Source organism: Amphiura filiformis, chromosome 17 (genome assembly GCF_039555335.1).
Source record: "Amphiura filiformis chromosome 17, Afil_fr2py, whole genome shotgun sequence".
Taxonomy (NCBI): Eukaryota; Metazoa; Echinodermata; class Ophiuroidea; order Amphilepidida; family Amphiuridae; genus Amphiura; species Amphiura filiformis.
The window spans coordinates 60,607,173-60,721,822 of NC_092644.1; the positions used below are offsets into that span (position 1 = coordinate 60,607,173).

The following is a 114,650-nucleotide window of genomic DNA, read 5'->3' on the forward strand; positions in this document are numbered from 1 at the left end:
CAGTATTTCTGAGTCTCTTGTTGGATTCCTTGTTCAATTTCCTTTCAGAAAATGTATACTTTTATCATGCTGGGGGGTATGGTTTGAAAAATATGGGCATTTGAAGGTGAAAGAGTGTCGCGAATTTCAAAAATCAGTGTGTGACGAAAAGTCGGCGAGGTTAAAACACATGGCCTAATAGCATCTAGTCTAAATCCAATAATAACCAACTATCACTGATGTGTAAACAAATGGTGCACACCAATATTAAGTGTAAAAAGTTCAGTCAGTTGCTACATGTAAGTACATGTATTCATGTGTGTAACAAGGTTCAGTTAGTTTTTTCTTCATTCACCAATACACTACATGACTCAAGTTTGTGTGCATATATAGTGAATGGTATTATGTTATGTAATCATTTAGACGGACCGGTGGCCTTGTATCACGTCTTGGATTACGTCTAGGGTTATTGTTGTTATTTTGTACTTGTACCGTACCGGTATCTCCTGTGTGTCTTCTTCATCACTTGTGTATGCCACTTCCTCACACTTCTCTTCCTGTCAGCTCTCCTGTATGCATCCTTACTTCTTTCTATTTTCTTGAAGTGTGACACATCTCTTGTGATTGTTTTAGTGTTGTTTGTGGCTGTTATTTGTGATCCTTTTCTATTCATCACAGTAAAGGGCATGGGGTCATAGAATGGTATCAATTTCCCTTGTTGTTGGCTTTTGACAAGTACCCTGTCTCCTACTTTGATGTCAGATTCTTTGGTGTGTCTGTGCTTGTCTGCATACTCCTTCATCCCTCTTTTTTTTTGCTTATCATTCTGTGTGATCACTTTGTGTGTGCTTGAATGGTTGACTGGTTGAAGTTTAGCTGAGACTTGTGGAAGAGCGGTTCTCATAGGTCTTCCATTAAGTGCTGTTGCTGGGGCAATACCAGTGGTTGCATGTGGTGTGGCACGGTACTGTCTAAGAAAGGTCCAGATATTTCTGTGCCAAGGTTGACCATCAGTCTCTGAGGTCTGTGCTGCTTTTTTAGTGTTCGCATGAACCTTTCAGCTTCGGCATTGGCTTCAGGCCAAAGTGGGGTGATGCGTTTATGTTTAAAGTTCAGATGTTCTGCAAAGTTGTGGAACTCATCTGATTGAAATGGGGGTCCATTGTCACTTTTGACAACCTCGGGGCCTCCATGCTCAGCGAAGATCTTATCTAGTTTTGGTATTGTCGCTTTCGCTGATGTCGATGTCAGAATTTCTACCGCTGGGTAGCGCGAATATTCGATCTACAACCACTAGAATGTAGTGACCTGATTGAAACGGCCCGCAGAAATCGATGCTTACTTTCTGCCATGGGTAGTCTGGTAGAGGACTCATTTGCAGTGGGGATCTTTGCACCTTTGGTGTCGTGGCTTGACATGGAATGCATTCTTTAATTTTCTGTTCGACTCTGGTAGCCATGTTGGGAAACCACACTTTGGTACGAAGAAGGGCTTTCGTCTTAGTTATTCCCTGGTGTCCTCGATGTGCGAGTTGGATAACACGATCTGTCAGGGACTCGGGGACAATGATGTTGTCTTGTTTGAGGACAGTCCCATCTTCTGTCACTGAGATTTCATCTCTTATATTCCAATAACACCTGTGTGTGTCCTTGACTTTGTGCATTGTGTTTGTACGATGGTGCTTTATGACAATCTGGAGTCCGATGTCATTTTTTGTTGCTTCTTGTATTTCAGCTTGTGTTATTGCCTGTGGTTTGGAGTTGGTCTTGACAAAGTTTACATATTCTTCAGCTCTTTCTGACGATCTACCTGGCTTGCCTGCTGGATCAGGATGGCGAGACATATAGTCTGCAGGATTGTCTTTGCGGCGCTGTACCGAACTTGCATGTCATAACCTTGAACCTTCAGTAGCCAGGACTTGATTCTAGCTGATGGGTCGATCTTTGGTTTGCTGAAGATCGGCACAAGGGGCTTATGATCTGTAATTACAGTGAATGGTTTCCCAAACACATAGAGATGAAGACGCTGTACAGCCCACACTATGGCAAGGGCTTCCCTCTCTATCTGACTGTATCTGGTCTCTGTTGGTTTCAAGGATCTACTCACATAACAAACATTTCTCCTCTCACCATGCTCGTCGATCTGAACCAGTATAGCGCCGAGTCCTACTGGGCTGGCATCCACCCAAATTTCTGTGTGTCTGTTTGTGTCATAATAGGACATGACTGTCTCACTAGAGAGGGCGTTCTTGAGCTGTTGCAGAGCTTCATCTTGTTCTCCTGTCCAGGTGAAGGGTGTGTCCTTGTTGATTAGTCTGCGTAACGGTTCAGTAATTGTTGCCATGTCAGGTATAAACCTTGCACTGAAGGTTGCCATGCCCAGTAGGCTACTGATTTCAGCAGCAGACTGCGGAGGTGGGGCATGTTTGAGTGCTTCGACTTTCTTGGGGTCTGGGGATACACCATGTTCCCCAAAGGTCAGACCAAAAATTCAAGATGTGTTTTACTGAATTCACATTTCTCCCTGTTGAGTGTGAGTCCTTTATCTGCTAGTCTTTGTAGCAGTTGTGTGAGTCTGGTGTCATGTTCTGATTGTGTGGGTGCATGTAATAGTATGTCATCAGATATGTTCAACACTCCCGGTATGCCTTCTAAACTCTGTCTGATGGTGTCTTGGAATACTTCGCTGGCTGAAGATATCCCAAAGTTTAAGCGCTTGTAACGTTTGAGGCCAACATGAGTTGCGAATGTAGTGATATATCTACTCTCAGGACTTAGTTCGAGTTGATGGTAGCCCGATCGTAAGTCAAGTTTTGAAAAGTACTTTGAACCATTCAACTCAGCCACAATTTCATCCAAGGTTGGTGTATCATGTCTCTCGCGGATGACCGCTTTATTCGCAGAAAGCACGCATATCAACACAGAGCCTGATGTCGCCCCTGTGATTTGGGTTTGGGTACCGCGATTAATGGGGATACCCATGGTGTTGGACCAGTGGCATCTTCAATTATGTCCTGGTCTTGAAGTTCTTGCAGTTTTTTCTCTATCTTGTCACGGAGTTGGAAGGGAATTTTGCGATGTGTCTGAGCAACAGGTTGTACTTGCTCATTTATATGGAGTTTAACAGTTACATCCTTCAACTTTCCTACTCCGTTAAAGACCTCTGGATATTGTTTAGCAATATCATTATTGATGTTGTGTACTGTGTTGATGTGAAGAAGGTTGAGATCTCTTGATGTGTATTGTCCAAGAAGATTGTTAGCTTTACCTTTCTAGCGTATATGTCTGCATCAAGTTCTCGTTCACGGTATGAATACTTGCTTGAAATACACCTATGATAGGAATGGGGTCAGTGCTGCGATATGGTGTCAACTCTATGTCTGTGTCTTGAAGCTGTATATTATGTGCTGTCTTATGTTTAATGTTGCTGTATGTTACTTCATCAATTATGTTCCATTTGCTGCCTGAATCTATACACATGCGTACTGGTGTTTTGTTGATGTTGACTGTTGTCATTGATATGTCATCATGGTCATTGTGCATGTTGTTCACAGTATGTATGCTGCTGAGAGAAAACACATGAAAGTTGTCGTCATCTGATTCTGAACTGTATTGTTTTATGTTGTGGATATCATCATACTCATCAACCCGTTTACCTGTATTATCATTCAGAGCTTTGACTCGGTCTCTCCGTGTTTGTGTTCTGTTACTACTGGTCTCTCCTGTTTGTGGTTCTTTAGATTTCAAGTTACTTGATCTTGTATCTGTCCGTTTACTACTTTGACAGGCACGGGCAAAGTGGTTAAGTTTACCGCACGATGTGCATTCTTTGCCGTGCGCTGGACATTGACCTTTATGTGGGTAATCGTATCCACAAAAGTAGCAGAGTTTGTTGGATGAGTTCATAGGTTTGCGGGGTTGAGCATATCTTGCTGCAGTGGCGGATTGAATTACCTTAGCCACTGTGCTAGGTGTAGGCGATGTGAGATTTAGGGCCCTGGTTGTGGAGAGTTCAAGGGTCCTGGCCAATTCAAGGAGTTTCTCCAGAGAAACGTCCTTCTCTAGTGCTGTTTTACGGAGGGTATCCGAGGTGCAATGGGCAATGATTTGTGTTTTTAGTTCTCTTTCAGTACTATCACCAAAGTCACAGTGGATGGCCAACTTGCGCAGACGAGTGCAGAATTGATCGACGCTCTCATCGGCGTCTTGAGTCGTTCTCGAAACATGATTGTCTCAGTATATTATGTTTTTTTGGGATTGAAATATTTCGTAAGCGCATCGATTGCTGGCTTGAGCTCAGTTGCTTGGTGCCAGTGTCTGGTAGTGTGTCGAAGATATCGTAGAGCTTCGCCGCCATAATGGAGCATGAGAGAACGCTGTCTAGCTTCTGAGTTAATATCGAAACCTACCATCGCTGTCTTGAACCGGCTGACCCACTTATCCCAGCGTATGGATAGGCTGGCAGGATCAGAGTGTGGATCAAATTCTGGTAGGGTGGGCATTGACGATGACATGATTTATTGTTTATATTTATCCAGCTCAAGTGTCAATTAACTCCAGTTTTGTGCTTAAAATATACGTGTTAAGCAGTCTTATGGCAATATTCAGATAAGAAGATAAATAGTCTAACAGATTTCTGGCGATATTCATGTACAGGGTCGTAGTTATATTAGCTGACACTCCATTTGACGATCGTCACTGCACTCTTGACTCTGTCTTGACTGTAGTCACTGTTGGACTTTGCATGGTATAGGTAAGCTTAAAGATCGTACCTGTTCATTGTGTTGTAGCGTAGGTTACAGTTTCCGCATTCGTCGCCAATGTAAAATAGTATTGCAAACTACAGGAAATGGACTAAACCAATAGATATAACATTTCATACATGTATTTATTCACCTGGCTTCACTCGAGATATATTCATGGCAGCGGCCATTGATTGTAGTGTTGTGTGGTCTTTCATTTAGGCATGGGCGTAACGATATTACATTTATGTCTCTTGTAGTTGTACATGTATTTTTATTATGTAAAGCGCATTGGACTTTGTGGAAATGCGCTCAATAAAATCCTTGCAATAATAATAATAATAATGTTGTTGTAGGATAATTTAAAAAAGAAAATCCAATGGAAAATTGCTGAAAACGGCTGCCCACAATCAACCCCCCCCCCACCCCATCAACCCATATGGTCCTATCATGGTCGCCCCCTCCCTATCCCTGCAACATATAGGATGACTCACGAGCCGCGCCGGTTTGTCCGTGGCCCTAGTTCAGATTGATACACTATTGTACGCGTGAGTTCATTCTTTTCTGCACGGCCGTTTCCATTATTAACTTAGGGAGCGATCGTTATTTATGGCAGGGGGGGAATGGGTAAATTTAGGGGGAACACGAAATTTTTTGTGATCTTGAGGGGGAACCTGAAATTTTTAGTTGAACCAGGAGGGGGATTGTTAAATTTTAAATGGAGAAAATTGGGAAAACAAGGGGAACGCGAAAATTTTGAGCGGACGCGAGGGGGAACGCTAAATTTTTTGTCGATATTTTGCCAAAACACCCATTCCCCCCCCCCCCTGCCGTAAATAACGATCGGTCCCTTATGCCCCTCTGGAATCAAGCCTTGAAAATCAATTGTATTAAACCTTTTAAAGTATCTTCAGTAGATAGTAAAAACACGCAAGAGAATGTCGGAAGACATGCCGTAATTTGCTCGATTTTGGTACTCTATGTCTATTAAGCTCCTGCATTGATTTATATGGTAATGTTAAAATTGAAATAACAGTAGATAAGAAAAATTCAACATTATAGGCAATTACCAAAATAGACCTTTAGTATAGGCCTACTATATAGCACCACTATCTTACTATAATTTGCCTTATGTTGTTTGCGTGTATGTATGTGTGTTAAAGGCTCCGCCAGTTTTGATCCGAGCCTCGCCAAATTCGCACGGGGATGCAGAAAAATACGGGAGTGTCGTAAGCTACCTTCGGTCGAAATCGGAGGTCGAAGGTCAAAGGTCAAATTTTAAACTTGGTCCGATTGGGCTGTAATTCATACAGGAGATCAAGGAAAATACGGGAGTGTCCTAAGCTACCTTCGGTCGAAATCGGAGGTCGAAGGTCAAAGGTCAAATTTTAAACTTGGTCCGATTGGGCTGTAATTCACACTGGAGATCAAGGAAAATACGGGGAGTGACCTAAGCTACCTTCGGTCGAAATCGGAGGTCGAAGGTCAAAGGTCAAATTTTAAACTTGGTCCGATTGGGCTGTAATTCATACGGGAGATCAAGGAAGGATTTCTTTTAGAATACCCTACCACTGTAGATTTTCAATGGGGTCTTTTATGAACGACACATACACATACACTGTGAATGTAAAAAATGGTAGGGTATTCTAAAAGATACGGGGAGTGACCTAAGCTACCTTCGGTCGAAATCGGAGGTCGAAGGTCAAATTTTAAACTTGGTCCGATTGGGCTGTAATTCTTACGGGAGATCAAGGAAAATACGGGGAGTGTCCTAAGCTACCTTCGGTCGAAATCGGAGGTCGAAGGTCAAAGGTCAAATTTTAAACTTGGTCCGATTGGGCTGTAATTCATACGGAAGATCAAGGAAAATATGGGGAGAGTACCATGAGATATGCGCGCATCCGTTTTCGCGTATGGACCACAACTCTGCAGGCAGAACTACTTAATCGTTTAACTTGATCTTCAGTAGATAGCACTACTGGAGACTAATACAAGTCAAATTATTTTGTTGTTTTATTATATACATAAAACTATATTCTATAGTTCTAGTCATAATCACATATTCTTTGATGTAGCACCAGCTAAAAATTTTAAACATACATTTTTGTGTTAGCAGTGTGGAGGGGACAGTGACAGACCCTCTCTGACATTATAAAATGCCTTGTCCTAACACAAGTGCGCGGAGGGGACAGTGACAGGCCGTCTCTGATATTACAAAATCCCAACTTTATTTAGTATTTTGTAGATGAAGATGAAGATGTAGACAGGCTGTCTCTGACATTACAAAATCTCCCGTCCTAACTTGTTCAGTGCGGAGAGGACATCGGACAGTGACAGCTGACAGGCCGTCTCTGACATTACAAAATCCCCTGCCCTAACTTTGATCAGTGTGTAAGGGACAGTGATCGACCGTCTCTGACATTACCAAATCCACCTGTGCTCCCTCCTGGGTGCTAGGAACTGGAACCAGTTCAATCTATTTGTTTCATATAGGGTGCATAAACACATTTCATTTTTGTGAGCAATATTGAACTCATTTCTTTTCTTCTTTTTTTCATGTAAGAAATATGACCCAGAAAAAAGAACTAAGCAATATGAAATTAATTAAACATTTTGGATTTTAGTTTGACAAAACCAAGTGAATATTTGGTACTCACTACAATATTTCGTCCTACTTATCGGAGGACTTCATCAGGTATGACTGATATGGTCATCTGATCTGCTTTCCAAGTCTGCAAAAGAGACTAAGCAACTCCGAAACCACTCAAACTTGTTTCCGGGAAAGTGGATCAAATGACTATATCAGTCATACCTGATGAAGTCCTCCGATGAGAAGGGCGATATACCCCGGGCGATATATTGTAGTGAGTACCAAATATTCACTTGGTTTTATCAAGCTAAAATCCAAAATGTTTATTTACTGAACAAACCTGACAGGGAGGTAAATAAGGATAATTTACTGGGTGGGCAATTAAATTTATTTTTGCCCTCAAATTAGGGAAAATAAGTAGAATTTGGTGTTGATGTAAAGTGGATTTTACCCTTCCTCTAGATGCATGCATCTCATGCTGGTATTACTTATTAGCATATTCATATTGCAACTCAAATTTTCAGGATTTTACTTTCTCATTAATATCTACCACCACACAGAAAAAGAAAAAAATTGAAGAGGTGCTGCGGTGCACATCCCTGGAGTTGACATGGAATGGCTCATGTATTCTTTCAAGTTTCAACATTTAAAGTTTAGATTGATTGCAGGAAATTGTCGTCATAATTTTAATACAGTTACCTATTTGTGCATGCTAAAAGAAATGAGCAATAGCCTGGATTAATCTTCAAATAATGTTTCAAGTCTATGAAAAAACACGCCTCATATGTGGCTGGATCGCCAAGCGAATGAGCCGTAAACTCGCAAACTTCATTTCGAGCTACAGGTGAAAATATATGCAAATCTCAGTATTTTGGCGAAGTTGAGATTTTTGCAGATTTTAAATGTTTAAGCTTTCTTCTAAACACTTACAAAGTTTTATTTTAAAGAAATAAGTGGAAATATGAAATAATCTACATTTTCTGAGGCCCGTCTGATGAATGGTCATTATGCTTCCCTAACTTTGAACACGTTTTGCTCAGTTTCGCGTTTTGATTCATGACAACCTATAACAAGCCATAACTTCGCTTCTGATTGTCATATGAAGTTCATTGAGGTGTCATTTTAATCCCTGAAACATGCTCTTTGCAACTATGCAAAAATGTAAAAATGACCAGAGGGAGACTTTACGGCTTATTCGAGGTGTCCAGGCACATATAAGAATCCAAATTTATGGGCTCAATGAATTCTTTCAGGTTTTGTGTGGATATTGCTAAAATAATATTAATATTTGGCTTCCAATATACCATTTTGTACTGTGTGATATTTATTCCTACTCAAAGTTGCAAACATGGCAAATGAATAAATTGACAGATGTTCGTGTCACTTTCATTATTCAACATCACTTTCAAAATGCAAGTTGAGTTCAAGAGGTGCACCATGATACTAGTTTTATGATAATTATTATATGGTGCCCAATTTTTTGTGGGCAAAATAATTAACTGGGTGGGCACTTTTGGGCAATGGGGAAGTTGAATTTACTGGGTGGGCAAAATAATTTACTGGGTGGGCAAATGCCCACCCATTTAACATGTTATTTACCTCCCTGAAACCTGATGAATCTATTCAATGAAATTAATTACATTTAGCCTGCTTCAATCAGTGGCGCGCAATTTTTTTTCAGGGGGGCATTGAGTGGGCAAAGTGAATTTCAGGGCAAAATCAACATTTTGCACAAAATTGCCATAAATTGGACATTTTTAAGTAATTTTGGGTTTTTTACTGGGGGCAACAGGGGGAAAGAGTTCTGACTGGGGGGATTTGCCCCCTCATGCCCGCCATGGTGCCGCCACTGGCTTCAATTGGTCTTTCTAATTTTTGCATTTAACCACTTCGCAACTGATTTGAGTCATTTGACTATAAATATATATGCGGTTTGAAGTATGCTTTACTTATATATCCACGACATAAATATTGAAAACTACAATCAAATTATGTTTTTGTTTGGCCAATACATATCCCCGTGGGGTTCACTCCCATTGTGGCCTGTACACCATCCGCGATAATAAAAACGTGTAAAAAGGGTAGCTTTTCGTGGGTAGGCACGATACCAGCGTTTCGTGTTTAGGGTGTCAAAAACATGAAAAATTGGAAAATAGGGTAGCAAAATTACAATTGCTAATACGCGGAAATGAAATTTAGGGTATGAAATTTGATACAAGGAATAAAATCCCTGTTTAGGGTGTGAAAACAGGCGAGGGTTACCTGTTTAGGGTATTGTTTTAGCCAAGGGTTAAATCCTTGTTTAGGGTGCTTTTCAAAAGTTGATTATCGCGTGCGGATGGTGTACAGGCCACAATGGGAGTAACCCCCCCTGTACATATCACACACACTCTAGATTGCAGCAAGTTGTCATACAAAATTTATAATTATTGCAATAAAACTTCTAATATAATTACACGATTTCATTGACATCTCCATTGGCAAAAACACACACCAGTAATAGTTAAATTGAAGAAATAACAGATGGAGGCTTCACAAGTTCAAAGTGCTAAGATTTTTAAAAATAAATCAAAAGTGTTATACAAAATTGAAAATGATTCAAGTCATTGCCTATTTTGTTTATTGCGCCAGTTTTCTGGTCAAATCTGCAATGTCTCACATCATTGTATTTGGTAAGAAAGATGGAGTTTTGAAAGTTGCACTTTGGTCCACATCTATTCAACTCTCACAAAGCATGCACAATGTAACAGAATGTTACTTAAATTTTAAAAGTCTTAGTGGGGACTTAGAACTTGTGTACTCTTTATCTGATGGCTTCTGTGAGATTTTGGCCCTAAATTATGCTCCAGGTGCACATACTCCTGGAGCATGAATAATCTGGAGTAATATTCTAAGTCCAACATAATCCAGGAGCATGTTTTGAATGCACAGTGCTCCAGGAGCATGTTCTGAATGCACAATGCTCCAGAAGCATATACCAAATATGCTCCTGGAGCAGTGTACATTCAAAACATGTTCCTGGAGTATTAGACTTAGAATATTACTCCAGATTATTCATGCTCCTGGAGCAGCTGTTCAGTCCTGGAGCATCTACTCCTGGAGCATAATTTCGGGCCAAAATCTCACAAAAGCTATCTAATGGTGAGGCATCATATTAAAGATGGGTGATCAGATTTTTTGATATTGTGTTTTGTCCTCACATTGACACCTGTACCAAAATAATCTGATTTCCTAGTTTTGGGCCCAGTTTTGAGTTTAATTGCACGAGCAGTTTTGATATTAGAAGCAATTTTTAAGTCAAATTATCTCTATCTTTTGACAACTATTACATTACAAAATGTAAAAAAAAACTACTTGGAAGAAGCATTAATTAATAAGGATGCTGAAGTGGAAACATATTTGTCTTGCTGATTTTGGTATCAGGTGATGCTGGGACTGTTTGTGGTTAATCTGTATCTTTTTAGTCTATGGCTTAAGTGCCCAGCTTATTTCCAACACTGCCTCAGTGTCAAATCATTCTTACATATAAAGTGGCACTTTTATTCTGTAGATGTCAACAGCATTTTTACCAAATATACCTTCCCTCTCCTCTGCAGTGGTACAGTCCATTAGGCACTCCTTAAGTAGCTGGTAGACATCTGTATATGTGGCCCCTTCTATTTTGAAAAGAGGGTAATCACTACCAAACATGCACCTCTTGGCACCAAAGTTTTTAACACAATGCTGTAAAATGAAAGTGTGAATTGTTGGTTGTAGTTTTCCTTAAAATAACAGAAAGATTTTATCCGATACAAGTGATAATTTGATAGTTTGTAAGTAAGCTTCCATTCAGGGGTGTAGCAAGAGCACCAGGGGCCATGGACATGGAGTAGTACGGGCCCTGTTAACCAGGGCGGGATGTACCTTATGGGGGTCCTGGCCCAACGGTAAATCCGGCCCTGTTCTCCATTTTCAGCTCTTATTTAATTTTGTGCTCGGGCCCCTGAACCCTCGGGGTCCATGGACTTCGTCCACCCTGTCCCCCCGCTTGCTACGCGGCCTGCTTCCATTTATTGTATAGAACTAAATAGCTTACCTCAACATATGGCTTGATATCAGATGCTTTCCAATTTGGGCCAGCCGCAGTCACTAACTCAGATCTACAATGGAAAATATTGGAGATGATGCGACTCGTTAAGGGGACTCGATCTTTTGTGCGTAATTATAGAGGGCCGGGGGATTCACTCTATCATTAAAAAAATTATCTGAAGAAGTCAAAGAGCCCTAGGAATAAAAACTGTGGTGTAATTCATGCCAGATACAATTATTTCTTTATACGACAAAAATTAATTTTTGTAATCGATCAAAAAACAAACGTTTAATATCAATTTTAAATTTAGCCTGAATCCGTAAATATGGTACCTCTCGCCCTTTTTTAGGTCAAGGCTATTTTTACCATTATGCAGCGAACCATTGTTGAAGCTATTTCACATACATGTACAAAACATTCTAGAGAAAAGAATGGGGACATATAGTGTTGAAATATCTTTTGTTGATTTCGAATGATAATGTCATGAAGTCGTAAAGTTTAAGGTCAAATTCCTAAAACCAAAACAAAACATTGCGACGCAGATATTTCCCGACTTACGAAATTTCATCATCACATCAGTGTCTTTATTATTTGTTTGAAACCTTTCCCAAACGTTTGTGCTATTTATGCATAAAACGGCTAATCTATCTTTACAATACGCGTCTTTTTTTAGTAAACAAAAGGCTAAAGATGGCATTATGGGTCGCATGTCATAAGTTGGGTACAATTTCCATTACATGGTCAAAAATGACAAAAAAATTATTTTTTGGTATGTTGTATATATTGACAACCTCTAATAATTAACACAATTTTTAACCTTAACACATACTTAATTTTTGAGATAATGCTTAATTACTAATTAATTAATACACATGTGTCTATGTAAATCTCAATTTTCAAATGCATTTTTCTCAAATCGGACCTCAATTACAAAAATGACTCTAAAATTTTTATTTTATACAAGAATATCATCAGATTTGGAGGATATGTTCTCAATACATCAATGCTTCAAATGAACTATTTGAAATAATTGTACGTATGTTAATTACATTGTGAAGGTCAATGACCTTTTTACGAGTAAATAGCGAGACGGTTATTCTATTATTGAGGAAATGAATATCAAGAAGAGAAACGTACATTATCATGTTGCTAAAATACTGAAATTCAACTAGGATTTCATTAAAAATGAAAATAAAAATGAAAAAAATGGAACATATTAATACCCTTCAAGGTGGTACTACACCCCTTGATAAATTTGTGTCTATTTTTGCATTTTCTCAAAAATAATAACACACTGGTAACAAAAGTTATGTATATTATAGGGCAAGGAATCCAGTTACTACACTGGAATTTCAGTGACTCAATACAAGCAGTACGTTATTTATGATAAGAAAAGAGGTACCGATAGAATGTACCTCATTTCTTAACATATTTAGATGAATCACTTGTCTTGAATCACTGAAATTGCAGTGAGGTAATTGGATTCCTGGCCCCTATAATATAAATAACTTTTTTTACCAGTGTGTAGTTATTTTTTGTTAAAATGCAAAATTAGTCTTAAAATATATCATGGGGTGTAGTGCCACCTTAAGTAGTCGGTAATTGTTTTAGTTGTATAAATTCAACATTCAAAACTGTCAATACATCATTCCCTCACTAGATTTGAAAAAGTAACCAGTAGTTTTGACATGCTGACATGTGAATTTTCACATAGGCCCTATGCACACACTCCCGCATCCGCCTGCTCCACATCCGCCTGCTCCTCCACCCCTGGCATTTTTCATTTCAACTGATGTGATTTTTTTACTGAATGATGTATAATTATATGCTTCAGTAGACTGAAAGAGTATAAAATTAGGCTTAAAATGAGGTATCAACCACTGCTGTAGGATATGGGGTTACGGAAAGCCAATCAATTTTGTATCGCAATTTTCAGAAAAGTGTAATCCCTCCACCCTTTTTGCATACCCAACTTATGACATGCGACCTATGAGATTTATCTTTTATCATTACACTCATCCGCTCAACTGCCACGGTGGCCAAGCGGTAAAGCGCTAGAAGCGTAATCGAAGGAAGTTTAGAATCGCTGGTTCGAGTCCCAACAAAGCCTGTGGAAACTTTTTTTTCTTCAAAATTCATGATCGCATTCCGAAATGAGTCACTTGTCGGTAAATCATGTATCGTATCCTTAAACCTACCTCATAAAATCAGATCATCAAACATGAAAATGCAATTGTCTTTGAAAATTGATGAGATCAATCCTGTCCCTTATGTCCAAGTTACCTGTATACCATTTCACATACAAAAGCACTGCACTGCTATCACAGATCACTTGCTTAAAGGGACATTTTGTGATCCACAGCCTCATCCCTCCATTTTTCTCAATCTCCAAGCTCATGTATTTAGAACACGGCATGGATCCAGCATTGTTTGTGATAGGGGGCAATCGAGTGAGTCAGGTATGTGTAATTTTTACAGAAAATGTCTGTTTTTCATATGTTTACCCCGATAATTTATAGAAATATTATTATCTGCCGAAGTACTGTGCTTTTGCTGAATTCCTTCGATAGCCGTATTAATGACAGATGGGCCCGGTGGGTTCAGTCTTCACTGACAATGTGTACGCATGATGGTTCCAATTAGGGGTACTTTTCAAGAAATGTCCGCATGAATTTTCGAGGACAAAATTGTTCATGATTGTCCAAATTAGGGGTGTTTTGGAGCAAAATTGTCCTTGAAATGAAAAATAGGGTGTATTTCTAGGACTTTTGTCCGCGTTTTACCGCTACAGTTTTAGTTATTGTCCTCATTTCCCCATGAAATAGGGGGGGAAATTCAAAAGTGTCCTTGAAATGGTAAAAATAGGGGTATTTATTTTGGTAAAATGTCCTTGATTCCTCGTGATAAGGGGGTGAAATGAAAATGTGTCCTTAAAATGATAAAAATAGGGGAGGTATTTGGGGTATTTGGGGGCAAATTTTCCTTGATTTCGCAAGCAGAATAGGGGGTAAAATTGCTGCGAATGTCCTCGATTCCCCGTGAAATAGGGGTCATTTTCAAATCCTGGAACGGTCATACGTCCTACCTTTAAATACAAACTGAACCCACCGGGCAGATGGGCTTAAGCCTGTTCTGCATGGTAACAAGGGCTAGCATACATTAGCGTACAAGGTAGTGATGCATGTCGGGAGAAATCTCATGTAGTCAGGGCAGGGATATGGGGTTGTCTCATATCCCTGGTCAGGGCAAAGTGGACCGGGGCAAAGTGGAACACAGGAAACAGACCCACTCAGAACTATACAATAGAAATTTATCCAGCCATAGTATACTGATACACCAGGAGGTAGGCCCTAAGTGGTGTTGACAATGAAGACACACCTGAAGGGGATGCATTTCTGTAATGCCCCCTCCACGTTTCACTCTACCCCGGCCCAGATGACCCTGGGGCAAAGCGGAACAACTCTTTTCAAGTTCACACCATTTAACAAAACTGTATGTTTGATAAACTTTGTTAATGTCATTTGTTAGCTGCAGTTCTAAGGTAAGATTATAAACCTTAATTTTTGCCTTGCCTTGCTTCGTAATCCTGTTTGGGCTGGACAAAAAAATTTTGGTCCACTTTGGCCCGGTCTCTATAGTTTTTCAAAATGACAAGAGTTTTAATTTGCAGCAATAGAACCATTAAAACATGAATTTTTTTTACTTTGCCCAAGGTGTTTAGTAAGCAACTTGACATTGCAGATTCGCACACTCCCTTCATGGGTGCCTAACCCGGGTGCCTAATAACCTTTAACGCTGGTGACTGTGAGCATACCCAGATGACATGGAAGAGTGGTTGATTTTTTCATGATTTTGGCATAAACCTAAGAGCTCTAGCCCCCAAACATGCAAAGTTAAAGCCCACTTTGTGATGTACCTACCTTCATCAATACCTGTTGATTCACAATAATTGTATGTAACAATGCTATAATGTTTGTATGAGATTGATGAAAAATAAAGATTGATTTGATTGATTGATTGATTGAGTTATTAAACTTTTAGACAAAAAACAACAACAAGAAACAAAACAAAACAAAACAGGGCTATCACAAATCAGCAGTTAAATTAAGTTTACTTACAGTTTACAGTAGACATTTGGATGTTTTGCAGCTTCAATAATTCCTTCTTTCCATCCTTCCATGATGTGATCTTTGATGTATGGTACAGACATGTGATCTACTATAAACCTTAGGTTGGGAAACTTTGCTGCAATATCAGCAGCCCAATGCAAGGAAGGTGGACTGAAAATGTAAGAAGAAATGTGTACCCTATTCAACATGTTCAACAAGATTATTATATAAAGAATCACATGACAGAATGCATTACATTGGTTTGCGTACAAAAAAATGCTTCAAAACATTGTTTTAAGGGAGTGTTCATAAATACTTTGGTGGGGGAATCGGGGGCAAGAGTTCTCATTTTCCCCTCATGCCCCTGTGGTGCTGCCACTGCCAAGATTCCAAATTTTCCACCACCCCCCCCCCCCCCACCAAAGTATTTATAGTAGGGGCAAGACTTTTCACAGGCGGGCAGCTTGGCTACACCACTGTCTTAAATTCACCTGGTTTACTCACGTAATCTGAAGGTCATAGGTCAAGTTGAGTTTTTCTAATGCCTTGAGTCCATTTTGCACATCGTCCCTTCCCAGCCATTCCCTATTTTCAAACTCCAAAAGATGACGAACGCCAAGGAACAGAGGATTCTCTGCAGCATTTTTAAGGATGCTCTCAACCTAAAAAGATAAAGAAAACAACACAGTCATACTAGTGTAGTGACTAGTGATGTTCCCTAGTGGTTTTTAATGGGGGAAGACATCTCCTCAGAAAAATGAGAACTCTCACAGCACTATGACAAGTGTCCACATTGATAAATCATGGAAAACACCATAAATTACGAACGTAACCTTATTTAATCTTATCACGAAAGGTGGATGAAATAAGGTGGGCCCTCAGGCCAAAGGCCTGTGAAACACAGTGATCCCACTGGTGTAACATTAACTCATATAAGCCGTGGCGTAGCTGGGATTTTTTTCCAGGGGGGGGGGGAAGTCTGTATGGGGCAGAGGCCCAAATCCACCAAACAAAAATGTTGCCGCCTTCCTCAAAAAAAAGGTTGACCCCTTTTTTTTTCTGGTGGTTTGAAAAAGTGAAGGACAAGGGATAGTGACTTCATTTTGATATAATATAGTTCAATTTTAAAATTGTTGGTCTATGGATTCTCTCTTTCTCTTCCCCCTTTTTCCATCTCTCTCACTCCTTTATTATTTTGTCCTTCGCTGGGGGGGGGGCAAGGGCCCAAATAGGATTACGATCAAGGATTGCTCATCCCTAGGACTCAAGGATTGCGATCCCTAAGGCAATCCCCAAGTGTGTGTCCACACGACTCCGCCGTGGCTTGTAATCCTCAAGTTTCGCAATGCCTGATGACGTCAGTTCGAGAATCACAACCGAAAGCTGAATGTGACCTCTGCAGTATCGCGCGAAATTGAACTCGGCAGAACGTAAACAAACCATACCACCATACATGGAATCCTCGAAAGCGTTCAGACAGCAGATTTCCCTGAGTCGAGTTTGTGCTCAAGGAAAACGGTGTTCGAGCAAATAGCCCTCCGTGTGGACAGGACTATGAAGATTTGAGTTTTGGCCTAAAGACATAGGGGCCCAAATTGCCTTTGAAACTGTTGGCTTATTTCCAATACTTTCCTAGTCCTTTATTCAGGACCCCACAAAAGTGTGTGTTTAGCATCAATCGACCATTTTGTATTTTTGATATTAACTTATTTGTCAGTAAACTGACTCTGCTACAATCTTTTGAATAACAATACTTATATGGTGCAGAGACATGACTTGCAGTCACTTTGTGCTGTAAGATTTTGTGAGATATGGAAAGGTTAAAATAATAATACATTTTCCTGACAATTCAATTATCAGGTGAGTATTCACATTATATTGTTTGTGTGTTTTATATGATATAATAGAAACTGAAAAAAAATCTGTGTTTTCATAAATTTACTTTTACTTACATTTGGATCTGTCAAGTCAACCCATCCAACTACACCTACAATCCATTTGTTAGTCTTGGCCAAGTCAAACACCCATTCTGTATTCAGAAAACAAGAAGAAATGAACAGTGAAGAAAAGGCCTACGGTTTAGCACTGCCTTTTTTTTTTCACGGTCAATGACACCTAATTTTTAGCGTTTCCATACATAATGACCCCTACTTTCTTGGAACTGCCACTGAATGACCCCTTTTTTTTAATATACTCCGGTAGGCACAGATATGTCACCTTTCATATTCAAGTGAAATTTTTTTAATTTTTATGTAACACTTTTTTCATTTAAACAATTTCTGAAAATGGGGTTAGTCCAATCAGATTTCAGAAAAAAATGGAATCTACCTGACTATCATGTCATTGGCCAAAATGTTTGCTTTTTCAAATGAAGTGAGTTCCCCAGACAGGCACATCAGTACAGTCTCGAAGGGCAATGAATCCCTTAGGTGTTACTGGAAGCATAATGGGCTTTTTTTAAGCCTTTCACACATCATTTACAATCATATTACCATTTTCAGGATGATTCTTGTTGAGAACCTGCACAAAGATGGCATTCTTCACAGGCGTATCATGAACATCCAGAGCATAGTCTGATGGAAATATATCTTGATACATGATCCCTGCTCCTTCATTTGGCCAAGTATATGGGAACCTCTTCAGCTCCCAAAAATCTGAAATCAAAAGCAGCACAAAATACATGCATGGATTGAATGGTTTGCAATTAACCTGTATTTTCATATCATAGAGGTTATCCACTTTACTCATGTGTGACTTCTAACAAAAGGCGCCGATTCCCGTAGTATTCCTTATTCAAAACAAATCAATTCATGACCTCAGAGTTACCTGCATGACTCTTGGCGGGCTATTTTGAAACAGTCATGGTTGCACATGCAGGTACTTCTTTTGAAAGTTGTAAACAAGGTATATCAGTCGTTGATAGGATATGCAGCATATAAAACACTGATAACCTCTATACCACCACCCCAGTTCTCCCACCCACACCACATTTAAAGTTGAAATTATGAAAATTTCAACGATTTGCAGTAATTTATTGATTTTGCCCCCCCAATTCACTTTGTGCCCCCATGCCCCCCCATTCCTGGCACCGCCACTGCCTCTAGTCTCACAGTGGCTTGCCAGGATTATCCATAAAGGGGAGGGGGAAGCCATTTTCAAGGGGTCAAGATTTGAAGAAAATGTGGCAATCCCTAAAAATATCAAATTCATGACCCAGTTTTTGGCCTGTTCTCATAAATAGCCAGGATTAGGAGTGAGGACATTTGAAATATGGACCATGCGTTAGATGCTACAGATCTAAGTCATTATCATCATCAGTCCACTACAAGCTATCTCCAACTGTTGCGATCTTCAGAAAGACATCCAATCCAAGTGGCTGTGAAAGATTCACACATTTCGATTCATAGCTAACAAATCATGCTATTCCATATTATTTACAATTATATGGTCCCTGCCTGAACATTACATGCTTGATATCCCAGCATACACAAAAATGTATTTAAAACGTTTTAAACATGTTATATTTTAGGTTTTGGTTTAGATAAAAAGATTTTAATAACATTAAAGGTCATTAAGGTCACGGAAACATTTTAAAACATTTTGTATGAAAACACACTTGAGACAACAATATTTTTTAAATGTTTTACAGGGGTTGTCCTGAAATATTTTTTGCAGACATTTTTTGCCAAATATTTTGTCAACATTAAAAGGGCATTTCATAATCCACAGCCTCATCCCCTTTTCTCCAAAAGTTGAGATTTTTATAACACTAGAAACCTCTGGCTACATAATGTTTATGTACCAAAATTTTCTTGCAGATTAATTCGTTTAGCCAAAATATTGTCAAATTTGAATTTCGTTCTGGTATACCAGAACAAAATTACAACAGTGGTCTATGGAGCAGTGTAATACACATAATCATGCAAGACATGCATAACTCGCAAACACAAAATCGGAATCAACTGAAATTTGGGGAATAAGTTTTTTCTTGTGGATATCTATTGAAAAATGTCATAAAATGAGGATGCTAGGATCATGATATCCTCCTTTAAATAACATTATGTTAGAATATTTGCAGTAGGTTATCAACAAATGTTTTTTGATATTATGAAACGTTTTATACCCTTTATATGTCCCACATTTAAACCTTTTTGGCAACCTTTTCTAACCTTTCGCAAATGATGTCAAAAATGTTTTGTGTTTGCTGGGATGGTAGTTACACATAAATAACTTCACAAACTTACGGACATGTGTGTCAATAACCACTGCTGGCACTGGTGATGCGGTGTTACTGTCAGCCATATTCAGTACCGGTATCCAGACTTGGTCAAATATGATGTTATGTTCACAATCACAGTCAGGCTTTTTAACCATAGAGCTCTAGCCTATATAATCCAGCTCATATCAGTACAACTAATGTTGCAGTGCACAATACCTGTAAATCTAGACCTTGACTCCACTCAGCTGTTTGTTTGTTCAAACATGATAACTAGTGACCTTACCAGGCCAGGGCACTGCATGCAGAACTCACTGTTTATGGATATGTTGCATGCAATGCACTATGATATTAAAGGAGGATTTTGTGATCCTAGCCATCCTCTTTTTGTTACATTTTTCAGTACTGTTAGATATCCACAAAAAAGCTTATTCCCAAAATTTCAGTTGATTCCGAAATTGCATTTGTGAGTTATGCATGATTATGTGTATTACACTCCATAGGCCACTATTGTAATTTTGTTCCGGTATACCAGAACAAAATTCAAATTTGACAATATTTTTGCTAAACGAATTAATCTGCAAGAAATTTTTGGTACATAAACATTATGAAACCAGAAGTTTCCAGTGGTATAAAATCTCAACTTTTTTGGAGAAATGTGGGGGGATGAGGCTGTGGATCACGAAATGCCCTTTTAACTGGAATAAAATTACCTTTTTTAAAGGGAATACTCCGGCCCTTGAAAGTAGCCAGTCGAGTTTGGACCGGCCCCGAGGTGCACACATGTAATCTATTGAATATAACACTATACCCACAGATGTTATCTACTGAATATAACACATGCTATCTACTGATGATAACACTATACACACACATGCTATCTACTGATGATAACACTATACACACACATGCTATCTACTGATGATAACACTATACACACACATGCTATCTACTGATGATAACACTATACACACACATGCTATCTACTGATGATAACACTATACACACACATGCTATCTACTGATGATAACACTATACACACACATGCTATCTACTGATGATAACACTATACCCACACATGCTATCTACTGATGATAACACTATACACACACATGCTATCTACTGATTATAGCACTATACACACACATGCTATCTACTGATGATAACACTATACACACACATGCTATCTACTGATGATAACACTATACACACACATGCTATCTACTGATGATAACACTATACCCATACATGCCTCTCTACTGATAATACTATACACACATGCTATCTACTGATGATAACACTATACCCACACATGCTATCTACTGATGATAACACTATACCCACACATGCGATCTACTGATGATAACACTATACCTACATATGCTATCTACTGATGATAGCACTATACACACACATGCTATCTACTGATGATGACACTATACCCACACATGCTATCTACTGATGATAGTACTATACCCACACGCTATCTACTGAAGATAACACTATACCCACACATGCGATCTACTGATGATAACACTATACCTACATATGCTATCTACTGATGATAGCACTATACACACACATGCTATCTACTGATGATAACACTATACCCACACATGCTATCTACTGATGATAACACTATACACACACATGCTATCTACTGATGATAACACTATACCCATACATGCCTCTCTACTGATAACACTATACCCACATGCTATCTACTGATGATAACACTATACCCACACATGCGATCTACTGATGATAACACTATACCTACATATGCTATCTACTGATGATAGCACTATACACACACATGCTATCTACTGATGATAGCACAATACCCACACATGCTATCTACTGATGATAGTACTATACCCACACGCTATCTACTGAAGATAACACTATACCCACACATGCGATCTACTGATGATAACACTATACCTACATATGCTATCTACTGATGATAGCACTATACCCACACATGATATCTACTGATATCACTCTACCTACATATATAGTGACATCACTATACTCACACATGATATCTACTGATGATAACACTCTACCTACATATGCTATCTACTGATGATGACACTATACCCACACATGCTATCTACTGATGATAGTACTATACCCACACGCTATCTACTGAAGATAACACTATACCCACACATGCGATCTACTGATGATAACACTATACCTACATATGCTATCTACTGATGATAGCACTATACACACACATGCTATCTACTGATGATGACACTATACCCATACATGATATCTACTGATGATAACACTGTGCCCACACATGCTATCTACTGATGATAGCACTATACCGACACATCTACTGATGATAAAACTGTGCCCACACAAAGAAGAAGAAAAAAGAGAAAGGTTTTATTTCAAACTCTAATGGTGACCCGCAGGTCAAATTGCTAGAATTGTACATTAAACACGCCAATAACAGACACAATGAAATTTGCAGGCAGCAGCTTAATCAGCACCAATATTGCAACATTGAAACAAACAACTATACAAACATCCAATCCAACCCAACCCCATCCCCCAGTAGGCAATGAGGATAAAGTGCCTTGCCCATCAAGGACACAACACGTTGGCACGAGCGGGCTCGAACTCGCAACCTATGGATTATGAGGCGGGCGCCTTATCCACTCGGCCACACGTGCTCCCAAACTATGATGATAAAACTATACCTACATATGCTATCTACTGATGATAACACAATACCCACACATGCTATCTACTGATGAAAGCACTACATTCATGCATGCTATCTACTGATGATAGCACTATACCACACATGCTATCTACTGATGATAGAACTATACACACACACATGCTATCTACTGATGATAGCACTATACCCACACGCTATCTACTGAAGATAACACTATACCCACACATGTTATCTACTGATGATAGCACTATACCCACACATGCATCAACTGATGATAACACTATACCCACACATGCTATCTACTGATGATAGCACTATACCACACATGCTATCTACTGATGATAGCACTATACCCACATGCTATCTACTGATGATAGCACTATACCCACACATGCATCAACTGATGATAACACTATACCACACATGCTATCTACTGATGATAGCACTATACCACACATGCTATCTACTTATGATAGCACTATACCCACACATGTTATCTACTGATGATAGCACTATACCCACATGCTATCTACTGATGATAGCACTATACCCACACATGCATCAACTGATGATAACACTATACCACACATGCTATCTACTGATGATAGCACTATACCACACATGCTATCTACTTATGATAGCACTATACCCACACATGTTATCTACTGATGATAGCACTATACCCACACATGCATCAACTGATGATAACACTATACCCACACATGCTATCTACTGATGATAAATTCCTGGGAATTCGAGTAGTCATTTGGATTTTAGTGTGTTGATTATATCATGCTTTTGTTCATATAATTATTTGCTCTGCAGTTACTGTTTTTCATATCAAGTGTAATTGATTTATATGTTTTTAAAAGTTTATTATACTTTGTACTGGGTGTACTTAATTTGCCAATTAGAATATATGTACTTTTTTGTAGTTTTAGAAAATGTATTTTGTAGGTTTTGTTTGTTTGTTTTATTTCTTCTTTAACCTGGAACAATCAATCAGTTGAAAACACAATTAATCATCTGTTTTTCCTTGAGGCCCAGGTTTAGTATTTTTCTTTGTTCAGGGCATTGAGGCCTGTCATAATTCACAATATAAATTGCTTTATTTATCTTTTTTTATTTAACACAATACACACACATGCTATTTCGCCACTTGCAGTTCGCCATTATGCACTATATGCGGGAGAGCCTCGAACTGGCAGCATACATGAAAGGAAGAATTACGTAACCTTACACAGAATGTTATATGACTGGTTCAATTCCCATTCATGTATGCTGCCAGTTCGAGGCTCTCCTCACACATAGTGCATAATGGCGGAACTGCAAGTGGCTTAATCTACTGATAACTCTATACACACATGTTGTTATCTTCTGATGATAACACTATATCCACACATGCTATCTACTGATGATAACATTATACACATGCATGCTATATTAATAGCACTATACTCACGCATGCACTCAAAAACCAATTTGATGAACTTACATTGTAACTTGTTGCTTGTTCAGTTTTATTTTGCCACATGTCAAATAAGTAATACAGTACAGTATTATTAGAGAGATACGTAACAAAAGTAATGTGACATTTACTGAGATAGACATTAGTATAATAATTTAGATAAGGTAATGATCAAAAATAATAAGAATGTTACAGTTAGACAGGGTTGTTGATTTTTAGATTTATTTTTAAATAAAACAAAATCTGTTTTTTTTTAAATTTAAATCGATATTTTTGAAGCCAAGAACTGCTATACCCCATGATTAAGTAAAAAAAAAAATACCAGTGGAATGCTAGTCATATGCATAATCCTACCAGGTATTTGAAAATTTTAAAGAAAAAAATTGGTAAAATCATGGGAAAAACCCTGTTGAATTCTGCACTTTGAAGATGAATTTTTAGCAATAGATAAAGTGACATCATAGAGGTATTTTAATTGTATCCAACAGTTTATCAAAAATTGTAAAAATGGAAAAAAGTTGATTTAAATCAGTGATTAAAAAAAATCAAGTGATTTAAATTGCGATTTAAAGGAGGATTTCATGATCCTAACATCCTCTTTTTATGACATTTTTCAGTAGATATCCAGAAAAAAAGCTTATTCCCAAAATTTCAGTTGATTTCAATTTTGCGTTTGCGAGTTATGCATGATTATGTGTATTACACTGCTGCATAGGCCACTGTTGTAATTTCGTTCTGGTATACCAGAACGAAATTCAAATTTTACGATATTTTTGCTAAACGAATTAATATGCAAGAAATATTTGGTACATAAACATTATGTAGCCAGAGGTTTCCAGTGGTATAAATATCTCAACTTTTTTTGAGAAAAGTGTGGGGATGATGCAGTGGATCACGAAATACCCTTTTAAATCAATGATTTAAATTGGCATGATTTAAATCAAACAACCCTGCAGTTAGATATCGAGAATGAATTTGCATTAAATTAAGCAGTGGTGTAGCCAGGGTGGACAGCCCCTGATATTTTTCAGGGATAAAATGGGAATGGCAAAGAGTAATAAATGGACAAATGGGGACAAAAATATGGTTTTGCCTCCTCACACCAAAATCCTGGCTACATCACTGGAATTAAATAATAATTACTTAATAAAATCAAGTGACCAGGACCTTGAGATACCAACAATGTATGCTTCATTGATTTGACCTAATATCATCTCTGGTCAATCATGAGGTTAGTTTCTCAATTAATTCTGTGTTGACTGACTTTTTAAACTTTACTTGTTGATGAATGAAATAGGAAAATAATGGTATATTTAAAATCAAATAAATAATATACATAAAACACTTTAAAATCCAACCTTTATATTGGAATGTGATCCAATTTCCACTTGCAACCACACATCAAAATTATGACACATGTCCTATACCCAAAAAATATGTTTGGTAAAATTGGGATAGAAAAAACTGTTAAATCCGCCCTTACAGAAATAAATATTATATGCATGTTGATAGTATATATATTTAATCAAACAAACAAATCATTGTTTTATCATAATACACTGTTTAAAATCATGCATTTACACATATATAATCACATATTCCTTGAGTTAGCACCAGTTAAAACTTTAAACAAAAACATTCTTAGACTAAAATAAGTTTTTCCCTATAGGGTGCACACATTGTTTTCTGCTTCTGCTTTGATACTCCTCAACACTACATTTGTAACCAGACGAGGAGAACTTTGGAACCTAGAGCTAATGAGTGTATTTTTGAAGTACAGTCAACAGTACCGGGATGATCCCCTGCTCTTTTCGAATAGCCTGTGAAGTTCTTTAACGTGTACATTACATTAATGTGAGAAAATATGCATGTACACGGGACAGACAGCTTACAGTCCCCTCCGAAGCACTAAGCAAGTACAGTCTTGCTCAAGGACACAAAGAGCCAGCCGAGCTCAGGCGGACCTGGGATTCGAACCCTTGACCCTTGGATTCACAGTCCAATGCCTTTACCGCTAGGCCATGCTCCCCTCCTTGAAGCTACTTTGGTGCATTTTCTTTAATGTAAAAAAATATGATCCAGAAAGAAACAAACCAAAGCAAGATGAAATTGATTACATTTACTTCAATTGGTCCATAGTTTTCCTTCAAGTTTGAATACTTCGTAACTGATTTGAAGTATGTTTTACTATATTTCTGGATACAAATATTATTTTAAAAACTACATCTCACATCTTGGATTTTGATACATATGTGGTGTGATCAAGCAAAATCAGGGTGAAGTCAATCATATTCCATTTTCAGTTTCTTAGAGGATAATAGATTTGCAGAAAATCCCATTGAAATTGAACAACCTGTTCAAAAGATATGAGCAATTAAAGAGTTTCTAAAACAAGAGAAAACAAACAAGAAATATGTACTTTGTTTGGCTATATCTCAAAATCAATATTTCTGACTTCCAACTGATTTTGCTTGATCCAATCACATAAAAGGAACAATGTTTAGCCTTATTAGTATCAAATGTCAAATTTTTGATAGATCAGGGTAAAAATTTCTTAACAAATTTATTTGAATATACCTTGATAATATATTATTGAAAAAACTTGTGTGGTGACTTGTTTCCCATTTATGGGAAGAACCAGACAAACAAAATGTATTTGTAACAAAGGTTGTCACGCCCAAAAACGTTTCAATGATGAGTTATATAAAGCATTTTAATAACATTTTAAAAAGCATGTTTTTAAAAAAAATGTTTGCAACAAAATATTTTATGACAACATTTAAATAAAATAATGTAAATTTCTCCATATTTTTGACAGAATGCCAATTTCAAAATGTCTGCTGTTGGCCTGTGTGATTGATATATCATAACTGTATTATTTATTAAGTGGCACTTTTATTTTGTAGATGTCAACAGCATTTTGACCAAATATACCTTCCCTCTCCTCTGCAGTGGTACAGTCCTTTAGGCACTCTATAAGTAGCTGGTAGACATCTGTATATGTGGCTCCTACCATTTTGAAAATGGGGTAATCACTACCATACATGCACCTCTTGGCACCAAAGTGTTTTACAACATGCTGCAAAAATGAAAAGTGTGAATTGTTATTTTAGCAGTTTTCTTTAAAATAACAGCAAAATAAATTGTTAATAAATACATCTCTCATAGCCAATATATTTTAAGATCCTTTAGCATGTTTAGGCACAATGTCTAATTTGGTCCTATAACACTATCAGTCCCCGATGTAGCAGCACTACTTTCGGGCTCTGTTGCTATTGGTATACTATCCAGAGAGGTTGCGTAAGCGCTCCATTGAACGCCTCGCGCTACACGCTCGCAAAGTCTATGAGGCCCACTAACTGCAGCTACCGATATAGGTACCACTGGCTTTTGCTTTCGTACCTGAACATTTGGTACTTGTTTTCACTTGAGTTGCATCATCAACCGGAAGTGGCACCGACCCATAGAATACCAATTTTTCACAAAACACACCCAAATTTGCCCAAATCAGGTACTTTTATGGGCATTTTTGCCCTTATGCACCAATTTGGGCACATTTTACTCCCATTGAAAACCCACCTATCGACATACCAAAATCGCTAAAAAGGTACCCCCAAACCGTGGCACATCCTTGTCTACCTTCAACAAGAAAGCCCACCCCCAGCAAAATCCTAAACCCATAAATTAGCTTTGGGATCCTGTAACCCTAAATTTATCACAACATCCAATACTATAGGCCAACACCTGATGGGTTCCCCTGAAATAATCTGGGCCAGGCACCACAGGGGCCCACCTCCAACCAAACCAAACCGGGAAGTTAGGTTTATATAGTGCCCCATATGGTCCAAAAGTGACCATCAGAAATTTAGCCAAAAATCACCATAGAATGCATTTTTAGAGGGTTTCTAGTGACAGGAGGTGCTGACAATTATGCGTTTGCGTTTGTCTAATAATTCCATCATAATAATAAAACGACGGTTCCTGCGTTTTATTCAAAATCTCGGATTTTGACAAAACTACAGCACCTAGGGCCTTGATTTTTGCAGGGTATGTTGGTTTAATAAAGTACAATATAATCGTGTAAAAAAACAGAATTTTGAAAAATACTGAGGGCGTCCTCCTCAGCAAATGATATAATATGGCTTTAAGTAAGCTTCCATTTATCGTATAGAATAATATGGCTTACCTCAACATATGGTTTAATGTCAGCTGCTGTCCAATCAGGACCGGCCGAAGTTACTAACTCAGATCTACAATGGAAAAGAATATGTTGCCACTCATTACATATGAAAACCAAATCCTGAAACATGAAAGTGCAATTGCCATTGAAAGTTGATGCTATCCATTTATTTTGGGTTATGCAGTTATATCACTAAGGATATATATTTTCGAGATGTTTCAAAAGTCCTCAAAATATTGCTGTCAAACACATCCGTATATCAAGAGATGGCGCTATTTTTTGGGTATGAAAATATCGCTGTGGGAGCATGTATCTGCTTTGGCATGCTTTATGCAGTTATATCACTAAGGATATTAGGCTATTAAACATTTCACCAAAAGAATATCACAAATCAGCTGTTAAATAGACTTGATTTTACTTATATACTTACAGCTTTATGAAGACATTTGGATGTTTTGCAGCTGCAACTATCCCTTCTTTCCATCCATCCGTGATGTGATCTTTGATGTATGGTTGTGCGATGTGATCTATTATAAACGTTAGGTTGGGAAACTTTGGTGGAAGCTCAGCGGCCCAATGCAGTAAAGGTGGTCTGAAAATGAGTATGAAAAAAATGTACCCTTCCCTCACAAAATTGAAAAAGCCCTGCCCCACCCTCTTAAATTTCACTTTTCTCATAAAATAATTCCTGGTGCTGCCACTAATTGCACCAGTGATTTGGATACTAGAAGCAAAAAATGGCATTACAGTAGCCTACAGAACACTGCAGACTTGTACCCGAGTCTAGCTTGTCCGAGTCCGAGCCGAGCCGAGTCCATTTGTATCCGAGTCCGAGCCAAGTCAAGTCCGAGTCCTTTTGTGTCCGAGTCCGAGCCGAGCCGAGTCTTTTTGTGTCCGAGTCCGAGCCAAGTCTGAGTCCAACAAAAAGTGGACTCGAGTCCGAGTCCGGACTCGAACGATACATCACTGCTAGAACAGTACAGGTGGTTACCTACAAACAATGTTTTTTCAAACTCATTATTCTGGAATAATTTACATGATTTACCGGCAGAATTGAGCCTCAAGTGTAGGGAGTTACATTTTTTGGAGAATGAAACTTAAAAATCATAAGATCATGCAGAAAATCACTTGCAATCTAGTCACTTTGTTTAACTCACAGAAGCGTAAGGTCATAGGTCAAGTTGAGTTTTTCTAATGCCTTCAGTCCATTTTGCACATCCTCCCTTCCGATCCATTCACTATTTTCAAAGGCTAAAAGATGACGAACGCCAAGGAACAGAGGATTCTGTGCAGCATTTTTGAGGATGCTCTCAACCTGTAAGATACAGAAAACAATACAGTCATGGTGTAATAATAATTCATGGTGGTTATTTGTTGTTGATGGGTTAGACTTTTAAGAGAATTAAAGTTAAATCAATTGGTTTTAGACCCTGTTGTCCTAACTGGGACAAAATTTTCAATAATGTGCTTTGAGTCCCTGGCCCTCTAAATGACCCGACTGGTTAATACACAAATAGCGTTTAATTAAGCGAAGTCGAATTAAAACCAAATTGTCAATGGGGAGAAAATTTTTGGCCAGGCGTATAAATGGTTTTTTTTTTTTTCCTTGTGTATAATATGGATTAAGCCGTTGATCCACTTGGAGGTATGCACATCAGTGATTTCAGATATGCGTTCACCTATGTTAAAACAGGTGCAGGGTTATTGAATGCATTCATAATGGTTTTGTTAAAGGGTTTTGTTGTTGCTATGATACAACCAATCACTTGGCATAATTGTAGCTGGCAAATGCAAATGGGTTTTTGACTCACATCATGTTTTATCACCGAGAGATCAACGTCTACTGAAAAAAAGGTTAAAGCATCTATGGTTAAATAGCTGCATGTCAATATAAAACAGTGACATGTTAATGCTTGCATTCGCTCTATGGCAATGTATAGCAATCTACCAACAGGATAAACAAAATGGCAACAGCAAAACAATCAGGGTGTGATTGTAACATAGATCGTGATTGTGCAGGACGAAAAGGTCATCATGGTGGAATCTTTGTGTTTCGGCGGTATGGAAGGGACAATGTACTTGAGTAGGCAAGTTATGATTAATATGTTAATTATACGATGAAATAATAATGATAATAATAAATAACAGAAATAGCACTAACGAGGATCAATATGAAGGACAGCGATTAATTAATTTAATACATGTAGCTTAAAAGATTACGCAACTATACGTATCCCTTATCTCTTGGAAATTTTATTAAATGTAAGCCTACATGCATAGGCCTACACATATAACATCTATAAGCCCCGCTATAAGCAGTGCCAAGAAATGAGTGCGTTAAAGGCATAAGATAAGGTGTGTTTTAAAACATTAAATAGTGCCAGCGTGGGCATTTCAGTGATCGAATAATTATGAACAATGCAGTTAAATAGATTAAGTTCAAACATGCGATGAATATGAGCACAGTCATGGTAATTAAAGCGGAGGGCAAGTAGTATGACCTATGGTACCTTTCGAAGTACAGTGGGATCAAAATTATTATACAAATGCACGATCAGATTCAGTTTCGAGTTAATGCGAGTTGATAGAGTACGTAAAACCAATATCCCACAAGTTCGAGTTTATAGCTATTAATGACGCTTCAGTTTGACATGGTTTCTTCAAAAAATCATAGGCCTAAACATGAATATTACAGGATCTAATAGTAGTAGGCTAGTAATTATGGTAGGCAATAAGTACAAGGATAACTAGCGGGAACAATATTAATCAAGCAACAAATGGTAGGGTCAAGGAGGTTACACTAAATTCATGGTTCTATTACTAATGAAAAACAGAATAAGAAGAAAGAAAAACTTTTGTTTATCAAGAGAGATAGACCAGCTCTATATAATGGCAGAGTCTGGATCTTATCAAGTAATGAAGGGAAAACAATCTGACAAATAGGGATGGTCACTTAAGTCACAAATAAGGAAAATGGAAGTATAAGTAATAGGTCTAATATAAATATAAAAAATAATAAGCAGATACAGTAATAGCAAAATGAAACCCCAATTGTAAGGGTAATGATAGATATAATATAGATATGCAGTAAAATATAAAACGGGAAGTAAAGAAGGCCAACAAGAAAAAATATCTTATTTTCTGGAGGTAAACAAATTGGGATGGTCACTTAGGTCACAAATAAGGAAAATGAAGTTTAAGTACTGTATAAATATAAAAAATAATAAGCATACCAGATACAGTAATAGCATCTAGTAGATTAAAATGAAACACATTTTGTAAGGGTAATGATAGATACAATATAGATATGCAGTAAAATATATAAATAGTCCTTCAAGAACATAAATTAGTAACAAGATAGAAATGACCGGTTAGTGGATCTGCATTATACAATTTAATATAACTATATCAAAGAATACATACAGGTAATATAGTGCAAGAAGAAAAAATAAATACAAAATAAATGGAATTGAGTATATTAGGCCTTAGGCCTAATATTAAAAAATTATAAATTACATGCGTTTAAGGGTAGACGAGGTATTGTTGGTTGAAGCAATCTAAAAATCGATTTTCATTATCTAGATCAATATATTATTGAAAGTTAACACCTTGATGTTTTGCAAAGTTCTACAAATCGTATACTTTGCTCTTGCTTAATTTATTGTTGTTAATGAGCTATGTACGTTTTACAAAAGTGTTGGTGTTTCAGCCCTCTTTACAACGTAACTCAAGAACCGCAGCACCTATTATAAAAGTATATCTGTGATATTTTGATTCTTCTACACACTCGCTATGAATTGAGCAATGCAGTTTTTGCCAAAGCTCACAACCATTCATAAGATACTGTGAACTACCAAATCACAACAGTTTAAAATAATTAATAACCTTAAAGAGATTCTTTTGGGGGTTGTCAATTATCACGAAGTTATATTATTGAATTCGTGCATTCGCACAACTCCAGCGATGGTTTAGGACGTTTGTAGTGCAAGTATCGGGTAAAGCGAGAGGCTTGGTTAAAAAGAATGATAAAAACAAAAATTGTCTGGTACAATTGTAAAATTTGAGAACCCTTAAATGCTTATTACAGTGTGTAGCAAATACCCTGGCTGATAATATGGAACATAGGCATATCAAAATATTGTAGTTGGCATGTATTTAAAGAAAATCTTTAGGGTGGTTGAAAATTTAATAACAGTTATACTCCATCGATGGTTAGGACGTTTGGAGTGCAAGAACGAGAGGCCTAGTTAAAAGAATGAAAAAAAAAAAAAAAAAAAAATCTGAGAACCCTTATGCTTATTACAGGGTTAGCAAAAGCTAGCAAATACCTTAGGTACTGGCTAATAGTGCGGAACATAGGCAGACCACATGGCATATTCAGTACAGGCAAGAAATATATTTTTGAGTATAGGCCTACACTAAAAAGCCGAGCTATTATGTATATAGGCATTCATGTTTGTAGGTGGTATTTATAAAGTATGCGGACACATCAAATATGGTTAAGAGGTATATGTATGTAGGCAACGGGCAAGGAATACATGATTATACAAAATAGATGAGAAAGTAGGGGAGCAGTTATATGAGGAAGCCACTAATTGCATAGTGCGTTGTGATGTTAGCCACCATTTTCATTATAGTTAAACAGCTAATGTAGTAAGAGAACAAAACAAGCCTAAGTTGAAAGGGCAAAGGTCACGTTCGCGAATTCACATGCATACAATGAGCTACAATGTCAAACAATTTTATAACAAATAGGCGTTTTAAAAATAAAAACAAAGGAGTAGGCCTATAGTTATAATTTACAGACGTTTATAAAAGAAACATGGCAGAACAGACACCAACAGACAAATCATATCTGCATATCATAAAACAGTAGTATAAGACATACAGTGTATAGCATCAGTTGTCTCTTGCTGTGTATTTTTGTTTCATTTCAGAAATTCATAGTGTTGATGTTGTGGAATTAGCATAGGCCACTTGTGAACATTACGAACATGAACAATATCGTGTGGGACATGGCAAAATGTGTAGGGGACATCATGCATGGTATAAAGTTCAGTCTACAACAAGCGACAATTGGCGGTACTTCACAAGGCGAAGTTCCTGAGCTCATGGAAATTAAAACAAATTCACGAGGAGCGTGTGGACATGCATGAAAGCATGGATATATATCGATTCGTTATCTAAATCAATATGTCATGGAAAAATAAAAGCGTTGATGTTTTGCAAAGTTAATTCTACAAATCATATACCGTGAAAACGTCAGCTTGAAAACGTGTTGGATTATTGTATTGTTGTTAAGGAGTTGGTACCTCCACACTTCTTACAAAAGTGTTGTTGTTTCAGCGTTTGTTACAACATAATTCAAGAACCACATGACCTATGTGTATCTGTGATATTTAAATTCTTCTACACACTTGCTATGAAAGGATGAAGGCAATTTCTGCAAAAGCTCACCACCAATTGCAAGCTAGGTGCTGTGAACTACCAAATCGCAAGGACCGGAAGTGCGAACGTTTCTCACATGTGCAGGAATTATTACGTGTTTAGGTGAACGATGTTGTAAACCAGAGAAAACCGTTAAAATCGATGCACAGTCGATTACAATATTAATAGTCGCATCACCGCATCATCAACATATTTGTCAGGGGTGTGACAGCATGGAATTGGCATTTGATGAAAGCTCAGATGAAAACAAAAAACAATGCAAGTAGTTTGTAGTCACAAAACAAAGTCAAGCAAACTTTATTTGGAAACGGCATGATCATCACTAGAGCTAAACAATGACCAAAAAAGGACAATGAACTACAAGTATACAGTACAGGATTAAGCAGTCTAAGATACATTTAATTTGGTTTCCTTGGGGACACAAATTGAAATTTAATTCCTGAAATGCATAATAAAGCAAGTTGGTAACATATATTGATATAACACTCTTGCTATGAACCTCACAGTTGGCAAAGGCGAAATGATAAAACAAGTTCATAAAAGAAAAATTGTATATCCTGTATGAAAATCCTTTGTAAATATTGAAACGATACACGCTGCAATTGGAAGGTTTTCCTGCTTTTATCCCACGAAGGTTTTGATTAGGTTTTTCTACGTTCCAATTGCATCTATTCGGTATCAGCGACAGTATGAAATCCAAATGATTGATATGGGAATTTGTGTTTGATATGTATGATTCAAAATATATGTGTTCATTTTATTCAACATTTATTTGAAAACCGTTACATGTAAGAAATAAAATATACGGTAAAGCATTTAGCCACTTCAATGCTTAAAATCGGTTCTCGAGGTGCTAATCGCTTTAAAACCCAAAAGTAATTTGGGCAATTATGTTTGCCAATCGTGTGCCACTCTAAAATCACAATCATCAACTCAAGCTCCACAAGTGAAATAATTCTTTATCCTATAAAGCCGAATAGCGCCAGCTAACTTCATGCTACATGTTCCATGTTGCATCCAGGAGCATTGAATCATTGAAATTGAAAAAAAAGGCGGGTGTTAAGCAAGTTCCTTTTGAAATAAAGGAACTTGTTTGGCAGTTATTTTTCGGCTTTTAATGATATTCTGCATTAATTATATGCATTTATGACAAATCATGGCAAATGACATGGTCATTATTTGAAATCGAATATATTTTCAATAGTAACTACATGTAACCTTTAATACATGTGTGTAAGTATGGAATTGGGTGTTATAAAATACACACGATAAGAATTCCAAATGGGATGGCCTTTCAATTTTTAAATTGAAATTAAAATCGCGTGATTGTTTTGTCTGCGTTTTGGGATCTTTTTGGGCTCAATTTCAGCGCTGATTATGTTGTTATCACGGCTTTTAGGCTTTTACTCCATAGGATATTGGTGCCAATTAGCGCAGATTATGTTCATGTTGCGTCAGGTTGGGTACTTTCCATGGAGTTGGAAATATGGTGCCAAGTAGTGCGCATTATGTATGTGATACATTATGTAAGAATCAAATATTCTATATATGAATGATAATAACGTCATAAAGAAATATTGTGCCTTTAAATATGCAGATTATGGTATTGTCTGGTGTAGGGCCATTTTTCTTTGGTATGAGATACTTAAGAAATCCCATAGCGGATATTCTTTATAAATAACCCTAATGATCTCTCGGTTGGTATAGAACATGACCACCACAACAAGTGTTGTCTCCCATGTTTGTTGTTTTTGAGTTCATTGACAATAGCGTTTAATTAAGCGAAGTCGAATTAAAACCAAATTGTCAATGGGGAGAAAATTTTTGGCCAGGCGTATAAATGGTTTTTTTTTTTTTTTTTTTTCCTTGTGTATAATATGGATTAAGCCGTTGATCCACTTGGAGGTATGCACATCAGTGATTTCAGATATGCGTTCACCTATGTTAAAACAGGTGCAGGGTTATTGAATGCATTCATAATGGTTTTGTTAAAGGGTTTTGTTGTTGCTATGATACAACCAATCACTTGGCATAATTGTAGCTGGCAAATGCAAATGGGTTTTTGACTCACATCATGTTTTATCACCGAGAGATCAACGTCTACTGAAAAACCCACCCTCCACGCCCAATAAATGTATATGTTAAGTGAAAGTAAAGTAACAGTGAGTCATGTATAAGTTTACATGTTTTAGCGGAAAGTAAGTAAGAATAATCAATTGGTTTTAAGTTTTACGTAACTTTGAAAACATGTTTAATGCTAAATTATGCGGTTTAAATTAACACGAGCATTAAATGTTTTATCAGAGCGTTAAACGTTTTCAAGGTAATCATTTGAAACAGAAATATCATAATAAATGTCAAATGTTCACTTCCAATTCATGCATAACAATATAAGAATTGAAGTAAATATAATCAAGCCTTGCAGGCTTAATTGAAGTTCATTTAATGGCTTAACATGATTAATAAAACAGGTTATCATAACAAGTGGGGACACGGATAAGATAATAACTCGCAAGTCAGCAAGTGATTATAATTGTGAATTCAAGTTTAAGTCTAAAAGCTTTCAATTGTATATACAGAAATATCACAATGAATGTCAAATGTTCACAATATGAGGTAACTTCGAATTCAGGCATAACATAAGAATTGAAGTAAATATTATCAAGCCTTTGCAGGCTTAATTGAAATTAATTAAATGGCTTATGTTTAATAAAACATGTTTATCATAACAAGTGGGGACACAGATAAGATAATAACTTGCAAGTCAGCAAGTGATTATAATTTTGTATTCAAGTTCAAGTCTAAAAGCTTTCAATTGTATATACTTGAGCCTTAAACACTGCATAGAGCGGTCGTGTTAAACTAAGATGTCTCCCAGCGCAAAACACTGGAGAAAAATGGTTCACAAAGGAAATGAGAACCAGCTGTATAGAAATAAAGTAATAAGTCAACAAGTTCAAAATAAGTTTGATATGACTTTGAATTCATAGCAAATTCTAAAGTCTGAATATGTAAGCTAAATAATTCCACAAAAAGAATCTTTCTGTTGGTGTCAAGTAGGCACTTTATCATAAAATCAAAAAGTAGCGAAGTTAAAGAAAAAGCACTTTACCACTGTCTACCTTGTTTACTGCATAATCAAAAAACAAAACAAGTCAAAAATGGTTGTTGAAGTTAAAGACATAAGCCTGGTACATGTACGTCAACAGTTTCCTAGTCATTGTGGTAAATAAATACATGAAATGATTGAAGCAAAACTTTTCATGTCTATAAAAGAAAGACGCTTATCACGTGCAGTTATTTTTCGGCTTTCAATGATATTCTGCATTAATTATATGCATTTATGACAAATCATGGCAAATGACATGGTCATTATTTGAAATCGAATATATTTTCAATAGTAACTACATGTAACCTTTAATACATGTGTGTAAGTATGGAATTGGGTGTTATAAAATACACACGATAAGAATTCCAAATGGGATGGCCTTTCAATTTTTAAATTGAAATTAAAATCGCTGTGATTGTTTTGTCTGCGTTTTGGGATCTTTTGGGCTCAATTTCAGCGCTGATTATGTTTGTCACGGCTTTTAGGCTTTTACTCCATAGGATATTGGTGCCAATTAGCGCAGATTATGTTCATGTTGCGTCAGGTTGGGTACTTTCCATGGAGTTGGAAATATGGTGCCAAGTAGTGCGCATTATGTATGTGATACATTATGTAAGAATCAAATATTCTATATATGAATGATAATAACGTCATAAAGAAATATTGTGCCTTTAAATATGCGCAGATTATGGTATTGTCTGGTGTAGGGGCATTTTTCTTTGGTATGAGATACTTAAGAAATCCCATAGCGGATATTCTTTATAAATAAACCAAATGATCTCTCGGTTGGTATAGAACATGACCACCACAAAAAGTGTTGTCTCCCATGTTTGTTGTTTTTGAGTTCATTGACAATGATAGGATATCATTTAAGCTAACATTTATGTAAAAACTAGATTTATATTTCTTTTCCACAGACTAGTTAAACAAATGGCATGGCATGGGTGGGCGTAATTGCAGTATCAAGAACCGAGAAAATAAGTGTCCACATTAACAAATCATCAAATACACCATAAATTATGGATGATAAAGATGCGTGGATGAAATAAGGTGGGCCCTTGAAACACTGGGGGCCTGCTAACATATCCTGCGGGCCCACATGCCTAAATGTGTTGTTGACTTCAACATTAATCCTTCCCTACATGCAAATAACATCATTTTTGATATGCGAGTCTTGAGCGGGTCTTGAGTCTAAGTGTCACACAAAGGTAGACCAGTGTAACATTATAGAACCATAATGTATTATTACGGTCAAATTTTAATTTTGTTATTCTTTGCCAAAAAATTATTACATAATATCAGTAACAACTGTCAAGGTGGTTTTCTGACCATGTTAAGCTGAGATAATGAGATAAAATGAAAGGAAACCACTTAGCCGCTGAACTGTGGAGCTCTCATGGGGTAATTGGTGAATAAAACCTGGGATGCCAGGTTTTAATAAAAAACTCGTTAAATTTTACTGTAATTATAGAACTTCAGGCTTAGTCTTTCAGATGGTTTAGGACACCATTGGGTATTACAATTGTGCAAAAACTAGGAATTCAAACAAAATTGAAGCATCACTGAAAGCACACATTGCTTTTTTTCCTAACTCATGAAAGATTGAGTTTGGGTCTACACCCTGAATGCTCATTAAAAATCTAGGCTTAGATTTCCAACACTTTATGAACCTCAACCTTTATTTATCTACAAGCTTCTATATTTAAGGAAAATCACAGATATAATCATGACTCAAAACAGAAATAACTTTCTCATACCAATTTAAAGAGTGAATACCATTGTGACTACTTACTGATTTCAAGTTGTGAGATATGGTTTTAATGAAAATCAAACTTGAAAGGTTAACAGAAGAATATATTCAGTGGCGTAACTAGGGTTGGTAGCGCCCGGGGCAAGAAACAAAATTGGCGCCCCTACCCCCCCCCCGCGAATTTTTTAATACCTGACAGAATTGCGCGCACGAAATTTTGGACAAATAAGGCCTACCACTAATTAATTTTGGTTACTAGAAGTTGAATATCGATCTTAAAAATTTTGTGTTGAAAAATGAAGCCTTGCGAAAATTTTGACTTTCATCCCTTGGAGGCGCAGAATTGATGCTGGTCCTGGCTGAATTGGTCAATTTGGCGCCCCCTAACGGTAGCGCCGGGGCATGTTGCCCCCCTGCCCCCCTAGTTACGCCACTGAATATATTTTCTTGACAATTCAATTATTCATGTGAGTAATCACTGCGTGATATCTACTGATATGGAAAATAAGATCAACGCTTTTGGTACATCATGTTACAGGATAATGCTGAACATCAAGCGCACCGACCATGTTAGTAATGAAAGGGTCTATACCATCACCAACACTGTGCCTCTTATCAACTCTGTCAGATCACGACAACTACGATTCCGATCCTGGGACATATCCTGAGGATGCAGGAAGATGAACCATGCAAAAGATATGCTCTCTACACCCCATTACATGGTAAAAGAAGACCTGGAAGGCAAAGAACATCCTACTTGTCTTATGTGCAAAAACTGTTGGGGGATTTCGACAACTTTCTACTGCCAGATGCCATTGTCACTTTGGCTTCAGATCGTAGTACATGAGAAACTTTGTAGTCACCTGCTTCGCAGCCGAATGAAATGAATTAAATCAATGAATCACTATTTATATGATATAATAGAAACTGAAAAAAAATCTGTGTTTCGATAAATTCAAAACTAAATTTAAATTGTAACTTACATTTGGGTCTGTCAAGTCAACCCATCCAACTACACCTACAATCCATTTGTTGGTCTTAGCTAACTCAAACACCCATTCTGTATTCAGAAAACAAGAATGAGTGAAAGAAAAGGTATATTAGCAGTGGCGGCGCTACAGGGGTGCATTTGACCCCCAAATATTTTTCTTTCCCCAAATTCCCCACACTTTTGAGGCAAAAACCCCCCAGATTACGTAAATATCCACTTTTTGCGGCAATTTCCCCCCTGAAATTCACTTTGTTCCCCCGATCCCCCCCCCCACGCACTCGACAAAAATTCCTGGTGCTGCCACTGTATATCAGAACAAAGGATGCAGCTTTCAAGAGGTAGCAAATACTACCATTAATGGGCCCCCTCAAGTCCCTGTTCCACCAACGATTTAGCACTATCTTCATGCCTCACACATTATACCGTTAACCCAGTGGCAGCGCAGTGGTCAAATTGGTGTACATGCCTATTCATATCTATATCATGCCCCAGCTCTGTCACCCTTGGCTTTCACCTGCACGACTGATCCTGGAGCCTTAAACTTCAAATATGGAAAAGGGAGAGTCAATCTGATCTCAGAATATTTGGGATCTATCATGTCATTGACAGAAATCAAAGAAGACTTAACCAAAAAGAAAGCAACTGAACTTTCGAGAGAAAGACCTACTTGGAGAAACTTCCATTTATGACGCTATATCAAACTGTTGACGAGAAGCGTTTATGATGATGATGATGATGATGATACCATGTCATTGGTTGAAACATTAAGGTCTTTTTCAAATAAAGTGGGTTCTTCAGACAGGTACATGACCAACATGATCAGTTAATGCTACTGATACTCCCTTAGGTGGCACTAGAAGCATAAATGGGGTTTTATTATGCCTTCAACATCATGAACATAGCACTTTACAAATCACTACATACCATTTTCAGGATGATTCTTGTTGAGAACCTGTACAAAGATGGCATTCTTCATCGGTGTATCGCGGACATCCAGAGCATAGTCTGATGGTAATATATCTCGGCGCATGATATCTGGTGCTCCCTCATCTGGCCATCTATATGGAAACCTCTTCAGCTCCCAGAAATCTGATATCAAATTTATATGGATGGATTGATCAGTTTGTAATTCATCTGTATTTTTACTCATAGCCCCTCTACAGAAAAGTAGTGTAGCCAGTATATTCCAGAGGAAGGGGAAAGCAACTTTCAAGGGGGAAAGATTTGATCAGAATGGGCAAATGCCTAAAAATATCAAAATGTGGACATTGGGGGATTGTAGACTCTACAAATATAAAACCTGTATAAATATGAATATATTAACCAACATTCATAGATACAGGTCCCTAGTTAGGGTACAAAATTGCCCTTAGGAGTTACAAATCGTCTTTCTTTTGACATACTGTCTTATGACGAAAATTGCAGTTTTGAGAAAATTGCATTTTAAATTTTTCTACCCATCATTTGAAGACCCACTGGAGAGCACCAAAGTAAAATATCAATTATATATCTGTCTTTGTTTTCAACTTAATACAAGCTTTTCAACTCATACGACAATATGCCAAAACATGCTAAATTTGACAGCCTATGTAATAATAGTGATAGGCAACTGCAATTACCTGGTGGCCTATGGCGACGTATCATGATACAACGGTGTGCCAAATCACAGAACAAAGTTTTCATGCAGGCGGTACATAAAAACCATGGCGTATCACACTAATTAGTGCCATATCTCATAAAAAAATTACATTTAGGTCTCAAAACTTTTTGTCAAAAAATCGTCACACGGCAGTATGTCAAAAGACCGACGATTAATGATGGGTAGAGGTTAGGCATTTTGTGCCGGACACCCTGGTCAAAAAATAAAACCCAAGTTCAACATCTAGCACAAGAGAACACAACTCATGCTTCTGATACCCTACTTGTAGCACTCAAGTCTTCCAATCTGCCTTCTTCCCTAGAAACACTGGGACCTGGAAAAACTTTAAGTTTGACCCTGCTGAGGTTCCTTCCCTCGACACCTTCAAATCGGAGTTGAGAAGGTCCTGTAACTAACCTTCCAGAACCAGTTTTTTTTTACTTGCACATTGTACATAGAGCACTCTGCAATATTGGTTGCGATTATCTCTCCGCAACCACAGTGTGATATTATTCACTAGTGAAGTCTGTGCTTGAAGGAAGGAAGGAAGATTGGGCTATTTTCCAATTGAAATTCATATACCCCTATGCCCTTAATCTCCAACACAGAGGGTGTAGATTTCAAAGAGCATAACCCATGCTCATAACCAGCATTTATTTGGGGAAGGAACTGATTTTGAAAAAGTGGACTGTGGGGGTGTACATTAAAAAATTATGTTTTCCTCTTGCTACACTTGCAAATGGATCTTTGTGGGTCAAAAAGGGGTTCATACGTTAATGTTTGGTTTGCACACCAGCTAGCAATGAGTCTGCATTGTGAATGTGATCATGGTTCAGAACAAAGTTAGTGTGAACCAGTTGACTTGACAGTGATAGAGTGTGATGTCACACTATGCACTTCATTCAACAGGGAATAGAATTCAACTGTCCCATTGCAAGTTTGATATCCCTGCCTGAACATTACATGTTTGATATAGTAGTTGTATGTGCAAATAAATAAGTTAAGGAACTTACGGATATGTGTATCAATACACATAGCTGGTGATGCGGTGTTACTGTTGGCCATATTCAGCAGTCACTTTGACTCAAAGACAATGCTATGTTTACTATAGTCGATATGCAAACTTTTGACTGACTCAAGTAAGTACAACCATAGAGTTCTATTATATCAAGTTCAATGGTATACCTGCAAGTAGATTCAAGAGACCTAGACTTTTGACTCCGCTCAGCTGTATGGTTTGTTTACACATGATAACGTGGTGACCTTACCATGGTATGTGCATGCAATGCACTATAATATTAATTGGGATGAAAATAAAGAGAATAGTCAGACTCTTGGAAGTAGCCATGCAGTTGCTTTTGGAATTTGGCCCCTGGGGTCCACACTTTTGACTCCTGTGTTCATACATATGCCAGTTTGGATTACATGTCTTTTGGCTTTACTTTTGACATATAATAATGTAAAATGTGTAAAAATCTTTTCCAGTTGGTATGAAGGCTTCATTATTTCACATGATCTATACCTATACTTTCTATCTACTGATGATAACACAATAAACATGCATGCTATCTACTGATGATAGCACTATACCCACACATGCTATCTACTGATGATAACACTCTACCCGCACATGCTATCTACTGATGATAGCACTATATACACTGTGCTATCTACTGATGATAGCACTATACCTACACATGCTATCTACTGATGATAAAACTATACACACATATGATATCTACTGATGATAGCACTATGCACACACATGCTATCTACTGATGATAGCACTATACACACACATGCTATCTACTGATGATAGCACTACATTCATGCATGCTATCTACTGATGATAACACTTTAACCACACATAATGTTATGATAGCACTATACCCACACATGCTATCTACTAATGATAGCACTATACCCACACATGCTATCTACTGATGCTAGCACTATATACACTGTGCTATCTACTGATGATAGCACTATACCTACACATGCTATCTACTGATGATAAAACTATACACACATATGATATCTACTGATGATAGCACTATGCACACACATGCTATCTACTAAGGGTGGGCCAAAAAACACTTTTTTTCTCGGATCGACTTGGAACTCTCTGAGAATTTTACTGGGGTACATACTACTATTGTGCTAAAATATCAGTAAGATCGGAGCATGTTCCGCCCAGGCAGTAGATTTTCACAAAATCCCTACTTATTTGCCATTTCTTACTGTATAACTCTATATAGAGAAATCAGTAGAAACAACCTGGGAAAAGTAGGCATTGAGATGACATCATAGCCAATATTAAACAATTTGGGTAGTTTGTTTAGACCCTCCAGAACATCACCAAATAGCAAGCAGTCTCCAATTGGTTACCATTATTTTTTGCTAGAGACCTGTATTTAGATAAATATTGATGATATTTGAGTTGCTAAATTAAGGGGTAGGGGTAGCATTATGGAGTATTTCCCCAGTTCTACTGAGTCAAATTTCACAATCTTGGTCTTGTTGGGTAGATATGAACTGCAAAAGTACAAACAATACATGAGATATGAATTTAGAGCAGCTCTGACATGACCAGGGGTTAAAGGGTCATGTGACACCTGATTTGTAGTAATTTTCAAGGCTGTGTGACCTTTTGACCTCTGGTCAAAACATGGATAAACAAAAATCATATAGCATTTATTTTTGGCAATATATCTGTGCAACAATATCACATTTGGGAAATTTGACTGAGTAGAACTGGGGAAATGCTCCATAATGCCACCCCTACCCCTTAATATAGCAACTCAAATATCATTAATATTTGACTTACATGTGTGTCTTTAGCAAAAATAATGGTAACCAATTCTCGCTATTCGCAATAAGGCGCCGCCAGCGGATTTGCGATGTAATCGTGATGTATCATGGGAAAATCGTGATGTATTTCGACATCAAGTCCAGCGCCAATCTGAATATTACCATGCTATTACATAGGAACACGTGACAATATTTTTAGTTTGTCAATATACGGTATTACGCCATAGAGAAAAAATTAATTGTGCACATTTCAAATCACATAATTAAGTATTATTGAGTATCGATTCGCATGTAACACCTTTATTTTGACAAACTAAAAAATATTGTCACGTGTTCCTATGTAATAGCATGGTAATATTCAGTATTATGCTGGACTTGGATGTCGACCTTTTCCCATGATACATCACATTGATTACATCGCAAACGCTGGCGGCGCCTTATTGCGAATAGCGAGAATTGGAGAAGGCTTGCTATTTGGTGATGTTCTAGAGGGTCCAAACAAACTACCCAAAGTGTTTAATATTGGTTAGGATGGCATCTGAATGCCTACTTTTCCCAGATTGTTTCTACTGATTTCTCTATTATAGATTTATACAGTAAGAAATAGCAAAAAAGTAGGGATTTTGTGAAAATCTACTGCCTGGGCAAAACATGCTCCGATATTACTGATATTTCAGCACGATATGTACCCCAGTAAAATTCTCCGAGAGTTCCAAGTCGATCCGAGAAAAAAGTGTTTTTGACCCACCTAATACACACACATGCTATCTACTGATGATAGCACTTTACCCACATATCCTATCTACTGATGATAGCACTATACACACATGCTACCTACTGATGATAACACTATACACATACATGCTATCTTCTGATGATAACACTATACACACATGCTATCTACTGATGATAACACTATACACACACATGCTATCTACTGATGATAACACTATACACACACATGCTATCTACTAATGATAACACTATACACACACATGCTATCTACTAATGATAACACTATACCCACACATGCTATCTACTGATGATAACACTATACACACACATGCTATCTACTGATGATAGCACTATACCCACACACGCTATCTACTGATAACACTATACCACACATGCTATCTACTGATGATAGCACTATACCCACACATGCTATCTACTGATGATAGCACTATACACACACATGCTATCTACTGATGATAACACTATACCACACATGCTATCTACTGATGATAGCACTATACACACACACCCCATCTACTGATGATAGCACTATACACACACATGCTATCTACTGATGATAGCACTATACCCACACATGATATCTTCTGATGATAGCACTATACCCACACATGATATCTTCTGATGATAGCACTATACCCACACATGATATCAACTGATGATATCACTATACCTATATGCTGTCAACTGATATCACTATACCTACACATGATATCTACTGATATCACTCTACCTACATAATAGTGACATCACTATACTCACACATGCTATCTACTGATAACACTCTACCTACATATGCTATCTACCGATGAAAACACTACATGCTATCTACTGATGATAGCACTATACCCACACATGCTATCTACTGATGATAGCACTATACCCACATGATAATAAATGACCCATCCTAATAAAACTTCCCTTTAATTTGCCAATTCGTCGGCTGTATAGTGTAGCGAGGTGATACACCACTATGACATAATTATGTTTTTCATTTTGCCAATATTTCTTAGTTTGTTTACTATTATTAATGTGTATGAAAAGTGGTGTATGGTCGATACGCCACTATTGAAAACACAAAATTTCACTTTGTAAGGATACGCCAAGTTTAATTAATTAATTATTAATTAATTAGCTAATTTTGGCTGCTGTCTGTGATGGTTTCCATCTTAACCATGATCTTAGTTCGCACGTATGTATAACACAAAAGCATTATCGCGCGATCATTGAGGATCAACACGCTAGCAAGTACATGCATTTTCCAGCATGAAGAATCTTACTGTGTATAGGGGATAACATTACAATGATAACAAATTCACATCAAATGATACATGTTGAATTGATAATTATATATTTAATCAAAAATGCAAGTCAATTTGTTTTTGTTATATCATAATACATAAAATCGTACATTTACACATGCATATATAATCACATATTCCTTGAGTTAGCACCAGTTAAAATATTGAAACAAAAACATTCTTAGGCTAAAAATAAGTTATTTCCCTGCAGAGTATGCACATTTCGTTTTTCTTGGGATATTTTAGTGTATTTGTTTATTTTATTTATTTATTTATTTATTCATGTGAGAAATATGATCCAGAAAGAACAAAACAAATGGAAGATAAGTTTTCAGCTCAGACCAATCAGTGACACCAGTACTAGATCAAACAGTCAGAGAAGCTATATTATATAGGCCATCTTAATTTAATAGTTAATCTCAAAGCCCCCCCCTCCACGTGCATAAGTAAAATCGCCCACTTTTTGCATGTTATTCAGTTTTTTCTGCTGTTTTTTTCCAAATTCACCAAACGTAAATCTCAATCAAATTTATCGTCTTGACCACAGTGAAACCTCCTTGAGAGATGAAAAGGTGGTCTATTCTTGTCAACAAGTTCTTCCCACAGATTAAAAAAAATCAAAGTAAAAAAAAAACCTCTAAAAACGATGCATTTCGCATTAGGTTTTTAACTTGGGAAGGGCTTTGAGACAAACTATTAAATTAAAATGGCCTTAGGGTGAACTTGACATAAAATACATTATATACCTCATCTAAAGATTCCCGCCATCTGATTGGTTAAAAGAGCGGGCATAGTTTTGACTATGCCCGCAAAAGTAACTATTCCCCGGGCATAGTTCTGCGTGTGCGTTGTTCCCAGCGTAAAATGATATTACGCACATGTTAATATTTTTGCGCGCTATAATTACGCGGAAATCGCATATTGTAAACTGTGCCGTTTCGCATTGATACTATTAATTTCACTTCCCAAAATCGATGCTTTTACCCAAACAGATGACAAGGATCTTAAGATTTGGTATATAAAACAATTATTGACTGCTTTTTATTCGGGGCATGGTTAAAATTATAGGCCCGCAGTGATCTCAAATCCATGACTATGCCCCGAGGTGTACATAGTCAAGGTTTTGAGATCACCTTGGGCCTATAATTTTAACCATGCCCCTCATAGCAGTCAATATTTGTATAATAATAATACATAGGCCTAATTATTGACACCACTGAAACATTTTGAACTAAGAGATCAACATGATCAATGGCCTTATTTTATCACTGAGAAACCTTTGTGTTGATCTCTAATGTTATTGTTTATATAACTATTACTACATACACTGTTATTTTACTGAGGGTTGTCATGGAAACACAAGATTATAAATTATAATTATGAGCAACTGTGAATGAATCTGTGTCACAATTCACAAATAAACTTATAGAAATTTAAAAAACACATTTCTTTCATTACATTCATGCAGATTTATATATTTTTTATTAAAATTAAAATACTGAAAATTAATTTCACAGCTTGCTTTGCTATATTGCATCTGTTACTTATAGGGGAGAGCGGGGAGTGTTCGCCCTATTTTTTTCTGACCAGCCTAGCGATGTCAATTTTAAGGTTAGGGATGACCTGATTAGCCCATGTGAAAGCCCTATGTCTTACCTATATCGCCACAATCCCAAAACTATAGGCCTTACAATAGCAACAGGATAGAGCAAACAAAAAGTTTTGCAAAGTGGCGAACTTGCCCCATATTGGGGCAGGTTCGCCCATATGGTGGGGTAAGTTCACCCTAATCACAAAAAAGGTTTAAACATTGCATAACAATAACATATTCAATGCAAACATTTAGCAAGAGTATACAGGGCATTCATTCTCTTCTGGGGAGTCACTAAATTTGTTGCAGGGGTCGGGTCAGGGTAAAATGTAGGGGTCCAAAGTGAGCTTAAGCGTATCATGTTTACAACTTCGGGGAGAAATGGATTAGGACATAAGCGGTGGTATGAATAATACTGATACCACATAAATTTAAAAAACATGTTTTTCAGTAGTTTTACCTTGTTTAATGGTTTAATTATCAATATTTTACATAATACGCGGATGAGGCAGGTCCGCCCTCCAGTTTGGGGGTAAGTCCGCCCGGGGAAGATATAGGGCGAACATGCCCCATCCTCAAAAAGGCGAACTAGCCCCTTGTGCACATTTTTGTATTTTCTTCAGGGTATGCAAAACACAAATCGAATAAGGAGTTTATAACTGCATTAAATCTTTGACAAATCCCATATGTTCCCAATACAGATTTCCATTAAAACCATCTGTATTTATGTATCAATGATAATACAACATTATGAATGCAAGAAAAATTACGTTTTGGTGTAATTTTTTTGTTTTGGCTGCAGTTCGATGAACACGTCCCTATATGTCGCGTAGCTAATATGAGAAGTTTATAATGACCTATGTCACCTAATTTTGCCATCACCAAATTCCCTGATAGCCGTAGTGCTGAGAAACAAGGGGTGGGCGAACCTGCCCCTAGGGTGAACACTCCCCGCTCTCCCCTACTGTATTGTTTGTAACAAATGCCTCCCTCTGATAAACGCCCCCTCCAATTTTCAATGAAAAAATGACAAAAATGCAAATTTTCAATACCATTACCATTGAGTTAGCTTACAACTTGAATCAGTTATGTTAGTGATAATCGCTAAATTGCATGAACTTGTTGTGACTGAATCTTCCATCCAGTTCATTGCTTAATTATGGTAGAATTTCACTACTTTCAACAGATTCTTGTTTGATGATGCACATACGGATGTAATTTCCATGCGGTTCTGTGGGTGCCGCCATCTTGAATGTGAACCCGGAAATCAGTGATTCTCCTGAAGTTCGCCGCTGTTTTTGAAGCTTTTTTACTGAAAATTCACTTCTAATAAATGCTCCGCTTTTGGAAAAATGCACATAGGCGTAGATCCCGGGGGGATGGGGGGGATTTATCCCCCCCAATATTTTGCCAGGGGGGGATGCTCCATACAATCATCCCCCAATGTTGACGCCTGAATATAGGTTTCTGACCAAATTTATCTCATATTTGCCCATTTTAGCCCCAAAAGTGCAAATTTTCGCGCGCTTTGCGCGCATTTATTCCAATTTTGCACCATATTTCATCAGTTTAGCTTCAAAATAGCAAAATTTTTCGCGCGCTTAGCGCGCATTTGTAAAATCAACTTATTCTGTCGCCAAAAGGTGCTGGATTCACTATTCTTCAAGAATTTTTTCAACACCATCCCCCCAATGTCAAAAGGAAATCTACGCCACTGAAAATGCAAGGCTCCCTGGGGGTTTATTACAAACGATACGGTAGGCACATTTCAAAATAACTACTGTAAAATTAATGGGCATATATCATTCACCAGCAATGTACTAAAACACAGGCAGACATCTAATGGCCCAGGTTGGGGGCTCAGGCTGGTATCATTATATGAGCAGGTTGTGATATATAAAGGTACATGGGAAATTATCATGCATGAAGTGTCATACTGGGTGAAGCCGAAGGCTTAACCAAGTATGACACTGAGGGCATGATAATTTCCTGTACCGTACCAACACTGAACCTAATAACAAATTTATCATACCACTAATTCATTCTAAATGTTGAAATAATCAAGTTATCAAGTTTTTAAACATTTTAATTGTTGCAAAAAAGGAAAAAACATTACAAAATTTGGATGACTGTTCCGCATATTATGTATCGCGTGCATTTTACGCACCCGCTATATGCTATTTCCTTTATACGCGTATCTCTCCATATACGTATATCGTTTATGGAAAATATGCACTCACTGACTAGATATGAAAATATATCTGGTTAGCGGTGTTTTTATGTTTCCCTCAGTGGTATGATAAAGGTACATCCCTGCATATCACACACATACTCTAGATTGCAGCAAATTGTTACAAGAGCACCACTGGTGCTGTAGCTCATTTGTTATGGGTTATGGTCAGGAATACCATGCATAGCTATGTATAGCCATGCATAGCTATGTATAGCCATGCATAGCTATGTATAGCCATGCATAGCTATGTATAGCCATGCATAGTTATGTATAGCCATGCATAGCTATGTATAGCCATGCATAGTTATGTATAGCCATGCATAGCTATGGATAGCTATGTATAGCCATGGATAGCTATGTATGGCCATGTATAGCCATATGTAACCATGTCATAGCCATGTATAGCCATGTATAGCCATGTATAGCTATGTATACAGGGCTGCTAACTTTGAAAAACACATTTCAGTATTCTCAAACCTCCAAATCACCATAGTGCTGTGATCAAGCAGAAATCAGCATTTTGAAAATATACTTACGGTTCTCAAGATATTTCTTTATTCAAGGCATTTATTTATTTGTACCTTTTGCTTGTCGAGTATCCTTTGATTTTATTTTGTTTAATATGCACCATCGGATAGATGAGTGCCACTGATGTAAAAGCAATTTCCAAATAAAAACTTGAAACTTAAAAACTACAACAATTTCATGGTAAATGCCATGCATAGCTATGTATAGCCATGCATAGTTATGTATAGCCATGCATAGCTATGTATAGCCATGCATAGCTATGTATAGCCATGTATAGCTATGTATAGCCATGCATAGCCATGTATAGCCATGGATAGATATGTATGGCTATGTATAGCCATGCATAGCTATGTATAGCCATATGTAACCATGTCATAGCCATGTATAGCCATGTATAGCCATGTATAGCCATGTATAGCCATGTATAGCCATGTATAGCCATGTATAGCTATGTATACAGGGCTGCCAACTTTGAAAAACACATTTCAGTATTCCCAAACCTCAAAATCACCATCAGCATTTTGACAATATACTTACGGTTCTCAAGATATTTATTTATTCAAGGCATTTATTTATTTGTACCTTTTGCTTGTCAAGTATCCTTTGATTTTATTTTGTTTAATACAGTTTTGTTTGTATATTTAATGCCTTGGATGCACCATCGGATAGATGAGTGCCACCGATGTAAAAGCAATTTCCAAATAAAAACTTAAAACTAGCCATGTATAGCTATGTATACAGGGCTGCCAACTTTGAAAAACACATTTCAGTATTCTCAAACCTCATTGCTCCATTTTTTCAAATATTTTTACTCGATGACCCTTTTTTAAAAATCTTATACTCAATTACCCCCTTTTTTCAAAATATTATACCCAATGACACCCTTTTTTTATTTTGTTTGTACCCAATGACACCCCTTTTTTAAATGACGCTTTGTACCTGATAGGCCCCTACTTCGTGACGCCGGTAGGCACATACCCGTCACTTCTAAAGTGTGTCCCTCCCCCCGGGACTATATTATAATAGATAGTGGCCAGCACATTTATAAAGGACTGATTACTCACTACAATCTTCACTCTTAAACTGTGTTTTTCTGAATGTGCTGATCATGTTGATTGCTAGTTGGAAACTCCTGCGAAGCTATGGACATGGCATCTTACCTACTAGGCTACTCCATTCTATAACAGTCTGCCCAGTGCCTTGTGTTCAATCATTTTGTTGAATGTAATTTTATGAATCAAATAAAAAAGATAGAAAGTGACTTCACATAAGTTATGTGTCATTTTATTTATAATAAAGAAGTTATTAAATTAATAAAGTAAGACAATTTATTTATCTATAAGTGCATGTCAAATGGGGTACATTGTTCAATACTATAGGCCTACATGAATAAATTATGCCCATATTATAACTAGGCCTAAAAAACGACACAGGATATGATAGATAACTACTTTCATATCAATAGGGTCCATATGATCACAGATTGTTGAGAATCTGTGATATGATGAAGATTTTGATTCTATAGATCTATAGATCTGTTATCAACATGATATCATGCTGTTCAGTGGTCAAGGCGTAAGGACCCCGGTCAAGGACACTGATATGACATCATAGGTGATGTAATTTTCTTCTGCTGACCATATGATGCTGTATATTAACTATTATTGTTACATTTAGGCCTATACCTAGAACTTTTTAAAGTCATAATTAGTTCAAACATAACTTTGGTAATACTCGCTCGTTTTCATTCGTTGAAACGGCAAAACATACTTACTTTTCCTTACAAATCGAATACCAACAATTTTAAAACATTCCACCTCAGAGAGGGGTTGTCATGGTCCCATATACTGATATACAAGGAACAGAAAAAGTGCTACTCACCTTGAGTAAATGTTTACATAACTAATTGGGTTTAGTAACTGGTCAAGATGTGTGATAAATGAGTGAGATTTTGTTCATAGTGGGGTTGCCAACCAACAATTTGGTAGCCCAAATTGGGAGAATTTGAGACACTATTTGCTCATGGCTCGTGCACAGAAGTAAGGGCCTATACACAGCATCGAGCCCAATTGGTGCTTTATTGACTTACAGAATGTAAGGCAAAGCAACACCCGGAAGCAACACTGAAAAGCAAACATCTCTTTTACAAAATCGCCAGATCAAGGAGTTTGTACAGTGTTTGTAATATGAAAAGCACCACAAACAGTCTGCATAGGAGACTATTCCATGAAATGTGGTAAACATTTTCGTAACAAAATACTCCAAAAATGACACTTTCCGTCCGAATTTTCCTAGCTAAATAAGTAACAATCATGAACAATCATGCAAAGATCGCTCCCTCAGGCCAAAAAAAAAAGAAGGTTCGTCTCAAAGCTGACGCGCGCGGTTGTAAAATCCCACGATTTGACAAAAGACAAATGCGGAAATTTTTTTATTTCAAAAAAAAAAAAATTTTATAGTTTTTTCCAGAAAAAAATCGGCGAGAGTCAGACTTTTTTCTCAAAATTTTCTCGCCGTGATTCTAAACCATCTATCTCGCTTTTTAAGAAAGTTTCCAAGCAGTGCACTTACTATAAAAATGTTGCTTTATGTAAAATGCAGTTCCAATATCGCCAAAGTGCAGAATTCAACAGCATTGCAAGCACATGGATGAGTGTAAAAACTCAATAAAACTGACATTTCATTTCAAATGAGTTCAAGTTTAGGCCAAATATCATTATATTAATCGAATTAGTGGAATATTTTGACTATAAAACATAATTCATGGTCAAATTTTTGTCACTTTTCTTCGACTCACGCCGGGCCGGCAGTTCAGTGAGTTGTTCACAAATTACATGACAATCTAAACTGACCTAATCTGATCAACAGAGGGCCAGGTAGGCAATATATATATATATTTATTTTTTTTTATTATTATTTTCGTATTTTCGGGGCCTACAAAATACCATGAAAAAAAGTCGGGAATAAAAAAAAAAAAAAAAAAAAATCGCATTTCGCATTTGTTTTAAATTTCTCGTCAGCTTTGAGACAAACCTTTCTTTTTTTTTGGCCTCAAATTACTAGCTCCATTGCTCAAACGATGTAGCAAGAGAAAGTAAAAAACATAGACAAATTTAGACTACGGCTATAGTTCATTTGCTGGCGCAAATGAGCTAATAAAATTTACAATTATTGTAGTAATATTTACAAAGATATTTACACTGATTCAATACAAAGGTAAAACATCACTCATTATAATTTGGTTCACCTCAAGTTTGGGAGTGACTACAATGCTTTTTCGCGGATGTGCCGTAAGCGTGCCCACAACCGCCCCTGGATGCGTGCACCCCCACTTAGTGCATTAAATTTTACGTGCACAATTTGATATTGCGGCGAGTGAAATACGCACATATGTCAATATCAAACTTGAGGTGAACCGAATTGTAAGTTGAATTGCAGACGTGAAAGATATTTGATAAAATAGTAATAGTACAGCTGCAATGCTTCCAAACTGGGGGCCAATGTGCACTTTGTGATAAAAGCATGAGAGTTTCCACACATGAAGTACAAGGTCCAAAGTTTATTTTAAGGTGAGGCCATTTTAGATTTGACCCCTGGTCACCGCTAGATGTCAATCACAAATGCTCACACAGGAGTAAAAATTTGCTCCAATTAATCTTGTTGTCCAATCTTTGAGGTAAAATGTCACATTTTTGGTTGTAGAGAGGTACAAATTTCAATATATTACAATAATCTTTGTTTTGCATTGGGCTATTCAGTTAAAATCCACCCCCCTATAGAAGACATGACCTTAATCTTCCACACAGGGAGTGTGAATTTCAAATGGGGTTACCTGAATGGGTGACTTAATTTGAAACCTACACCCCCTGTATGAGAGATTAGGTAATGTCTTCCATAGGAAGTGTATAATTTCAAATAGAATTGACTAGTTCTAATCCAAATAATATTGTTTATGCTGATATGAAAGAACAATTTTGAAAAGTTTATAACTATAAAACTTGTGTGGTGACTTGTTTCCCATTTGTGGGCACAATCAGACAAACAAAATGTTTTTGTAACAATGGTTGTTGAGGCCAGAAACCGTTTAAATGTCAAGCTACATAAAGCATTTCAATAACATTTTTAAAACATGTTAAAAGTTGACAAAAGTCAATGTATAACATTTTGCAATAACATTTCACATTTAAATATTTAGATATAATTTGATGAAATGTTTTCAAACATCTTTTTATCTTGTACCACAACAGAACACAACGCTAAAAGTTATTTAAACTTTTATAACTTTTTGACAAGTTTTAAAATACATTAGAAAAATATTTAGTGTTTCCTGTGAGGTCACCTACATGCTAGTACATGTAGTGCAAATTAATTAAAAAATTCAAATTCAAAATGTACAGATAAGCATATTTTATGTATATAAAACATTATTAAATGATGTAAGTTTAGAAAACAATTGGGCTATACAGTTGAAGTCCATAACCCCTATGGAAGACATGACCTTAATTTTCCACACAGGGAGGGTAAATTTCAAATGGGGAAAATGGGTCCATTTGAAATCTACGCTACCTGTGTGGGAGATTTAAAGTCATGTCTCCCATAGGTGGGTATGGATTTCAACTGTATAGCCCATTCATGCATTAGGAAGACATTGGAAACATTAGAAAAAGTTCAAGATTTGTCTTACATTGAAAAATTCATTGAACTTGGAAGGTGTTTTTAATACAGAAAAGTGATCTCTATAAAAATCACATATGAAAAACACAATTTTAAGTTCAAATCTAAATATACCTTTACAATATACTACAATATAATCTCTTTGTTTTACATTTATTCAATGTATTATTTGGGTTAAATTTCAGTACATTTTTAAAATAAGTTTCTGTTATACAGAATGGCAGAAATGATCTATAGAAACAATTCAATTATTGCATAAAAACATTCATTGCATCATGGGAACATGATGCTATATTAATATATGGCTTCTGGTATGACCAAAATTAACACTGTTAATTATCTGAGACATGAACAATGTAAGAAAATACAAAAATCAATGAAATATAATAATAGAAAGATTTTAATAAACTTAAAGGCCCATTCAGTGATTTGCTCATCCGGACAATCGTAAAAATCATCAAAATTCAGATTTTGGTACCTTTGTCATTGTCATAAATACGAGGGGGTATCCAAAAGTTTTTGACATCACACAGAAGCGAAGGAGCTATATCGATGAAATTTTGTCAATGTAATTACTGGTCCTTATGTACATTATGGTCCAAAAATGGTCTCATAAGTATGTTTACTTTTTTACAGGTGGCGCTAGATGGGCAGTAGGCGCATAACCTGTAAAATGGTGAAAATTGAGGCACGCATAGCGTGATTAAGTTCCTGCATTTGAAGGGTTAGGCCTACAATGCTCAGAAAATCTATGATGAAATGAAAGCTATCTATGGTGATGATTGCCCATCATATGGCACTGTTGCTTTTTGAAAAAGGAATTTCCAAACTGGCCACATGTCCCTCACAGATGAGCCAAGAAGTGGACGTCCATCACTTTCGGATGATGCAGCCACAGTGAAGAAATTCAAGAAAGTGGAGAATCTTATCATGAAAAGGTTATCGCCTACTGCCCATCTAGCGCCACCTGTAAAGAAAGTAAACATACTTATGAGACCATTTTTTTTCTTTAATGTACATAAGGACCAGTAATTACACCGACAAAATTTCATCGATATAGCTCCTTCGCTTCTGGGTGATGTCAAAAACTTTTGGATACCCCCTCGTATGTAAACATAGCCTGCTATTGGTTCAGCCGAAAGCCGTGTATTTAAGACAAAAACAAGGAATCTACATGAATCTGTTATTTAGATACTGACAGTATGTAAATTAGCTACATGTATTCGAATGGGGTTTCAACTTCGTTAATACTGCTGTTTTCTTTGTGTTTTGCCAAATTTTTCATTTCAAAAATACCAAATGACAATTTGAATGACTTATCCTTCACTTTTAAGCAATTTATAAACAATTTAAATTTTTTTTACACTTTCGCTGGGATCACTGAATGGGTCTTTAATGGGAAACAGTGGAAGAATTAACATTACTTTGGGTCACTGGTGGATCTACAGTAGTCAGGGGGCCAATTTAAGAAAAAAATGGCAGCGAAGCAGCCATGGTGTTGCGCTTGCATGATGCAGGTGGATGTCGTGAGGTCTTAAGGTGGGATGTGCCCCCTGAGAAGTGAGAAACTTCTGCAAAATGAAGTCCCAATTGAAGCCATTTGGTGGACCATTTTGGCACTATTATTGTGTAAAATTTTAGATTGAAAAAGCCAAAAATTTGTGAAATGACGGTCCAATTGAAGCCATTCGTGGTCAAGTTTTCACTGTTATTGTATAAATTATTGCTCTAAACATAAAGTTGCGCGATACAGGGGGTGTCTGAGGAGGATGTGCCCCCTCAGAAGTGAGAAACTTTTGCAAAATGAAGACATAATTGAAGCCATTGGGTGGATCATTTTGGCAGTTTTATTGTGTACAATTTTAGTTTGAAAAATCCGAAAATTTGCAAAATGGCAGGCCAATTAACACCACCTTTTTCATTGTTATTGTATAAGGTCCTGTGTCACAACCTGGGGTACCTTTGTGTTACATAGTAAAAAAATGAAATGGTTCAAACATTTTACCTACACATCTCATTTGAAGTGGTTCATCCTTCTGAGCATTTTGACACCTTTTTTATGGAAATCGGTTAAAAAATGAGAGAGTGCGGGCAAAAAAAATCACAAAGTAGGGAGGATGTAACCCCACCTCTTTTTTCCACATTTACAATCATTCTGAGCAAGTATTGGTCTTTTAAATGAACTTTTGTATTTATTCACTTGGTTTAGATGTCTGGGAGTTCATTTAGACATTTTTTACTAGATTCAAATTTTTAAAGGGGTTTTAAATCAAATTTACAATATGAATCCCTCCCCTAATCCTCCTCCCCTAATCCTCAGCCACCCTTGGCACATTTCATGCCAAACGTCATAAGAAAATAATTGAAAAATATTTTAAAACAGGATAAAAACATGAGTAATATAGAATAAATTAGCCTCAATTTAAGACCTAATTGAATCTTCTAAGTGAAGGAATACTCAAGAGACAGTGTTTTGAAATCCAAACTGGACATCAAAATGTAACAAAGCCACCTTTTTTGTGTACCCCAGTATATGGCACAGGATCATAAATGATTGCTTTAAACACAAAGTGCTGGGTATCCAATACAGAAGTGAAAACGGTCAGTTGTTCATCCATATGCAGGGGGTGTCTGAGGGATGTTTGGAAATTTTGCAAAATGAAGGTCTAATTGAAGCCATTTGGTGCATCATTTTTACACTATTTATATATCATTGCTTTAAACAAACAAAAACAGGGCCTGAATTCAATTTGCAAAATTTTTGCCTGAATCTCAATTAATGTCCTGAGTGAATCAAATCATGTCACTTATTAAGTATTAAGTGGCACTTTTATTCTGTAGATGTCAACAGCATTTTTACCAAATATACCTTCCCTCTCCTCTGCAGTGGTACAGTCCATAAGGCACTCCATCAGTAGCTGGAAGATATCAGTATATGTGGCACCTACCATTTTGAAAACGGGGAAATCGCTACCAAACATGCACCTCTTAGCACCAAAGTTTTTTACAAAATGCTGTAAAATAAAAAGTGTGAATTATTGGTTTAGAAGTTCTTTAAATAATAAAAAAAATAGTTGTCAACAAATATCCAATAAATAATATAAACATGCTGCGACTGGATATTCAAAATCCCAAGCCCAAGCCTGATTGGACTGCATAATTTTCTCAAATTCTAGAAGCTGCATTATGGATATATATCAGCATTATCCTGTAATTAATTATTTTTATCCCTAAATCTACCACACCTTAAAAACCATACACAAGGACTTCCCCCGGAAAGGGCTGGGGCTTTGTAACACACAGGCCACAGCACATCCTGGCCAGTTGTCGTGAGTGGGGAGCAGCGGAACCATTTTTTTGGCAGAAGTGGTTTCATATTGATTGAATTTTTCAAGCATCAGTGATTTTTCAGGTCATAACTAAATGTTAGCCTTTCCAAAATACAAACAAAATATCCAGGGACAAAAAGTCTGCCCACTCATAGAACAGAGTTTCTTTTTCTTTTTTTGTTGCCTAGCTTCCTACAGCTTACCTCTATGTATGGTTTGATATCAGCTGCTGTCCAATTAGGGCCTGCTTCATTTACTAATCCAGATCTATAATGGAAAATATTGAATATGATGCAACTCATTTAACTCACATCATAAAATCAGATCATAAAATTATTCAGTGCAAAATTGCATTTGAAAAAAAAAGTTGCTGTCTATTTATAGAATTATTGAGATCAAACCTGCCCAGCATATTCAATTTACCAGCTGGATTATTTTGAATAATACCTTTCACTCAAAAACTCACTGCCTTTCATAGAAATATCACCACAGATGACTTTCATAATGACCAGTGGTGACATACTGAATTTGTGAATATCTGTCAAAAAGGCAGTGGTGAGATAACAGATAGAGTTGGAGGTGAAATTTTGGAGTACATTTTAGTATAATATATAAAGACAGAGATAAAAAGACTAAATCGCGTCAGGGCAAAGGTGCGCCATGATTAGGTGCCGACCTGCACAGTACAGTATTTTCTGTCTATTTGTCAGGATTTTAGTCGTGAACTAGTCTTTTTATCTCTGTCTTTCATTATAGTACCTGTCTAAGGGTGTGATGGCTGAAATTATCACAAGTTTAAGATGGATTGTTCCATTCCACAAGACAGAACAGCCAGCGGAATGGAACAATACATTTTTCACCAATTGATTATATTTTGACCATTACACAAATTTAACATGGTTGATATTTATTTTATATCACTCATTTTACATAATTTCAATAACTTTTCAAGAATATTTTTAAACATAGCACCAAATCTGTTGTGGCTTAACTCATTTTATCTCAATTTACCTGTAACTTAAAGCCATAATGTGGGATTTGCATAAAGAATAGATTCCTATTTAAATGCTAGTTTTCACTGATCACATTATCCCCTTTAAATTCGAGCAAAACAAATGAGGTAAAACGAAGAAAATTGCGATTTTATTCCAGCGCCTACAATGTGTGTATTAGCTCTCAGATCGTATTATATGTAATACTGCACTGAACATTGCGCTGGATGTGTGTACACATAAGCTGACATCCACGGGACATGTTAGCAAGCACTCAATCCGCGAACTCTGAATAAAACCGGGTATCTCCGGTTTTAACATAGAAACTTAAATTTGACTGTTATTAAAGCACTTCAAGCTTAGTCTTTTACATGATATTTTAGTACACCACTGGGCATTATAATTGTGCTAAAAGTAGAAATCCAAGAAAATTGAGGGCGTCGCTGTGAAGCAAATCACACATTATGGCTTTAATCAGGGAGTCCATGTGGTAGCACATGCGAAAATCAGAGCAGTCTTCCATGTATGTATATGGTAAAATATTGAATGGTATTTAACCACTAAACTGTCTATAATAATTAATATGTGTATGAGTGATACAATCGATAGGCTTACTAGTTGTTCAAAAATTGGTCACTTTTAAACCTATAGTAATACAAGCAACTTGACATCACAGATTCATACTACTCCCTTGTATGTGTTATATAACTGTTTATGCAATTATTTTGCCAATGATATTAGGCTGTTTAGCAGAAAGGAAATTAGCAACTATTCTATTCTTGACAAACAAAACCAACAGCTATCAAAAATTAGTATTATAATCAATTGCAGTTAACCTTTGACGAGCACGTATTTTAAGCATACATCGGGTCTCTGATTGGCTGCTGAGGCGATCTGCTGTTGCCAAGTGGAAATTCATGAATGAACTGTGCGCTGTACGCATTGTTAGCTCCTAATTTGCAACATCACGGTAGTCGCGCTCGTCAAAGTTTTGCTGTAAAATAGTATATAAAGTAGATCGAGTACACAAATAAGCCTATTACTTACAGTTTACAGTAAACATTTGGATGTTTTGCAGCTTCAACAATTCCTTCTTTCCATCCTTCCATGATCTGATCTTTCATGTATGGTTTAGAGATGTGGTTTATTATAAACCTTAGGTTGGGAAACTTTGGTGCAATCTCAGCAGCCCAATGTAGGGAAGGTGGTCTGAAAATGAGTAAGAAGAGTTGTACTATATTCAACTCTTCTTTCACAAGGATATGGTGAATGATTAAAACAAGATGGTTTTCTGGAGCATATTTTAGAAGAGTACAGTTAATAATAGTTATTACAAATGAATCAAAAAGCTCTTGTGGCCAACTGTATAAATATGTGTCTGAAAGAATCAGGATGGAGATCTTCTTCTTTTGATTAAGTCGGTAATTAAGGTGCACAATGTGCATATCACACCACCTGAAATGACCTGGTGACTCGGCGTGAAGATTTAGTGACTTGAAATGCTTTGTTGCGTTGACTTTGAAGGCTTCCACTGTCTTAGAGTTAATTACATAAGCTGGCATTTTGTTCCATTCAGCTATTGTCTTAGGGAAGAAGGAGTTCTTGAACACATCTTTCTTGGCCCTGTGCTCAACAAATTTCTGTTGATGGCCCCTAGTATTTCTAGTATTCAACTTGAGATGAGATGTTGGAGAGATGGCTACAAGGTTGTTGTGTATTTTGTAGAGCATGGTCAATCTCTTGATTTGTTGTAGGGGAATGAAACTTAGAATGCAGAATTCACAAATCAATGTGCTAGTCGCCAAACACAAGTAGCCTATTGCAGTGCACAGTAATGCCCCGAAGGGCAAGATTTTTTCCACCCCAATTCTGGCATTCTCTGAATAATACCAATTCCACCCAACCTGTGCCGAAAAATCTGGAACAAGCCCATCTGATCTGAATTTCTGTTAACCTCACCCTGATCTGTTCTAGCTTTTCCAAATCTGATCTGAAGTTTCAAATCGGATCCGATCAATGTTAAATGTAAACTAAGAATGACCTACATGTATGCAATCACCCATATTCAGAATAATTATGGATTTGTAAATTATACCAAATGCACTTGCACTCAGCTGAAGTGAAATTTTACTGTGAATAAAGAAATTACTGAATACAACACCGTTGTTGTGGGATACTTCCGGCAATACTCAGCATGAGAGGATATGCATAATTCAGCTCCTGTATAAATGTATTTTTTTCCTGATCCCGACTCAAACCAAAAGAAAGAACCCGGTCCGTTTCAACTTGGTGAGAACTCACCCTGATCCGGCCTAACCCGATGATATATGCCCAGATCCACCCCATCTGTAAATTTTGAACAATTTTCAATCCGATCCCCATTCGGTCTGGGGTTATTCCAGGGAGTGAAGCCCCTGGAAGCTCTAAACATTAAATAACATGTAAAAGCAGAAATAAGTGCCAAAATTTGACTCGTACTGTGACATGAAATTCAATCAAATAAAACATGACAGTAGGTACATCTAGCAAACACAAAAATACTTATAAAACTTTATAAGCATGTTATAAACATGTTTTGGTTTTGGGTAAAATGTTTTCAAAAATATCAGGCAATATAAAGATTAAGAAAAACTAAAAACACTATAACAACATTTTGAAAATGTTGTCAAAATTTTATTGAAAATATTTTTGGCCAACATTTTTGCAAAATATTTTGTGAACACCTAAATAACATTATGTTACAATGTTTTGCAGCAAGTTTACAAAACTGCTTTTGAATGTTTTTAAAATGTTTTAATCCCATTTATATACATTTAATTTCCTGGGTAGATGCTGATGACATTTACACATTTGAGATGCCAACATGATGCCTAATTGAACTGGTATAGTGCAACACAAACTGCAATTACTGGATAAGTAATAAAAAAGTAGAAAATATCCATAGATGTAAAATTGTGATTAAAATGGTTGATTGCAAATGTATTTTTTACTCAAAACAAGATTGTGTATCAATAATTGTATACCAGCTGGTTTCTATTCATGAACAGGTGTGACAGAGAGTTACATTACATGTCTCTTATATTTTTAACCCACTGACAATGAAACTGATTGAGACTTTCATCATCCAAGTACCATTTTACTTCAAACAAATATATTGTCCCTTGGAATTTCATAACACAGTAAACATATGTGCACTCTCTGCAAATGACTTAAATATAAAATAAGCACCCATACGCCTGTATACATAGAATACAGTAAAAGTGATGTACTCACCGAAGCAGAAGGTCATAGGTCAAATTGAGTTTTTCTAATGCCTTGAGTCCATTTTGCACATCCTCCCTTCCGATCCATTCACTATTTTCAAAGTCTAGAATATGACGAACGCCAAGGAACAGAGGATTCTGTGCAGCATTTTTTAGAATGCTCTCAACCTAAATAAATACAGAAAATAACAGTCATAGTATCATTGCATGCTTATCCTTGTTGGGCCTGCTGTCCTCTCACAAAATGGGTTATCTGATTCAAGGTTTATATGGAGTGATAGAGTATGTAAGACTGTTTATTACAGATTTTTAGAAAGTGTCACACAAAATTGGAGAAGTGTTCAGAGCCTTAGCCAAGAGGTGCGGGGGGGGGGGTTGCACCCCACCACCAAATTTGCAAAAGTATACAAAGAGTCCCAAAATTTAAGAATTTGTGAGCATAGTGAGCAAAAAAACCCCGGATTTTTAAAGCTTTTTTGGTCAAAAAAGGTCAGGAACGCAGGAACATTATGTGTTTATATGTCAATATAAATGTTACACACTAATGCACACTAAACAGCAGTTTACAATAATTGTATTAGATCCATTTTTGATCTACTGATCACACGGAATCCATGGTGGAGCTGTTTTCAGCATTATTATCACACTCGCGTAAAAATCCAATGGTGGCTAGCAAGGCGATGTCGACGCTGGAGGTCAGAAATTGGACTAGCAAGAGCAACCGTTGGCGGCGCATTGTATTGTGAAATGCGAGAATTAAAATCCTAAAATTGAATCTGTTTTATCATAATTATGCAATTTTGTCATATGCAGTTGTTTCACCAAATGTGCAATCATTTTTTAAGTATTTAATGTTTTTATTATATAAAGGACCCCAATGGAAATAAGCCCTTTTTAGGGCTTTCTTGGGCTATCCTTGGCATTGTATGTTGTTTTATAAATATGTTGTGTGATGTATTTTAATGCATTTTATGATGTTCTGATGTATCGTATATTGTTTTTTGAATTGCCAAATAAAATCTATCTATCTATCTAAAACTCTAAATAAAATTTGATTTATGAGATTTTGAATAATGTCATACTGGTCCATATTTGTGTGACAAACTAAAATCTTTAACAAAACATGTACCGTATTTGTGCCATTAACCGCCCATGCTCCTATAAGCGCACACCCAGCAACTTTACAACAAGCAATATGTGATATTATTAACCACCCATCCAGTACTGTCAAAATACTTCCTTTAATCTCTGACATGCGTTTCATATTTTTATACCTAAAATATCAACATGATCAGGAAATGGATGACTGCTTGTCTGCCTATATAGACCAATTTTTAATGTCAATCTGCAAATGGATTTCTTAATTGTACTTCAAAACATTATTGTAAAATGCACCCAACATGTCCAAGCCTACAATAAGAGATTATTCTGAATTATACTGACAGGGGGGCAAGTGATCCCCTAGCTAGAAATACCAGATCAAAATTCGCACATATTTGCTTTTTTTGCCTGGTATACCCCTGAATCATACATAGGCCCTAGTTGTGAGGCACAAATATAAATATATGTATGTACTAATAAGAAACTAAAATGTTTCAATTATTCAAGAAATGAAAAGTTAGAATATCTTTCTTAGATTTGGGAAAAGGTTAAAGAGCATCATGGACCTGGACCAGTGTCCAAAATAAGAAACATGATTACATTGGTATTTTTGATTTCTTGCATAGTGGGCACTCAATGAGCCCATAAAATGATAACAGTACATTCATAAATGTTACTCAAATGAATATGAAATCAATTATAACAATAGAACTTACTTTTGGTTCTGTCAAGTCAACCCATCCAACTACACCTACAATCCATTTGTTGGTCTTAGCCAAGTCAAACACCCATTCTATATTAAAAACAAGAAGAAGTGAAAGAAAAGGTGCATGTATATTAGAAGAAAGTCAATTAAAGATGCAATTTTTTTCCTTGCCCCGAGCCCAGGCCCAGGGATTGCCTCCCTCAAGGGGTGGGGGAATAATTTTGGTGTGTGTGGGCCAAATATCATAGGGCCCCCAATAATTTCAACCTCATATGGGCACATGCCCTCACAACATTTTAAATGTTTCAAAGCCTATACATTTTAACCCAGTGGTATAGTGCAAATTGATGTGGACCATGTGTTTTTAATAAAAGGCAGCCAGTGGGCACAGGTAGCTACAGGTCCGGCCAACGGTGGATAGCCTATGCCCTGAAATGCCTACAGTAAACATAGCAAACCAAGGTGTACTTGGCCCCCAACACAGATCTTTGAAATATATTAGGCCATTTGTGGCTTGACAAGCAATTATAAGAGAGACCCTGGTGTAGATACTGATATCTCTATCATGCCCCAGCTCTCTCACCCTTGGCCTTAAGAGAGCCCCTGGTATAGATACAGATATCTCTATCATGCCTCAGCTCTCTCACCCTTAGCCTTAAGAGAGCCCCTGGTGTAGATACAGATATCTCAAACATACCCCAGCTCTCTCACCCTTAGCCTAAAGCCAAGAATTTTCCGCGTTGCGGAAATTCCGCGAAAATCGCGGAATTCGGAGGTAAAGCGGAAAACGCATTTCTGAGAAAAAATAAAAAAATAATCAAAAATGACCTAGAAAAAGGAAAAAAATACAATTGAAAAGAAATAAATAAAATACTAAATGAAATGGGTCTTCAAAATTCATCAAAATAAAGTAAAATCCGTCATAAATTTACCGTACAACGCCCCATTACAGCCATGATACCCAATTACCCATCCCAACTTTGCAAATCGCAATGATCGTCACAAGATTCTTGTGAAATTTTATTATGTCAGAAATGTGCTAAAATTACAAAGCGGAATTTAGCATTTGTAAAGCAGAAAATTCTTGGCTTTACCTTAGCCTTAAGAGAGCCCCTGGTATAGATACAGATATCTCTATCATGCCCCAGCTCTCTCACCCTTGGCCTTAAGAGAGCCCCTGGTGTAGATACAGATACCTCTATCATGCCCCAGCTCTCTCACCCTTAGCCTTAAGAGAGCCCCTGGTATAGATCCAGATATCTCTATCATGCCCCAGCTCTCTCACCCTTGGCCTTAAGAGAGCCCCTGGTATAGATCCAGATATCTCTGTCATGCCCCAGCTCTCTCACCCTTGGCCTTAAGAGAGCCCCTGGTATGAGATACAGATATCTCTATCATGCCCCAGCTCTCTCACCCTTGGCCTTAAGAGAGCCCCTGGTGTAGATACAGATATCTCAATCATACCCCAGCTCTCTCACCCTTAGCCTTAAGAGAGCCCCTGGTATAGATACAGATATCTCTATCATGCCCCAGCTCTCTCACCCTTGGCCTTAAGAGAGCCCCTGGTATGGTATAGATACAGATATCTCTATCATGCCCCAGCTCTCTCACCCTTGGCCTTAAGAGAGCCCCTGGTGTAGATACAGATACCTCTATCATGTCCCAGCTCTCTCACCCTTAGCCTTAAGAGAGCCCCTGGTATAGATACAGATATCTCTATCATGCCCCAGCTCTCTCACCCTTGGCCTTAAGAGAGCCCCTGGTATAGATACAGATATCTCTATCATGCCCCAGCTCTCTCACCATTGGCCTTAAGAGAGCCCCTGGTATAGATCCAGATATCTCTATCATGCCCCAGCTCTCTCACCCTTGGCCTTAAGAGAGCCCCTGGTATAGATACAGATATCTCTATCATGCCCCAGCTCTCTCATCCTTAGCCTTAAGAGAGCCCCTGGTATAGATACAGATACCTCTATCATGCCCCAGCTCTCTCACCCTTGGCCTTAAGAGAGCCCCTGGTGTAGATACAGATATCTCTATCATGCCCCAGCTCTCTCACCCTTGGCCTTAAGAGAGCCCCTGGTGTAGATACAGATATCTCTATCATGCCCCAGCTCTCTCACCCTTGGCCTTAAGAGAGCCCCTGGTATAGATACAGATATCTCTATCATGCCCCAGCTCTCTCACCCTTGGCCTTAAGAGAGCCCCTGGTATAGATACAGATATCTATATCATGCCCCAGCTCTCTCACCCTTGGCCTTAAGAGAGCCCCTGGTATAGATACAGATATCTCTATCATGCCCCAGCTCTCTCACCCTTAGCCTTAAGAGAGCCCCTGGTATAGATACAGATACCTCTATCATGCCCCAGCTCTCTCACCCTTGGCCTTAAGAGAGCCCCTGGTATAGATACAGATATCTCTATCATGCCCCAGCTCTCTCACCCTTGGCCTTAAGAGAGCCCCTGGTGTAGATACAGATACCTCTATCATGCCCCAGCTCTCTCACCCTTAGCCTTAAGAGAGCCCCTGGTATAGATACAGATATCTCTATCATGCCCCAGCTCTCTCACCCTTGGCCTTAAGAGAGCCCCTGGTATAGATACAGATATCTCTATCATGCCCCAGCTCTCTCACCCTTGGCCTTAAGAGAGCCCCTGGTATAGATCCAGATATCGCTATCATGCCCCAGCTCTCTCACCCTTGGCCTTAAGAGAGCCCCTGGTGTAGATACAGATACCTCTATCATGCCCCAGCTCTCTCACCCTTGGCCTTAAGAGAGCCCCTGGTGTAGATACAGATATCTCTATCATGCCCCAGCTCTCTCACCCTTGGCCTTAAAAGAGAGCCCCTGGTGTAGATACAGATTTCTCTATCATGCCCCAGCTCTCTCACCCTTGGCCTTAAGAGAGCCCCTGGTGTAGATACAGATATCTCTATCATGCCCCAGCTCTCTCACCCTTGGCCTTAAGAGAGCCCCTGGTGTAGATACAGATATCTCTATCATGCCCCAGCTCTCTCACCCTTGGCCTTAAAAGAGAGCCCCTGGTGTAGATACAGATTTCTCTATCATGCCCCAGCTCTCTCACCCTTGGCCTTAAGAGAGCCCCTGGTATAGATACAGATATCTCTATCATGCCCCACGGCCGAGCTGATTTGGTAAAATGATCTAACTTGAAATTAAAATCGCTGTTTCGAGAAAAAGAGCCTTAAAGTTTGAACACTTGACGTTTTTCTTTTTGAATAAAATAAATTATTAAACAGATCTAATGTCTTAGAAAACATAAAAATCTCATTATTTGACGGCATGGTGGTGATTTTAGGATGTCACCAATGGAAAGAGCGCCCTCACATTACCCATGATATGGATTTATCTCAAAATGTTCAAATTTCAAGTTAGATCATTTTACCAAATCAGGGCCGCCCAGCTCTCTCACCCTTGGCCTTAAGAGAGCCCCTGGTATAGATACAGATACCTCTATCATGCCCCAGCTCTCTCACCCTTGGCCTTAAGAGAGCCCCTGGTATAGATACAGATATCTCTATCATGCCCCAGCTCTCTCACCCTTGGCCTTAACCTGCACCTCTGATCCTGAAGCCTTTCACTGAATTTGGTGAGTCTAATAATGTCATTGGCAATAGGGTCTCCTGCAAATAAAGTGATGTGTTCTTTGAACTAGCTTCCAGAGTAGAATAGCACCCTCTTGATCTGGTCGATGCAAATGCCCTATTAATGAGCAACATACTTGGCCAATCAGATATCATACAATTTGTATTTTCAAGCTGCCACTAATGACATCAGTGCAGCACCACAGGTGGCGGGGGGGGGGGGGGGAAAAACCCCTACCACTGAGCCCCACGGGTCACTGTAATACATGAAATTATGTGTAACTTGCAACTTAATGTCAGAATCAACTCCAATTTTGGAAATGAGCTTTTTTTGTGAATATCTATGGAACCATACCCTAAAAAGATGGTCCTAGAATCAAAAATTACTCAACCATTTTAACACATCAATAACAATCAATACCGTTTTCAGGATGATTCTTGTTGAGAACCTGCACAAAGATAGCATTCTTCACAGGTGTATCACGGACATCCAGAGCATACTCTGATGGGAATATATCCGGTAGATGGCCCTTCTTCTTCTGTTGGCCATGCATATGGAAACTGCTTCAGCTCCCAAAATCTGAAATCAATAGCAACATGAAATACAACATCAGTATTAATCTGTATATCCAACATTTAGGCCTACAAAAATGTATTTTTAAATTAAAATAATGTCTGGCAGAAAATATTTAACAATAACCAGTGAACAATGGGGAGTACAATCACTCAGTCACCAATACAGAGTAAATTTTCTTGAGTAAATTTACTGGACATGCGATCAATGCGTATCAATGTGAGAGTAACCTTCAGCATAATCCCTGGCGCCTGGCGCGTTGACATAGGCTATTCAAGTCTTAGACTACCCTGTAGTCCACTTGCCCATTGTGCATACTCTGAATATTGTATTTTAAAAGCTTAAAACTCTGATTTAATTAATGTGTGCACAATTGATAGATTTTCACATCTGATTTTTTCAGTCACCCTATTCCCTCTCTTTGTTAGCTTCCCAAGTAAACTACTGACTTTGCCTTGCGGTTAAGATTTTTAACACGGGACTCTATGGAGAGTTAGGCCAATTTCTGGCCTAACTAAAATTGGCCATGATGTAAAGCATCTTTAAATGGATCTGCCTTGTGATTGGTCGCCCATATCTCGCTATGTTTTAAATCTTCTGGGCCTGCGCCATTACCATTAACTACACCGTACACAACTGTCTGTGGTATTTGCGGCACTTTTGTGTTGACGCGAAAGTTAATCTCTCATCAAACATCTAGCGCGTACTTGTGGTTAATGGACTGATAAACAAGTATGCTTGACAGTGTGTTCTTAGAGAGCAAAGTCCAGGGGTAAAGTTCTGCTTACAATTCAAAGTCCATAGTCGAATTTTAGGGTTCGCTATCAATAAACTGGTAGATTCCAAAATCAGAATTGTTCAGTATTAAAGTGAGCCATTATAATTATGCAAGATAATGTTACATTCAATTACTTTTATTGTCACTAATCATCTCATATTTTTAACTCTTTATGACCATTTTACTATTGAATACTTTAATTTTAATAAACATCAATATAATTTTGAGTTCAACGAAATGGGTTCATCATGACTAATAATAACATATTTTAAATAAAATTCAACTATGGCATAGTCTATTCAAGTCTTAGTCATTTTGAATTGGAATAATATTCTTGGAACAATATGATAGTAATGGCAATTGGCAACAGTGGCGTAACTAGGGTTGGTAGCGCCCGGGGCAAGAAACAAAATTTGCGCCCCTTCATCCTCCCCGAGAATATCTTATCTTGAAACATTTGCATGGACAAATACCACTAATTAATTTTGTTTACTAGAAGTTGAACATCGGTCTTAAAACGTTCATTCAATTGATTTTGTGCTGAAATGTGCTGAAAATTTTGACTTTCATCGCTTGGAGGGGGGCAGAATCGATGCTGAATTTGTCAATTTGGCACCCCTAAGGGTAGCGCCCGGGGCACGTTGCCCCCCTCTGCCCCCCCGGTAGTTACGGCACTGATTGGCAATGCCCAAATGGTGTACTAAAATACCATGTGAAAGACAAAGCCTGAAGTGCTTTAATTACAGTAAAATTTATGTTTTTATATTTAAACCGGAGATCTCTGGTTTTATCCACAGTTCACCGATCAAGTGGTGGCTAAACACATCGCATGTATGTGTATATTGATTTGAATCATGTATAAACTGTGTGCATTTCGCTATTCATCTTATGTTTTGACATATAATTATAAACTGTGTGCAAATCACTATTCGTCTTATGTCTTGTTTATTTGTCCTAGCTGTGTGAAACTACAACAGCGCATTGTAGGCGCTGAAATGAAATACCAATTTTGTTTGTTTTACCTCATTTGTTTGGCTCAACATTTAAATATGGAATCTATTCTTTATGCAAAACATGCATTATTGCTTTACAAAGTCATGCAGACATTGCTCTTCAAATCGCCACTTTTCTGCTCATTTTGTTGCCAAACTTTTCCATGGATTATTGTCACAATGAGCCCTGCAATGCTTTTGATCCGTGTTCCCCCCCATAGTACATGGACCTCTGCCCCCAGGCCGCGAGTTCTCAGTTTCTTCCCTGAGTTTCTTCTATGACCCTTTAAGGCCAAGGAAAGTCGATTTTGAGTTTCCCGTCACCCGCCCTCACTTCATTTTCTGACCCTCACTTGAATTCATTATTGTGATTTTCCCAAAAATACCGATAAAAATTGGTTATATTAGCAAAAAAAATGATGAATATCTATTTATTTTTTGTAAAAATCAAAATCAAAACATACATTTTGCTGTCAACCTTGCAGTCTCTTTTTAATATACTTTTGGGCTAAACATCCATCTTCAAGTGAGTGAGCGGTAAATAACAACACATTTTACATGCGTGTTGGTCATATAATGAAAGGCAGAAAAATAATGAATAATGAATAATGAAAAAGTTACCTCACTTGTTTTAATTATGTGACGGGAAACTCAAAATTGACTGTTAGGGGCCTAATCTCTTCAGTATCATCATTGAAATTGAACTGCTTGATAAATGTATAGGTATTCAACACTCTTCAATCAAATATGATAGTCATCAAAATTCAAATGACCAAATAAAATAATGTCTCTAGTCTAGAGTCTATTCAATTTATTTTCGAGTATTCATGCACTACCACTACACGATAATGTCAGAAATGAATAATTTGTTCTGGGTCTGATTATTCGGACTACACTACCACTAGCCCAAGTTGAAGTTCAACATTGAGCTAGTTCACTTCAGTTTATCAAATAAATGTACTTACGGACATGTGTATCAACGAACACTGCTGTGTTATTATTCATGCTCAGAGAGATGACAGTGCGTGTAGTCAACGGCAATGCCAGTCAGTCAGCCTTGATAATGTTGTGGGCTAGTAGTATAATAGCCTATGTGTAGTGCCGTGTACTGGGACTGGGTGCAGTGCACATTGGACATTCTACCACTGCAATGACCCGCAAATAGATTACAGACCTGTACCTCGCTCCGGATATTTTCCCCGGGATATTTTAATGTCTAGCCAATACATAGACCTTCAAAGCCTGCATATCCCGGCTGCATATAACAGGGCAAAGATGATGATAGATGATTGTGTGCCGATCAGCTGTGTTTGGTCATAAATATCCCGGATGATGTAAATATCAGGAGTAGTCTCCTACACAACTGGTTAGGAGCAGAACAGGTATGGAATGCCACTAGTGACAAAATTGTCGGGGTAACTTACCCGGAAATTACCCCTCACGCATCGTATCGACATGGGGGGCGGGTATTGGGGTGTGACAACCCCCCAAAACCCAATTTTGTTGGCAAAAATTGACTGTTGTTATCCATACCATGTGATTGTCCTGTTGTTACGGTCCTGAACTCGTCGTTTCTACCACTTACCAGGGATAGTGTTTCTACCCCGGTGGGGGCACTCAACTTTAGAAGTGACGGGTGACGGGTATGTGCCTACCGGCATCGCGAAGTAGGGGCCTATCGGTAACAAAGCATTATTTAAAAAAAGGGGGGTCATTGGGTACAAACAAAATAAAAGGGGTCATTGGGTATAATATTTTGAAAAAAGGGGGTCATTGAGTATAAGATTTCAAAAAAGGGGGTCTCAAATGGAACTCAAACTTTGTGGGTGGGTGTAACTTTGGCCTAGGAAGCTCAGGTTTGCGTTTGTTAGGTCATCCACGGTCAAATGTCAGGTCAAATTTCAAATTGAGGGCGAAAGTCAGGTCAAATTGCAAAAAGCTGCAATTGAGCTCAGCTAGCTGTGCAGAAAGTGATCCCAGCTAAATGACACACCCTTATTTTGAGATCTGCAAAAGCCAGTAACCATGATTGCCGAAAACCGCGAAATACGGGTAGGCCTAACCGCCTAGTTAGCGGAAGTTGCAACGAAATATCGTTGACCGTAAGCTGCTGTAATGTTGCACAGCCAGTGAAGTTGCCAGTCGTTTACACGACTCCCACACCCGGGGAGTAGGGGGGCCAGGCAGGAATGGGGGGGGTAAGGCACATGACTATAATATGTAATCTCAGTGGGGGAACTTCAGTGATCAAATTTTGAAATATATCCCTTTGAACTTAAAACCTGGTACGACTACATGATAACCCTTCATATGAGGGGAAAATCAATCTGAGGTCAAAGGTCAAATGGGGTCGACTGTTAAACTTTGCTCGACTGGGCTAAAATTTGGTGCAAAGCTTCCTTGATATGGGGAACATGAAAAAGTCAACACCCGAATGATCTTTGCGACATTCTTTTATTATTGTTTTATTAATTTCTTTGGTGTGATATATTATAGGCCTACATATATTGACTGCTATGCGGGGCATGGTTAAAATTATAGGCCCAAGGTGATCTCAAAACCATATGCTATCGCCCGAGGCGCAGCCGAGGGTCATAGCATGGTTTTGAGATCACCGTCAAACCTATAATTTTAACCATGACCAATAATCTGATCAATATTTGTTCTATATACCGCATTAATATAGATTTTGTCATCTGATTGGGTAAAAGGCCTATTTTATTGTTCATTTTAGGCCATGGTAAAATTTACAAAGAAAGGTTTTCGTTATGACCCGATCGCGACACCGCAAATGGCTGGTAGCGCGTTGGCGCCGCGTGCGTAATGCGAACACGCTATCACGCGCGTAGAGTTTGATCGGGACGCACACCGCGCGATGTGAAAATGACTATGCCCGGGGAATAGTCTTTTTAAAAGACTATTGCCCGGGGAATAGTTAAAAAAGAGGGCATAGCTAATTCAATGACTGCACTTTTAACCAATCAGATGACAGGAATCTATATATGAGGTATATAAAACATGTTATATTTATGTATGACCCAAAAGGTCAAAGTTATGGGGTCAAAGGTCAAATTTCAAAATTGGTATAATCAAGCTCAAATTCAACAATATTCCTTACGATATTCTTAAGGGTACATAACACAAAATAGCCTTCCATAGACTTTACGTGCAAAATAGGGGTCACGTATGATAAGTCGAGTTACCTCTAGTTTTGAAATATATACTTGATATCATCTTAATCAGAACAAAATTCTGCGTAACATATCTGAAAATGACACAACATTTTAGGTCTACTTTTTGAGAAAATTAGCGCTGTATAAAAAGGCCAGATTTTCCTGTGTTTACGTCCGACTGCTACCCCCTCCCCACGTCTCCCTGAATACTACAAACTACTACTGATGTATGCGCTGTTCGTGCATGCATCCCACGTGATGTGATGACGCAATCGCCCTAAGTGATATATAGGCACGGTTACGCTGGCCAGCGAAGCCCAAGACCCGTGGCAAAGTGTCCGGCGCCGACCAAGTGTTTGGCATGCGAGGGGTCTCGGGTTCGATGATCCCACCCAGAGCAAACAACTTCTTTCCTTCTTTTCTCTCTTTATTCTTTCCTTCTTTCCCTTCCCGTCACCAAAAAGCCCCTAGGCGGTTAGGGTTAAGACATTTTTAACATGTTAAAAACATTAATGACCACAAAGGTCTAGGTTTAGGGGGTCAATATGATCAAAGGTCAAATTTTAATGTTGGTCCAATCCAGCTCAAATTCAACAGGAATGATCCTTAGGGCCTACGACATTAAACATGTTAAAACATTTATGACCCAAAGGTCAAAGTTTAGGGGTCAAAGGTCAAATTTCAAAATTGGTCCAATCGAGCTCCTATATCGACAGGAATGATCCTATGACATTCTAGAACCCAAATGTCAAAGTTTAGGGGTCAAATGGCAAATTTTAAAATTGGTCCAATCCCGGTCCAATCGAGCTCAAACAAGGTCATTTCGGAGTAATTCATGGGGTGGGGCGGTCTGTTGAGCCGTTTTTCAGTAATTTTCCTATTATATTGAGGATTTTCGAAATTTTCAAATTTGGAATTTTCCTATTGAGAATTTTCGAAATTGTCAAATTTCGAAATGTGCCCCCCCCCCCCGGGGCACGTGACCCTCATGATGACCACTGCCTGATTTGAATAGGCCCTACAATCAAAGATGTTTTACTTTATAGGCCTAGTAGACCTCTGTTCTGTGGATTAGTGGCAGAGCCAAAAGGGAAGTCCCCCTTTTTTTTAGAAGTCTTCCCCACTCTTTCCCCGGCCCTGTAGGCCTATTAAATTTTTAGCCCATTTTTGACCATTTTCGTCGAAGTCCCCCTTGAAAATTTGCCTTCCCCCCTCGCCCCCCCACAACCCCACCACCCAACCCCACCCCGCCCCCCACCCCCACCACCCCACCCCACCCACTCTGAACAACTTGAGTCCTGTAGTGAGTGCCACTACTGTGGGTGTGCAGAAACTGTTTTTGGATCACCCTGTTATAAAGCTGAATTTGTACTTTATAGTAAAGCGACAAGCGATTGCTATAAACCAATGAGGTAGTGCACTCTTCCCTACGCAATAAAAATTGCCTTCCTTCATTTGCTAAAATATTAACTCAGCGATGTACATGTAGTCTAAACTCAACTTTTAGGGCGCAATCAAGAAGAAACACGGAAATCCAGCTGGCAACCCACTCGTTCGTGTAAAATGGCGGGTGAAGATGCAGAAATCATTTGTTTGGATTCAAGTGAAGACGAAAAAGAAACGGCGGAAACCCCTCAAAATCTTCCTGGAAAAGTTTTATTTGAAAAGGTATTTATTTTGTGTAGTTTGAATTTGAATTTGAATATGAAGATATATGTTCCGTATATGTATGAGATGTGTTTTATAGCCCTGAAGAACAATGGTCCAACTGCCGAATTCGGCAGAATTCACATCTTCGCGAACAAACACAACGAATCTGCATGCAGCAGGATTGAAAGGTTTCTATTAGAGGAATATTGTATTGCAAAAAAGAATGGAAAACTTTCTCAACATTTAAGAAAAAAGGAGATTCGAACTCGAAGTTACTAGAAATTAGTGTTACTATAAATTAGTCCAATAATAATTTATTACCGAAAATATTAATTTCTCGATCTGCGCTGCGATTGCGTCTGATGTCACTGTCAATAATACGATCCTTGATTGGTTTACACAGGTTTAAGTAGCACATAAGGAAGACCAATCTATCTGGTGCTGATCAGAGAAAAGGAATAGCAGCAAATGGCAAAAAATTACGTACTTTTACTACATGTAGTTAGGCAAAAAGCAGCTTTTCTAGGGCTAGGCATTGTAATGTTGACACGGTGCATTCGCGAAAGAAAGTTTCCTACTATAAACTTAAGGGCAGTCTTTTCTTTTAGACCACCCGCGTTCAAATTCTATAAGGTTAAAATTACAAATTTTATATCAAATTAAACTTTCGCATCAAGGTTAAACATGTTTTTAACTATACACTGACTATACAGATATACCTTTTATTTCATCGAACAAGCTTTATTTTGTTCCAAAATCCACGTTTTTATCGCAATATTTGACGTAAAAGAGCTGAATACAAAACCGGTGATGCAAACTCCAAAACTTTAGTTAAGCGTAGCACAGGCGCTTGATGTACACCCGTTTTGACGGGCCTTTTTAAATCCCTCATTTCACAAATTCTTTGCCACTTTCCACTCATCTGATCATCTTTTTATGTGACGGAAGAAGGGTCGGACGGTTGAGGGCAACACAACAATTTTGTTTTTTTGGCCTTATCGAAGCCCTGCCCTCCTTCCAATACATTAAACCTTGACTTCAAAGTGTTTGGCAACTGTTTAACCTTGATGCAAAAGTATATACCTGATCTCATGTACCAATACCTTGTGTATTGGTACATGATTCGGCGGGTATACTTCAGCAATAGCGAATAAGTGGTCGTTTTTACTCTTTTCAAAAGCGTCACATGTACACCAAATACAGCCCCGAAATGGTCTACTTTTAGCGTGCCTTAACTCCGAAACAGTTTAGTCAAAGTTAAAAATGCGATCCCCAACCCTTTGCTTACCTTGGACGAATTTGCAGTATTTTCCGCTAGCTCCGTGTTGAAAAATGTCCGGTACTTGCCCGGTACAAACATAGAAATTGCCACATTTGCTTCAGTCCTGGTATGAATATTTCTTCCGTAATTCCGTGGGCATCACGATGATAGTCTCCTACACAACCAGATTGTGTCGGCCTGGCGCTTCGTCGATCCTAAAAGTGAGGACAGCGTGAGCTCTTACCTGCGTAAAAGTCTGTTCGACAAAGGCAATAAGGATGATTGACAGCGCGTTCATTGGCGGAGCCATTATATTACGTCATGACAGCAGACAGGTTGCGCTGTTCTCTGACCTTGACTGTTCGTCACGTAGACATACCGTGACCTGGGTACACGTACAAAGCTGGGGGGATGCGACTGCGGCCGCCATTTTGACACGCGGTATCTACTCTTCAGAAAAATTACTTTTGGTGACGTTTTATATCAAACAATTTTCGATAACGGATTTCTACTAGGATTTCAATTTTTATTAATGAAGGTGCATGTAGTTTTGAGGAATAACACGGGATGTTTGAGTTTTATTTCAACTGGTGGTGTAGGAAGGTGAGTGAATTCGTGAATGAGGCGGGTTTGAGGTTTCGTTGTTTCAACGATCCGATAGTAGGATCTTAAACGTAGGCTAAAATGTCTAATGACGCCATGTTTACATGAAAACATTAGCTGTTTGAGGTCAGTGTCGTTGAATTAGTTACCTAAATTCCTTTCAGGATATTCTGATTTCACTTATTTATGATGTGTACGAAAATTCACCATATAAACTCAAAAGTCTGAATGCAAGCTGTTATTGCTGACAATAGAAACATTGTTGCAAAGTCATTAAAAACAGGTATGTATTCCAGACGTACTTTGGCCGAAACGAGATACAGGCCAGTTAGGCAGTCTAGCAAAAGTAAACCTTGATGCAAAAATAATAATTTAGTCCCTATAATAGCGAGGGTGATCTAAAGGAAAAGATCGCCAACTTAAGACCTAACTTTTGAGATGGTTTGCATGTTTAAAAGTGCAAAATTAACAATAAAGGCGCCTGGTTATACCGCGGCGTTCAAGCAAGTCATCATCCGACACTTGTAAACAAACCCTGCTCAAGTTTGATTGACAGATGACATGACGTCAGACGCGATAATCTCTTGTCTTTAATTTAGTGCTGGTATAGACAAGGCTTTGTCGACAATATTGTCGACAAAAGCACTTTTGCCGAAAAAGTAAACAAAAACTTTGGCTAAGAAAGCTCGAAAATTTTAACATCCTAACAAAAATTTATTTTCGGGATCTCTTATTCTTTACATCTTTGTCGATTTCCCTGACGTTCTCGCAGTGTTTCTTTAGCGTTTTCATCCTGACTTTTTCGATCTATCGCACACGCTGGTAGCATCCAATTCTTTCACTCAGCAGTCGCCATTTTCGCTGTCACGCAACATTGGCAAATAGGGAAAGTCCCTGATGATCAACCAATGCCGTCATTATATTTAAACAAGCACACCGATTGGGCATTTATGTGAAATGGGTAAAATATGAGCCAATCACAGGCGCTGTTTACAGAGGTGGAAAAAGTGGTGGTGGCTGCGAAGGGGGGATGTGCCCCCCTCATAAGTTGAAGAATTTTCAAAAATGGACCTTAATTTGACGCCATTTGGTGCCATATTTTCACATATTTGAGAGATAAAAACTGACGTTTAAGCTTATAAAAAATTGTGATTTTTAAGAACTTTAAAAAAATATTTTGTTGCACCCAATTGACCAACAACACCCGCATACTACTCCACATTCCATTGTCCATTGTATAATAAAACCACAAAATATTATCCACTCAGCGACAACACTCCCGACTGTACAGTGCGTCCCTGGGAAAAGTTTGTAAACACACTCGACACGTGATGACAAGTCCCCGCGCCCTTCAATGTCGGGTTTCCCAAGGTGAATTTGGCGCCCTTCAATGTCAGGTTTCCCAAGGTGAATTTGAGGGCATGTTATTTTTAGAAAAAGGGATTCCCTGTATCACTATTGTTGAGGTGCGTGCAAACTTGCCAGGTTTCATTTATATGAAAATTAAGAAAATGATCGAAATCATTTTCTGGGAGGGGTGTAATTAGATAAATCCAATAAAATACTTGAAGAACAAAGATGAAATTAATTTAATTGAGTTCTATCAATTTGATTTACTTGAAATTATTTCCGTAGCAAAAATACAACACTTTCTCGCTATTCCTCCTCACACAGATAATTTCATCTCTTAATCTCCGAACACGTGAATTCTTTAGACAACTTTGCACAGCCAATCAGGATGGGAATTCCGCGATATTCCCCAATACGTCATATGCATAAATTATTATAATATCGATGGAGCTGATTTAGCTGCAGGGTCATCGAATCAATTCGCGCAGTGATTCGCCTAATTTGGTACACACGCGAATCAAAGTTGATTCGCGTAGAAGAAAGAAGAATAAAACAATCATGAGAAATGGCAGAAACATAAAAGAAAGAAAGGAAAAAGAAAAAAAATCATAAAAGAAAGAAAAGAAAAACGAAAGAAAGAAACCAAGAGAAAGGAAATCAATAAATTACATCTGTGGATAATAAACCATCATGGAAAAACACCTAGATATTACATAACACGAGTAGTGTGTATCCCCCTCGATCGTGCATTTATAATTAGCTGTTTGCAAATTTAGGGAACCTCCCTCCGGTCTCAACACTTCCGTACTAACGAAGTATGAGCCAACAGCGGGAGTAACAATACACATGTAAGGGACTGTCAACAACCAAAGCGGTGTCATAACCGGAAGACGCACAAAACATCATTGCATTCAGTGATCAGAATGAACGATAATGAAAATCTTTCCCGAGGTAAATGAAATATTAGAAATACATGTTTTTAATTTTTTTTTTTGTTCCACTTGCTCACAAATTTCCTGTGAGCAATAGTAGTAATACACATTTCCCGCGAATGAGATTACCAAATTACTCACTTTTCCCCGACGTGGCTGTTTATTTGCGATATGACCTTTCACACGATGTTTTTTTCATCTCTGTATTTGATTCTGTACCAAATTTTTTTATTCCAGGTACGGCTATAATTAAAGACGAAGATAAAAAGATTTTATCGCGTCTGATGTCACTGCCAATTACGATCCTTGAATGAAAGTATTTTCCAACTCACAAAACAGTCACATGCTCGGAATAATGCACACGCTCTCCATATTTGGGGTAATGGGGCGGAGTTCAGAGCAAGTTGCGCGATGAGGCGGATTAATATTGGGAATTTGTGATTCGGCACTTCTTTCTGATGTTTACATTTAGCAACTGAAAAAAGACGAACGAAGGGACGGGAAATCATCAGATTTGCGGATCATGTTTGGTATCTTTTTTATAGTTCAGCTCAAAATCTAGCATATTTATCTCATAAAATGTAATAACTTTCACAACACTTGCCTGGTTTTCTAAAAATGGGTCAATCATTCATTGCCAGTTCGTATTGCTTTCATGGTATTCCCGCAGCGTGTGGTGCCGTCGTGTAGGTTGCCGAATTTTGCACCCGGAACGTCGCAAAATTTGCCAGGTTTGTGGGACGATTTGGGGGTTATTAATTAGGTCTGATTGTCGACAGTTGTCGACGTCTGCTTTTTAATTTTTGTCGATTGTCGACAATGAAAATGCTTGCCGATACCAGCACTACTTTAATTATAGGTATGAGACGGAGAGGCAAACCTAAGTTCATACATACATGCTATGTAACGACACGCGTGATTGGTCGACAGCCGGGCATAAACAGTGTGTCCCAGATGTGCGTTCGCCGGGTAGGAAAAATGAAGGAAAATCATGATTTTTAATAATGTTACTTGTAATTTTTTATTCTTATTTGATGAAATAAGAATCACAAAAATATTCTGGTTTGTATGAACGGGGTTCATTCATATATTTTCATGACTATATTTTCATAACCGTTTTATATAGTCATGAAAATATATGAATGAACCCCTAATTAACAGTCCTGCTGTTTCCACAGACAGGTTTTTGCCGTTGGCGTGTTCATACCGTTTAAGCCAGCCCTCGAATTAACCCACGGCACCCATGGCATTTTGCCATGGGTGTCCAACCCCACTGCCATAATGCCAAAATATGTCCTTTACCCAAGGCAGTCACTTGTCGTGCCCTCTAATGAAGTTGCCGTCGGTGCTCCAGCCCTGCCCCTTAATTATAAAATAATCTATCTATGTTTGTGTGTGTTTTCTTCACTTTTGCCTTGGTGCCCTTCTCAAATTTTCAACAGTTGCCATGATGCCCTCTTGAAATATTACAAACTGCTGTACTACCTTGCCTTTTCAGCGAAATCTAAGGCAATTATCAACTTGCCCTAAAAAAAGTTGCTGTGCCCCTTCAGATCCTTAATTCGAGGGCTGGTTTAAGCTGAATGACGTCATGTGATGTCCCTCTACCCTAACATGCCAAATATTGGCATAATTAATATACACGATGGAGATGTGAAATTTTATTTCATGGGAAGTATTGAGTATTAGCTTTAAAAAAGTAAACTAAAGTTGTTTTCTTTAAACTTCTGTGGTCCGGTACGCGCTGGTGAATTGCGATCGCGTATAAGTGACAAGGTCGCCTACTACAGCGCGCCCAAGACCAATGGGTCAGCCGGCTTGTTGTCAAGTGCATTGATCAGCCAATCAGCGTGATTGTTTATTGCTTTTGTGTTTAGGCTAATGAAAGTTGATCCCCAGTTTCCCGTTACATAGTTTTTCATGACTGGGTAGGTGACTGTTTCATTATTCATTATTCATTATTTTCAAACTTTCATTATCGGTGCAAAGTTAATTACGGAATGCTATGTTTTAAGGCCCAAATAAAATAATAAAATATAGACTATAGTAATGACCATGCTTCACTCAAATATTTTACCAACTTAGTCTTCAAAACAAATTTTAATTAAGCACATCTTCTTTGGAATCTTCAAATTAACATATTTATCAAAAACACCAGTAGGGGAAAGTAAATTGTCACAGTCAAAATGAACAAATAAACAAAATTGAAAGCAGAAATAAACTAAATTTGACAATTGAACGTTCACATGGAGGTTGCTGGTAAAAATCATCACAGGGTGCATGTGTTAATAATAAAACAACCATGCAAGAAATTGACAAATAAATCATTTTATTTATAAGTTTATTTTATTAAATACATATATTTGTAAGAAAAGCAGAATAAATTTGACTTCAAATTTTATTTATTTTATTTATTTTGATGTTGTGCACGGTAGAAATGCTTTTGTTCATACGCCGGTTCCTGCGAACTTGGCTGCCTCTCTTTGTGTTCGGTCTATCCATTTAGTGGTAGGAGAAACTTAGATGCAGGGAATTGCTAGTCTCCAGTAAATGCGCCCTACGATATCGCCATTTTACCACGTAGTTTAACCCAGCGTTTGCAAAGACTATTCGGACCGGTCAGGGTCGGCGTAAAAGTGCTTAAAATACGTGTCGGACGTGAAAGATGACATTAAAACTATCCTTTTTTCTTAAAAACTTGAAAATGTGAAATAATGAAATAATGGAAAATAATGAAATATTTGATCGGCATTTTTTTCTGACCGGAGTCGGGTAACGGGAAACTGGGAGTCAACTTTCATTAGCCTTACGCTCGTTAGGGTGCATACGTAGCCCTCATAGTTACCAATTAACTTCTACCTAGTCTTAAAATGTTCCATTGGTTAAAAAAATCCCCCCTATGAAATTTAAACGAAATTGAAAATCGTTTAGGGGTCCCACGGGGAGCCCAAAGTTCGGAATCTTCTTCCTTACCTATGTTCATAAGGCAGCTATTTGTAAATGCTTCATTAATGTATTGCAGATGCAATAGCTGCCTTCTCTGTTATTTGTATTGATGCTGTGAGTTCATTAGTTATCACTTGTTGAAATAGAATAAAAGGAAAATACATAAAGCAGCTTTTTGGGCTATTAATATGTACAAAATAATAGCTGCCACATGTATTTTAATATGTTTCATGGGAAAAGTGTGTGATTTTAGGCCTATAATTTGTATTTTTCACACATTTAAGTGCTGTTCATGAAGTTTTGATTTCCTGTTCATTTCTCTGAAAGTTAGCATGGTATTTGATGGAAGCAACAGAGTCTAGCATGTGACAGCAGCCTGTGTGACCATTCAGAAACACATAGGCGTGCACTCCTGTGGTCAGGTTGTGCAGGCATCACATTGGTGAAATTATACTGTTCAATGACTTAAAAGATTGAGGTCTCAAAGTTGCCTGATGTTTCTCTTTTATTGCGATTTCGCAAGTACTTTGAATTACTGCCATAAAAGAGTGATCGGCGTCTTTACTTAGTTGAACCTTTCCCCATACAGAAAGCACTCGGAAGATGATAGAAGCTTGGCATGCTTGGAGACTTTGGAGAGCTAGTGCTCAGGAAACCTTAACCCCCAAATTAGGCCTTCAAAAGATGATCATCAAGAGTTTGTGGAATATGTCTTCTATTTTTAGGTGGCAAGGACAAAGTGAACTTGAGGCAACCCAGAGCCCCGCCCCGAGCACTGCACAAAGCATGTTTGATGGCCAAGCTTCTATGATGCCATAAAGATCCGTCTGCTGGAATCTCCAACTTCCCCAAGGAATAATTACAATAAGACAACAATTGCCAAGAGTCAGGGACTTATTTGCTACGTATCCTTATCTATAGCAGCTTGTGGTGGTTTACATGCAAGTCTGCTGTCAATGCACCATGGAATGACTTGAAACTGTACCACTGTCTGTTAATGTATGAGGCCGTAGATCCTGTGGTTTCAAGAAGTGAAATCAGAGCTTTCCAAAGGCATCTCTGCACCTCAATGCAGAGATGGTACCACGTGCACTCTTCAGTAGTGTTGTACCGAAAGAGGAGAAACAAGCACTAGCTGACAGACTCTTGGCTGTTAGGCCTCAGGAAGTAATGCATACACCAAGTGATCATTATGGTACTGGGTTTGGGAAGCCCAAATTTCCCAAATGCATAGACCAGTGTACTACATTTTGTACCCTTGCTGATCTAGTCAACTAAGATTCATGGTTCACAAAAGGTTACAAGTTTTACAAAATAGACCATGAGTTTCTCACAGAGAATGTTAAAAGCTGGCCTAACGTTCACTGCATACCAAGCATCTGCTCATAATGTTGATACTTTGAATGTGATAAACAAGACTTATGTCAAACCTTCGGAAGCGGAAATCTGAAGAGAAATACATGTATGACATTAAAATATCAAACATGCAAAAGCAAGCAGTCAACCAGGTATTTAAAGCTTCCTTTTTAAGTTAGTGTTCAGCAGCATAGTTAGTACCATTTCTGACATTGTTCTGCTTTTGGGCGTAAAGTTCTGTGACTTCAGAATAAATTCATGTAGCCGTTTTGCCATATATCACTGTGTACATGGAGCTCCAGTGAAATATAGCATAAGGCAGCTATTGGTAACTATACATGTACTTTATATTGCCCAAAGCTGCTCTGCATTTAATTTTGTGAATTAGGACTCTGAAAAACTCTCAGAAACTATGGACAAGGTAGTTATGCAGAATGAATCATAAAGCAGCTATCATTTTCTACATAAATATATTGCATTCCAAATAGCGGCCTTTTGCATTTAGTGCTACAGTAGGTCAGTAGCAAAATACTTCTGAACGGCCCGTGGGACCCCTAGACAATGATCGATTTCAACCAAATTTCACATGAGGGGTTCTTTTAGGAAGTGGAACACTATAGGGGTAGGTAGAAATTCAATGCTTACATTTTTGAAAATTAGGGGGCTACGTATGCACCCTAACGCTCGTGTACGCGATACGCACAGGCACGACCACGGAAGTTTAAAGAAAACAACTTTAGCTTGATTGTGTTTTGAGATTAACCTTTCAACTGTTGATTCACATAAAATGACTCAGGACGCTGAGCAGCGTGATAAATCCATAGCCTGCTTTGGGGTTCGTTATCACTAACATGTCATCGTCCTTTTCGGAGTCGGAATTGATGTAGAATTTATCCTCCTAACAAACACAAGTTTGTAAAAAAATTTCTTCTTCTAAATCATTTGCAACATTATTGGCACAATAAGTCAGAATTGTCCATGACAATGAACTGTGCATCGCCATTTTCTTTAGTTTCATTCTGACATCAACACATGGCTGACATCCTGTTCAAATTGATTACGATATATTGAATACATCCAGTACCGTACCGTATGCGAGAAGGAATGTCAGTAAAATGATGGAATTGTCGATTCTAAGAATAAGTAGTTTTTCGTTCAAAATTTACCAAGAAAATATTAATGATTTTGAAGAAATCATCAAATCACTTGAAACTGGGCTAAAATACAACAAGAAATGTACATTGTGTAATTGTGACTGAGTTTCTGGAAAGGGCATGAAAATTTTCTGTGGTGAATTTACCAAATTGTCCATGAAGGAGCTTCCCAAATTCCCTTTCTTCGATCCCCACAGTGGTGCACATCTGGAAATTTATTCACTGAAACAGCAGCTTCTTACTTAAAAATTCTCTCGCTAGAAGACGATTCCACATAATGTCACGAGATTGAAATGACGGCTCCTAGTGCACTAAAAGGTCAGAGTAAAATATTTTCAACTAGCATGACAAAATGTATCTTTTGTAAAGATCAGTAACATATTTCTGTTTTTCTGTTTTTATTGCAGTTTGTATCAACATGTAGCTCTTTAATACCAGATCTGAAAAAGAGAGCAACAATGATTGGTCTGATGGAAAAACGTTTCAATCAGGCCAGAGAGGCCTTCCAGGAGTCGGAAGAATTTGCCAACATTCTAACAGCTCACATCACTGAGCTAGAGACCAAGAAGAAAGAAGCCTTCAAACACATACTGGATGTTGTTAATGTTTTAAAATCTGCAACATCTATAGAGGGGAAGAAGTCATCCAAATCAAAACATAAGAAAACAAGAACAGATGATAGGACTAGCAAATTACAGCCAAAGGAAATTGAGAGTAAGAGTGGGAGTGACACAGACAAGTCCAGGTCGGGACCTTTAAGAGAAGTGACCAGTGGTAGTGAACGAGAAAGTACAGCTCCTGAGTCAGACTCCTACACCCAACTCAAGGAGGAGCACAGAAATGCAACTTTGGAGCAATCGGCTTCTGAACTTGATACCACAGGGCAAGAAAAGAATGCATCTGAGGAAGAACAAGATAATGAAAAAGATACGCAAGATCACAATGATATTTCATTTGTAAGCGAGACAAAGAAAACGGTTGTCGTGGAGACCGATGTTGCCAAAGCTGTGTCTGAGGAAGAACAAGACAATGAAAAACATGAACAATTTCAATCTGTTAACAATGATTCAGATGCAAATGCCAACTTGGAACTTAATCATCAAGTACATGTAGAACCTTTACCAAAACCTAAAAAAAAGAAAAAGGTTAGCCATAGACAAATCAGAAAATATGAGAGACTACTCCACAAATTGTCCACTGAAATCAAGAGACTTAGTGAGAAAGAACTTACTTTAGATGAAATGGATGAGGAAGATTCCACGCATATTCTTGAGTACCAGCTCAGGAAACGAGCTACAAAAGTTTATGAAAAACTTTGTGAACTTAAAGAAGTGCAACCCAAAACAGGGCGTGTGAGCGAGAGACGTATCAAATTCCAAGGCACACGGTTCCCAGAAATCAATAAAAAGTTGGAGAAGCTTGCCAATCTTCCTGAATATTTCCCAGATTTTCAAGATGTATATATTCTTATTAGCAAAGTCAATGACAGGAAAGACTTGAGATTAGATAGGAAGAGAATGCATAATATCGCCAAGGACGCTTTTGAGATGATCGGCAAGAAACTTCAGCAACGAAGACAAGAGGACTTCCTCGCCAACTTCAGCTCCCATCCAACTCTAGATTTTGTTGAGGCTCAAGATCCAGCAGAACTTGATCTTGAACTTCAGATGAAACTTAAAACTAATTATAAGCTTGGTAGTCAAAATCTGAACCAAATTGCACAGTCTTACGAGAAAAAGCAAGAATCTAATGAACAAATGGGGTTGACATGGAAGTTTCATCTCAAAATTCTGCTTCAGATGCATCAGATGATGATATTCAAGCTCCAAAGAAGAAGAAGAGACGGATAGATTTAATCACAGTTGTAGATGGACGACGATGATGATGATGATCATGGGGGTGGTGGAAGTGGTAATGAAGATGAGAGCCAATCGGACGACACAGCCGATGAAACATTTCGTTCGGCGTGGGCTGATGATGAAGATGATGAGTCTGAAGGTGATGATAAGGAGGCAGATGATGATGATGCAGAAGACTTTGGAGCTTTTTCTCCATTACCAGTTGATGATGGTGATGTCAAGGAGAAAGATGGTGATGAGGATAAAGGCGACGATGATGGAGATGAGAAGGAGAAAGATGACGAGTCTGATGGTGCTGAAGACTTTGGAGCTTTGTCTCCATTGACAGATGATGATGAGGATGAGCCCATAGAGCTCTCAGATGAGGAAAATGAAGAGGTGAAATCGCTGCCACCTCAAGGTGATGACCATGAGCTTAAAAGTGATTCTGAAAACGACAGTAATGCTGCACACTCAAACCCACCAGATGCAACCTCAAACATTGTTTCTTCATCGGACACAAATATGTCGATAACAAACAGTGTAGATCCAACACCACAATCTGTGTCTTTAAATAATGGACACAGTAAGAACCATGATACAATCACGGCAGGGAAACCTGGAGTTCCAGTAAAAACATCACAAAAGGATGTTCGAACGGCAACCAATGTGGATCCCATGCAGGGGAGGTGATGCTTCAGCCTCAGCTGTCCAGGTAGTAGACTCCTCCTCATCCTCCTTGCCTATTATTGTAGATGTAATAAGCTTGAGGCATGAGACGGACAAAGCCACTGATGCTTCAGATCCAGGTAGGGTTTCCCCAGTACCCTGCCCTGGTTCTGTCCATGCAGTCCATGGACATTCATCAGGTATGCTTGCAAATGGGTAATAATTGAAGGTGGTGTACTTAGAACTGCTGCAAGTTTCCATGCTCCATCTCCAGGCAAAGTTAGTTCAATGACTACATTGTGAAACACAATAAGAAATTTTTACTGCAAGTCTGATGGTATGAGACTATGAGTTCACTGGTTATGATATCAATTGTTTCTGAGATAAGTAATGAGTCACAGAACTGTTGCCTGGAGTGACTGGACTGCAAATGGCAAGTTGTAGTAGGTGAGACTGCCTTCATCAAACCTTAATTAAAAAAAATGAAAACAAAATTCTCAATGACACAATATTTGTTGGAATTTGTTATTAAAAGAAAGAGTAATAATCCCAGGTAATAATCTGACAAGTTCACAATACAATGCAAATTTAACCTTAGCTATGCACACATCAATGCCAACAGCCATTATGCACATTGAAGTGGGCAAGATGTGTGCATCAGCAGGACATATTTAGGTTTAAGTTGCAACTTGGCTGTGAGAATCCATAGGCAGCGGAAGCAGAGGGGACACATCCCCCCTTTCAATTTTTGTAAGGGGGACATCCCCCCTTAAAATCATACAGGAAAAAATAAAGCGATAACTTGCCATGTACATTTGCCTTTTTATACAAAAACAATGTGTTTTGGGGCCAAATAGGGTGAAATTGTAAAACTTTGCGCTTTGCATGTACTAGCCCACAAAGTAGCAAAACATACCTCATGCGGGAGTGCGGGACTAAACATTTTCACAAGAAAAGTCCCAGTATGCTCATCCCTCGATCACCCCTAAATTTGAATGCTTCCGCTGCCACTGGATAATCTAAAATCAGGAGACTTTGTGTCAAGTAATTGTTTCAAATATTCCAGTCAAAATTACACAATACTAGTGCAAGTTTCAAAACATCAGTGTCATGGAGAAAATTGTGAATGAAATGCAGAAAATGCATTTTATGTAATAATCAGTGATAATGTCAACATTGATTTCTGTTTCAATTTATTTTGATATGATTTAATTTGGGTAGTCTTTTGGAAGCATACCTTTGATGTTCAGCTTGCTCATTAATTTTGTTACTAATTGACACTTTTCCAGCAATTCATTGGAAGTCACTTTTTAATGACTTATAGCATGCAGGACATAGTGACAATGTTTGACCCCATGCACACTACAGCCTTTCTTACAGTATCTCTGATTGGTTAATTACATGATATGAGTAACCAATCAAAATGGAGCAATTTTAACCTTAATCCTCTTCAGCCCTAATGACTATTCTTACCACATCTTTGATTGGCTCAAACCACAATTTAGGCCGCTTTGTAACCAATCAAAATAGTGTTTAGAGGCCAATATAATTTGACAAGTAGTACTCATGAGGTTAAACAGAAAATCCTTTACTGCTTGCATTGCATCATTCATGATTAACACTTGAATAAACTGGGCTATATAGATTCCAGTTGAAATTCATACACCCCCTATAGAAGACATGGTCTTAATCTACCACACACAGTGTGAATTTCAAATGGGGCTACTTGAATGGGTGACACCATTTTCACCCCCTTTGTGGGAGATTAAGGTCATGTCATGGATAAATCCCCAAATATTTTGCCAGGGGATGGTCCATACAATCATCCCCCCAATGTTGACGCCTGATAATGGGTTTCTGACCAAATTAACCTCATATTTACCCATTTTAGCCCCAAAAGTGCAAATTCCTGGCACTCTTAATTTCCAAACGGCACTCAAGGTAATTTTGAGCCCAAATACCCAGCACTCCAGTCTCAAATGTTTCAGAATCAATGAACAATCAGTATAAAAATTAACAATTCTTATCAAAATTCCTTTTTTTTACTATTTCATATAAATTTCACCCGGCACTAAAATTTGCCTACATGTAGCTTTAAACCTGTTGGTGACACTGTTCTCGGTGTTGTTCTGTAAGCATTGCAAATGCTTTTTAGTTAGTTGATGACAGTAAACAGCCGTAATTCATAACTGATTGTGTGTATTATTTAAACACAAGTTCACAGTTCACAAATATGATTTGACGATAATTTGTGTGCAACATAAGTGTGATTCAATTTGACATAATAATTATGTGAACTTCCTGTTGACTGAAATAATTGACTGTAATCACAATTTGAACACTTTCTCAGATGGATGAGAGAGTGTTAACACTTTATTAAAAGCTTTCATAATCTCTTTCAACAATGCGCTTTTTTTTCCTGAAAAATTCACCTCACTTTTTTATCAAATTTAACACAAAAGTCTGGATTGCTCAACCATCTGCTTGATTTTAATATGCTTGTACATGCCAGAATGGCCATGATATAACTGATGACAGCTGACAGGCTGTATTATTTCACATGTTTATCATATTGCCCGATGTCTCTTTAAACAACCCAGGAGCATCATTGTATTGTATTGTATCTATTTTTAACACATATTTTCTATTCTTACATTTGATGATTTGAGCCCACCTGTTTTTTTGTGCACAGTATATTTTATCAGAAAATCTTACTGATTGTGGTTATTACCATTTGCCACAATATTATAGAATTAGAAGTGTAACTTTGAAATGCTCCCAAAATATGTTTCAAATTTTCTCCAGGGTGCACTCAAAATAGTCATTCACAATAATGCTGAAGGAACAGGTTTTGTTTCAAGAAAATTTCAGTATACTTTTATGCATTAAACATTTTGATTAATTACAAAATTATAATTATTATAATTAAACCAGGTTTTGCCAGGTCATTTTGAGATGCAGAAAGTAACTTTTTAGCTTCTTCATGTCAGGCGAGTTTTTCAACAGAATCATTCGTAACGTTTGAAACAGTCTATCGGACGGGGACAAGCAAACAAATCTTTTGTAGACAAAATTTCATATTCTGTCAGTTAACGGACTAACGGTATCATATTGTATGCACATTGCACAATGTTTGCAGCATATTGCATAAACTTTGCATGGATAATGATATTAATATTTATTATCATACTGCAGCATATTTGTTGTGCATTTCATGCAAATGTAAAATCTAATATTTTGCAACTTAAGGCCAAAATCTCAAGCCAAAACTTATTTTATCAAGCATTGCTTGCATCTATAATTGAATTACTTTGCTATACATTTTGTGTTTTCTTTTCTTTGAAACTTGAAATGATCTATTTTTAGGCGAGTGGGAGGGGAGCATGACTTAGCAGTATTTGAACTCAAATATTGAGACAAAAAAAGAGGAATGGTATGGATTCTATAAAGGATACCCACCCTATGTGCACAATTTTTTGGCTCTAGCGAAGCGTACGAGCCAAAGGCATCAGAACGGATAGGGTTACACATACAGTGTTGGTTTTTATGCTAAGGAATTTTTCTGCCTCCGCCAGGAGGTAGTATGATTTGAAATTGACACCTAAAATGCCGCACATTACATTGCGGCATGTAGGCCGATTGTACAAATTTATATTCTGACAAGTACTCTAATTTCCGCCCAATATCGAGAGCCCAATTTGTATCCCCCTCCTCTCGACGCCATACATAAATTCGCCTATCGCCATTTCGAATGTTCAAAAAGGTAATCACGCTTCCTCAGCATGTGCAATAAATTAGCATTAAAATTAATCTTATTCTATAGGGATTCTAGAAACACCTAGCAAGTGGCGCCAATGGTGCGGGTCTATCAAGTTTATGAATTATGCATTAGAATTTTTTCAAACTCATATGTTGTATAATTGAAGACCGAATTAAAAAGACTAGCTTGCGTATGCCGTCCTGTCAACCAGGCCAAAAATGCCATACGCGCAGGTCAGCAACCAATCACGGCGCCGCCTTTGTCATGACGTCAGACATAAACTAGTCTTTTTTAATTCGGTCTTTAATTATAGGTTGTAGCCTCAGCTCTCATCAGCGCAGCAGCTTTATCGTTGAAGACAAGTTGGAAAACCGTTATGCTGTGACTATGGGAATACACATCAAACAAGGTTTAATTTCATGATTACATGAAATCTGATTATCAATGGAAAAACTTTGGCTGGAGAAGTTGAAGCTGACGTTCATGGCGACACTTTGGATGTGATAATTTGACATCATGGATTGTTTTGTGCAAAATTTGAGGTATTTTTGTGCCATTTAATACGCGGTGAGTCAGCAGGCCAACTAGCATGCAGGCTAGGCTCGACTAGGCCGCAATCATCGTGCATGCGTGTCTACATCATAATAATAGGTTGAAATGATGGGATTGAAAAGACCGGCTAGCTATTTGATTTCTCTGCATACGAGATGTATGTGCTGTGCCGCGTTCAACGTACACACGGCATGTCATGATCATAATGATGTTGATGGTATGATACGCCTAGCCGCGCCTATGGCCGGCTTCATTGCTGTTCAAATACATGTACTAAAGTATTGCAATTGTATTGCGGTGATATAATTCGGAATAATTCGTTTTAAGTATTTGCTTCCCCAATTCCCATGCGTGGTTGGTCATGTTGGTGGTATGTAGGCCTATGTCAGTTTTTTACATTCTACTGAGCATGCATACCCATGACCGTTTCAAGACTATGACTGAGAAATTTGCTTTTCGTTTGTTAAGATAAAAATAAAAATAAAATTCAAGAATCATCTTTCCCCACACAATACTTCTTACAAACAAGGTGTTGATATTGGCCCTTTCGATGCAAAACAAAGCACAAATGAAGGAAAGAAAACAAAACGCCTACTAAAGTATTGCAAGTGTATTGTCGGTGATATAATCGAAAAAAAAAATAAAGTATTTGCTTCCCCAATTCCCATGCGTGGTTGGTCATGTTGGTGGTATGTATGTCAGTTTTTTACATTCTACTGAGTACTGTTGCAAAATTTTTGCATGCATACCCATGACCGTTTCAAGACTATGACTGAGAAATTTGCTTTTCGTTTGTTAAGAAAAAAAAAAAATAAAATTCAAGAATCATCTTTCCCCACACAATACTTCTTACAAACAAGGTGTTGATATTGGCCCTTTCGATGCAAAACAAAGCACAAATGAAGGAAAGAAAACAAAACAATAACGTTTTTGATTTTTTATTCAATTACACATACAAAAAAGTAATGGCCTATGAAAAGACCCCCCTAAATATAATAATATTAATATTATTTTAGTCCTGAATACAAAATATAATAAACAAGCATAAAAGAATCTAATACGAAAATGTGTTACTCTGAAACGTTACAATCGTAATTTTCAGTCAAAAAATCCACAAGAAATGACTTTTGATACAACTTAGGCCTATATTTAAAAAACAGAAACGGCTGCCTGCATCTGGTACTCTTCATATCTGAAAGTTTGAAGGTCTTATTTCATACATCAGAATTATCTGCAAGATTGCAAGATGGCTTTAGGTGACCGTGGCCCTATTGGCTAATGCACAAATTTAGATTTTCTTTCTATTTAAATAATACTATAGTATGTTCAAGCTTATGCCCTGTAGATTACATTCGGTTCTTGAGATATGGCCTGTCAAAATGGCGCGAAACCAAAACAAAAAATTGGCAACAACTTTCTTTTTATTTTCTATATTTTTGACAAGTCCAGTTGCCAGATGATTTTCTAATTACATGCATGAATTATGCAAAGTAAATATTTCAGATAATCAGATACAATTAAAAGAGCTATGGTACTGAGGCATGATACATGGGTAGAACACACACTATACTACAAAATTACGGTTAGTTTTGGCAAATTTCAATTTTGCATAATTAATTAGGGCCACTTATTAGAAAAGTTGATTAGGGCCCTAATTAATTATGCAAATGGAAATTTGCCAAAGGCATCCATGGGTTTTATATCTTATTTTGTAGCCGATCTGAACATTTTACTTTGTATAATTCTTGCACATATAATTAGAAAATAAGGCCTACCTGACAACATTCCATAACAAAAATAAAAGAAAGTTGTTGCCAACTTCTTGGTTATGTGCCATTTTGACAGGCCATATTTTGGTAACCGAATATCCGATTTATATAAAATTTTCAGTCTTGTAATCAGGAGAGAATGGGCTCAAATATTTCAATCAGACAAAAATCTATATCCAATAGCGTTACCTTAAAGCTAGCATTATAAGTGTCTCCTTAACTAATAACAAAAGGTGCCCACTGGTATCTTGGAGGCATTGTCTTTTTTAAAGACATTTCTTGTTTGTGCTTGGTTTTAGGTTTTCAAATTGGTTTCTAAGTTTTGCTAAATTATTTTTTAATCGATTGCACTCCCGATAGAATTGAAATTCAGTTGAGAAAATGTGATTTTTTGGCTAAAAAAGCCACCATAACGAGTTATTACTTGGTTCCCTGTGTGCTATAGAGATTATTTTGTCTGTATTTAAATTTAAGTTGCGTGACAATGGCGCAAACCAACGGAAGTTTAACATTAAAATTTCTTAAGATTTTAGTACTCTCAGGTTCAGATTCAAAAATTATTTTGACTTTCTTAACTTCGTTTAACTATTTCTTTACAATTTAAATAAAGAAATATTTAAGGAATGTCAAAAAAAATAGTCATGAAAATTGTCGAATCTTGAATAAATCGGAAAAAATGAATTTCCAAGTGGACTCTTTTCCTTGCGCAAGTGCAATTTTTTGCCTTTTCGGTAACGCGGTTATCTCCCAAAGTCCCAATGATGTAATGCGTAATTATCCAATCAGTACTGTCCTTAGAAAATAAGGCCCAAAATGAACCAATCACAGACATCGTAATGAACAGTCTTTGGCAGTGGAACAAGTAAACAAACAACCAAGATGTCTGCCTCCACATGAGCACACATGACAGATGTCGCCGGCGAAATTGCATCACAATAAGTCGTAAACATGGTTAAAACAAATGAAATTAAATATGTCAAAGGACAGATTGTTATCCTATTTGGTAAAAATATCCCAAAGAGAGATCGCAAGGTGTCTGGGATACTAGGAGTAGGAGCAGTACTACCTCTACGATCGATGCATCTTTCAGAAGTCGGAGACGGAAACCACTCGACACTCATCAGCGGTCATGGCATGCTCATGCACATGATGCACTCATGGAATAGTACATCATGGATACATGTACGTATAAAACCCGGGACGTAAACATGGTCATAGTAATAGTATTACTAGCCAATTCTAGTGAAGCAGAAGAAGCAGATGCAACTTTCAGAAGTCGGAGACGGAAACCACTCGACACTCATCAGCCATTCATGGCATGCTCATGCACATGATGCACTCATGGAATAATACATCATGGATACATGTACGTATAAAACCCGGGACGTAAACATGGTAAAGTCATAGTATTACTAGCCAATTCTAGTGAATTCAATCACCAAACCAAACATCCTTTTCAATATCAAAAAAAAAGAAGATTATTACGACATCCCAAATATTTTCTCAAACATAAAAATATTTAAATGCCCAAAGACAAGTAAAAAAAAAGAAGAAGATTATTACGACATCCCAAATATTTTCTCAAACATAAAAATATTTAAATGCCCAAAGACAAGTAATAATAATATAATATTGAATAAATTATGCCCACATTACGCAACGTCTATCTGTCTGTCAGTTTACTCCAGAACTCTAGTTTTGAATTTGTACATCGTTCTTACGCATTCCATGCTAGAGTGCTTTGCTATTGTTTTTCAGGCAGACAGCGGTGCAATTTTTTTTTTTTTTTTTCGGAGGATAATGCGGTTAATGTTGAAATTTAATTTGGATGAAATCATGAAGGTTATTTCGATGAGTCTACTGCATCTTTTGAGCAAGATTTGCCTTTTTTGCCGAAGAGTGAAGTGTAATTTTAGCAACTTTTTGATGCAATCGCCTGTTGTGATCGGCTGTGTTTACTTCTGAACTTCCATTGCTTTACATGGTGTCATTCTTCAGCGAATCCGACTAGATTTTGAATGCAATGGTCTCTAGTCTACAATGTAAAATGTGAAGCTATCGGTGAACAAATTCTTGGCTGGACTTCTCGAGCAACTGTAGACTGCTTATTTTTTCGGAGACCAGGGTCGCGTGTTCCTCAAACTTGGTGGGTGGGTGCATTCTTGACCCGAGACAGAACAAGTTTGTTTTGGCAAATGGGTCAAGGTCACTCGAGGTCATTTGGGGTCAAATGAGTAAAATTGTCATGGCAAGAATTAGAAACTTAGTGGGTACAGTCAACATTTAGAGCCAAATTTTTGGAAGGTCATTACGGGTCACCAGCTGAGGTCAAATTAGTAAAATTTTAGGGTCACCAGAGGTCACACGAGGTCAAATTAGTAAAAACTTTTGGACGGGCATGAAATTTGGTGGGTACAGTCAATATATAGAGCCACATTTTTGGAAGGTCATTTTGGTGTCAACAGAACCGGTTTGTATTGGTTAGTGCGTCAAGGTCACTGAGGTCATGTAGGGGTCATCTGAGGTCAAATTAATAAAAACTGTTGTATGGGCATGAAACTTGGTTGGTACAGTCAACATTTAGAGCCAATTTTTGAAAGATCATTTTGGGGTCACCAGCGGTCATCTGAGGTCAAATTTGTAAAAAGTGTTGGACGGGCATGGCAGGTACAGTCAACATTTGAGTCAAATTTTTGGAAGGTCACCAGGGGTCATCTGAGGTCAAATGATTAAAAAGTGTTGGACGGGTATGAAACTTGGTGGGTACAGTCAACATTTAAAGGCAAATTTTTGGAAAAGTCATTTCAGGGTCACCAGAGGTCATCTTAGGTCAAATTAGTAAAAACTGTCGTATGGGCATGAACATTGGTGGATACAGTCAACATTTATAGCTAAATTTTGGAAAGGTCATTTCAGGGTCACCAGGGGTCATCTTGAGGTCAAATAAGTAAAAACTGTCAATGGGCGTGAAGCTAGGTGGGTATCGTCAACATTTGGAAAGACATTTGGGGGGTCAATAGGGGTCATCTGAGGTCAATGTAGTAAAAACTCTTGGACGGGCATGAAACTTGGTGCTGGTGGGTATGTCAACATTAAGAGCCAACTTTTGAAAGGTCATTTCAGGGTCACCTGAGGTCATCCAGTGTCTATCTGAGGTCAAATTAGTAAAAACTGTCATATGGCCATGAAACTTGGTGGGTACAGTCAACATTTTAGAGCCATTTTTTTGAAAGGTCATTTTGGGGTCACCGGGGTCATCTGAGGTCAAATGAGTAAATACAGTCGGACAGGCATGAAATTTGGTGGGTACAATCAACATTTAGAGCCAACTTTTTGGAAGGTTATCTTGAGGTCACCAGAGGTCATCTGAGGTCAAATTAGTAAAAACTGTCATATGGGCTTGTAAATAGGTGGATACATCCAACATTTATAGCCAAAATTTTGGGAAGGTCATATCTGGGTCACCAGGGGTCATCTGAGGTCAAATTAGTCAGAACTGTCCTATGGGCATGAAACTTGGGTACAGTCAACATTTGCATTTCAGGGTCACCTGAGGTCATCCAGTGTCTATCTGAGGTCAAATTAGTAAAAACTGTCATATGGCCATGAAACTTGGTGGGTACAGTCAACATTTTAGAGCCATTTTTGAAAGGTCATTTTGGGGTCACCGGGGTCATCTGAGGTCAAATGAGTAAATACAGTCGGACAGGCATGAAATTTGGTGGGTACAATCAACATTTAGAGCCAACTTTTTGGAAGGTTATCTTGAGGTCACCAGAGGTCATCTGAGGTCAAATTAGTAAAAACTGTCATATGGGCTTGTAAATAGGTGGATACATCCAACATTTATAGCCAAAATTTTAGGAAGGTCATATCTGGGTCACCAGGGGTCATCTGAGGTCAAATTAGTCAGAACTGTCCTATGGGCATGAAACTTGGGTACAGTCAACATTTGGAGTCAAATTTTTGGAAGGTCATTTTGGGGTCACCAGGGGTCATCTGAGGTCAAATTAGTAAAAACTGTCGGATGGGCATGAAACTTGTTAGGTATAGTCACTTTTTTTTTTCAAATTTTGGGAATGTCATTTCAGAGTCACCAGGGTCATCTGAGGTCAAATTAGTATTAAAGGAAATCTGTACCATAAACTAATCAATGGCTATATAGTTGCAGTAATAATAAAAACGACAAACGGGAAAAGTCCCAAGCTTACATACCGGTACGTCCAAATTAAGGAGAAATTCTTAATTCCTTACGACGATCAACGGTCAGTTTGCGATCCATGGTGGCGGCCATATTGATACCCGATGTATTTTTTATTAGCTGTAACGGTACCTCAATTTTGAAATCAGCGAAATCCGTGCCACAAGCCTCGTCCCTCGTGAACTTTGGTGACACAAAACGAATACTAACAAAGTTCAGATTCAACATTCGTTCAAAAGAAAACGCGACAATTTTTACCCATAAAACTACAGAAGAACATAAAAAAATACATTTTAAGTCATATTTATGATCAACAATGTCCTTTGAGAACGAAAAGTAAAAACAAGTAAACAAGTAAAAAACCAAAATTCGCTGTGGGGTCGCGAATGCCATAGCAACATACGCTCGCCGTGGGTCTGTGTGAAAGGTTACGCTATCGCTGTGGCAGAAGCAGCTATCATGGCGGCTTCCATGAATCGCAGTAACGAAGGATTAAAAGTGCTTTTTCTTTGTTAGGAATATTCCGAAATTCATATAGACCGTCTGGTATGTTTAATTTAGGGGTATACAACTATATTAGCCATTGATTAGTTTATGGTACAGATTTCCTTTAACTGTCATGAAACTTGGTGGTACAGTCACCCAACTAGAGCCAAAGCCTTATTCAGACTAACACTATTCTTGACATAGGCCTACTACGCTGTATATTATATTTTGATCCGTTTGGCCCGTTTGGACTCGCTTCCACCCGTTTCGATCCATGTCGCTAATTCCCTAAATTGATTGATGTATCATTGTATGCTCTGCAAATGGGATAGCTACCAAACTACCTGTTGGCGAATGTGATCTGTCACATTATACTCAAATGATATTTCACCTGTTGCCCATTCGACTCCAAGAACAATTACTTTCACTGTCACCAAAAAGCGCAGAGCCACAGCGCCATTGGTGCTCTTGTCTTAGGAGGGGATAAACATCCACAACTTCCATGTTATTGGCCTTAACTCGAGCTATGGAACTATGAGATACATTAAAATTACGAAGTACATGTAGTACTTCAGTACAATTTAGTTTAAGTTGAAGGGCTAAAACTCATGCCATCCCACTTGCCTTAAAATGGGTATATTCTAACACATATAACACATAATTTTCAATCCATTTTGCTCATTACTACTAACAATTTAATGATGTAAACTGCATTGTTGACAAGCTTGCATCTTGCATGTCATTTAACATTTACAATTCCGTTGCAAAATTTTGTCAATTATACAGGTGTAAGTGAAGCATCCAAAGAACCTGTGTTATCAGCTGCAGATACACCATCAAAATCTTCAGGGAAACCGCTACAAAAACTGCCATTACAAGATGACACTACCCCAGAGGTGCAACCTCCCCGTAGCCCAGGCAGCACCCCTCCAGAAGTATCTAGCTCCCGTAGTCCATCCCGATCACGAAGACAGTACACAGGTGACGCTCCAGTAGAGACAATCCTGTCATCGGATCCCGATTCGGAGATTCTACTGACTAGCGAAGATGAAGGTACAGGTGCTTGTAGAACTAATAGATCCGTCGACCCTCACATTCCTGATTTATCAAGATCTTCCAACTCGAAACATCTTGGTGATACAGCATCAGATTCCAGGGAACAAAGGCAGCTATCATCGACCATGCATACCTCAACCCCACGAAGTGGACGTGGTGTTACACATGATACGGTTTGTTGGCACCATAGACATTTTGGGCCTCCTTCCAAGCCGAGAAATTGTGGACAAATTGAAACTATCAACTTGTCAGATTCTTCAGATTAAATGGAACAATGGGCTATTCCAGTTGAAATCCATACACCCCCTATATGGAAGACATGACCTTAATGTTCTACTCCCTTTGTAGGAGATAAAGGTCATGTCTTCCAAATGGGGTGTAGAATTCAACTGGAATAGTCTAATTACTGATTGTGTATGTTTAATGTCTTACTGCATTAAAAGCAAGAATGAATTGTATTCAACTACATTACAACTTACAAGAAGCTACCTTGGTGCTTAAAGCCATAATATATGAGCTTTGTAAATAAAATTGGTTAATTTCTGTTCAAAAAGATGTTGTTGTAAATTCCACATAGAGCTTCATGTTAAACTGCAAAGATAGGAAGTGGGGTTTCTTGCATTTTACCTCGTTATTTCAGCTTCAAATGGGCAGAAAAGCTAGCTTCCTGGCCATTTATTCTAACATTGTTTTATCCATTATACAAAATTTGACAGAAATTGTATATTATGGCTTTAAGGTAGGAGCATCGGATAATAGACCCATGCAGGAAAATAGCCACTATTTCAAATCAGAATTATGTATCCATTTCAAATATATGACCAATTGAAGATAAGTCTTTACTCCACTGATTTTTAATGTTTCATGAAAATTTAAACAATTCTTGTGTTTTTCTTTATTTTTGAAAATTCCTAATTTTTTCTACTAATAATTATTGCTAGCCTAGAGGGAATGTGATATGGTCTCCATAGTTTGTGGGGTGGTTAATAAGCCTAATATCTAAATTCTCTCGCCAGATTTTTTGGATAAAGTGTTTATTTTTGAGAAAATCATTTTTTCTATTTTTAAATTAGGGAAATCTAGAAACACCCATAACTTAAAATAGAAACACTTTATTAAAAAGCTGGCGAGAAAAGTTTCTAAATTTAATAACCTTTCATATGACACCTTGTTTGTTAAAATTGGCCCTATGGTTAGCTCAGACAATAATTATGAAATTGGGTCATTCAGTGTTTCTAGATCAAATCAAGAAAATTTGAGCAAGTACTAACATTACCTTCAAATATCCCCTATATTACTGACCAATATATTGGAAAAAAGTTACTAATATTATTTGGTAACATTTTTGTAACAAAAAGATCCAAAAAGCAGTTCTATAAATGGGATAGAAAGGAGAAAAAATAATATTTAAACATAGTATCCATTTCCAAACTTTTACCAATTTTAGTGAACGCGGCTTAGTGTCAAAACCACTTTATGTGCAAAGTCAATGGGGCTTTCTGATGATAAAAATGGCATAACTCAAAAACGCTTTGTTGGCAAAAATTAAAACTTGGCAGGCAAGTTTTTCTCACCCAACTACACATCCTGTATCATTTTAAACCAAATCTGTGCATGACACCGTAGCCGATGTTTCTACCTTAAGAAAGTGTATCGTTTACATTATAAAAGCCAAGTGAATTTAGAATTTTAATTATTATTATACTAATTATTATTATTTTGTTCAAATAATCACGTTTACATCATTACGTTTGAATGAGTGGAGTTTGTCAGTAAAAGTACCAGTGCAAGATGGGATGATGGAATTTGAAACCGGTCAAAATCAATGAAACCCATATCCCAGGTATTTTTTTCTACACAGGTGTTTTCATTTAGATTTTGGTGCAATTTTCATGGTACAGATGCACTGAAAAGGGGTGCTGGTCCAGAATTAAGTTAGGAAAGCCCACATCGACTGCTTTTAGCACAAAACGATTAACTGCTTTTTGAAATCAGTCCCGGGTACACTGGACTGTGAACACTACATTTCTGAAATATCAAATGCCCTTGGCTTTGCATATTACATACAATACTCATGTCAAAAACTAAAAATTGACTGATTTAAAAACAAAAGGAACCTTTACCTTTTGTGCTCCAAGGGTCTATATCCAAACAGTCGATATGCGCTCATTACTTAAAAGAGAGGAGAGTGATATCACTAAATAAGAATTAAGATATCTGCCATTACAGTATTATTTAGTTGTGACTAGTATAAATGCAAGGAGTCTATGGTTGGTTAGGCTGTGGAAAAATTATTTTCTAAGGGTTGCTTGCCGCTCACAAGGTGGGGTCGGTTGGTCGCAAACATGTTTTATTTTGGTCATTTATTTTGTGTCAGTAAAATAGTACAACCTATTTGAAATCCTACGATAGGTGAAATATTTTTTTTTTTTTTTTTTGGGGGGCTCCGGAGATCAATAAAAAAATTGGGTCGGGGATTATGAGCTATAGTCAGTTGGGAAACCCTGACCAAACAAATTGTTTTTCCACTACTTCTGCAGAATTGGGGAAAGATGGGAATCCAGGATTGGGGAAGCTTATCCTTGGGACATTTTGGCATAATTGGAGGGAAATGTTGCTTTTCAAAGTAAAGAAATCAGGTGGTGAAAAGGACACAGATGAAAATCTTGCTTGAAAAGGTCCAAACCTTGCTGCCACGGCAGTAGGACTTGGGGTACGATATTAATTTATAAAAGGTGTGCTATGTTGACGTAACCAATCGACATATGAAGTAACATAGCTGATCAGCATGTGGGAAATGAAATAGTGCTTTATTGTACTGCAGGTATTGAAATTTTGTAATAAAATTTAGGCTTGCATATTGTTATTGTCATTTAAGGAATACCATGTCAACTTGCGATCACATCGTGGTTTATAAGATGTTTTTTTTTGTATTCTTGTATCACACCTCAAGACTGTATGTGACATGATATTATCCAATCAGGCCATAGTCGGCAATAATGAAATTGAGATTTAGGCAAAACGTTTGAGAGACAAATCATCTTTTTGGCGTAACTTTGCAACCAAGAACACCAGGGGGATTTCAACATCGGTAACCTGAAGCACTTCAAGAAAGTTTGTAATGGTACTAATTATCTAATAATAACTCAATTTTTCACAATTTCCGAATATGGCTGGAATGGACCAGATTGTGTCGCATATTATATATATTGGAATGTCTACCTCACTTGCCATAATGGAAAGACCAATTAGAGAAAAAGACTTTGTTAAATATAAATTTCCTTGCTTCTGACAATGACATTGCGTTGCATCAGTGTTCATAAAAATGAGAACCCTGATGAATTTGGAGATTGTAAATAAGATTTATATTGATGAATGTGTCAATGTAAAAAGAAACTCTTGGGATATACAGAATTATGTTCATGTTTGATGAACCCCTACAAAAGAGCAACTTTAGGCCACCACCTATCCTAACCCTACAGTTTGTCCACTCTGCAGTACAAAGTGACAACACGCTCGTTAACAGCGCATAGTGCTGCGTCTCTGCTGCAGGTATGCGTGCCTTCAAATGCATGCGTCTGTGTCGGTACTTTGCACTTCAGAGTAGACTGACTGTAATCATGACATAAAATTCTCTAAAATCTTTCTGGTTACAGTAACTTTTACCATAACCCTAATCCTAAAAACCAAGTGGTGCGGTTATTTTTGAAAGAAATCAAATTGGCAGAGTGCAAGATTGTAATAAGTGCATTAGTATTTTATTGTTACTTATAATGTTCCCATGATGTCATCTAATTAATGGTTCTGTTGATATGATGTAAAAGGTAATATTGGACTGAATGCAAACTGTTTTTAACTCTTGTCTACCGAAAGTGAGTGGTTTCAAGCCCTACCCCCCTAAATATTTTCTTTTTAGTGTGCTAAAATGCTTGGATTTACCACCTGATGGCAAATTGACAGCATAAGATCAAAGATGTATGGACAATTCAGAGGGGGTTAGGGTGCAACCACCATCCCACCCTTAGGTAGACATTAGCAAAAAATAGACTGGGGTTAAATACAGTGTTTATTGTATTCAATCAATAAATTTGCACATTGGGTATATTTCAAGAGAATACAAATTACTATTTACTGGAGTAATGTCAATATTTTCTATGCAAACCAATTGCAGTTCAGGATCAGCATATAGAAAGGGTGAAATTTGCCATCCATACTGTTCTATGTGCCATTGTGAAACACATTTTTGCTTCTTATATCAGAGCTGCTAATGCAGTCAGTCATTCACTAATTAAACAAAATGTTTGCATAATTGTGAAGGGTGTAGGTGTGCTAACATGTATGTAAGTGATCAAGTTGAAAGGGTAAAATTTGACATTTTAGTCTCAATTTTGGAGAGTTGTGTCGGTACGGACATTTCACACAATTGTATTGGGTTCACATTGCTGTTTCCTTACAAATGTACAGGATTGGAATTTTTTTGACTTGGTCTTCACTTTTGATCTTTGACTAAACAAAATCGTAAATTTTGTCATACTTGAATGAGAATCACTGCTATAAGTTAATGTAGTGCCTTTAACTAACTTGGGAATCCGGTTATTTTGGTACATAATAATAATTATGGCAAATCTGCCCACCCATCTGTGGGATAGCTAATTTGGTTGAACTGTAAAACAAGCTTGTATGTTACTTTCAGTAGATGAAGTCCATTGTACAGTGTTACATGACATCCTTGACAAGGTATGTACAAACATGATTTTGTTATCAAATGTTGTCATATTTGTAAAAACTTTGTATACAAAATGATTACTGAAACGGTTGCATTGCAATATCAGCTGTAGTAGGAATTTGTCATGATTTGAATGGATTGGTAAAAATTTGTGAATAGCATTGTGTCTGTTTCACATTGACCAAAATTGCAATGTGATCTTTGTGCTGCAAGCACCTTGCCTAGTATAATAATTATGTAAAAAGCTTCTGCACAAAAACCAGATGGAAACCCACACAAATTCATTCAGCATACATGTTTTATGTCATGGAAATGTTGGTGTTTTTGGTTCAAGTAGCTGCTGCTGATTGCAGTTAGATGTTTTTTTTATGGCTGCACATCAGTTGTTTTTAGGGCATTGTGACAAATTTAAACACATTTGCTCTCAGAAATTCAAAGTCAACCCTTGCATAAAGTATGGTACAAAATGTGTATAAACGAATCAAATTTGATTTAAGTCCTCCATTCACTACTTCCTGATTCAGATCCAACTTAATTTAGCCACGGAAGGCCCACTTCAACCCTAGGTTGTTCTTCCTTGAGGCCACGGTTCCACTATTATGTACTGTGTGCAAGGAGAGCCTTGAACTGGCAGGCATCCCATGAAAGGAATAATTACATAACTTTACATACAATGTAATATGACTGGTTCAATTCTCATTCATGTGTGCTGCCAGTTTGAGGCTCTCCTCGCATAATGGCGGAACCATGCAAGTAGGGAATAGGCTTGTCTAACTGAATGTTACTTTCATGCTATTTTTAGGTAATTTCTTGTATTCTCCAAAGAAATATATAAAGGAGAATCCAGATTCCTTATACCAGCACCTCCACAAACACAAAAATATTTTAAAAACATTATAAACATGTTATAAACATGTTTTGGTTTCAGAAAAGATACTCAATAGCTTTTGTTTCGGTCAAAACGTTTAAATAATATATAAATGTTGGGTTGAAAAAAATACTGCAACATTTTGAAAATGTTGTCAATATTGTATATTTTAGCAAACATGAATCCGATTTTTATGAATTGGACATTGTCATTGATCCTTAGCTACCATTTTCATTGGTGATGACAAAATGAAATGTGTAAACATACAGTTTGTAACATTGACAACCAAAATGTCATTTTGTCCACAAATGACCACAATCAATCCTGGTTGTGTCAGGTGGTCAGACAAACACTGTGTATATTAGGCCCAAAAAAAAAAAGTTGTTTGTTTGTCCTCCACCGCCCGCTCCTCAGATTAAGGCCTGACCAATATTTTTTTTTTATTTTTTTTTTTTTAAATAAAAATAAGTAAAATTCAAATTTTTTTCAGATTTGGAGTATCTCTGGACCTAGCTAGAGCTAAATACTAAGATCTTTCATGGTTGAAAATTAAAAAAGCCCCACAAAAACATTTTGTGTCTTCAATATGCAAAGTTATAACAAGTCACCATGAATGATTGTAGCATTTAGCTCTAGCTTAAGGTCCAGGAATGCGCCAAATCCAATAAAAAAATAAAAAAATCCGCCCGCCCGCACATCCTCTTTCAAAGCTGTGGAGGACAAACAAACAATTTTTTTTTTGGCCTTAGCACTGGCAGTTATGGGAGATATTCAGGTCTGTGCCTTCACCACGCTGAAGCAAATGAAAACAATCTTGCATCAAATCTGATAACAAATATGTGTTTGTGTTGCTCAGTCGATGCCAGGAAGCATTTGGAATTATTGTACTTATGGTCTACAAGTGTCATACACACCCAGTGATTAGTTCAGATTGCTTTCAGATTTCCGATGAAAAACAAGCATGCAAAAAAATTTCTTCCATGCCTAATGCTGGTTTCATACTTTCCTGCAGTGGCAGAAAGTATGCTTTCCTGCAGTGGCAGAAAGTATGTAACCAGCATAAATGGCAGCGAGTTCAAATTCTTCTCTATTTCCTTTCAAAAAACACCTGCATTTTTAGATAAATAGTATACAAATAGATGCATATTTGAATTTTGTGGTAAGTGATGGATTTCACTTTCGATGATTTGTAGTTTATTCTGAAAAAATAGTGATTTAAATCAAGTTTCTGAAGAACCCAGTGGATCAATTTGTTAAATTTGGGAATTTTTTAAGTCACAGTATTATGAATTTATTTTACCCTTAATTGGTATTTGGAAAGTTGACTTCTTGCATTTATTTATGAAGTGTGCTGGGTCAATTGATTTGTTTAATTAACAGGAACAGAAAGTAACATTTTCATCATCCAGGTTCCAGAAAATTGCACATGCAGTTTCACAAAGTTTACTTTTCAGTACTTGGGTGTATTCTGTACAAAATGTATGCTAAATTTTTGTGTGCAGATATCTGGATCGCAAAAACTTTTGAAAATGTTGGATATGTGAAGTATTACCTTAAAGGCCAGAACATAGTTGAGTGTTTTGTGTTTGTTCTATTGTTGCAACAAACAGTAATTTCCATAGAAAAACAATGTTGAGTAAGAGAGCAAAGCTAATTATTAATTTCAGAGGAAAGTTGTCGCCAAGAACCGCAAATTGAAGTGAAGAACTTTTACTTTCACATTTCCCACAATGCATTTCTTACCTGAACTGATTTGCTCAGTGTAATATGGGTTGATAGTGCCAAAAATACCTCAGCTCATCCAGATCTTGCAATTTCTTGTTATTATCATTGTTAACCCATGTTGCACTAAATAAGCCTTTTTGAACTAGGACGGGCACAAACAGAGAGAGCGTACTTTGATTTATGTAATCTTTGTCAGTTACAGTTGAAAAAGCATACAAAAGATTACCTAAAACAAAGTGTGCTCTCCCCTTTTGTGCCTCCCATACTTCAAAAAGGCTTATAGCAAATCAGTACAGGGAAGAAATGCATTGTGGGAAGTGTAAGATATCTTCTGCAGAAATGGCAGCAAAAATAATCAAAAATAGCTGCAGTATCAAAACCCAACACCTGTTGCAACAGAAAACAAGCTCACAAATTGTCAGACTATATTTAGATATTCACAGACACATTTGCTGCAAAACATCTCTTTTTATAATATAGTATAATTATGTACAGTTATGGTAGGATTGCTTTCCAATTCCAATGATGCATTAAAAATGTACTTATAAATAATGAAGCTAACCTATGTTAAACTTATCTCAGAGCAAAGGTCAATCTTTTTAGGTTGTGAATTGTTGATATTAAAATATGCTTCAGTTCTATTACTGCAAAATTACAATTTCCTTGTTTTCCATAGTCTTTATTTATCCCTATCACTTTAAAAGGCCCATTCAGTGGTGATGCCAGCGTTAGCGTAAAAAAAAAAAAAAAAACATTGTGAATAAAATGCTTAAAAGTGAAGGATAAGGCACTCAATTGTCATTAGGTATTTTTGAAATGGAAAATTACCAAAAAGCAAAGAAAACAGAGTTGAAAAGGTTGAAGCCCCATTCAAATACATGTGGCTACTGGCTAATTTCTCTACTCTACGTCTTCTGTTGTCTGAAATACCTGATGAGCAAATCACTGAATGGGCCTTTAAATGTGGGTGACCCAATTGGCAAGACTCGCCCACCCTGAGTAGATCTTTCAGCAAAAATGACTTTTACCACTTAGTACAGTCACAGAGTGGCATAAAGTATTGTAGAAGTGCAGTTTCAGTACTGTGTGCAGATCATTAAACTGATTGAAGCACCTCGCCTAGATTGTGCTCGTCCATATGCACGTTAATGCACATGAAACCCATTTTTCCAATCAGTTTTGACAAGAATGGAATGTTAGCAACAGAACAAGAATTTTTTAGCTCATTAGGATCCTTTCCTTTCTAGTACTTCCTATAGCAGCTCGTTTGAGCTAAACTGGAAGTCCTCTGGAACTTAGAGGAAGTGATTATACAGATATCAGAACCAGGGATGATCCCCCTTCTCTTTTCGAATAGCTCTGACACTTAACGTGCACAGGATTTGACTCTTCCTGTACATGAATCAACAGATTGTTTCTTTATGATGGGATTGATGATAATATGTTTGAGAATATTTGAAATATACCTGTACATATTTATCATGCATGTTATGGCAAATATAAAAATAAATGTGTTGCTTGAGGTACCATGTTGGCACAGGGTCAAGTCATAGACTCGAGAAAGTTCTTTCTAGCAGGGCCGTAGCAAGCGGGGCGGCCGGGGATGCCATGGCCGCCCCACTTTTTGAGAAATTTGTTATGTTTTTCTTTGTATCGTTATTTCAATATGGGCATAGATTTGTAATTTGGCCGCCCCATATTTGTGATGGCCGCCCCACATTTTTCAACCTTGCTACGGCCCTGCTTTCTAGAGTCTATGGTCAAGTAAACAAGTTATTTACCAGATCAGTAACATCAATATATTGCTCACTCAGAACTACAGAGTGGTCATATGAGCAAGTCGTTGTTATTCTTATAGGCATACTACTTACAATACTCTTAGGGCGAGTTTCCCGACAGGAGTCTTATTAAGCCGTAGTCTTAAGGTGGCCTTGAGGCTACTAAGCCTAGCCCGCTCTCGAAGCCCGAGTCTTAACTCTAGCCGGATTTCTTAAACGCAAATTCAACCTAGTCTTAGTGGCCTTGCAGGCTTAACGCTTGACAACCTCGTCCCTTTCAACCAGCGACTTAATTGTATAGGCTGTTGGAGGTAGATGTACATAAGCTGTGGTCCTCACGGTTTACCGTACTAACAAGGTTGCCGTCTCATTATCGCAATGTTCGGCGCAAAGACTAGCCTGGACCCGCGGTCTTGTGCTTGGGCTTATACACAACTTGATGCAAGAATATTGTGTCTGTTTTTGTGTCTTTTATGTATTATTTTATTTCCACTTGACTTTTTATGAGTCCGACTTGTATGAATGATACGTCTATGCTTTATACTCGTGATTTTTTCTTTGCATCCCAAAAAGGGTAAAACTGTAAGCCTAATGGAAAAGAATCTGTGATTCCGCTAAAAAGGAAAGCAACCAACGTGCTATCTACTGCTGATATCAGTAGTCTTCTCAGATCTCACATGAAGTTACCTGTTGGTACAATATTTATAATTATTTAAGTAGAAGATATAGCAATATTATATGCATCTTATCCGTAAATTCAGTTTTAATACTGCATGCATTATTGTTTCGTGTCAAATATTTACTATATCTTTACCAATTTTGTCCTTCTTCTATTGTATTAAATTGATGTCCAACTTGGTATAATATAGGCACTCCAAAATAATATTGTATAGGCCTACTTATGAAAAGTACGAGTATCAAACTATTAAGGCTTGGATAGGAACATGTGGTATCTTATAGGTCTTCATGATGATGATGATGATGATGATTGATATCATCATGCATCATCGCTTTATTCATACTTTAAAGCGCTTTGTTCATACTTATGCTAAGGCGCTATATAAATTCCGTTTATTGTAGGCCTATTATATGATGATGATGATGATGATGATGATCATGATGATGATTGATCATGATGATGATCATGATGATCATGATGATCATGATGATGATGATGATGATCATGATGATGAAGAAAGAATTTTTTTAAATTATATTCGTTGTTAAAAAAATCATCATTCAAAATGAGTAGGTCTTATGATAGCAACAGCTACTTAAAAAAATTCAACTATAACTCAAATGAACTAAAATAAAATGCTAAATGCTAAATCGAACAATTACTTACCCACAGTGGCGTAACTAGACATTTTCATTGGGGGGTGGGGGGAAGCGGGGGGCAAACATAAGGGGCAGGCATCGTTCATGCTGTTTGGGTTTGTAAGGGGTGAAGTGGGCCTGAGGAGTTATGGGATCTGCTTGGAATGTGTCCCGGAACATTGGCGTGAGATTTCTTTTTGACGTGGGAGGTGGGATTGAAAAAAATTATGGTACAAATGCCATATTTAAGCTATTAAAGCTGGTGACATATAGGCAAATGGTACAAAAGTGGGATACATACAATTTATTTAACCTTAAAAATTGAGTTTTTAAGGTTAAAATGACCAAATATGAGGTTAATTAATAACCCTCAGAAGTAGGCCTAATTTACCTTTTTTTTCAGGGGGGGGCAAGAGCTCCCCGCTTCCCTCCCCTAATTACTGTGACTGCTTACTCATGTTAATTGAAAGACCGTCAAAAATATGAAAGATAAACTTTGCGTTACAATTTAAATAATTTGTAAATTAAAATAGACCAAGGCTTCCGACCTAAGACCTGCTCTGAGGCAGGGCCAAGAAAAGCCGCTGTAAGCCTGGTCTAACAGGCTTGCGTGAGACTACGACTACAGAAGACTGATTTCGAGAAATGCAAATTTTACTGAAGCCTGGGGCTAATCCTACAAGCCTGGCCCACGGGCTACTTGAAGCCTCGAGGCTATGGTAGCCGTGCTTGGAAATACGTTTTCAGTTAAGCCTGGTCTTACGACCTCTTAAGCCTTGAGGCTAGACAAGCCAATTGCTAAGACACCCGTCGAGAAATTCGCCCTTAAAGGCTTAATGTACGATTTCCTTCAAATTTTAAATTTGTCATATGCTCAAAATGCTGAAAAAATACTAGTAATAATGATCGGGAATAGTTTCTGTCCATTTTGAGCTGAAATAACGAGGTAACGTGAAAGAAACACCGCTTGTTATTTTGGCCGTTTAACACGCAGTTCTATGGGCGGACATAAAGTCATAATTCAAGAAATTGCTCTGTTTACCTACAAACACAACAAATTTGGCTGATTCCATTTAGGTGCAAGTTGTGACATGTGTAAACATTACAAATATGCAAAAAAATCAGGTTTGAAAAAAATTAACCAAATTCATATTATAAGATCGTACATTATGACTTTAATTGTACTACACTACTATTGTATTTAAATCTACTTTCCATTGTTCTGTTGTAAGTTTAGTATGAGTTTTTGAAACTTTGCCAATGAAAAATGAAGCAAAGTCACAAGCCAGTTTCTTTTCGAGTCATTGTTATTTTATAGGCAAGATCTTTTTGTCATTATCCAATAATGAATTTATGTAACCTTGATGTCCGGCATTTTCAAATTGTTCTCTGTAATATGATTAGACTGGAATTAACTAGTTTATTATTTAACCACCCTCTTGTCTTGTTGATAAACAATGTCATGTGGTCTATAGACACAACAAACATTTTACATGACATCATCTCTCAGATTAGAGACAAATTATTGCTTTGATTGTGACATTGTTTTAATCAACCATAAAAGAGCTCAGATTATTATTGAGTTCACGTCTACTTCGATTGCTCCAAGATCAAGAATTCCAGTGCAAAATATTGCAGAGTAGCGCTGATTGTTCGGGTTTACACCGCGTCTACACATATCAATTGATGCAAACTATTACCACCAGGATAATAATATATAAACCGGTACGTAGCTTTGTTGTTCATTCTTGTATGAGACACCAACCAGGTAAAATATAACATAATCTATTTAAGGCAATGGGAAAGGGTTCAAGGTGAATTCAGTACTTTGTGTGTGGCAATTGTTTTTGTTTTTCCTTTTTTGCTGAATCTATATAAGTATATTTTACTTATACTTTCAGACTGACTAACCTTTTGGTCTGAAATGGGCATATCTCAAAATGCCATGAAGGTATGACAAGGGGGGAGCGAGTTGGCGCAGCGGTAGTTCCCTCGCCTTGCACCACTGAGGTCCCGGGTTCAAGCCCTGGCGCGGCCCAAGGACTTGTGCATTTGGTTTATTCTGATTCCATGCTCGCTCTCGCAGGTCTTCTCCGGGATCTCCGGTTTCCTCCTATATCTCAAAAATCAGTGATTAGTTGTTTGGTTATCAAAAACTTCCTTCACCCAATAGAATTTGGGGAGCTGCACAGATAATTGGTGGATGTTACAATGTAAATGCGGATAGGTGTGCGCCGTTCGGCAGCAACTGGCCTAGTTGATGCGATCTGATTGTGATGATTCACCATTGCAGCGAAATTACAGCGCTTTGAGTCCTCTAAGATCTGGAGAAAGGCGCTTTATAAATCCAAAATTTGTTATATTTATTATATGCCCCCCAATTGGTGTCAAATGACTGAGAAAAAAAGTAAAGAATATAATAAAAATATTTTCCCCAACCAGGTCAATATTCTTATTTTCGAAATTCCAAAAGGTATGACCCCCCCCCGAGTTGTGTCAAATGCAAGAGAAAAAAAAGTAAAGAATATAATAAAAATGATTTCCCCATCGGGGTGTGACACTTCTCATAAGACCGGGTCGATATTACTATTATGGTTCCTTTAATAATCCCAAGAAGGTATGACCCCGGGTGACAGTGGTATATCACAATATATAGGTATGCTAGGTGAATTCAAATTTGCCATCAAACTGCATCATTTTATATATCAAATCAAAGCCCTTGAGTAAACAAAGCCAAAACTGAAAACCATTTTTTCATAGCACTTTCCGTAGCAAAGTTACATCTTGTCAAAGATTGACTTTCATCAAAAAGTTTCAGCAGGGAAGGTTTCAGCTAGCAAAATTCCCCAAAACGGCATTTCGGGGGTGTTTCTAGATCTTAGTCTCATTATGATAGCAGCTTTTTTTAATGGAACTGCTATCCAAATCCCTCTAAAATTCCATGTGCGAGTGACTTATCACCATAAAAAATCATATATTTGGGTCAAGTGAAGTATAGAAAACATATTTATGTACGTTTCCTTCTTCGGCCAGTTGTTTTAAATTTCTATGTAAATATGCATTGACATTGTCAGCGAATTTGGCTGACTAGCAAATGTGTTAACTAAGGTTTGCCTGGGTTACCTACAATATACTGCCCGCAAAGCCCCATGGTTCAGCTATGGTGCGATAACCCCTCTAGTATAGAATAATTATGTTTAGTTTTATAGTATAATTTATATGGATTGCTTTCCAATTCCAATGATGCATTATACTTATAAATAATGAAGCTAAAAGGCCATATTTTCTCCCTTCGTTTGAAACAGTCCACACACAACCTTTCACATGCAAATTTGTTGGGACATTTTGTTTCGGAACCCTGCAGGGGCGTGCCCAGAAACCGAGACCCCGGGGGCTGAAGCCTCCGAACGGAAAATGTTTAAATGTTTAACATCAACGCGTCAGCCCCGCAGTCGCACTTGCGCGACAGGGGGGTGTCTGAGCCTTCAGAATTAGAGAATTTTTGAAAGTGAAAGCTAGCCATTTGATGCAATATTTTTACACATTTATTGGTTATTTTCGGAGCATATATTTTTAGTTTAGCCTAAATGAAGGTATTTGGTGCAACATTTTTACATTATTATTGGTTATTTTGGAGCATAGGCCTATTATATGCATCTATTTATAGGAATATTTTTCATTCAGCTCCATTCCCGGGATTTTTCTGATGATGCCTATCGACCATGATAGGCGAAACCGTCAAGTGAGTAAAATATTTTGGTTTTGTGCAAAAGAAAATTATTTTACTGAGAAAATCTAGGTATGACTTGTAGGCTACTAATGTTTTGCTTACCCCAAACACCCAGGGCCGGATTTACCTTTTGAGGGGCCCTGGGCCAGGCCAAAATTTGGAGGCCCCAAAACTGACCCAGAACTCACCGTGAGGTAGTGGCAGCACCAGGAATTTTTTCGGGGGGGCAAAGTGAATTTCAGGGGGGGGCAAAATCAACAAATTTTGCGCAAAATTGCCGCAAAAAGTGAAAAATTACGTAATTTTGGGGTTTTGCTCAAAAGTGGAGGGGGGGGCAAGAACAATATTAGGAGGGGGGCAAATCCCCCCGTAGCGCCACCACTGCCGCGAGGACAGCATGTGCATGCAAGTGGCCAAGTATAAGATCAACTGTGGCGGAAGGTCTCTGGGGGAAGGTCGGAGCATTACAATTTAGAGGTAGACGAGCATTTCTTAGGACTATATGAGTCCATAGTGAAGGTGAATTTTGCTATAATAATGGGACAGTGTGCGCGAAGCACACCAGATTTTGCAATTTTACCCTATTTTTGACCAAAACATGGTGTTTTTCGGGCTAAAAATGATGCAGAAGCCAATTTTTGGGGGCCTGGGCCCGGGCCCATCTGGCCCAATGGTAAATCCGGCCCTGCAAACACCCCAGTTTTGATAAAATTATCAAATATAAAAATCAGTGTAGGGCCTATCAAAAACAGAGAAGATGAGATTTTTTATTTGTTGTCATGGGCTGTCATGTTTTGTTTTGCTGGGATAATGGTCAGCTGAAAGTGTTTAAAAAAAGGATTGAGTCAGAAAATTCCCCACTACTTTCGAGAGCTTTTTTGTTTATGATTCTCATGTGACTTTTGATCAATTAATCTTCTGTAGGCCTACTGAAAACTTTATCTTGGGCAGAATCATATTGCTCTCAAAACTCTCATGGTTGTTTTTGTTAAAATGACTGTTTCAAGCATGCTTTGTGTGACATTTGTTTGTTTGACATCAATGTTTTGCATAACTTTTCTTTTGGGTGGCTTTGACTTTGTTTTGTTGTTGTGGGTGTGTCTTTTGGGTCATGGGGGTGTGGGTGGGTTTGTTCTTTTAAAACATCATCACTTTGAATTTTTATTTGAATCATTGTAGGCCTACCTGATGAAGAAGGGGGCTGGTGGTTCATCAAGATGTAAAGGCCAATGATTCGGTCGGGTCAGGACTCTGTATCAATAGGCTACAGTGTCCGAGTCCGGCCCTTCCATGGGTCTTTGAACCTGCTTTGTGTCTGTTTGTTAAGACTTTGAGTTGGAGTCTTCATTCTTGGTTCGAGTTGCATTTTTGCCTGAATGTTATGCTTTCTCTCCCGCACCAGCCATGCCAGCCCCAAGGTGATTAAAAAAAAGTGAAAAAAAATGTTTTGTTTTGTTTTTGGGATTTTTTTTTTTTTCATTCAGTGTTATTTATTATTGAATAGATCCAGGGATGATGTTTGTCAGA

At 37.6% G+C, this 114,650-nt stretch overlaps 4 protein-coding genes across 4 annotated transcripts; 1 reads left to right on the forward strand and 3 right to left on the reverse strand.

Moving 5' to 3' along the window:
- Positions 1-10,751: 10,751 nt before the first annotated feature.
- On the reverse strand, positions 10,752-71,552 carry LOC140138100 (L-fucono-1,5-lactonase-like). Its single transcript, XM_072159991.1, has 7 exons — positions 71,189-71,552; positions 17,981-18,142; positions 17,441-17,517; positions 15,993-16,150; positions 15,498-15,659; positions 11,386-11,449; positions 10,752-11,033 (listed from the first exon to the last, which is right to left on the reverse strand). The coding sequence occupies exons 1-7, from the start codon at positions 71,226-71,228 to the stop codon at positions 10,830-10,832; spliced, it is 867 nt and encodes a 288-aa protein (XP_072016092.1). The 5' UTR covers positions 71,229-71,552; the 3' UTR covers positions 10,752-10,829.
- Positions 26,717-42,055, reverse strand: LOC140138279 (L-fucono-1,5-lactonase-like). The gene is made up of 7 exons (XM_072160192.1): positions 42,004-42,055; positions 40,276-40,440; positions 39,344-39,420; positions 29,211-29,368; positions 28,484-28,645; positions 28,060-28,123; positions 26,717-26,952 (listed from the first exon to the last, which is right to left on the reverse strand). Exons 1-7 carry the CDS (start codon positions 42,053-42,055, stop codon positions 26,749-26,751), a joined length of 882 nt encoding a protein of 293 aa, XP_072016293.1. The 3' UTR covers positions 26,717-26,748.
- On the reverse strand, positions 57,194-68,452 carry LOC140138484 (L-fucono-1,5-lactonase-like). The gene is made up of 6 exons (XM_072160368.1): positions 68,301-68,452; positions 64,283-64,359; positions 62,476-62,633; positions 60,250-60,411; positions 58,414-58,477; positions 57,194-57,895 (listed from the first exon to the last, which is right to left on the reverse strand). Exons 1-6 carry the CDS (start codon positions 68,431-68,433, stop codon positions 57,692-57,694), a joined length of 798 nt encoding a protein of 265 aa, XP_072016469.1. The 5' UTR covers positions 68,434-68,452; the 3' UTR covers positions 57,194-57,691.
- A 3,350-nt stretch (positions 71,553-74,902) lies between the features above and the next one.
- On the forward strand, positions 74,903-101,402 carry LOC140138101 (uncharacterized). Its single transcript, XM_072159992.1, is given in 6 exon segments — positions 74,903-75,064; positions 85,056-86,400; positions 86,403-86,518; positions 86,520-87,201; positions 98,710-99,718; positions 100,625-101,402. Coding segments are annotated over 4 exon segments (2,226 nt in total). The 5' UTR covers positions 74,903-74,959; the 3' UTR covers positions 87,180-87,201; positions 98,710-99,718; positions 100,625-101,402.
- The last annotated feature ends 13,248 nt before the right edge of the window (positions 101,403-114,650 follow it).

What these genes read in the sequence shown, in the direction of transcription:
- LOC140138484 (XM_072160368.1), bottom strand. Translation starts at nt 68,433, where the DNA reads ATGCATGGCCAACAGAAGAAGAAGGGCCATCTACCGGATATATTCCCA. An exon ending in TTGACTTGACAGAACCAAAA is followed by an intron (nt 62,634 to 64,282) that starts GTAAGTTCTATT and finishes GTATTTATTTAG; the next exon opens with GTTGAGAGCATTCTAAAAAA. An exon ending in ATATCAAACCATACATAGAG is followed by an intron (nt 57,896 to 58,413) that starts GTAAGCTGTAGG and finishes TTTATTTTACAG; the next exon opens with CATTTTGTAAAAAACTTTGG.
- LOC140138279 (XM_072160192.1), bottom strand. Translation starts at nt 42,055, where the DNA reads ATGGCCAACAGTAACACCGCATCACCAGCTATGTGTATTGATACACAT. An exon ending in GTGTATTGATACACATATCC is followed by an intron (nt 40,441 to 42,003) that starts GTAAGTTCCTTA and finishes ATTTGATATCAG; the next exon opens with ATTTCTGGGAGCTGAAGAGG. An exon ending in TTGACTTGACAGACCCAAAT is followed by an intron (nt 29,369 to 39,343) that starts GTAAGTTACAAT and finishes TGTATCTTACAG; the next exon opens with GTTGAGAGCATCCTCAAAAA.
- LOC140138100 (XM_072159991.1), bottom strand. Translation starts at nt 71,228, where the DNA reads ATGAATAATAACACAGCAGTGTTCGTTGATACACATGTCC. An exon ending in GTTCGTTGATACACATGTCC is followed by an intron (nt 18,143 to 71,188) that starts GTAAGTACATTT and finishes TTTTGATTTCAG; the next exon opens with ATTTTTGGGAGCTGAAGAGG. An exon ending in CCAAATGTCTACTGTAAACT is followed by an intron (nt 11,450 to 15,497) that starts GTAAGTAAACTT and finishes TTTCCATTGTAG; the next exon opens with ATCTGAGTTAGTGACTGCGG.